This window comes from Sus scrofa, chromosome 5, assembly GCF_000003025.6.
Source record: "Sus scrofa isolate TJ Tabasco breed Duroc chromosome 5, Sscrofa11.1, whole genome shotgun sequence".
NCBI classification, from domain to species: Eukaryota; Metazoa; Chordata; class Mammalia; order Artiodactyla; family Suidae; genus Sus; species Sus scrofa.
Window position 1 is genome coordinate 62,490,611 of NC_010447.5, and position 111,024 is coordinate 62,601,634.

General features: G+C 43.9%; 4 protein-coding genes across 8 annotated transcripts; 1 reads left to right on the forward strand and 3 right to left on the reverse strand.

Moving 5' to 3' along the window:
• KLRG1 (killer cell lectin like receptor G1) lies at positions 15,391-33,359 on the reverse strand. Its single transcript, XM_013988398.2, is given in 7 exon segments — positions 15,391-15,508; positions 16,909-17,007; positions 17,627-17,727; positions 26,045-26,106; positions 26,109-26,213; positions 29,195-29,296; positions 33,010-33,359. Coding segments are annotated over 7 exon segments (606 nt in total). The 5' UTR covers positions 33,098-33,359; the 3' UTR covers positions 15,391-15,459.
• M6PR (mannose-6-phosphate receptor, cation dependent) lies at positions 47,141-67,064 on the forward strand. Of its 5 annotated transcripts, none has more exons than XM_021092377.1 (8): positions 55,598-56,104; positions 59,495-59,588; positions 60,663-60,842; positions 61,585-61,751; positions 63,070-63,179; positions 63,481-63,611; positions 64,908-65,034; positions 65,483-67,064. In XM_021092377.1, exons 3-8 carry the CDS (start codon positions 60,664-60,666, stop codon positions 65,603-65,605), a joined length of 837 nt encoding a protein of 278 aa, XP_020948036.1. In that variant the 5' UTR covers positions 55,598-56,104; positions 59,495-59,588; position 60,663; the 3' UTR covers positions 65,606-67,064. The 5 variants fall into 5 exon arrangements, with proteins under 5 accessions (XP_020948039.1, XP_001927646.1, XP_020948036.1 ...); XM_021092378.1 differs by having other exon boundaries at positions 55,613-55,709; XM_021092380.1 differs by lacking the exons at positions 55,598-56,104; positions 59,495-59,588 and adding an exon at positions 47,141-47,331.
• PHC1 (polyhomeotic homolog 1) lies at positions 67,164-90,030 on the reverse strand. Its single transcript, NM_001258381.1, is given in 16 exon segments — positions 67,164-68,142; positions 69,214-69,445; positions 69,907-70,057; positions 70,258-70,366; positions 71,253-71,367; positions 71,964-72,175; positions 72,431-72,578; positions 73,101-73,428; positions 73,431-73,878; positions 75,276-75,771; positions 82,511-82,666; positions 83,251-83,400; positions 84,366-84,446; positions 85,237-85,347; positions 86,780-86,937; positions 89,923-90,030. Coding segments are annotated over 15 exon segments (3,006 nt in total). The 5' UTR covers positions 86,894-86,937; positions 89,923-90,030; the 3' UTR covers positions 67,164-67,987.
• Positions 89,657-93,685, reverse strand: LOC106507527 (zinc finger protein ZFPM1-like). The gene is made up of 3 exons (XM_021091242.1): positions 93,668-93,685; positions 89,923-90,447; positions 89,657-89,824 (listed from the first exon to the last, which is right to left on the reverse strand). Exons 1-3 carry the CDS (start codon positions 93,683-93,685, stop codon positions 89,657-89,659), a joined length of 711 nt encoding a protein of 236 aa, XP_020946901.1.

Sequence of the window (111,024 nt, forward strand, 5' to 3'; positions counted from 1 at the left end):
TGCATTACCAGCAGCCACAGGATGACACAGAACACAATGGTGTATATAATAACATGGAGTATGAAAGCGATTCGGAAGAAATGCACTCTGAGTGAAAATGTTCTAGGAATACTGAGTGCCACATGTAGCCATGGGAGGGAGCACAGAGGAGAAAAGCTGATGTTCTAAATAAATCATTGCTATGGATCAATTAGTGAAAATCTCATTTCCATTCTGGTGTTGTCTACAGAACAGTAAGGAAAGATTTCCAGACTTGGATAACCCAACACAGAAGGGACTTAAACAAATAGAAAAATGGATAGCATGGGTTTTGTCTTTCAAAATAGTGGAGAGGGGAGTTCCCGTCGTGGCGCAGTGGTTAACGAATCCGACTAGGAACCATGAGGTTGGGGGTTCGATCCCTGGCCTTGTGCAGTGGGTTAAGGATCCAGAGCTGTGGTGTAGGTTGCAGACGAGGCTCGGATCTTTATGTTGCTGTGGCTCTGGCGTAGGCCAGTGGCTACAGCTCCGATTCAACCCCTAGCCTGGGAACCTCCATATGCCACGGGAAGCAGCCCTAGAAATCGCAAAAAAAAAAAAGACAAAATAGTGTAGAGGACTAAATTACGTGTTATTCTTTAAGGACAGAAAAGGCTTGGGGAGCTGGCACTGTGTCTGTTAGATCCCTCTGCGATGTTTCTGAGCCATGTACTGAATTATGTACATGTGACTATGAGCCACTCTGAAAGGAAAAGATTAGCACTTGATTCAACCTCCCTCTTCTCTTTTCCCTCCTATTTTTCGGAGCGTTTAATTTTCTTTTTTTTTTTTTTTTTATTTTATTTTCCCACTGTACAGCAAGGGGATCAGGTTATCTTACATGTATACATTACAATTACAGTTTTTCCCCCACCCTTTGTTCTGTTGCAACATGAGTATCTAGACATAGTTCTCAATGCTATTCAGCGGGATCTCCTTGTAAATCTATTCTAGGTTGTGTCTGATAAGCCCAAGCTCCCTATCCCTCCCACTCCCTCCCCCTCCCATCAGGCAACCACAAGTCTCTTCTCCAAGTCCATGATTTTCTCTTCTGAGGAGATGTTCATTTGTGCTGGATATTAGATTCCAGTTATAAGTGATATCATATGGTATTTGTCTTTGTCTTTCTGGCTCACTTCACTCAGTATGAGATTCTCTAGTTCCATCCATGTTGCTGCAAATGGCATGATGTCATCCTTTTTTATGGCTGAGTAGTATTCCATTGTGTATATATACCACATCTTCCGAATCCAATCATCTGTCGATGGACATTTGGATTGTTTCCATGTCCTGGCTATTGTGAATAGTGCTGCAATGAACATGCGGGTGCATGTGTCTCTTTTAAGTAGAGCTTTGTCCGGATAGATGCCCAAGAGTGGGATTGCAGGGTCATATGGAAGTTCTATGTATAGATTTCTAAGGTATCTCGGAGCGTTTAATTTTCTATAGCCAAATGTCACCATATGTTTTATCCTCTTTTGTTCTTTTCTTCACTAATGAGCCTCCTACTACTGATATGCTTCCTTTTTCCTTGCTATTTAATGTTATCATGATTTTTTGTTCTTCCTATCATTCTAGGACTAGTGTCCATAATGGGCAGTGACCTGAATACGGTGTCCAGGCAATCTTGCTAATCAAATGATCCTATGTTTCTGTCTTGAAAACATACAGTGACAAAGGCAATGATTTGCCACAAATGAACTATCCGTACCTGCAATGCAAGAATTTTCTAGAGTCGGCTTAATAAGAAAATGTTCTTTCCTCTAGTGTTTGGATATAGCAGATTCTAACCACAATTGGCCATTGAAAAACAAATCAAACAAAAACCTTAAAGAGTGTCCGTATCTCAGTACCCTCTGAATCAGCCTTGGACTGAGTGCTTTAGTAACTGTTATGTCACTGCAATCATTGACTTTGACCACAAGAGGGCAAATAAAATCACAATAGACAAGTTTTTTGTTTGTTTGGTTTGCTTTTTAGGGCCACACCCATGGCACATGGAAGTTCCCAGGCTAGGGGTCAAATCAGAGCTACAGTTGCCAGCCTACACCACAGCTCACAGTCATGTCTACAACCTACACCACAGGTCACGGCGTTGCCAAATCCTTAACCCACTGAGCAAGGTCAGGGATTGAACCTGCATCCTCATGGTTCCTAGTTGGGTTCGTTAACCACTGAGCTACAAGGGAACTCCACAAGAGACCTGTTTTGAAAGTGTATAATGTGAGGAAAGAGAAGGAACAGAGGAAAAGGTACTGTGATAGGAAAGTTTAATCCAATCTGAGACTGAATGTTAATGTTATGATTAGTTCAAAATTTCTGCTAACCTTTCCCTCAGTTCTTTTTTTTTTTTTTTTTTTCTCCTGTCTTTTGAGGGCCTCACCCATGGCATACAGAAGTTCCCAGGCTAGGAGTTGAATCAGAGCTACAGCTGCCAGCCTAGCTCAACACCGGATTCTTAATGCACTGACCCAGGCCAGGGATCCAACCCGAATCCTCATGGATGTTAGTCGGGTTCATTAACCACTGAGCCACAGGAACTCCTTTCTTTCTTTTTTTTTTTTTTTTTTTTAACCTTCCCCTCAGTTCTGATTCTTGTTTCCACAGACTAGCAGAGGGGAGGTGAGGCAGCTCCCATCGCCACCCCCAGCCTCAAGAGCAGGGAATCAGAAGAAAGGGGCAAAGTCTTTCTACTGGTACTCCTGTTTTATCTGGCCATCACTTTGTGTCATCTCACCTAGGCAACAGTCCCCAGTTATTCAATCAAACACTAGTCTAGATGTTGCCGTGAAGGTATTTTGTAGACGTGATTAACGTCTATAACTAGTTAACTTCAAGCAAAGGAGATTATCATAATTTGGGTGGGATGGATTCAATCAGTTGAAAGGCCTTAAGAGCCGAGTTGAAGCGTCTCTGCTGAAGAAGAAATTCCACCTGTGGACTGCAGGGTCCACTCTGCTGGAGAGCGCTAGTCTGCCCTTGCCAACAGCTGCCCTTTGAGTCTGGACTTGCCCAGTCGGCTCCACAACTGCATAAACCAGTTCCTTGCAACATATTTTTATTGGTTCTGCTTCTCTTGTTGAACCCTGACTGACATGATCCCCAGATACTAGTTCTCTCTTGTGGGGCACTTCTGTGGGTTTTAGGAGATTCCACACCCAGATAAATATACCCCCAAGGAACTTCTGCTCTGCACCATTTCCTAATAAGGGTGATACGCTCTCAGGAAAGCTCTCTCAACTTTACCTTACCACTCAACTTTCAGCGAAGCATTCCACATGACCTCTTTCTTCTAGGGTCCCCTTGCCTGGCAGGAAGTCCTCTTGAATAAAGCCCTTTGTAAACAATTCACACCCCGTTATCTTCTTCTGCTTCCACTGGGCACAGGGCAGCTCCTATACCTACTCAACCAATAGGGAGATCGCAGCTTGCACCCTCAGCATCTATCCCTCCTTACCCTGTCATTAGGGGCAATTTCTGCTAGCCTCCCACCATCAGACATCACTAAGCAACATTCAGAGAAAAGTTTCTATGCCGTTCACAACAGGGCACTTAGGTCAAGTTCTTCCAAGCACTCTCTATTCTCCAATCAGCCCCACATCTATAAGTTTCCATGGTGGAGCAACATAGAGCTAGGGAGTGAGACTCTGTGTCCACCTCCAGCAAGCAGATGCCTTTAGTTTCCTCCCTGACCTGGCCCAGGCAGAAGGAGGGGAAACACACCAGGCCAGCCATCTCTTCATGCACAAATTCCTTCAAAGAACCTGCCACTGTTGTTGGTCTTGAACTTTTCCCCATGGGGAAAACTGTCCCCAGATCACTTTGGAAAGTCAATAGGGTGTATCTAAGACTCTGGAATATAGGACCTCTTGTCACCTACTATACTCAGCTTTAGATTTCAGCCAAAGTTTTGAGATCACAGGGGGAAAAAAAAAAAAAAAAACTCTCTAATATTCTTTTTTTAATGATTTTTACTTTTTCCATTATAGCTGGTTTACAGTGTTCTGTCAATTTTCTTCCACACAGTAAAATGACCCAGTCACACACACACACATATATACATTCTTTTTGTCACATCATCCTCCATCATGCTCCATCATACGTGACTAGATACTGTTCCCAGTGCTATACAGCTTATCCATTCCAAAGGCAATAGTTTACATCTATTAACCCCAGATTCCCAGTCCATCCACTCCCTCCTCTTCCCCCTCCCCCTCAGCAACCACAAGTCTGTTCTCCAAGTCCATGAGTTTCTTTCCTGTGCGAAGATTCATTTGTGCCATATGTTAGATTCCAGATATAAGTGAGATCATATGGTATTTGTCTTTCTCTTTCTGACTTACTTCACTTAGTATGAGAGTTCTAGTTCCACCCGCATAGCTGCAAATGGTATTATTTTGTTCTTTTTTATGGCTGAGTAGTATTCCATTGTGTATATATACCACATCTTCTTAACCCATTCATCTATCGTGGACATTTACGTTGTTCCTAATATTCTATTACTCTCATCACTTGGGGAAGTTTTTGCACACTCACAAAAATCTGTTATTCGTAAGTGAACTCCTACCCAGAGTTCTGTATCTTTAAAACTCATTCCCAGGCTGCTTCAGTCTCTCAGCAATGTTTTCCACTAGTGGCTCTGTTTCTGAGCATAGGGATATTTGATGAGTGCCTGAGTCTATCAGTGACTATCTCTAGTGCTGTACACTACAGATTTTTAAAGCTTCCTGGATAAGCCTTCAAAATAAACGTAATCACCACACTCATTCAGTGTTTCACTAGCAAACACATCAATTTTCCATCCTTCTTGACACAACACCACCAAACAACACCAAATCCGGCTAGTTCCTAATTATGCCTTTCACTAGGGGTCAGTTGTCTTATACTTTCCCTTAACCAATTTAATCTTCAAACAGAGAGTGAAGGATTTCGAATGACATAAAGAGAAAAATGACAAAGACAAAAGATTTTCTGCCTGTATCACACACAAATGGCTCCTTTATTTAGTATATAAAGAATGTTTTTCGGAGTTCCCGTTGTGGCACAGTGGTTAATGAATCTGACTAGGAACCATGAGGTTTCGGGTTTGATCCCTGGCCTTGCTCAGTGGGTTAAGGATCTGGCATTGCTGTGAGCTGTGGTGTAGGTTGCAGACGCGGCTCAGATCCCACGTTGCTGTGGCTCTGGCATAGGCTGGCAGCTACAGCTCCAATTAGACCCCTAGCCTGGGAATCTCCATGTGCCGCGGGAGCGGCCCTAGAAATGGCAAAAAGACCAAAAAAAAAGAATGTTTTTCTTGCAAATTATTTAGGAAAAGATCAACCATCCAATTTCTTTTTTTAAAAGGATAAAGGCTAAGAACTGTCAGCTCACAGAAAAGGAACTACAAATGGCCGGTGAGAGTGTGAAAAGATGCTCGTTATAATTCCTGATAAGAGAAATACAAATTAAAACCACAATGAAAAACCATTTTTCCTCTTTCTGATTAGCAAAGATCAAAACATTTCATGAAAAACTGCATTGGTGAAGATATAGAGAAAATGAAACTGTCATACATTGCTGATGGGAGTGTAAACCTGCAGATTCATTTAGAGCAACTTGGCATGTGTACAAACACTCAAAAAGCACAAAATTACATCTGTAGAAATACAGTCCTTGTAGCCCTGTTTGTAAAGGCAAAGCGAGGAAGTGACCTAAACTTCCATTAATAGGAGACTAGCTGGAAGTTCCCGTTGTGGCTCAGTGCTACCAAGCCCAACCAGTATCCATAAGATGTGGGTTCAATCTCTGGCCTTGCTCAGTGGGTCAGGGATACCATGTTGCCATGAGCTGGGGTGTAGGTTGCAGGCGTGGCTCGGATCTCGTGTTGCTGTGGCTCTGGTGTAGGCTGGTGGCTGCAGCTCCCATTCAACCCCTAGCCTGGGAACTTCCATAAGCCACAGGTGCAGCCCTTAAAAAAAAAAAAGAAAAAGATAGCTAAATAAATTGTTAAATCCATAAAGTAGACTTCTATCAAGTCATTAAAAAGAATGAGGCAGTTCTAATGAGTGTAAACATAGAAAGATTCAAGATATATTGTTAAGGTGGGGGGCGGTTAAATTCAGAACAGTATGTATGTGTGTGTGTACTTGTGTGCACTATGTACATAAATGCTTGTCTATGAGTATGTTAGACCTGGGAAAGGACATAAAAGTCAACTTCTTTCCTCTCCAGAGAAAGGAACTGGTGAGCTGGCAACCTGCGGTAGGAGCAGAGAATTCTTTTTCATGCCTATATCCCTCGTAACTTTTGAATTTTATACTTTGAGCAGGTATATCTTCAAAATATGGTAAATAATAGTTTGAAAGAGGTAACAAATAAGAGAATCACAAAATGTGACAAGAGCTTTGAAGAAACTAAAGTGACTCTCACCAAGATTCAGGAGATCGGCTATTTTGGATAGAATAATCATACAGTATGGCTCCATGTGGGTGCAGAGAAGTTAGGCATTTTTCCTAAAGTCATACAGCAAGTGTTAAAAAAAAGAATTTGAGTAAACGTTCGTCTTACTGACTCCAGGATCAGTGCTCTTTCCACAGTGTTCTCATTGCTCGCTTTCAAGAGGAGACAAAGCATTTCCTAAGAAAAATATATAATCTATGGCCAAAGAATCGGTGTAACTAACAGTTTTCAGAAAAGCATTTGAGCATTCTATACCTGTCACAGCCAACAGCATTTAGATGCAAAGAGTTGGTTACAAGTCATACAAGTCCTGGAAATTCAGGAAAAATCACTTCTGCAAAGAATAGGAAGAACTAAGGGGGAAAAAATGGCCAGCTCTTTACTAGGGATCCACAGAGCACATTCTAGCCAACCCGTGCAGAGACATCAGGTATGCAACAGTTCAGGACGCCACCGTAGCTAGGACAAGCCAAAACCTTAGAGCAGTCTCAGCGTCCCTGACAAAATTTGGAATGTGTGCAATGAGGTCAGTGATCTTATGACCATGTGACCAAAGACATGGCCCTTTTGAAAACAGGCAGGACCTATCCTGAGGGGGCAAAGAAAGAAAATGCAACTTTTGAGAGAGATTTAAATGGGGGGAGAAAGAGGAAGGTGCTTTAAGCAGGTAATGTATAATGGAATTTCCATCAGGCTCAGCAGGTTAACAAACCCAACTAGCATCCATGAGGACATGGGTTCGATCCCTGGCCTTGCTCAGTGGGTTAAGGATCCAGCATTGCGTGAGCTGTGGTGTAGGTCGAAGTCATGGCTTGGATCCTGCATTGCTGTGGTTGTGTTGTAAGCTGGCGGCTACAGCTGCGATTCGACCCTAGCCTGGGAACCTCCGTATGCCTTGAGGTGGGGGGCTGTAGAAAGACAAAAAAAAAAAAAAAAAAAAAAAAAAAAAAAAAGGCAGGCAATGCAAAGTCCAGATGGAGCAGCACAGCTACAGTTTAAGCTTCCACTCGCAGAGCAATGGAACCAAACGAATCCTTGGCTTGGGATGAGCTCAGAGAAGCCCCAGCAAACACTCGACGACATTAGAGCTTAACATGGGGTTGGAGGGTACAGACTGGTTTCTTTCTGTCTTGATTACTTTTGTTTTCAAGTTGTACAGGTAAAAGATAAAAATATTCTCACTTTAGAAGCTTTTTCTACATAAACAAAAAAAAAAGAAAGGAAAAGAGGCGGTTACTTAATCATATTGATATTGGTAGATATTTGAATTGCTTCCAATTTTTCCTCTTATAGAAGTGTAATAAAGTTCTCTCTATATAAATCTTTGTGAACTTGTACAAACAATCCTGTAGAATCTATTTCCAGCACTGTGGCAAGTCTACATATTGACCAGGCTAAAAGCAGAGAGTTACCTGATATGAGACACCATCAGTGTCTAGCCTGAGTCTGTAGGAAAGATTCATGCCTGTCCTTGGTACCTTCCGATGGGCTTGTCCCCATCCTGACCTGGGCCCCCACAATCTGCCCCCTCCAGTAAACCCTAACTCGTGTGCTCGCTGTAATCCTCATACACCGAAAACAGATCACCCTATACAACAGCCCTTTATGCAGAATATTCCCATAATTCTTCAGCTTAACTACAACTCAACTGTATTTTAAATAATCATATGCTTTCATGATGAGGCTGCCAAATTTCCCAGAACTGGAAGGGGAGTGGAAGTGCTGTTGTTGTATGGTTGTTCCCTTTGCTAACTGTAGACTATTTTTTTTTATCACGTAAAAACGGGTCCTTGAGGAGTTCCCGTCGTGGTGCAGTGGTTAACAAATCCAACTAGGAACCATGAGGTTGTGGGTTCGATCCCTGGCCTTGCTCAGTGGGTTCAGGATCCGGCGTTGCCGTGAGCTGTGGTGTAGGTCACAGACACAGCTCAGATCCCACATTGCTGTGGCTTCGCCGTAGGCTGGTGGCTGCAGCTCTGATTAGACCCCCTAGCCTGGGAACCTCCATATGCCGAGGGAGCAGCCCTAGAAATGGTAAAAAGCAAAAAAAAAAAAAAATGGCTCCTTCAATAAATGGGGGAGGGAGAATGGTTGCATAATATTGTGAATGTAATTAATGCCACTGAATTGTACACCTAAAAATAGCTAAAATGGTAAATTTAACGTTTCATAATGTTTACTGCAGTTTTAAAAATGGCTCCTTCTCCAAGCAAAAATAGAGCATACCATATCCTGGCTGCACAGCAAAGGAAACCAAAGAAAACAAAAGACAACTTACAGAATGGAGAAAATAGTTCAAATGATGCAACTGACAAGGCTTAATCTCTAGAATATACAAGCAACTTATACAACTCAACAGCAAAAAACAATCAATCAATGGAAAAATGGCAAAAACCTGAATAGACATTCTCCAAGAAGATATACAGATGGCAACAAACACATGAAAAAATGCTCAACATCGCTGATTATAAGAGAAATGCAAATCAAAACTACATGAGATACACCTCACACCAGTCAGAATGGCCATCATTAATAAATCCACAATTAACAAGTGCTGGAGGGCTGTGGAGAAAGGAACCTCCTGCACTGTTGGTGGAATGTAAACTGGTACAGCCACTATGGAGAACAGTTTGGAGATACCTTAGAAATCTATACATAGAACTTCCATATGACCCTGCAATCCCACTCTTGGCATCTATCCGGACAAAGCTCTACTTAAAGAGACACATGCACCCGCATGTTCATTGCAGCACTATTCACAATAGCCAGGACATGGAAACAATCCAAATGTCCATCGACAGAGGATTGGATTCGGAAGATGTGGTATATATACACGATGGAATACTACTCAGCCATAAAAAAGGATGACATCATGCCATTTGCAGCAACATGGATGGAACTAGAGAATCTCATACTGAGTGAAATGAGCCAGAAAGACAAAGACAAATACCATATGACATCACTTATAACTGGAATCTAATATCCAGCACAAATGAACATCTCCTCAGAAAAGAAAATCAATCATGGACTTGGAGAAGAGACTTGTGGTTGCCTGATGGGAGGGGAGGGAGTGGGAGGGATCGGGAGCTTGGGCTTATCAGTCACAACGTAGAATAGATTTACAAGGAGATCCCGCTCCGCCCAGAACGCAGTCACCCCCTCTCAATTCCAAACCAGACCTATACTCAAAACAGCAAAAGTGAATTCATGGTTAAAATGTAAAACAAAATAATGATGATGATGATGTCTCAGAAGAAAATTTGGAAAAAATATATGTATAATTCCAGGTAGGGGATTTTGATGGAAAACCAGAATCTATAATGGGGGGAAAATGAGAGGCTTGACTTGACTGATTAAAACTTAAAATGTACCAAGAGAAAGAAAAAAAAAATCTCCATAATGTTTTAAAAAAATAGCAGAGAGAAGAAAAATAATCGCAACACATATGACTGACGAAAGGTTATCCCCAATACACAAAGAGTGCCTATAGATTGATCAGAAATAGACCAAAAAAAGATGGCATAAAGGGCCAAGGGATACAAACAGGTAATAAAGAGGAAATATAAATAAAGATTAATCTAAGAAGATGCTCAAAGACACTAGCAGTTGGGAAAACACAAACTAAAACAGGAATATACCAATCCTACCCACCCCCACACACGTACACGATAAGGATAATAATGAGCCGAAATGTAAAACCTTGAGAACACGAGGAACTGAGAAGAGAACCCACCAGCATTTCCATCATTCTCATCCATCACTAGTGAGAGCAAAAGTGCTTCAGTCTTTTTGTAACCTGGTAATATCTATAAAAAATTAAATCTGCTAAACATTTTGGCCCATGACTCTCACTTTTATGAATTATTATAGAGAACTAGGACATATGTACAAAACTATTCGCGATAGTATTTATTTCATCTTCTATACTATGTCTCCCAATATTTTCCTGTCCAGTATGTTCCTCACTTTGGGGTCCTACCCTTCTTCAGTTTCTTGTCTACTTCTGGCTACTTCTATTTTCTGGCCCTTTTTTTTTTTTTTTTTTTTTTTTTTGTCCTCCAAAGCCACCCTGTAGAGCCGGCACCCTTCATCATTCCTACCATTTGACTCCTCTGTTATTACAACTAGTCTGACATGGGCTGCTGTGGGTAGTCACGCAATCGTGCAGACTGGAACCGCTGAAAAGTTGCAGGCTCCTGCTTCACCCGAGTGCTCGGGGCAGACCAGCAATGCTGTGTCTCTAGGCAGATGTCTCTCTTTTCCCTTGGTGATTATTCCAAACTTCTGCCTGCCATGGATCCCAAACCTCTTACCACCTCCCTCATTCTTAGTTTTACAACTTGTCTTTTATCTCGGAGATAATGAAACGTACCAGGCAAGAGCAGTCTATTTTCTCTTCCCTGTCCCTCATACAAATGATCTACTTTCTCTTCCCTGTCCCTTACACAAAGGTCTCAGGAGCCTCGCCATCCGTCCCTTCCATGAGACAAGGGGCACTCTTTCCACCCAAGGTTCTCTCTTCCAGTTGTGCATCAGTTCTCACATTCATCTACTCTCTCAAGGATCTTGTCTTTTTGTGTGTCTGTGTCTTTTTGTATTTTTAGGGCTGCACCCGCAGCATATGGAGGTTCCCAGGCTAGGGGTCTAATCGGAGCTGTAGCTTCCAGCCTACACCCCAGCTCATGGCAACACCAGATCCCTAACCCACTGAGCAAGGCCAGGGATCAAACCCTCAACCTCATGTTCCTAATCAGATTCGTTTCCGCTGTACCACAACCAGAACTCCTCAAGGATCTTGTCTTGTATGCAGTTTTAACCTCTCCCATTCAGCTGAAGTTTTCGCCTCAAGTTGGAAACATGAGCTACTCTCTCCTAACTATAGGTAAAAATATACCGGCCCTATACATAGCCCTTTATTCAGGTAAGATAATATCACCTTCCTTCCTGCCATCACCGAACTTATGAGCGACTTCTAAACTCACTGTTTCCACTTCCTTCCCTGCTATTTATTAGTTGGCTCACTGAAGGCTCACATCTTTCACCAGCAACTGATGACGGATCATGAACATTGACTTTCAGACTCGAATTCATGACTACTGTTCCCTCATGATATTACCTTACATCTCTTTAGCATCTTATATTGGGAATGCTCCCTCCACCCTGAAAGTCACGCCTTCCTCAGCTTCTATCATATCTCCTTCACCCTCTTTCCTGTATGTCAGCACGGGGGGGGGGGTCTCCCCTCCCCTTCATTTCCTTCCCCATCACAGTGCTCATATGGAAATAAAGACTTTATTATCATCAAACTTTAGCTAAGAGAGAAGATCGTTATTAGCAATGGTAAGATTTGTCTTATAAATGCCCCACTGTGAAGAAACGGAAAGACCTTCTCCCAAGCAAAATCTCATTACCCTTCCAGAATAAAGTCAGGAGTGAAAAGTTATCATGAGGTTGAGGAGCCTGTGGTTCACTTCACCTTTGCTTGATGAAGGTATAGAGAAATAGGTCCTGTAACTTCTTACACACTGCTGGAGAGTTTAAACTGGTGAGGCCATTTGAAAGTACCCAAAGGTTCAGCAGTTCCCTGTGATATGTTCATACATGTACAAAATCATATATGAATAGGACCTTTATCTAAAACCTACAGGAAAAACCATAGGACCTAAAATAACTAAAATAATTTTGCAAAAGAAAAACAAAATTAGAAGTTCCCATCATGGCTCAGTGGTTAACGAACCCAACTAATATTCATGAGGACATGGATTCAATCCCTGGCCTTGCTCAGTGGGTTAAGCATCCAGCACTGCCATGAGCTGTGGTATAGGTTGCAGACATGACTCAGATCCTACGTTGCTGTAGCTGTATTGTAGGCCAGCAGCTACAGCTCTGATTTCATCCCTAGCCTGGGAACCTCCATATGCGATGGGTAAGACCCTAAAAAGACCAAAAAAAAAAAAAAAAATCAGAGGACATAAGACCTGACTTCAAGACTTACTATAAAATTACATTGGAGTAGAAGTAAAAGGATGAGACATATAAATAAATGGAACAGAAGAGAAAATGCAGAAATAGACCTACATGTATATGATCATTGATTTGATTTTCAGTAAAGGTATCCAGGGAATTCAATGACAAAAAAGCATAGTTATTTCAATAAATGGTGCTAGGACAATTAGACATCTGCGAGAGTTTTTAAAAAATGACCTCAAGGGAGTTCCCATTGCAGCATAGTGTGTTAAGAATCTGACGGCAACAGCTTGGGTCCTGACACAGGTTCAGCTCCCAGCCCAGTGCAGTGGGTTAAAGGATCCAAGCTGTGGCTTGGATTCAGTCCCTGGCCTGGGAACCTCCATATGCCACAAGTATGGCCATAAACATTAAAAAAAAAAAAAAAAAAAGACTTCAACCCAAACCACATATAAAAAAGTGAGATCAAAATACATCAGAGGGAGTTCCCGTCGTGGCTCAGTGGTTAACAAATCTGACTAGGAACCATGAGGTTTCGGGTTCGATCCCTGGCCTTGCTCAGCAGGTTAAGGATCTGGCGTTGCCATGAGCTGTGGAGTAGGTTGCAGACATGGCTTGGATCCTGCATTGCTGTGGCTGCGGCGTAGGCCAGTGGCTACAGCTCCGATTAGACCCCTAGCTTGTGAACCTCCATGTGCCGAGGGTGCAGCCCTAAAAAGACAAAAAAAAAAAAAAAATATATATATATAATATATATATATTAAGTTTATTGTGTGTCAGTTGTTTCTCAATAAAACTGTTTTGAGGGAGGCGCAACAAAAGAAGTTGTCTCGTAAACTAGTTAACAACCACTGTGGCTTAGACTAGTGTTAAAAGTGGAGATGGAGAGAACTGATGCAATTTAGAATACACCTTGGTGGTAGAGGTGAGAAATATGTTGATGCACTAGTGAGTGAATAAATAAGATAGCAGAAAGCTCTTCAGTGTGGAATCTGAACAACTGAAGGGTTGGTAGGGCCATTTCCTGAGATGGGAAAGACTTGGGAGTAGGTAAGAAAATATTCATCCCATCATCGTGACAGTGGGGAACAAAGGCGAACCAGGTGTTCACGTTAAGAGAATGGGTACATAGCATGGAGTCTGCACAGCAGTTAAAGGGATGAATCATGGACATAGTGCAATGCAGGTAGATCTCAGAAACAATGCTGGTGGGAATAGTGAAGCAGTGAGCTATACTAGGGGAAAAAAAAGAGTTATTTAAATATGAAAGAAATAAAGAAGAAACTAGGAGTTTCATGGCTCAGCAGTTAACGAACCAGACTAGTATCCATGAGGACGCAGGGTTGATCCCTGCCCTCGCTCAGTCGGTTAAGGATCAGGCATTGCAATGGCTGTGGTGAGGCTGGCAGTTTTAGCTCCCATTGGACCCCTAGCCCAGGAACATCCATATGCCACGTGTGCAGCTCTAAAAAGCCAAAAAAAGAAAAAACAATTACATTTTTTTAAGGATACAAATAAGTTCAAGAAATGTATCAAACATCAAAGTACATTCCTGTGGCCGAGAGAGGAATGGAAGTGGGGGTACAGGAGGAAGGGGAAGGTGAACAAGAACTTGAGGGGTGTATACAGACTGCTAGGGATGATTTGATGAACTCTAAGCCTTGTACCTGAGTCCTAAAGTTATTTATGAAAGTATAGCAACATAGCAAAAAAAAAAAATTAAAATGGACAAGAGCCCAGGCTTTTCATACATGCAGGAATTATACAATCTTATGATTTTCACTTTTTCCTTTTGTGACCTCCTGAGAGGTTTTTCCCTCTCTGGATTTTCTTCATTCTCATTCATTGGGTTACTCATCTTTTATTATGTTTTTGTTGTTGCTGTTGTTGTTTTTTGTTTGTTTGTTTGTTTTGCTTTCTAGGGCCACACCCATGGCATATGGAGGTTCCCAGACTAGGGTCGAATTGCAGCTACAGATGCCAGCATAGGGAACCAAGCCATGTCTGCAACCTACACCACAGCTCATGGCAACGCCGGATCCTGAACCCACTAAGTGAGGCCCTGGATCGAACCCACAACCTCACGGTTCCTAGTCAGATTCATTTCCGATGTGCCACAATGGGAACCCCCCATCTTTTATTATCTTTAAACATCTCATTCTAAACACTGCATGTCCTAGATAAGCTTCGTGTATACTGTTCATCAAAGAGTCAGCTGTCAAGGGCAAGGGCTGACAAAATTTTTAGTTTCTATTTCTACCAAACTTTTTTTTCGCTCGACAGGGTAAAAGAATTGAGTCAGCAAACGACCCTAGCCCCCATAAATTAGCCTTAGGAAGAAATAAATGACTAGGAAACAAGCTACCTCTAATGTAACATCCTTAAGGGAGACCACAGTGAGGCACTAGCCCCAGCGCTAGAGACAGGTGGTGAAAATCCTGACAAGAGGTTGAACCCTCATCACAGAGGGGAGCTGCGCAGAGCCCATCTGTCCAGGGGAGAATTGAAGTGTCTGCTTTGGTTCCTCTTTGAGTAAGTACATGGCCTGTGTACCCAGGTGTTGCCAGGCTGAGGCCCAGGTTGGATTGCAATCATAGCATCCTTAACCAAGTGGGAGCCGCTACCATCACGTGCTTAACCAAGAGGTACCCGGAGCCCTCAGAAGCAAAGGTAAGAGATTATAAAGAGACACTTGCCTCTGCAAATATTATACAGTCATCCCTCAGCATCCTCAGGGCATCAGTTCCAGGCCCAGAGCTGTACACAGTGTGTCTCTAGTGCCGAATACAGGCTGGTTTCCCAAGCATGTATGTATACAGTGTGAACTAGACCTAGGTGACACCAGCTCTCTGCCTTTTTAGAGCCAGCCCTTGAAGGCTCATATGGGTAGGGTTAAGGGAGGATTAGGACATGCGGTGTGTCTTCCTCTTATCAACGCGTGGGCTAAAAGAAACAACGAGAATAAGAATTTTAAAACTCTTATTTTTTTATTTATCCATTCATGTATGTCACATTCACTGATACAAGCAAGCGCTACTTTAGGTGTTTGGAAAACAAGGGTGGAAAAGCTTCAGTCCGTGTCCTAAAAACACGACAAAAGAGAAAGACAAGTGAATGTCACAATCCAGTGGCATCAATAGTACAGAATTATGGTCTCCTTCATCACTCCTTCCTTTGTCTTCAAATGACATCTGCTCTCCTTATCTATGCCCAACTGTTCTAAGGAGAAATAAGAAAATTCTTCTCACTTTTGAGGCATGTGTGCCAAAAATTGTTTGGGGAGCAACCACACAAACTGCTTCTGTAAATTCTCCTCTACGAAAACTTACCAGGTGAAATAAACGTGCAAATCATATTCATGACATGATTAGTCACACACTGGTTTATTCAACCACGCTTGTGCATTCTCAGAAAGGCTACATTCAGTTAAGGCCAGCATTTTAAGTAAGCGTGAAGAGCTGAGAATCAAAGCAACACCCTGCTCTCATCCACCTTCCACACCTCATTTTCTCATCATTAGCATTATTCTTTAAAGCTTCTATGCAAAGGACCATTGTGAGAATGAAAATATATGATCAGGGAGGGGTAGCATACTGGCAGCAGCTCATATTTGCATAGATGTCATCAGTTCAGCTCAGAATATAACATACAGGAGTTCCCATCATGGCGCAGTGGTTAACGAATCCGACTAGGAACCATGGGGTTGCGGGTTCGGTCCCTGCCCTTGCTCAGTGGGTTAACGATCCGACGTTGCCGTGAGCTGTGTGTAGGTTGCAGACACGGCTCGGATCCCACGTTGCTGTGGCTGTGGCGTAAGCCGGTGTCTACAGCTCCGATTCGACCCCTAGCCTGGGAACCTCCTTATGCCGCGGGAGCAGCCCAAAGAAATAGCAAAAAGACAAAAAAAAAAAAAAAAAAAAAAAAGAATATAACAGAGATGATGGAGGTGGAAGAGGCAGCCTTAGATCCTACAATGAGAAATAGGAAAAACAAACCTTATCTATTTCACAAACTTGCCTACATTCGGTCTTAAATTGTTCAGATAATATCTAAATATTCTCAAAGAGAGTCTGGTGAGAAACCATCAATCCCAGGCGTTCCCACTGGGATCGCTGAGGGTTAAGGATCCAGCTGTAGCCTCTGCAGCAGCTCCAGTTGCTGCTGAAGCAGGGGTTCAACCCCCAGCCTGGCGCAGTGAGTCAAGGATCTGGCGTACAGCTGTGGTGTAAGATGCAGCTTCAGCGAAGATTCAATCCCTGGCCCAAGTACTTCCAAATGCTGTGGGTGCAGCCAAAAAGAAAGAAAAAGAAGGGAAGAAAGAAACCATTGGTCCCAGGGAGGCTGCATGAAGCTCACATCTCCTGCATATCCTAGAAGGGCAGCACTCACCCAACATGTGCTCATGACTAACCTGATGCCCAGAGGCCAACTCCCTCTTTTTAGGGAGCTACTCGACAGACTGACCACTTATCAAAGTCTGACCTTCTTACACACCCATGGCAAAGGACTTCACAGCTAGAGGCTAGGAGACCATCTTTGCTGATGGTACCACACTTCTGTACATAGCTGTTTGAAGAAATTCTGTTAAGAAACCATAAAAAAAAAAATCAATCACTTAAGGTAACATGCAGGGTAAAGGTAAGGCATGAAGGGATAAAAAATGAGCAAATTCTTTCTCCTATTCAGTCCCCACTTCTCTCAACCCCAAAACAGTGATTAAACATTACTCATTATCCTCTCTTTAAAATCTCATCCTGGGGCTCCTGTTGTGGCTCAGCATGTTAAGAACCTGACTAGTGTCCATGAGAATGTGGGTTTGATCCCTGGCCCCAATCAAGGGGTTAAGAATCCAGAGTTACCATAAGCTGCAACACAAGTCACAGATGTGGCTCGATCCTTCATTGCCATGGCTGTGGCATAGACTGAGGCAGCTTCTGCTCCAATTTGACCACTAGCCTGGGAGCATCCGTATGCAGCAGGTGCAGCCCTAGGAAAAATTAAAAAATAAAATGTCATCTTTTTTTGCCATTATCCACTGTTCATTTCCTTCCTTGTTCTCTATTTCCTTTCCTCACCCTTTCCTCTCTCTCCACTTGCTATCCTTGATCCATTTCCCCTGCCAGATAATTTCTCTTCCCCCTTTTTTTTTCTTCTCCCTCATTCTCACTTTTTTCTTTTTTGAACTTTTGAAGCCCCTTACTTTGAGGTATTTAGGGCTGATCCATCTTCCCACCTCCAGTCAGAAGTGTTTCTCAGACCAATCCAGTAAAAGTCATTTTGGAGGAAATTTTGGATCAGTACCTAAGGGAGAAGTTGAAAGAGATGAAAAAAGGTAAGAAAAATGCAAACAAAGAAGAGATTCAGTGTCATGGTGAAGCTACCATTCTTTACAGCCTCTCTCATCACCATTATTATGGACTGAATGTTTGTGTCCCCCCAAAATTCATATGTTGAAGGTGACACCACAACATGATGTTATTTGGAGGTTGAGCCTTTGGGAAGTAATTAGGTTCCCAAAAAAATAAGTCATGAGGGCAAAGCCATCACTGATGATGGGATTAGTATCCTGAGGAGAAGGAACCAGGGAGTTCCCTTTGTTGCTCAGTAGTAATGAACCCAACTAGTATCCATGAGGATGTGGGTTGGATCCCTAGCCTTGCTCAGTGGGTTAAGGATCTGGCATTGCTATGGCTGTGGTGTAGGCCAGCAGCTGCAGCTCCAATTAGACCCCAAGCCTGAGACTTTCCATATGCCTTGGATGAGGCCCTAAAAAGCAAAAAAAGAAGTAGAAGAAGAAGGAGAAAGAGGAGAAGGAGAAAGAAGAAGGAAGAAGAAGGAGGAGGAAGAGAAGGAGAAAGAAGAAAGAAGAAGAAGGAAGAGGAAGAAGAAGAAGAGGAGGAAGAGCAGGAGGAGAAGGAGGAGAAGGAAGAGGAGGAGAAGGGGAAGAAGAAGAAGAGGGAGGAGAAGAGGAGGAGACCAGAGCTCACTCTCTCCCACCTGGTAGGAACACAATGAGAGAGCAGCTGTCTGCAAGTCAGGAAGAAGTTTCTCACCAGAAACCAAACCTACCAGCATCTTGATCTTGGACTTCTCGGCCTTTGGAACTCTGAGTCATAAATGTCTGTCACTGAAGCACCCTTAGTCTATAGTTTATGGCAGTCCAAGCTGACTATAACAACCACATACTCCAAATAATTATACTCTCCTTTAAACTGTCATTCTAGAGATGCGTTGGTTACCGAGTAGAACACTTCCTAGAATTGAACTTCTTGTCTATAATTGCATTCTTACGACATGACAGTTAAGATAAAATATTACATCTCTATCTTCCACGGCAACTTCTTCCTTGGTGGAGCACCAAATGGGTATTCAGGTAACTTTGAAAGAAAAAAAAAGCTAAATACTGCTGTGGAAGCAGTCATCTTTCTCATCACCATTTAATTTATCAATTATTAAACTTGTAGTGATATACTTGGTTTTTTTTCCCACTGAACTCCCATTTTCCAAGCCCTCATCAATCTTGCATATGATTTAAAAAAAAAAAAAAAAAAGTTCTTAAAGAAAAACTTAAGGTAAAGTTAGGTTGGGTGTCCCCAGTGTGGCTCAGCAGAAATGAACCAGACTATTATCCATGAGGATTTGGGTTTGATCCCTGGCCCCCACTCAGTGGGCTAAGGACGTGGCATTGCTGCAAGCTGTGGTAGAGGTCACAGATGAGACTCGGATCTGGTGTTGCTGTGGCTGTGGTGTAGGCTGGCAGCTGAATCTCTGATTCAACCCCTAGCCTAGGAATTTCCATATGCCGTTGGTGGCCCTAAAAAGCGGGAAAAAAAAATTAAAATTAAAAAATAAAATTAGGGGGAGTTCCTAAGTGGTTAACGAATCCGACTAGGAACCATGAGGTTGCATGTTCGATCCCTGGCCTTGCTCAGTGGGTTAAGGATCCGGTGTTGCCGTGAGCTGTGGTGTAGGTGGCAGACTCGGCTCGGATCCCGCATTGCTGTGGCTGTGGTGTAGGCTGGTGGCTACAGCTCCAATTCGACCCCTAGCCTGGGTACCTCCATATGCTGCGGGAGCGGCCCAAAAAATGGCAAAAAGACAAAAAAAAAATTATAAGCCTGAAAACAAAAAATTGATGAAAAACAGTTGCATATAAGATAAAAAAAAACTGGGTGTTTGTATATGTTTTAGAGTATGAGTGACTCTTCAAAGGGACTTATACACGGCCTAACAGATACAAAAGCTTCTGAGTGACACACTGTTGGTAAGTATAAAGGTGCCAAGTAGCACACATGGAATCAATAACTGATGTTTCTCTGTGTCCTAAAAATACTGTATATATAATTAATAAGATAATTGCCTAGCCTCTTCTCTTTACTGCTTACTCTAATTCCCTGAAGTCGATGCAAATCCCTTGTGAAAGAAAATGGAAAACAAAGAAAGGAACCATTAATTTGTTTTTCTGTTCCTTCTACTTTGTTCCCAGGAATCTTGTTTTTCAGTGTGTTTGTTAGGTTGCTGGGTTGGTTTAGTTTTCCCTGAGGTAAGAGTGTGATCTGATAGATGTTAAACAAAAAGAAGTTAACTTGTTCCCTGTCTCATATATTTCCAGACGGTTCTTTTGTCTCAAGCCTCCTTCCTGCATTAGTGCTTTGAAAGAATCTGCCATTTCCTTTGGCAGTAGCCATCGCACAGAGCTTCCTACTCTCAAATTCAATGAACTTGACCTTTTTTTAAATTAGCAACACCACCCCCGGCCATGAACCAAATCCAAGTTGCAGTTGCAACCTACACCACAGCTGTGGCAGTGCCAGATCCTTAGCCCACTGCACGGGGCCAGGGATGGAACCCTCACTTCTGCAGTGACCCAAGCAGCTGCAGTGGGATTCTTACCCCCCTGCACCACAGAGGGAACTCCTCAATGAATTTGCTTTGATCCCTCTCCTCCCTCTGTTAACTTCTCTCCTTCAGAAGAATAGAAGCTCAAAAAAGGGCCCTGACATGTTATTTCACAGTAATTTAATGGTTGGATTTGGTGTAAAATCCAAGGCCTCATCATATCCTCTACTGAGATAGTCCGTCTGTCTATAACTCATCTCTCCCTTTAAACTGTACTGCCTCTAACCCTGAAAAAACCATGAGCTTCCTAGGAAGTGCCAAGAAACATGCGTATTCAGTAGGCTAAGAGACTGTACTTCTCTTTGTTACATCAGGCCAAAATGACAGTATAAGCACATATTATAACTTTGGATTTCAGTGTTAGTTACTTCCAGGGGGGCAGGGGGAGTCCTGATATTGCCACAGAACAGGTTGATGTATAAACAAGGATGTTTATTAAAGCTAATGCATCTCGTTTCTCATTATACCCAAGGTAAGGTATCCTATATCCTGGGCTAAAAGAGGGAGACTCAAAATGGCAGAATATTCCTGAATTTACTACAGGCAATCTGAAAAATCTCCTCTGGAGATTTTTGAAATATCAAAGGAAATTACTTTCTTGTTCATGTTTCAGGGGGAAAATTTTTTAACTTCCTAATTTGCTCCAAAGTTAACAGCTTAATTAGTTGCATGCTTTCAGAAGAAAATATTGGTTTGGGGGAGGGAGGTGTCTTTATAGGGCAGCACCTGTGGCATATGAAGGTTCCCAGACTAGGAGTCAAATCAGAGCTGCAGCTGCCAGCCTGTGCCACAGCCACAGCAACGCCAGATCCAAGCCACATCTGTGAACCTATACCACAGCTCCTGGCAACAGCAGATCCTTAACCCACTGAGCAAGATCAGGGATCAAACCCGCGTCCTCATGGATACTAGTCAGATTTGTTTCCTCTGAGCCACGACAGGAACTCCCAAAGAGGCTTATAAAATAAGTTTTGAGCATCAGCTCAGATCTGGCATTGCTATGACTGTGGTGTAGGCCAGTGGCTACAGCTCCGATTTGACCCCTACCCTGGGAACTTCCATATGCCACAGGTGAGACCCTAAAAAGACCAAAAAAAAAAAAAAAAAAAAAAGAAAGAAAGAAAGAAAACAAAAGTGTGCCTCCATATTTTCAGCTGGAAAGTCATTGTGATAACTGTTCAGAAAAGAATCATAACTACACGATTTTTTTTAGATTTTTGGTATACATGTCAAGAATTGTGTACAAATTTAAATGTGTACTGATCCTCAAGACAACCAATAAAATCTCAATTATGAAAGAAAAAAGATAGTGAAACACTATCCATCAACAGTTGAATGGATAAACCAAAATTGGTCTATCCATATAATGGAATATTATTCAGCCATAAAAGGAATGAAATTCTGATACCTGCTACAGCACAGATGAGCCTTGAAAACATGCTAAGTGAAATAAGCCAGATGGAGAAGGACATAATAGGCAAATTCGGAGAGATGAAAAGAACAGTGGTCACCAAGGGCTGGGGTTGGGAGCAGGGAATGGGGCGTTACTGTTTAGTGGGTACAGAGTTTCTGTCTGGAATGACGAAAAAGTTCTGGAGATGAATAGCAGTCCCGGTTGTACAAAAATGTGAATACACTTAATACCACTTAGTGGTATACTTGAAAATGGTTAAAATAGTAAGGCATTTTTTTTTTGTTTTTGGGTTTTTTGTTTTTGTTTTTGTCTTTTTGCCATTTCTTGGGCCGTTCCCGCAGCATATGGAGGTTCCCAGGCTAGTGGTCCAATCGGAGTTGTAGCCGCCAGCCTACACCACAGCCACAGCCCCAGCAACGCGGGATCCGAGCCCTGTCTGTGACCTACACCACAGCTCACAGCAACGCCGGATCCTTAACCCACTGAGCAAGGCCGGAATCGAACCTGAAACCTCATGGTTCCTAGTCGGATTCGTTAACCACTGCGCCACGACGGGAACTCCAACATATATTTTAATAACACATCAACCAACATAGGAAACAAACACTAACATCCAAAATAAATGGGACTATGTGGGGAGGGGGGAATGACAACAAAAATTAAGAATTTGAACATATCTAAGAATCTAAAGATAAATTCAAAGAACAAGGAGAGCAACAAAGAACAGATGCCATTATGTGCAACAGAACACTGAGGAAATAACAGAGCAAATCAACATAAATTTTGCTTTTATTTTCTCAAAAATAAAATAGAGCTTGAAGTCCAAGAGAGATTTTGTCTCTTTTGGAGATAATTAGTGAGCATCTCACGATTTTAAAACATTTAAATCCCGAGAGCCATATTATATAATGTACATTCCAGATTTCAAATTCAAATGACTTTTTAAACATGTACAGAAAAGAAAGGGCACCAGAGGGCAAATAATTGGAAAAGTTATCTCATTTTTCAACAGGCACAGGATCAATTCTGGAAGGTGACAAATATAGTATTTCTGTAAGACTTTAAAAGGTGGGTTGATGTGGAGTTTAAACTCTGGCTTTGGGAGCTCCCATTGTGGTACAGGGGAAATGAATCAGACCAGTATCCACGAAGATGCAGGTTTGATCCCTGGTCTTGCTCAGTGGGTTAAGAATCCAACATTGCCGTGAGCTATGGTGTAGGTTGAAGACGAGGCTCGGATCTGGCGTTGTGGTGGCTGTGGTGTAGGCCAGCACCTGCAGCTCCAATTCAACCCCTAGCCTGGGAACATCCATATGCTGCAGGTGCAGCCCTAAAAACGTAAAAAATTAAAATAAAATAAAATAAAATCTGGCTCTGAAAAAAAGCCTGGCTCTCCCAGATTTGCAGCTTTAGACTTGTTTCTTAACTCTTCTGAATTCATTCATCAATGAAATAGAGATGCTGAATTCTACTTTGTAGGATACGCTATGAAAAGTAAGAATAATAGAATAGAATACCGGTCACATAGCAGGTGCTCAATACACGGTCGTTCCTATTTTTATTATAAACTTTGCTATAACTGATCTGAGATAGAGGTGGACTGTATTTATGCATCTTCCTGAACGATAAGTATTTAACAGTGACATTTCTAATAGCCTTGTAGCCTCTAACATAATAGCATCTTAATTCCCTAGCAATATTCCCCCGCAGTGGAATGTCAGAAAAATTGTTTTAATAGACCCACATCCTCTTTTGATAGCTGTTTAGACCTAAGCACAATACTAGGAATAGTAAGCATATCTTAAAATAGCATGTAAATCTTTCCAAGAGAATAAAAGAATAACAATCCTAGTACAAGAGACTCAGAAAATCAGATATGTCAAGTTGGTTCTCTAGAACTGCCAAAAGCTGAGGGCCAGAAAAAGAATTAGGCCAGAGAACTAAGCAAAATTCCACAGGAACGTCAGAAGCAAGACTTATATGTGGTTTCTATTAAATATCTCATGGATGTTCTATCCTCTCCAGGATTGACTTGAACCATGAAGCCTCAAGAAAAAAACAAATTCGTTTTGGAAATGCAGCCAGTCTAACTCTGTTCAGCCTACTCAACAGTAGAGGCAGGATTTAGAGTACATAAAGAAAGAAAGGAAAGAAAAAAATCCTTGAATACTCCTCCATTCCTCTGGGGAACCTCAGAGACACAGAAATACCCTCAACTCCCAGATATCCTGTGCTTCATCTCTCATTATCACCCTGTGTAATTTACAGGGGCTGCTACACCACAATTCTCTGAGGCAGTGTCTTGCATTATGACTCACTACTCTATTTACTGGTATGTGCTCAACACACTTTCAAGCTCTTTGCTCACTTCTGCTATTGATTTCAGTCAACCCAAGAGCTCAGAGGCAGCTATATCAGAATGAGAATAGGAGATGCCACCAAAAGATCTGGAAAGCAAGGTCATCATTACCAGATGCCATAAAACCAAGATTTCATATGCTAATGAATATACCCTGATGCATTCTGTCACCTGCTTTAGGGAAGGCCCGAGGGAAAAGTACGTCACAGAGGTGGACTGATTTGAAGTTAGAATCTTTGCAGAATTTCAAAGGAATGAGGATTCTTTTGACGAAAAACAAGAATCTAGAAGTTTTCATCCTCTCTTAAAATAGGAAGCTGCAGAAGTGACAGTTTTCTCCAACTGCTTTAGAGTAACTGCTTACCTCTCAGAATTTCCCTAAGGGATGTTAATTCAGTTGAATTCTGAATTAATTGTTCTATGATTCTACACCAAAAAGAGGCTATAAACAATATCAATGAGGTCCTATTGTGGCTCAGCAGTAACAAACCCAACTAGTATCCATGAGGACTAGGGTTCGATCCCTGGCCTCGCTGAGTGGGTTAAGGATCCGGCATTGCTGTATCAGCATGAAATGGAAGTTCCCATGTGGCTCAGCAGGTGACAAACCTGACTAGTATACATGGGGATGCTGGTTCAATCCCTGGTCTCACTCCTTGGGTTAAGGATCTGGCACTGCTGTGAGCTGAGGTGTATGTCACAGACTAGGCTCCGATCTAGCATGGCTGTGGCTGTGCCATAGGCTGGCAGCTGCAGCTTCGAGTCAACCCCTCATCCAGAGACTTCCATATGCCACAGGTGTGGCCCTAAAAAGAAAAAAAAAATTTCACATGAAATGAGCATGAAAAACTTAACGAGGATTTCTTATGTTCTTTGTATACTTTATTTACCTTGACAAGTTAGAATCTGATTGATTTTTGTACCGGGTTACCTCAGGAATAGTCCACTCTGATGTTACTTGGAGAGGCTCTAGGATTAATAAAGAGCTGCTGGGGAGCACTGGGAACTCTGTCTAGTCACTTATAATGGACATGATACTGGGAGAAGAAAGAATGCATGCATGTATGTGTGACTGGGTCACCTTGCTGTACAGTAGAAAATTGACAGAATACTGTAAACCAGCTATGATGGAAAAAATAAAAATCATTATAAAGTGTTAAAAAATAAATAAATAAATAAATAAAATAAAGAACTTTCCTCCAGGAGACCACTGGGCAGACAGGAAGCATCTAAGGAGCCTGAAGAAGTGGAGTCTGCAAGGAGTTTAAAATACCTCATTCTCTCTCGCGCACTCTCTCTCTCTCTGTCTCTGTCTCTCTCTGTCTCTCTGTCCCTGTCTCTGTCTCTGTCTCTCCCGCCGCGCGCGCGCGCGCACACACACACACACACACACACACACACACACACACGAGTTTCCTTCCTTCTTTCTGAAACTGTCTCTTCACAGCCCCAATTGTTTCTAGCCTAGGACTTAACGGATTCCAATGAAAGAAGGAAAAACATTATACAGAAGGCATTCAAGTCTTTGCCACACCTCTTGTCCCCAAGCTATCTCGCTTCCCCAGCCTCCAAAGTCCCTCCACCTCTCTCGTAGGAACCTGCTGCCTCTTTATTGTGAGACCCACACGTTTCTGCATCTCATGCTTTCTTTTAATTAGATCTCTAATTCCTCTCCATCATCCTCACCATCCTTCCACCTCCAACACAGACACACATACAGGCCTATGCAAACATCTAGGTTGCTATACCTGAGGGTTGTTTGGTGAGGTAGGCAACAAGGAAGGAGAGGGAAGAAGGCAGGGGCGGAGGAGGAAGAAAGAAGGGACAGAGAAGAGAAAAGAGGAGAGAAAGGAAAGAGTATTCAGTTTCTCAAAAGAGGATACATGATACATCTGAAGCGGGTTCACCCACAAAGCAGCCTCCACTTGCTAAACGTTTGCATTTACCATTTCCTGATTGTCTCTAAACATAAAGAGATGTGCATCTTTGGCCAAGCAGAATTCCAGCTAGAATTCCAGTCCTTTTTCTCCACTGAGAAGTAGTAACAGTAGTCACCGTGCCCCATCCAGAGGTCGGGGCAGCTAGGACAGCTGGCACACGTGGAGACCGTGGAACCTAGAGAGGAAGAAGACCCGGGTCACATCTTTGTGGACCACTCAGCCTTGAAATGAAATGGAAGACAAAATGTGTTCCCTGCCCCATCACCTTTCTAAGTAAGGTTTGGAGAAAGAAATACACATCAATGTATGGCCTCAAATTAAATACCTCCCAATGTCCAACTCCGTCCCTACTACTGTCCATTCCACTAAGTAAGGGTGTGAAGGAACAGGGAAGGAAACGAGCGCGGTCTGGCTGAGAACGTGAGGAGAGTCATTGAGCTGTGCTAGAAATCGTTATGCACATGCAATAGGTACACAACAGGTTAAATAACCTCATGAATGTATCAGTGTGCTCTTTATACAAGCTCAGTGCATACACTGCATAACTGTATAATGCACATTGCTTAAATCACGTGGAGTCTCAGAATGTCCAGCCTCAATGTGATACCCCACATGCATGCAAACTTATCTAGAACGAAAGGTTGGGGTTTTTAATCACAGATGTGATAAAAATTCACTGGAGGAGTTCTCGTCGTGGCTCAGTGGTTAACGAATCTGACTAGAAACCATGAGGTTACAGGTTCAATCCCTGGCCTTGCTCAGGGGTTAAGGATCCGGCGTTGCCATGAGCTGTGGTATAGGTGGCAGACTCGGCTCCAATCCCACATTTGCTGTGGCTCTGGTGTAGGCCGGCAGCTACAGCTCCCATTAGACCCCTAGCCTGGGAACCTCCATATGCTGGGGGAACAGCCCTAGAAAATGCAAAAAGGCAAAAAGGTAAAAAAAAAAAAAAAAAAATCACTGGAAATTGGATACAAGACATACTGCAGTAAAAGTTGTTGGGGTTTTGGGGGGGTCTTTTTTTGTTTGTTTGTTTTTTGTCTTTAGGGCCGCACCTGTGTCATATGGAAGTTCCCAAGCTTGGGGTCAAATCAGAGCTGTAGCCGCTGGCCTACACCACAGCCACAGCAATGCCAGATCCAAGCCACATCTGCGACCTATGCCACAGCTCATGGCAATGCCATATCCTTAACCCACTGTGCAAGGCCAGGGATCAAACCTGCGTCCTCATGGATACTAGTCAGATTCGTTAACTGCTGAGCCATGGTGGGAACTCCAAAAGAATTTATTTTAGATGTTTAAAAAAAAAAAAAAAAAAGATTTCCTGACAGAGAAGATGCTAAAGCAAAAAGTGATACAGTTCTTCTCACTGAGCTCTTTAAATACAAAACACTCTCATTCCTTTAAAGTGGTAGGATTATAGTTCAGTGAAAATGAAAGGGAATTGAATAAGCTTCCAAGGTAATTTCAACCAAGATTCCATAATTCTATTGTTTTCTACCTCCATGAAACATATTTGTATAAACTCACCATAAGCACAATTCCACAAATGGCAAGTATGAGCCATTATATCTAGTGAGCCAGTGTAGAAGGTAACCTCAGAGTAGATGGTTTATCTAGTCTACATTTGGGAGTTTGAAAGTGGGGAAAGTAGTCCTTTTAATGTAAGTATTAGACAGCTTTTCTGTAGGAAGGCCTGGCCTGAGGGCACTATAGGGTTCTAGAGATCAAGCAACAAACTTGACACCTTATAGATTTGTGTTTTTCCATACGACTGTGACATCACCCAGCATGAAGGAGAAATTCCCAACTTCCCTAGCAGTCTCTTTCTGTCAAAGGTAGGAGTTCCCTTAGAATCTTTTTTTTTTTTTTTTTTTGTCTTTTGTCTTTTGTCTTTTTAGGGCTGCACCTGAGGCTTATGGAGGTTCCCAGGCTAGGGGTCGAATCAGAGCTATTGCTGTCAGCCTACACCACAGACACAACAACGCCAGATCTGAGCCGCATCTGTGACCTACACCACAGCTCATGGCAATGCAGGATCCTTAACCCACTGAACAAGGCCAGAGACCGAACCCACGTCCTTACGGATACTAGTTGGGTTCTTTAACCACGGAGGCACAATGGAAACTCCTTCCCTTAGAATCTTAACGAGTAAAGTCTATCTAACCTATCACTAACAACCATCCCCAGATAATAAAACCTGAGTTAGGACTCTGGATTGGGGAACAAAAACAGAGGGCCCTCTGGATCATCATATTTAAGGACCTAGAAGAAATAAATCTTAAAAAGTTCACTGTGTTTTATTTTTTTATTTATTTATTTATTTATTTATTTATTTATTTATTTTTGGCCATGCCTGAGGCATGCAGAAATTGCTGGACCAGGGATTAAACCCGTGCCACAGCAGCAACCTGAACCGAAGCAGTGACAACACCAGATCTTGCCGAACCACATGGGAACTCCTAAAAAAGTTTATTTTAGAAAATGTGAACACTCTCTAAATGGAAAAAAAAAAAAATTAGAATATGTTTAATTACATTATAACATATCTGTTATGTAAAAAGTTAACACATTATTATAATTTGATTTTCATTCTAAACATGGTACTTATGTAGGAAAATGTTTATAACACAATATCCAATTAAAAAGCAATATACAGGGAATTCCCATTATGGTTCAGCAGGTTACAAACCCAGACTAGTATCTATGAGAATGGAGGTTCCATCCCTGGCCTCACTCAGTGTGTTAAGGATCCAGCGTTGCTATAGCTGTGGCATAGGCTGGTGGCTGCAGCTCTGATTTGACCCCCAGCTTGGGACCTTCCATATGCCGCAAGTACAGCTGTAAAAAGAAAAAAAGAAAAAAGCAATATATAAAATTTAAAACATACTACGATCAGAACTCTAACCAGCTTTCCTGGGAAAAAAAATGGAGCTGGTGGAGGTAAGGGAGATCTTAGAGGACTTGTCTGAAATTCAGTTAAAGAAAACAAATGCTTACACAAATGCATGTACTCAAAGACTAGGAGACTATACCCAGGAGATGCTGTTGTGTGCACTGGTGACTTATTTTGTTGGGACTATTTTTCATTGTTCAAATTCTCTGCTACATTATGTTGCTTTCACGACACAATTTCTGTTTTAAGTTAGCACTTACCCTGGCACAGAATCCACTGGAAGAGCAGCAAACTTGCTAGAATGACACCCAGAAGCCCCAAAGCTACTGCCACATAGCAAGAGAGAGAGGATCTTGAAGAAGCTGCAAGGATAAAATCAAAAAAAAAAAAAAAAAAAAAATTCTGAGTCGGAATAAAAGTTTAAGGAGAAAGGGTCAAAGAAATATCTGATTGGAACTGAGATCCAGGCCTTAAAAATTCCTTTCCTGGATCTGTCAGGGACATGCTCTGAAGTCTGCTGTCATCTTTATCAGAGAACATACCTTACTTATCAAATGAAAGATATTCTTCCTTTGAAATTGAGGCTTGTACAGTCTCACACTTTAGTGGTAAAAACATAAATTGGTACAATCTCTTAGCAGGGCAGTTTGGCAATTTCCCAAAATTGCAAAGGCATGTACCCTTTGACTCAACAATTTCTCTTTGAGAAATTTTTCTTGCAGCTATTCGCACATGTGCAAAACATCTTATTTTTAAGGCTATTCGTGGCAACAATATTTGTGGGAGGAAATGACTGAATTCAACCTAACTGTCTATCAATAAAAGGCTGGTCAAATACATTCTGATACAGCCATAAAATGAACATGCAGCTTTTAACAAAAGAATAAAGACCTTTTTTTCCCTCAGATGTGGAGTGATTTTTAAGGTATACAGTTAAGGGAAAGAGTTAAGAAAACAGTTTTCTGTTCACAGTTATGCCAATACACGTCTCTGAAAATAGACACGTGCATCTGATAACACTTTTTGCCTCTGGGGAGGAGAAAGAGGTCAAATGGGGACAGAGAAAGGAGAAAGACTTTTTACTTTATTTTTTCCCATACTTGTTGAATTTTGAACCGTATGATGTATGACCTTTCCACAATTGAAACAAATACAGTTTAAAATAAAAGGAAAATAACTGACATCTCAGAAGTGCTTTGGAAACTGTCATTACTGGAAGAGGAATAAGTTTAGGTTGATAACAGTTTCAGGATGGGACAGTACTTCATTTTTTTTTTTTTTTTGTCTTTTTTTTTGTCTTTTTGCCTTTTTCTAGGGCCGCTCCCGAGGCATATGGATGTTCCCAGTAGGGGTCTCATCCGAGCTGTGGCCTCCGGCCTGCGCCAGAGCCACAGCAACTCGGGATCCGAGCCACATCTGCAACCTACACCACAGCTCACGGCAACGCCAGATCCTTAACCCACTGAGCAAGGGCAGGGACCGAACCTACAACCTCATGGTTCCTGGTTGGATTTGTTAACCACTGCACCACGATGGGAACTCCCGGACAGTACTTCATCTTAACTACGTTGCATACAACCTATATCTGAGAATGTTATTTTTTTATTTGAAAAATAGAAATATTTTTTGCCTAAATTTTTATTTTAAAATTGTATTGGTCCCATAGTCTAATGTGTTGGACTTCGGTGCAAAGAGCAAACATCTACTAAGTAAGATATTTAAGTTCTAGTTTTAACGCCTTTATTCGGTAACTTTTAACTTGGAAATCGGGAAAATAATTTTGGATATTTAAATATGTACTTTCATGTTTAAATTTTAAGTAAATTATAGTAGACCTGTGTATATATCTATGACGCATTTTGAACATCTTAGAAGAAAGAAATGCATGGGGGGAGATACTTTAAAATGAGAGAGTTGTGCATGATAAATATTTGGACTGACAAATCCAAAACGCTTCATTTCTAGTGACATAAAAAAGTATAGCTGCACTATAGAATAATATTTAATGAAATGAGTGTTGATTTTAGATACTGTATGAAATGTAAAAAGGTATTAACACATAATTGTATATGTGTAACCACAATCCAATTGCACAATCCAAGTGAAATTTAATCTCTTTCTAACATACTTTAAAAATATGCATATTAAAGCTTCCTAGTGGAGAACATAGAGTAGACCCAGCACAGAAAAGCAAAAACATGTCAAAACGGTAATAGGAGTTCCCATTGTGGCTCAGTGGTTAATGAATCTGAGTAGGAACCATGAGGTTGCAGGTTCAATCCCTGGCCTCATTCAGTGGGTTAAGGAACTGGTGTTGCCGTGAGCTGTGCTGTAGGTTGCAGACAAGGTTTGGATCCTGTGTTGCTATGGCTCTGGCATAGGCAGGCGGCTACAGCTCCAATTAGACCCCTAGCCTGGGAACTTCCATATGCCGCACGTGTGGCCCTAGAAAAGACAAAAATAAAAATAAAAAATTTAAAAAATAAATTAAAAAAAAAACGGTAATAGCGATCGCCACACTGTAAAATTATTAGTGATTTTTATTTTCAGCGTATATGTGCCCTCATAGTTTCTCTAACACTTTTTTAAAAAGACCTTTTAATACTGTTTTAATGCTCCTAAACTATTTCCCATTCCCAAGTAGAACACCCCAGAAAGCTGGTGTAGGATGGACCATACTGGCAAAAAATAAGAACATGCAATGTGCACTATATATAAAGAACCACTTGCCTAGAAATCAAAATAATTATACTCAAGTTCCAACTTATCACCGATTGTCAGTTTGCACTTTTACCTTTTTTTAAAATGATTTTTATTTTTCCATTATAGTTGGTTACACTTGCACTTTTATTTATTTATTTATTTTGTCTTTTGTGTTTTGGGGGCTGCACCAGTGGCATATGGAGGTTCCCAGGCTAGGGGTTGAATTAGAGCCATAGCTGCCAGCCTACACCACAGCCACAGCAATGTGGGACCAAACCGCATCTGTGACCTACACCATAGCTCACAGCAATGCCACATCCTTAACCCACGGAGCAGGGCCAGGGATCGAACCCGAGTCCTCATGGATACCATTTGGGTTTATCAACCACTGAGCCACGATGGGAACTCCTCCACTGATACTTTTAAAGGTACATTCTTTTCAGCTTAACTTTTCTATTCCTTAGAAATTAGCACAGATATGACCCCAAAGAAGGAAAATACATACAGATTAAAAAGTCAAATGCTGCATAATTTATAGTGATAGCAATAAATCTAAAGATCTAAGTATACAGAAATGATTTAGTAAATGACAGCAATGCTTTCAGAGGACAATACTAAAATTTGTAATAAAAAGACTGTAGCAAAAAGAAAGTTTATGGAATTACTCTAAAGAACATAGCCTATGGAAGTTTACTGCCTAAGATGTAAAATCAAATATTAATTTTGGCGCTTATCTGTTATCTGCCTGTCTCAGAAAGTATTTTCTCAAGGCTTTATGTAAAAATGTTTCATTTTCAAATGTGCAAAGAGTCACAGGATTTACTAAGCTGCAGCGTTCTCAATACCTTCTTCCTACCCTGTCACCATTCTGGTGCCACACTGTGGGGGAAAAAAAACCTAGGTCTATGCATTCGTTTCTTTTCTGACAAAATCTTTACTGTTACCTAGTCCCAAAATTACTGATGTCCTCCTCCTCCTCATTTCATAGTCAGAACAACAGAGATACCTAAAACTTAAACAACTGGTTCCAAGTTGCTCTAAACGCCACTGAGGAGATGAAGGTCTCCTAACAACATTCTTGCTTTTATTCAGGAGCAGGAAGGAGTAAAAGAATTGCCCCAGCTTGTGTTTCATAGATGCAATAATAGAAGTGAGTGGTTAAAAGTGAATTTATCTGCAATCTAACATCAGCTCTTCAGCCATATACCATGTCTGCATATTCCAACTCTGGACTTCAAACTCAACCAAGAGCACGTCCTCAAATTACCCTGTATTTTTCTGCATTCTCTACTCCAGATATATTTTCCATCCCGTTCATCCTTTAGCCGGTGGTCCCTATGGACAGGTGTCCATACTAACTGGATGAACTTACCTTTCGGCTGCAGCCTGTGGTCATTTTGGGCTTGAGGTGCCATAGAAAACTCTAATACAGAATAAACGACATTGTCAGTCATCTTCATCGAATATCTTTCACATGCAGTTGAAAGAGTGAGATTCAGTTGAAAGAGTAAAATTACAGAGGCGTGAGGAGACAGGCGTCAGTGAGGAAACAGCCCAATCTCTAAACTGCTAGCAGGAAACTTGAAGTCTTGTTTAAAAAAAAAAAAAAAAAATGGTCCAGCATGACAAAAACAGAAGTAATTTTTCAGGAAATGATTCAAATTCTGGGGTTGCCTACAGAAATTGATATTTTAAACGGTGATTTTTTTAAATGTATTTATTTAGTCTCACCATTCTCTCTAGATGCTCATACTCATTAAATACTTTTTTTTTTTCTTTTGTCTTTTTAGGGCCACACCCTCGGCATATGGAGGTTCCCAGGCTAGGGGTTGAATCAGAGCTGTAGCTGCTGGCCCACGCCACAGCCACAGCAAATGCCAGATCCAAGCCACATCTGCAACCAACACCACAGCTCACAGCAATGCCAGATCCTTAACCCACTGAGCAAGGCCAGGGATCAAACCCACAACCTCATGGTTCTTAGTCAGATTTGTTTCTGCTGCGCTATGACGGTAACTCCCTCATTAAGTACATATTAAATCAATTCCCCACCTCACCTAATTCTACTGGACAAGGAGAAGTTGCACTTAAATTCAGCAATTTCAAATATGGAAACTGGAATAAAAATGAGAGTAATTCCCAGCGATGAATTGATCTCAGATTTTGTATTCACTTTGTTTCCTTTTGAGAAAATAGATACATGTCAAATGGAAGAGATTTTACTGTCTCTTGGAGCTCTTGGCTAGTGCTATGTGACAGAGAAATGGACTGTGGGTGGCACCTGCCTGGAATCATGAGAGAGAGAAATGGGCTATTGCCTAGATATATGTTTTGTGAATATTTTGCCCATGTTTCCCCAAAACATTCTCCCAACTGTGCTCTGCTCTTTACCCTACACAGAGTAGGAAATTCCATTCAATTTTCTCTCCTTGTTCTCCTATTTTTATATGCAAAGACAATGATAAAGAGGAACAAATTAAATAAATACATACATACTAAGGTGTTAGTAAGCTATTTCTAATAGGTGAAATGTTAATAAAAAAAGATAAAGTAAAGAAAATAGAAAAGGGGGAGTTCCTCTGTGGCCTAACAGCTTAAGGATCTGGTGGTATCACTGCCGTGGCTCTGGTTACAGCTGTGACATAGTTTTGACCCCTGGCCCAGGAACTTCCACATGCCACAGGTGTGGCTTTAAAAAAGAAAGAAAGAAAGAAAATAGAAAGGGAATTGAAATTCCAAGACTAGATAAGGTAACCAAAATAGAATGCATAAAGATATGAGAGGGAAGAGAAGAGACACCAGGAGAGTATATTAATTAAAAGCTAGGAAGTTCCCTTGTGGTGTAGCAGGTTAAGGATCTGGTATTGCCACAGCCATCATGCAGGTCAACACTTTGGCATGGGTTCAGTCCCTGGCCCGAAAACTTCCACATGCCTCAGGTGCACCAAAAAACAAAAAGAGCAACAACCAAAAAAAGGATATTAATCAAAAACTAAATATCTGACATAAACCACAGCAACATCTTCTCAGATCCACCTCCCAGAGTAATGACAATAAAAACAAAAATAAACAAACGGACTTGATTAAACATAAAAGTTTCTGCACAGCAAAGGAAACCCTAAACAAAATGAAAAGACAACCCACAGAATAGGAGAAAATCTTTGCAAGTGAATCGGATTAATCTCCAAAATTTATAAACACCTTCTGCAGCTCAATACCAAAAAAACAAACAACCCCATCAAAAAATGGGCAGAAGATCTACAGAGACAATTCTCCAAAGAAGATGTATGGATAGCCAAAAAACACATGAAAAGATAACATCACTCATTTTTAGAGAAATGCAAATCAAAACCACTACGAGGTATCACCTTACACCAGCCAGAATGGCCATCATCAAAAAGTCTACAAACAATAAATGCTGGAGAGGGTGTTGATAAAAGGAAACCCTATTACACTGTTGGTAGGAATGTAAATTGGTGCAACCGCTGTGGAAAACAGTATGGAGATTCCTCAGAAAACTAAAAATAGAAATACCATTTGATCCAGCAATCCCACTCCTGGGCATCTATCCAGAGAAAACCGTGACTCAAAAAGATACCTGCACTCCAGAGTTCCTGTCACAGCACACTGGAAACGAATCTGACTGGGAACCATAAGGTTGCAGGTTAGATCCCTGTCCTCACTCAGTGGGTTAAGGCTCCAGCGTTGCGGTGAGAGGTGGTGTAGGTTGCAGACACGGCTCGGATCTGGGGTTGCTGTGGCTCTGGCATAGGCTGGCAGCTGTAGCTCTGATTCGACCCCTAGCCTGGGAACCGCCACATGCCGCAAGTATGACTCTAAAAAGCAAAAAAAAGAAATGAAAAGAAAGATACTTGTACTGCAATGTTCATTGCAACACTATATACAATAACAAAGACATGGAAACAACCTAAATGTCCATCAGCAGAGGAGTGGATAAAGATGTGGTACATATACACAATGGAATATTACTCAGCTATTAACGGGAAAGGAATAGCAGCATTTGCAGCAACATGGATGGACCTAGAAATTATTATGCTAAGTGAAGTTAGTCAGACAGTAAGACACCAACATCATATGCTATCACTGACATGTGGAATCTAAAAAAAGGACACAATGAACTTCTTTGCATTACAGATGCTGACTCACAGACTTTGAAAAACTTATGGTTTCCAAAGGAGACAGGTCGGGGGCGGGGGGTGGGGGGGGAAATGGGCTGGGGTTTGGGGATGGAAATGCTGTAAAATCCGATCATGATGATCATTGTACAACTATAAATGTAATAAAATTCACTGAGTAATTTTAAAAAACTGAATAGTTCTGGGAGTTCCCCACTGGCTCAGCAGTTAAGGATCTGGTGTTGTCACTGCTGTGCCTCAGGTTCAATCCCTGGCCAGGGAACTTCGGTATGCCGTGGGTGTGGCCAAAAAAATTCTTTTAAAACTATATAGTTCTTTTTTTTTTTTTTGTATTTTTGTCCTTTTTAGGGCCGCGCCCAGGGAATGTGGTGGTTCGCAGGCTAGGGGTCGAATCAGAGCTATTGCTGCCAGCCTACGCCAGAGCCACAGCAATGCCAGATATGAGCCGCGTCTGTGACCTATACCACAGCTCATGGCAACACTGGATCCTTAACCCACTGAGTGAGTCCAGGGATCGAACCCTCAACCTCATGGTTCCTAGTCGGATTTGTTTCCTCCGCACCATGATAGGAACTCCCTAAAACTGTATAGTTCTATTCCAGGTCATGACAGGGTGATACTGGACTTGACCTCTGGCCAAAACACCATATGTGACGAAGTCAGGTCACATACATTAGGTAATGGTTTTTAGCAAGAAACAGGCAGCACTGTGAGAGAACATAACGCACAAAGATGAGTTCTGTGATCACTGTTATTCTGCCTGGGGCCACTTAACAGCCCAATGCAGGAAAATGAATCCTAAACAGCCAGGAGTCTCATGAAGCTGAGGAGGCAGAGACCCAAGTTCGGAGTTGCTTGCGGGCCTAGAATTTACAGATCAGGGTGACTGGTAAGAGAAAACTGCACAGAGAGGGGTGTCCAGAAGACGTCACAGATGCTCATCCTAGGCCCCTAACCAAGAGCAGGTGCACAGAGGATGCGACTCTGCAGTCCCTGCTGAGATGGCCTCCTGCATGGCTGACAGCTGAACACTGCAACCAGCGGTGGTTCAGTGCTAACCAGTGTGAACAAATAAAGAAAAACAGTCTGAGAGAACCAAATAGATCCTCCAATAATTTAGCTGCCTGTGAGAAAAAAATGCTGATGCCCTTAAAAGGAAGACAACATAAACAAAATGTGGTCTATACCATAATATGTCAGGGAAGGGGAAATTTCCCCCATTACCCCTCTAGATTTCTTGTGGCTGGACTAATAATAAAATTGACCCAAGATAGATTAACCGGAAAAAAAGAAACGAATTTCATGTCACGCACATGGAAGTCTCATAGAAATAGGACCTAAGAAGTGGCCAAAGCAGGCAGCTTTTAGACTTTACGGGCAAAGAAACAATAAATTTGTAAGGAAACAACAGGACAAAGAAACTCAGGTTTTGGGTGTCCCATGATGAGTCTAGACAGAGTTTGGGGTTGGGGTCGTAAATTAAAAAAGTAACAGGCTTTAATTTTTTTTTTTTTTTTGGTCTTTTTTGCCTTTTCTAGGGCCGCTCCTGTGGCATATGGAGGTTCCCAGGCTAGGGGTCTAATCGGAGCTGTATCCATGGGCCTACACCACAGCCACAGCAACGCGGGATCTGAGCCGCATCTGTGACCTACACCACAGCTCATGGCAATGCCGGATCCTTAACCCACTGAGCGAGGCCAGGGGTCAAACCCACAACCTCGTGGTTCCTAGTCGGATTCGTTAACCACTGCCCCACGACGGGAACTCCGGGCTTTAATTTAATTCAGGTTTTTTGGCCCCAAACTTCCTCTCTTTGGTGATAAGGGTAGATTTCTACCTCCAGATGCAGGAAGAGTACCTTTTACATGGCAGACAGCTCTTGCTTTCTAAGGGACAGAAGGGAAGCTCACAATATCCCTCTTACATTGGCCATTTCTTAAGAAATTTTAATTCAGAATAATCAATGTGCCACTGAGGCACATGTAGGGGTGGCCTATTCTGGCCCCAACACATACAATGGAATATTATGCAGCCTTAAAAAGAAATTCTGTCCGAGCCTACAACCTTGAAGACATTAAGCTAAATGAAATAAACTGCTCACAAAAAGACAAATGCTCTTATTCCACTATTATATGAAGTATCTAAGGTAGTCTAATTCAGGAGGTTCCCTTTGTGACTCAGTGGTAACAAATCTGACTAGTATCCATGAGGATGTGGATTTGATCCCTGACCTCACTCAGTGGGTTAAAGATGCAGCATTGCTGTGAGCTGGGGTGTGGGTGGCAGACGTGGCTCTGATCCCGAGTTGCTGTGGCTGTGGCATAGGCTGGCAGCTACAGCTCCAATTCGACCCCTAGCCTGGGAACTTCCATATATCCTGGTTGCAGCCTATAAAAATAAAATAAAATAAAATAAAAAATAAATAAAATAGTCAAATTTAGAGAGTTCCCTGGTGATTCAGTGGATTAACGACCCAGTGTTGTCACTGCTGTGGGTCTGGTTACAGCTGTGGTACAGGTTCGATGCCTAGTTCAGGGAACTTCTTCATGCCACGGGTGTAGCCAAAAAAAGAAATGAATGAAATAAAGTAGTCAAATTCGTAGAAACAGAAATTTATTCTCTCACAGTTCTGAACACTGGAAGTCCAAGATTAAAGTGTCTATAGGTCTATAGGTTTGGTGTCTGGTGAGAACACCCCTCGGGTTGCAGTATTCAGCTTCTCCCGATAGTCTCACATGGCCCTTCCTCAGGGCATGTGTTCAAAAGAGAAAGTGCTGGCGACCTCTCTGCTGTCTCTTCTGGGAAAGGACACATTTTGAATTTGAATATGATCAGATCACTGCCCCACCATTTTTTTTTTTTTTTTTTTTTTGTCTTTTGTCTTTTCAGGACCACACCTGCGACATACGGAGGTTCCCAGGCTAGGGGTCCAATCGGAGCTGTAGCCACCGGCCTACGCCACAGACACAGCAATGCTGGATCCAAGCCACTATCTGTGACCTACACCACAGCTCACGGCAACACCAGATCCTTAACCCACTGAGTGAGGCCAGGGATTGAACCCGAAACCTCGAGGTTCCTAGTCGGATTCGTTTCCGCTGCGCCACGATGGGAACTCCCCACCATTTTGATCTCACTTAACTTTAATTACTTCCTCAGAGGCCCTTCTCAAATACAGCCACACTGGAGGTTAGGCCTTCAACATATGAATTTAGGGGTGGGAGAGGGCATAAATATTCAGCCCATAACAATACTTAAAACTACTGAACTACACACTTTAAAATGGTTTAAGGAGTTCCCATCGTGGTTCAGCGGAAAAGAACCTGACTAGCATCCATGAAGACACAGGTTCGATCCCTGGCCTCACTCAGTGGGTTAAGGTTATAGTGTTGCTGCAAGCTGTGGTATATATGGAAGATGTGGCTCAGATCTGCCATCGCTGTGACTGTGATATAGGCAGGCGGCTACAGCTCTGATTTGATGCCTAGCCTGGGAACCTCCATATGCTGCGGGTGCACCCCTAAAAAGACAAAATAAAATAAAATGGTTTAAGATTTTTTTTTTTTTTTGGTCTTTTGTCTTTTAGGGCCACAGCTGCGGCATGTGGAGGTTCCCAGGCTAGGGGTCTAATCAGAGCTGTAGCTGCCGGCCTATGCCACAGCCACACCAACACTGGATCCGAGCCACTTCTGCGACCCACACAACTCACCACAATGCTGGATCCTTAACCCACCAAGTGAGGCCAGGGATCGAACCCGTGTCCCCATGGATACTAGTCCGGTCCACTCGCCACTGAGCCATGACAGGAACTCCTAAGATGATTTAAAAAAAAAATAGGAACCAGGGCTCCTTAAGAAAATAACTAATTCAAGGGCCAGGACAAGAAACATACAAGGTGAGCCTAGAGCATCGTTAGTCTTTTAGTGCTAGAAAATAAGGAAGTACTCAAAAGCAAAAGATGAGGGCATGTCCAGAAAGACTCAGGAATCAACCTGGAAAAGCTCCCAATGGCTAAAATGAAACAATTACAGCAATAAATACATTGGATTCTAGGAGTTCCCACTGTGGCTCAGTGGTAATGAACCTGACTGTTATCCATGAGGACTCGGGTTCAATCCTTGGCCTCACTCAGTGGGTTAAGGATCTGGTATTGCCATGAGCTGTGGTTTAGGTCACAGAGAGGGTTGTGATCTCCTATTGCTGTGACTGTGGTGTAGGCCAGCACCTATAGCTCTGATTTAACCCCTAGCCAGGGAACTTCCATATACCACAGGTGTGGCCGTAAAAAGACCCCCCCCCCAAAAAAAGAAACACAAAAATTGGATTCTATTGTAAGTATTGGATGTATTGCATTACGACCCAGGGAAAAAAAAAAGAATCTATGAACCACATTGATATTCTTGATAAATAAAAAATGTATATATTTAAAATATACAATGTGGAAGTTTTGATATAAGCATACATTATGAAATGATTACCACAATCAAACTTATTAACACATTTATTTCCAATAGTTACCATTTGTGTGTATGTGTGTGTGTGTGTGTGTGTGGTGCTAACACTTGAAACCTACTCTTAGAAAATGTCGAGTACACATACATTAACTATAGTCATCACGCTGTACATTATGTCTCCAGAATTTATTCATAGTATAACTGAAAATTTATACTCTTTGATTATTATCTCCCATTCTCTTCCACCCACCAGTTCCTGGTAACCTTTCTACTCTTTGTTACTACGAGTTCAACTTTCTCTTTAGATTCCAAATAGTGAGATCATGCGAAATTTGTCTTTCCGTGGGTGGCTTCACTGAGATAATGACCTCTGGGTTCATCTATGTTGTTGCAAATGGCAGGATTCCCTTCTGTAAGGTGGAGTAATTTTCCATTTCATATATATATATATGTATTCCCACATTTTCTTTACCCATCCATCAACAGGCACTAAAGTTTCCATATCATGGTCATTATGAAAAATGCTGCCACAAACATGGAAGCCCAGATATCTGTTTGAAATAATTATTTTATTTCATATATATATACACACACACACACACACACCCAGAAGTGGGCTTGCTGAATCATATGGTGACTCTGTCTTAAATTTTTTGGGCGTCCTCCATACTGTTTTCCATAGTGACTGTACCAATTTACATTTCTATTAATTTCGGTGTGTACGATGCTCTGCAAAAACTAATTTGATGTAGTCCCACTTGTTTATTTTTGCATAGTTGCCTGTGCTTTTGGTATACATTCCAAAAAAAGCATTGTCAAGACCAATGTCATGGAGGTTTTTCCCTATGTTTTCTACTAGGAGTTTTATGGATTCAGTCTTCAATCCATTTTAAGTTGTTTTTGTATCTGGTATAACTTCATCCTTTGGCATATGGACATCCAGTTTTTCCCAACATCATTTATCTAAGAGACTATCCTTTCCCCATTGTATATTCTCAATTCCTTTGTCAGAAATTAGTTGATTGTACATACATGGGGGATGAAATGATGCAGGTAATATGAAACTGTTCTTCCTACCCTTTCTCCGTGTTTATTCTCAAGTTTTGGGCTCCAGTGTGTTTCTGATGCTTCTTAAGTGACCTCCTGAGGTCTCCCAGAGCTATTTCATTAGCTGTCTAATTGTGGTTCTTTGTGCGGAGGGCAGAGGCTGTAGTCTCCCACTCTGCCATCATGCTGATATCACTCCTCTGAATCCGTACTGTTAAATAAGTGACTGAATAAATAAATAAATGTGGGAAAGTTAAAAATTTTCCGTACAGAGATTCCAAATAATATATGGAGATACTCCTACCTCATGATGTGCTTTTTAATCTTCGTCCCCTTGAGTGCTGGCAAACTTAGCGACCCACTTCCAAAGACTAATGTATGCACAGGGGGAAACAGTCATTGTACACCAGAGAAACCTGGCAAACACAACCCAACCCATGAATAGTGTTAGCCATGTGAACCATGAAACCATCATGCACCCCCACCATAGTCAGTGGGAAAAGCACCTAATCACTAATCACTATGGTATATTTCACAAGACCCATAACCTCAGTTTAACATGAAAAATAATAAGAAAACTTCAAATTGAGGGAGTTCCCGTTGTGGCACAGCAGAAACGAATCTGACTAGGAACCATGAGGTTTTGGGTCAACCCCTGGCCTTGATCCTGGTCGAGGATCCAGGGTGGCCGTGAGCTGTGGTGTAGGTCACAGACACAGCTCAGATCCCGCGTTGCTGTGGCTCTGGTGTAGGCCAGCAGCTACAGCTCCAATTGGACCCCTACCCTGGGAACTTCCATATGCCACGGCGCAACCCTGAAAAGACAAAAAAAAAAAAAAAAAAGAAAACTTCGCATTGAGAGGTATTATGCTAAATATCTGACCAGTACTCTCCAAATTCACCAAGGTCACAGAAAGTAAGAAAATACTGAGATACACAGACCAGAGAAGATTAAGAAAATATGAAAACTAAATGCAAAGTGTTTAGACCCCCGTGTTAGATCCTAGAACAGGCAAAAATAATAATAATAATAATGGAAAACAGGTGAAGTTCAAAGAAAACTTGGAGTTAGTTAATAATAATGTAGAAAGTTTATTCCTTGGCTTTGACAAATGTACTATAATTATTGAAGATGTTGACATTAGGAGGAATGGGATGAAGGGTATAAAGGATGATCTCTACCATCTTTGAAACTTTGAAGAATCTCAGCAGATAAGTAGAAACTAGTTTTTTTTTTTAAGTGAGGGAGTTCCTGCCATGGCTCAGAGGTAACAAACCCGACTAGTATCCACGAGGACTCGGGTTTGATCCCTGGCCTCGCTCAGTGGCTTAAGGAGCTGGTGTTGCCCTGAGCTGTGGTGCAGGTGGCAGACACAGCTCGGAACTGGTGTTGCTGTGGTTGTGGTGTAGGCCGGCAGCGACAGCTCTGAGTCAACCCTTAGCCTGGGAACCTCCATAGGTGGTAAGACCCTAAAAAAGACCCCAAAAAAGTGAATGTTCTAAAACAGAAAAAAAAAAATCCATATTTTGGCCACGCCCAAAGCACGTGGAAGTTCCCAGGCCAGGGATCAAAGACACACCACAGCAGTAACCAAAGCTACAGCAGTGACAATATGAGATCCTTAACCACTAGGCCACCAGGGAACTCCAACATTCATAATTTTTTAATTTAATACTTTTAATAAAAGAATGGAATTAACAGCAAATTGAAGAGCACAGGAGAAAAAGTTAATGAATGTGAAGATATATTGCTAGGAACTATAGAATATGAAGAATAAAGAAAAAGTGAATAGAGCTTCAGTGACCTGTAGGACAATATCAAGTAGTATAACATCAGTGCTATGTTTACGAAGTTCTAGAAATACAAGAGAAATATAATAGAGCAGCAAAAGAATTTGAAGAGTTAATGGTCAAATAATTCCCAAATTTAGTGTAAAATTTAGAGCTGAGAAAATAGTCCCTAATTAGGATAAATATAAGGAACATCACATCTAAGAACACCATGACAAAAGTGCTAAAAACCAAAAATAAAGAGAAAATACTGAAAGCAGCCAGAGGAAAACAACACATTAACGGAGGGGAACAATGACATGAATGACAGCTGAATTCTCATCAGAAACCAAAAAGGAGGAGTTCCCGGCGTGGCGCAGTGGTCAACGAATCTGACTAGGAACCATGAGGTTGCAGGTTCGGTCCCTGGCCTTGCTCAGTGGGTTAAGGATCCAGCGTTGCCGTGAGCTGTGGTGTAGGTTGCAGACTCGGCTCGGATCCCGAGTTGCTGTGGCTCTGGCATAGGCCGGTGGCTACAGCTCCGATTCAACCCCTAGCCTGGGAACCTCCATATGCCGAGGGAGCGGCCCAAGAAATGGCAAGAAGACCAAAAAAAAAAAAAAGAAACCAAAAAGGAGAAAGACAATGGAATGCCATTTTTACAATGGTTAAAGAATAACCTCACGGTACAGCCACTACAGAAAACATTATGGAGATTCCCCCCAAAATTAAAAATACAACTACCATGTGATCCTGTAATCCCACTTCTGGACATGTATCCAAAGGAAATAAAGTCACAATCTCAAAGAAATATCTGTTCATTCCTGTTTCTTGCAGTATTATTTCCATAGCCAAGACATGGAAATAACCAAAGTGTCCACTGATTAATGAATGGATAAAGAAAATGCAAGACACAGGGAACTATATTCAATATCCTATGATAAACCATGATGGAAAAGGATATGAAAGAGAATATATATATATATGTATAACTGAATCGTTTTGCTGTACAGCAGAAATGAACACATTGTAAATTAACTACACTTCAATAAAAATTTTAAAAAAGAAAATGTGAGACAGATTACATATAAATGTGTGTCTACATGAATAACATATACATATATATAGTTAATCATACACACACACATCATATATATAAAATCCAGCCATAATAGAGAAGAAAATCCCGACATTTGTGACAACATGGATAGACCTTGAACTCATAAAAACATGGCTGCCAGGGGCTGGGGGGTAGAGGCAAAGGAGTGAGGCCAGTCAAAAGGTACAAATTTCCAGTTATAAAATAAATAAGTTCTAGGAAGTTCCCGTCGTGGAGCAGTGGTTAACGAATCCGACTAGGAACCATGAGGTAGCGGGTTCGGTCCCTGCCCTTGCTCAGTGGGTTAACGATCCCGCATTGCCGTGGGCTGTGGTGTAGGTTGCAGACGTGGCTAGGATCCCATTGCTGTGGCTCTGGCGTAGGCCAGGGGCTACAGCTCTGATTCGACCCCTAGCCTGGGAACCTCCTTATGCCGCGGGAGCGGCCCAAAGAAATAACAAAAAGACAAAAATAAAAATAAAAATAAATAATAATAAATAAATAAATAAGTTCTAGAGCTGTATTGTGCAGCATAATGGCTATACCTAAAAATACTGTGTTGTATATGTGAAATTTGCTGAGAGTAAATCCTAAATGTTATTACTACAAAAAAAAAGGTAATTTATATGCCCTGATGGATGTGGTAACTAATCTTACTCTGGTAATCACTTCACAATGTATTTGATTGTATCAAATCATCAGGTTGTATACCTTAAATTTATACAATGTTATATGCCAATTATAGCTCAAGGAAGCTGGAGTAGGGGTGGGGGGGAGAATAAGACTACCAGAATAATTCAGAATTCTATATTTAGTACAAACATCCAGCAAAAAATGAAGAGAAAAAAAAAAAGCACTTTTGTAGCAAAAAAAACCAATTTGTCCTGAGCAGTCCAGCACTACTAAAAATAAATGCTAAAGAAAATTTTTCATGCTGAAAATAGATGCCACAAAATGAAAATTTAAATCTGTAAGATTGAAGACATGCAGAAATAGTAAATACTTAGATACATATAAAAGACTATATTTTTATTTTCTCCCCTTAATTTATTTAAAAGAAACAAAAAAGGAAAATAGGTAAGACAGATTGTTAAGCAAATACCAAAATGACAAACCTAGAGCCAACCATATCAATAATTGATAACAAGTGGACTAAACATATCAAATAAATGTCAGAGATTGTAGCACTAGATGAAAAAGCAAGAATCAGCTATATGTTGCATATCACATACACTTTAAATAAAATGACACAAAGAGGTTTAAGGACTCTATGGAAAAAGATAAACCATGTAGCAGTAGACAAAAGAAAGCTAGAGTGATATATTAGTTTCTCGTTGTTGTAATAAGTTACCACAAATACAGTGGCTTAAAATGATGTGTATTTATTCTTTCACATTTCTGTGGGTCAGAAATGTAAAATGAACCCATTTCCTTGATTTTTCCTGCTTCTAGTGGCCGCCTGGATTCCTTAGACTGTAGCCCCTTTCTCCATCTTCAAAGTGCATCACCCCAATCTCTGTTTCTATTGTCTCATCTCTTTTCTCTGAATTTGACTCTACTACCTCCCTCTTATAAGTATGGCTGTGATTACACTGGACCCATCTGAATAATCCAACATAAATCTCCACTGCAAGATTCTTTGCTGTTGTTTGTTTGTTTGTCTTACTTTTTAGAGCCATACCTGTGACATATGGATGTTCCCAGGCTAGGGGTCTAATCAGAGCTACAGCTGTCAGCCACAACCACAGCCACAGTCACAGCAATGCAGGATCCGAGCCACATCTGCAACCTACACCACAGCTCATGACAACACCAGATCCTTAACCCACTGAGTGAGGCCAGGGATCAAATCTGCAACCTCGTGGTTCCTAGTCAGATTTGTTTCCACTGCGCCAAGATGGGAACTCCCAAGATTCTTAATTTAATATCTACAGAGGGTTTTTTTTTTTTTTTGCCATACAGGGTAACTAACATATTCACAAATTCTAAGGACTAGGATATGGACATCTTTGGGGGGTGTATTATTCAGCCTACCACAAGTGGTTATATTATAAGACAAAATTGATGAGTATAAAGAAAGTACATTTCCAAAAAAAAAAGAAGTACATTTCATAATTATATGAATCACAGCATCAAGCATACACAGCAACAATAAACAAGCATGACCTAATAATAGAACTTCAAAATATATGAAGCAAAAAACTGACTGAATTGAAGTGAGAAATAAAAAAATCCATAATCATAGTCAGAGATTTAAACACCCATTCTCAACAATTGATAAAACATTTAGACAAGTGGAGTTCCTGTTGTGAAGCAGTGAATTAAGAATCTGACTGCAGTGGCTCAGGTCACTGTGAGGGCACAGATTCAATCCCTGACTAAGTAGTAGCTGTGGTTCAGATTTAATCCCTGGGGCCTGAGGAACTTCCATATGCTGTGAGTGTGGCTACAAAATTTTTTTAAAAATCAGTTAAGAATATAAAAGATCTGGAGTTCCCTTTGCGGCTCAGCAGAAATAAACCCAACTAGTATCCAGGAGGATGAGGGTTCAATCCCTGGCCTTGCTCAGTAGGTTAAGGATCCAGCATTGCTGTGACTTGTGGTATAGGTGCAGGTGTTGCTATAGGCTGTGACACGGCTTGGATTCCAAGTTGCTGTGGCTGCGGAGTAGGCTGGCAGATGTAGCTCCGATTTGACCCCTAGCCTAGGAATTTCCACATACACCTGCAGACCTGAAAAGCAAAAAAAAAAAAAAAAAAAAAGAAGATCTAAACAATGCTATCAACCACCTTGACCTAACTGAAGTTTACCCAACAAAATGACATCAAACAATTACACAATATGCATGACTTTTTTTTTTTTTTTTTTTTTTTTTTTTTGTCTTTTTGCCATTTCTTGGGCCGCTCCTGCGGCATACGGAGGTTCCCAGGTTAGGGGTCCAATTGGAGCTATAGCCACCGGCCTATGCCAGAGCCACAGCAACTTGGGGTCCGAGCTGTGTCTGCAACCTACACCGCAGCTCAGGCCACGCCGGATCCTTAACCCACTGAGCAAGGCCAGGGATCAAACCTGCAACTTCATGGTTCCTAGTCGGATTCGTTAACCACTGAGCCACGACAGGAACTCCAACAATATGCGTGACTTTCAAGTGTAAATGGAACATTCAAGTAAGTTATATTTTGGATAATAATATATTTTAATAAATTTCAATATATTAAAATTTTACAGATATGTTCTATGATCATAGTGGGATCAATAACAAAAAAGTCTAGAAAATTCCTAGATATTTAGAAGTTAAAACATTGATTTTTTTAAAGGTATTATTGTACATAATACAATTCTAGATTGACAGGGTTCTCCACTCCTACAAAAGCCCTTCAAAAGTGTCTACTTTCGTCTGGCTTGCATAGTTTTGATGTAGGCCACTCTTTTTTTTTTTTTTTTTTCCCCCTCTGGCTGCTTTTAAAATGATCCCTTTATCACTGCTTTTAGCCAATATGTTCTCTGTCTTCTTTCTGAATCTTCCATTATAAATATGTTAGACTGCTTGATAATGTACCATAAGTAACTGAAGCTCTGGTTTTCTTGGTTTTGGGAGGTGGTAGAGGGAGGGTCTTTTTTCTCCATGCATTTACTTTGGATATTTTCTAATGATATGTCTCCAAGTTAACTAAACTTTTCTTCTGCAGTTTCTAATCTACTGCAGATTCCATCAATATATTTTCATTGCACTATTTCAGATGCTGTATTTCTCATTTGTAGAAGTGTAGTGAGGGTTATTTTTAAAATATCTTGCCTTTTTCTCTTCATCATGTTTAGTTTCCCTCTATCTACTGAACATATGAAAGTGTATTTGAAACAGCTATTTTAACATCTTTTTGGCAAATTCTCTCCTGTCATTTCTGGTTCAGTTTTGAATGACTGATTTTTCTCCCTGTTAGGGGTTATATTTGCCTCCTTGGAATGCCTGGTAATCTTTTGCTGGATGCCAGATATTGTGAATTTTATGTTGTTGGTGCCCGATTGTGTTGAGTTCTTTTAAAAATTGTTGGCTTTTGTCAGTGGACACAGTTCAGTTACTTGGTACAAGTAACTGATTCTTCTGAGGCTTGCTATTTGACAAGATTAGTAAGCAGGGGCAACTCTGGACTCCCCTATTTCCCTTCTCTCAGGAATTACCAGAGTTCCCATCGTGGCTCAGTGGTTAACGAATATGACTAGGAACCACGAGGTTGCGGGTTCGATCCCTGGCCTCACTCAGTGGGTCAAGGATCCGGCATTCCCGTGAGCTGTGATGTAAGTCACAGACGCAGCTCAGATCCCATGTTGCTGTGGCTCTGGCGTAGGCCGGCAGCTGTAACTCTGATTAGACCCCTAGCCTGGGAACCTCCATACTCCGAGGGAGTGGCCCTATAAAAGGCAAAAAAAAAAAGGAATTACCATCCAGTGCTGCCTGTTATCCAGTATCTGAAAACCACCGTTTCATATATTTTCCAGTCTTCCAATTGTTTAAGATAAAAGAAACAATTCAGTTCTAGTTACACCAATATGGCCAGAAGTTCAAAAGAAAGAAGCAACTGCCAAAATAAGTAAATTTAGCAAGGTTATAGGATACAGGTCAAAATATAAAAATCAATTGTATTTCTATATACTACCAGCAAACATTTGTAAAATAAAATTTTCACAATAATTTCATTTAGAAAAGCATCAAAAAACATAAGTACTTAGAAACAAATGTAACAAATGACATATAAGACCTATATACCGAAAACTATAAAACATTCCTAAAAGAAATTAGATAGGACATAAATAAACAGTTGCATCATCTTCTGTGGATTGTAAAATTCAACATTGTTAAAATGTCAATTTTCCTCAGATTTTCCTATAGACTCACATTTTCCCAATTATAATTTCAGCAAGATTTTTTAAAATACAAATTGACAGGTTGATCCTAAATATATATACAGAAATGCAAGAAGAGCCAAAACAATCTTGGAAAAATCAAGGACAATTCACACTACCTTATTTCATTTTTTTTTTTTTTTTTTTGTCTTTTGTCTTTTTTGTTGTTGTTTTGTTGTTGTTGTTGCTATTTCTTGGGCCGCTCCCGCGGCATATGGAGGTTCCCAGGCTAGGGGTTGAATTGGAGCTGTAGCCACCGGCCTACACCAGAGCCACAGCAACGCGGGATCCGAGCCGCGTCTGCAACCTACACCACAGCTCACGGCAACGCCAGATCGTTAACCCACTGAGCAAGGGCAGGGACCGAACCCGCAACCTCATGGTTCCTAGTCGGATTCGTTAACCACTGCGCCACGACGGGAACTCCCACACTACCTTATTTCAAGACTTATAAAACTAGAACAATCAAGACAGTGTGCTGGAGTTCCCATCATAGCTCATCGGAAACAAACCTGCCTAGTGTCCATGAGGACACAGGTTCTAACCCTGGCATTGCTCCATGGGTTAAGGATCTGGCATTGCTGTGGCTGGGGTGTAGGTTGGTGGCTACAGCTCCAATTCGACCCCTAGCCTGGGAACCTCCATATGCCGCAGGTGCAGCCACAAAAAGACAAAAAAAGCAAAAAAAAAAAAAAAAAAAAAAAGACAGTGTGCCCATGGCATAATAATTAATGAAGACATCAATGGAACACAATTAAGTCCAGAAACAGTACCACATTTATACAGTCAACTGATTTTTTTTTTTTTTTTTTTTTGTCTTTTGTCTTTTGTCTTTTGTTGTTGTTGTTGTTGCTATTTCTTGGCCGCTCCCGCGGCATATGGAGGTTCCCAGGCTAGGGGTCAAATCGGAGCCGTAGCCACCGGCCTACGCCAGAGCCACAGCAACGCGGGATCCGAGCCGCGTCTGCAACCTACACCACAGCTCACGGCAACGCCGGATCGTTAACCCACTGAGCAAGGGCAGGGACCGAACCCGCAACCTCATGGTTCCTAGTCGGATTCGTCAACCACTGCGCCACGACGGGAACTCCTCAACTGATTTTTAAAAAAGCTCCAAAGCAAGTTAAGGGAGAAAGAAAAGTCAACAAATGTTACTGGAAGACCAATATATCCATGTTAAAAAAAAAAAAAAAAAAAACTGACCTTGACCACATGAAAAAATTAATTCAAAGGTGATTACAGACATAAAAGCTAAAACTATAAAGCTTCTTAAAAGAAAACATAGATACAACCTATTCACCCATCAAAAAGAACAGAAAAACAAGTCACAAAATATCCGTACAATGTATTACTATCCAGCGAAAAAATAATAACATACCAACCCTGCTTCAGATATGTGCAACACAGAAACTTATGGACTTTACACTGAGTGAAAGAAACCAAACATGGTACATAACTCAGCTTTCTATGAAATTCTAGAATAGACAAAATTAATCTATGGTGAAAATTTCAGAGCAATAGTTGCCTCTAGGACTAGGAGAAATGACTGGAAAAAGGGTATGAGGAAATTTTCTTGGGTGATGAAAATCTGCGAAATGATTTGAGGGTGGTTATGGTTATGACACATTTGTCAAGACTCACTGCACTGTATACTTAAGAGTTATGAATTTCATGATTTATATTTTACCCCACAACAAAAAAATAAAAGTTTAAACGAACATTGACTTCTAATTAGTAGGCTTGCTTTGCCAGCTGTAAAACTACTTCCTGTAATTTCTCAGGTGTGAAAAAAACATATAATGTATTGAATATGGTGGGAGCTGACTCCCCACCATATTCCCCACCATTTTTTTTTTTTTTTTTTTTGGCTTTTTAGGGCCGGACTCGCAGCATATGGAGGTTCCCAGGCTAGGGGTCTAATTGGAGCTACAGCTGCCAGCCTACACCAGAACCACAGCAACGCAGGATCCGAGCCGAGTCTGTGACCTACACCACAGCTCTCGGCAACACCAGATCTTTAACCCACTGAGAGGGGCCAGGGATCGAACCCACAACCTCATGGTTCCTAGTCAGATTCTTTTCTCCTGTGCCACAGTGGGAACTCATGATTCCCCACTCTTGAAGAGGTATATAGATTTCCTAACTATCTGCTGAGAGGGACCAAGTAATGACACACAAGTAGTAATAAACACACCCGGTAGTCATATCTTGGTTTCCCAATACTTTTCTCCACTAAAAGGAACCAGGCCTTCTTTGAGATATAACTGATTCTAGGATAAGAAAAGTATGATACAGGAGTTCCCATTGTGGCACAGCAGAAACAAATCTGACTAGGAACCACGAGGTTGCAGGTTCGATCCCTGGCCTTGCTCAGTGGGCTGAGGATCTGGTGTCGCCATGAGCTGTGGTGTAGGTCCCAGATGCGTCCCGGATCCTGCATTGCTGTGGCTGTGGTATAGGTCGCAGCTGTAACTCCAATTCGACCCCTGACCTGGGAACCTCCATATGCCCCAGGTGCGGCCCTAAAAAGCAAAAAAGAAGAAGAAGAAAAGTATGATCCACATGGAACATCTACGTGCCCAAAAGTAAAGAACTTCTCAAAAAATGATAGGAACAAGTCAAAAGGACAAAGAAGCCACCATGAATAGGTTCCCACTGCCAGTTCAACAGTGACCCATATCCTCCAGCAATCTTTTTGTCACCTCCTCAGTGACTGCATGTTCCTGTGACAGGAACCACACCCTTTCTTCAGAGGTCTGACCTTTTCCCCTGTGGTTGGAAAGGCAGCACTTCCTTTAAGTTTCTAAGCTGCTTCCTTGTTAACTGATCTTCAGCCCTTGAGGTAGTAGCTGCATTGTTTAGGTCCTACTTCTGTACAACTTGTATATATATTGGAGTGCTCTCTTATCCCTTTTAGTAATTGATTTTTTTTTCTTACTAAAAAACAATTCTTTATACTAAATTTTTCCTTAAAATCGCTCACGCGGTATCTTGTAATTAGATCCTGACTGATACAAGGACACATCATTCTCTCTCAGCCCTATCAAGAAATGCAGGAGTTCCTGTCGTGGCGCAGTGGTTAACAAATCCGACTAGGAACCATGAGGTTGCGGGTTCGGTCCCTGCCCTTGCTCAGTGGGTTAACGATCCAGCGTTGCCGTGAGCTGTGGTGTAGGTTGCAGATGCAGCTCGGATCCCGTGTTGCTGTGGCTCTGGTGTAGGCCGGTGGCTACAGCTCTGATTTGACCCCTGGTCTGGGAACCTCCATATGCCGCAGGAGCGGCCCAAGAAATAGCAAAAAAAGCCAAAAAAAAAAAAAAAGAAAGAAAGAAAGAAATGCATACCTAAATGTACTCATGAGGCAACACCAGATAAACCCAAAACAAGAGACAATCTCCAAAATGAGAGACTTGTACTTTTCGAAATTTCAAAATCAAAAAGATAAAGAAAAATGACCAACAGCAGTGTGTGACTCTGGCTTAGGTTATGTGGTTGGGAAAGGGAAGTAATTATAAAGAATATTTATTGAGGAGTTCCCGTCGTGGCTCAGTGGTTAACGAATCCGACTAGGAACCATGAGGTTGCAGGTTCAATCCCTGGCCTTGGTCAGTGGGTTAAGGATCCGGCGTTGCCGTGAGCTGTAGTGTAGGTTGCAGATGCAGCTCGGATCCTGCGCTGCTGTGGCTCTGGTGTAGGCCGGGGGCTACAGCTCTGATTCGACCCCTAGCCTGGGAACCTCCCCATGCCCCGGGTGTGGCCCTAAAAAGCAAAAAAAAAAAAAAAAAAAAAAGAAAGAAAAGAAAGAATTCTGCTTCGAGATGGCAAATTGAATATATGCATAACAGGACTGAGAAATTACCAACAAAGTTCAAAAGATTCCTGAACAGATCAGAAAAGGTGAGTAAATAGGATGTATTTGACAGCGAAACAAGAGCAAAACCTGTAACACAAAACTCATGCAGAACAAAGCTGTTGAGAGGTGTTTTGTTTTGTTTTGTCTTTTCGGGCCACACCACTTGCTGCAAATGGAGGTTCCCAGGCTAGGGGTCAAATCAGAGCTGTAACCCGCTGGCCTCTGCCACCACCACAGCAATGCCAGATCTGAGCCACTCACAGTAACCTCAGATCCTTAACCCACTGAGCCAGGCCAGCGATCAAATCTGCATCCTCATGGACACTAGTCAGATTTGTTTCTGATGAGCCACGGTGGGAACTCCAAGCTGCTGAGAGTTTTAAAAGGCATTCCCAACAAAGCTCCCACCTCAGCATCGCCAAAGAGCAGGTCTGGGGCAATCGTCAAAGCAATGAATTGATTGAAGCAGGGATTCAGAATACCTAGCTCTTCAAAGCATCCTCCCCTTTTCTGCAGATACTAAGCAGGCATCTTCAACATCTGTTTACTTTCTAAACGAAGTAAACAATTTGTGTGTAGGGGAAGGGTGTGGATGTGGGTAGAGTGTGGGCAGCATCCTTGTTAATGCTGAGGCTAGAGGCAGAGCAGAGAAACCAAAAATGACAACTCCTTTCAACTTCTGCCCCCAATAAGAATCTTGGAGATCAGTTCTGACACCCTGAGCTCCCAGAACTGGCACTGAAGGCTGAGAAGCAGGGAGTGACCCATGTGATTCGCAACTGGATGGAAAGGGAAGATCTCGATCACTTCCAGACCCACGGAAAACGTTTTTCCACCTGCTCAGTTGCATTTCTGGACCTTTCCCCACCTCCAATATGCACACTCTCCCCCTCTAGCCCAAGGCACTCTAGGCAATGACCCAGAGGAACACTTCTGAAACGTGAAAAGTAGAATTCACCAACAAATAAACATCAGTTTTACAACGAAAGCTCATTGTTAAAGGGATTTTGGTCGTTTTTCCCTGCTGTATCCCCAAAGCCTGTAACAGTGTAAGTGCTCAGTAAATATTTGTTGAATGAATTGATAAAGACAAGTGAACAGAAATTACTTAAATGCCTAATGCTAACGGCAATGCAAACTCCTAAATATTATGCAACTATTAAAAAGTTTATTTGTAAATTTAATGATGTGGAGAATTATTTGGTAATAAACAATTTAGAGGAAGGAATAACATCCAGAGGAAATACACAATATCGTGGTGGGTTTACAGATTTTTATTTTGCAGTTCTCAGTGCTTTCCGATTATAAATTACTTTCATTATTAGAAAGAAACTCACCTTTCCATTTTCTTACTTATTTTTTTTCTCAAGAACACATCCAACCCCAACCCAGATACAGCGCCTAGCCTAAACAGAATGTAGCAGTGAATGAACAGATGCAGGATTCTATACAGTCAGTATAATCTGGTGCTGGAGTGTATGACTCTGCAATCTGTATACCCACATAACTAACTTATCCCTAAATTATGGTGCCTGAATACCGACTCAGAACTTAACAGCTGTGGCGCCTGGGGTGGAGGTTGGGAGTGGGTGGGAGAGTGTGATAGACTGAGAGTTTGGGGTTAGTAGATGCAAACTATCACATTTACGATGGATAAACAACAAAGTATTACTGTATAGCACAGGGAACCATATCCAGTTTCCTGAGATAGACCATCATGGAAAAGAATATTTTTAAAGGACACATATAACTGAGTCCTTGTGCTGTACAGCAGAAACTGGCACATCGAAATCAATTATACCTTAATAAAAAGAAAGTTTTTTAAAAAAAAATAGCTGTGGAGCCCAGTGTAAACCACTTAGCCCCTACCAGCTTTAATTTAGTCATCTGTAAAATGGTGATAAGATACTTCTTCAACAAGGTCAGTATACAGATTAAATGAACTGATACTCGTTTGTAGCACTTAACAACAGTGCCAGGCACCATAGGGCTAAGCAAGTGTTAGCTTCTATTATTATCCGATTCAAAACACTGTAGGACGACTCAAAACCCAGCCCCCATGGGCGAAGACAGGAGGAGGTACCCGCAAATGCAACGGTGGAATCAAAGTAGAAGGAAAGGAGGCTAAAGCCAGGTACAGCACCCAGCGGGCACTTGAAGGAAGGATCCCAGCTGGAGGCAGTGCATCCAGGAGTCCACGGAGCAGCAGCATCTGAACCGAGTTCTAAGAACGAGAAGGACTTTCAACACGCGGCTAGGATGCCAGACGGGAAGGACATCACGAAGGATCTTGACAAAGGCGCAAAGACCGAAACTGAGCTGCTTGGACGAATAGAATTGGTTGCGAAGTGTTTCTCACGAAAAATGCCAGGAGGCCGGAGGGTGACAACTATAACAGTGACCATTACACCTCAAGGTTCTAAACCGGAGACGGGACGCAGAGAACAAACGTAACGTTAAGAAAGCCCGGATGACCATGATTCAGGCACTCTCCACAGGTGTTGGAGACAGCGCGACTCCGGCCGGCACACGGCGAACCAGCGTCCCCTTCCGGCGGCCTGCGTTCTGGGGCAACAGCAGGCGGAGGAAACACCGCGTCAGAACTACAATTCCCACCGGAGCTTGGGCGACGAGGCCCGCCCCACATTTCCGCTTCCGCCGCCGCCCTCACGTGCCCTGTCCGGTCTGACCTACCCTGGAGCGAGCCGGGCACGTGACCCCGCGTGACCCCCGCGTGGCCCCGCGAGACGGGGGCCGGAGCCGAGAGTCCGAGAGGCGGGATTCGGACCGGTTAGTAGAAAGGAGATCCGAAAAGGTGGAACTGAATTTGTACATCTCGACAAGGATCGGAATTAATACGGCGAGGGAGGCGCCTAAGGCCCACGACCCTGGCCAATCAGCGTCCGGGATGAGCTGAGAGGCCGGGAAGGGGAAAGGGGCCAAATGGTACTGCGGTCACATGCCGCGGGGTCTAGTGGGAGGAGCGGTTGCCCAGCGGCCGCTCGGCGCTTCCTGTTTCCGGTTCCCGGAGTGGAGCTCAGCGAGGCGCCCTGGGGGACGCTGGCTCTGCCACGAGCTCTGGGATCGGGGTCTGCAGCCGGCCCCTTGCTGGCTCTGTCTCCCAGGCGCAGGCAGATATTCGGCCGGGGATACTGAGCTTTGGCTACTCGCTTTGCCCGTGACACGTGAGTATAAGGGGCGTGGAGGTGGAGGAGGGGGCTGGAGAACGCTCAACCCTCGTGGCTGTGACAGGAGCCGGGATCGCTAAGTCTCCCTTGGAGGGGGTTCTAGCCCCACAGTCCGGCTAAGGGGTCCGAGGGCAGAAAGGTGGAGGCTGAGGTTGAGGAGTCACAGAGACCCGAAGGGAGTGAAGGAGAAAGGACTTCCAAGACGGGGGAGGGAATTTACGTGTTTGGAAGGCAGGGAAAGGAAGGTCACTAAGTCCGGAAGCGGTTCAAGATGCGTTCAGATACCTGTAGAAGGATTTTAGTCTGCATCGTGGAGGGAGGTAAAGTGGCATCATTTGTAGAGGACATGGCCCTAAGCAGTTGGAAAATCAGGAGACTAGACGGGACGAAAATGTCTGAAACCCTGGCAGAAGTTTGAGGGGGATGAGTATATAATGTAAAGAGTAGCTGGTAGAGGATTTGTGTTCCTCTGTCAGGAGGTTCCGCCCTTGAGCTATAGGTCTACTTCCCTAAGGCTTTTCGGCTTTGGGTAGTTGACTAATTAGGGTTGCCTTTCTAGAAGTGTGGGCTGCTGGAGACAAGAGATAAGGCCTGCCACATCAGAAGTGGGCCACAGAAGAGAAAGTAGAAATTCTATTCGAAAACGGAAACTGTTCATGGCTAGTCTTAAGGAGTGAGAGAAGGGATGGGTGGTACAGAGGCCCAGTGATATAAAGTGCCTCCCAGTTCCTCGCTTAGTCATTAGTCATCCCATTGAAGAATTTCTTAAGCTTTAACCAAATGATCTATCGTTATAGAATAGGAAAACTGGAGGGGATTTTTCAGAATCTTTAAGTCCTGCCACTTGTTTCCAAAGTATCCATTACAAACTCTTGGACCTTGGGACCTCCTTGTAGTAGGTTAAAAAGGGACTACCCAGCCCTTGGATTTCATACTTTGCCTAATCCATTTTTGCTTTCCTGTATTTATCAGAAAATTTCCAGCCAATGTCTTTATGCTATGAGTCATTCAAGTTGCCTCAGTAACTTCATACATGTTTAATACTTGTATAACCTAAGGCAAGTAACATAAGCTCTGTAAGAATCAGTTTCCTCATCTGTAAGATGGGAGAAATTAAACCTGCTTTTCTGGGTTGTGAAGATTAACAAACACTAGATAAAGCACTTAGAGTGTGTGCCAGTGAATCAAAGAGATGCAGCTCAAACATAGCCAGACCTTAAGCAGGAAAGAGAGAAGAAATACTGACTGCTGGGATGTTTAGCCCTTCGTCTTTTCCCAGTTTCGTGAGAGTCTTTGTTCTAATTTGGGAAAAGGAATCATCGCTGTTAACAGGTAAGGAATTAACTTTGAAGCCAAAGCACACACCCTTCTGTGTGAGCATCCTTCCAGAAAACGGGCTCTGGAAAGAAGAATCTTGAAAGCCCAGAATGTGGAAATTTCAAATTGAGTCCTGAGAGAATATAAGGAAAATGGCATGCATAATCTAATAAAAAAGAGTCTCTTACTTCACCTTAGTCAGCTGGTCAGGTTGTGTGTTGAGCAGTGAGTTAATTTAGGGAAGGTAGGAGTTGAGGTCTGGGTCCTTTATTTCACCTCTTATTCAGTGAACCGTGTGAGGGGTCACTTCCCCTTCTTTTTTGGTCAAAAAGAAAGCAAAGCTTTTCTGCCTGCTCTGATCCCCCAGAAAATTACTGTGAAAGGAGATGTACACATAATGGTTAAGTGCAGACCTTGAGCTCAGAACTAGACGATCTGGTTCACTCTGCTAGCTGTGTCTCGTTTTCTCATCTGTAAAATAAGAATGATAATTGTCTATTACAGAGGGTTGTTGTAAGGTTTTAATTAGTTTGTGTTAAATGTCTCGAACTGTGAGTTTGGGAAACAGAACCACAGTTTCCATTCATAGAGCAGTACAGGCAGCTGATAAATTGAATTTGCTAAATTGTAAAGTAAGTTGATTCCCAAGAGCTTTTGGGCAGTTGGAAGGTAGAAAGACAACTAAACTTAATGGAAATCTAGAAACTTGAGATTTTTTGGCTTGTAGAGCCTGAGATGGGTTTTGGAATACTTCCTCAAACCACTTATTTTGACTGAGTGAATTTCGTTCTTCCTATCTTTTTTTTTTTTTTCTTTTCTTTTTTTCTTTTTAGGGTGGCACCTGCAGCATATGAAAGTTCCCAGCTAGGGTCAGATCAGAGCTGCAGCTGCTGGCCCACTCCATAGCCACCACAATGCCAGATCCTTAACCTGCTGAACCAGGCTGGGGATCAAACCCAAGTCCTCACGGACACTGTGTCAGATTCTTAACCCACTGAGCCACAACAGGAACTCTGGTTCTTCCTGTCAGTTAAATGATTGAATAATTACAAGAGATAGATGTCAAGTTTTAGGTGTTGTGGCTGTGTTTGTCCCCATCTTTCTTATGGTGAATATGAACGCAGACTGTTAAATAAGGATTTAGGGGGAGTTCCCATCATGGCTCAGTGATTAAGGAATCCGACTAGGAGCCATGAGTTTGCGGGTTCGATACCCTAGCCTTGCTCAGTGGGTTAAGGATCTGGCGTTGCTGTGGGCTGTGGTGTAGGTCGCAGACGCGACTTAGATCCCGCGTTGCTGTGGCTGTGGCGTAGGCCTGGGACTACAGCTCTGATTAGACTCCTAGCCTGGGAACTCCCGTATGCTACAGGTGCAGCCCTGGAAAAGACAAAAAGACCCCAAAAAAAAGGATCTAGGGCCCAAAGTATTCATGTCTCTTTCTCTACTTTTACATCATTCTTTGGGGGTGGGAGAACAGCAGTAAACCAGGCCACAGCAGTGACAACATCTGGTACTTAACCCCTAGACCACCAGGGAACTCCTCCATCTTAATAAAACTTCCAACTAGCCCTTATCAAGTGTTAATTGTAATTTGAGTATTATCTTAGGGAAGGCCGCTGGTTTAAGCATAATTTATGAACTAATATTAAACTTAAATAATGAGACGTGTCAGACTAATTTCTTACCAAATGGTAAAGAGGCAAGGATGTCTCCACCAGGTTGTCGTAATTAAGGAATTCTTTTTCTTTCCTTTCCCTCTGCTCAGCCCCATAGTTTGTTCTGAAGGACTTACCTATGAATTAGACTGGAAGTGATATATATCTGTGTAAAACATACACAGACACAAGTTTGCTGACACAGGTGCTCTTGGCACAGAAATATTAAAAGCTACTTGTTGCATATGCCAGAGAATCTTGTACTTTTTGCATAATCAAATTACTGTTCATTGGTGACACCTAAGTACTCTCTAGGTCATTGATTGGTTCTTCTGACAGTTTCTAAGACCAAAACTGTGTCTTTCTCCCAATGGAGCTTAGAGGTAGATATTCTCATTTTATGCACACCTTGCAGAAATCTCAAAAACAATCCGTGGATACCAGCTCTTCACCAAGGCCAATGCTGTCTTCTTTGAACGCACATGAAAGGGGCACAGGAAGGACAGGAGGTGAGCAATGGCGTCAAGCAAGAGAAGCATCTAGGAAGAGGCTTTCTTTTTAGGGCCATGCCTGCAGCATATGGAAGTTCCCAGGCTAGGGGTCAAATCAGAGTTACAGCTGCCAGCCTATACCACAGCTCACAGCAACGCCAGATCCTTAACCTGCTGATGGAGACCAAGAAACTGAGCAAAGCCAGGGATCTAACCCCACATCCTCATGGATACGGATATTATTTAGGCTCATCACTGCTAAGCCACAAGAGGAACTTACTTTTTTTTTTTTTTAGGGCTGCACCTGCAGTACATGGAGGTTCCCAGGCTAGGGGTCTAATCGGAGCTGTAGCTGCCAGCCTACACCACAGCTACAGCCATGCCAGATCTGAGCCGTGTGTCTCTGACTTATACCACACCTCATGGCAATGCCAGATCCTTAACCCACTCAGTGAGGCCAGGGATTGAACCTGCATCCTGATGGATACTAGTCAGATTCATTTCAGCTGAGCCACGACAGGAACTCTCAAAGAGGCTTGTAAAATAAGTTTTAAGGAGTTCCTGTCATGGCTCAGTGGTTAACGAATCCAACTAGGAACCATGAGGTTGCAGGTTCAATCCATGGCCTTGCTCAGTGGGTTAAGGATCCGGCATTGCCGTGAGCTGTGGTGTAGGTCGCAGACGCGGCTCGGATCCCGCGTTGCTGTGGCTCTGGCATAGGCCGGCGGCTACAGCTCCGATGAGACCTCTATCCTGTAGCCTGGGAACCTCCATATGCCACAGGAGTGGCCCTAGAAATGGCAAAAAAAATAATAATAAGTTTTCAAACAATGACGAGAAACCCAGAGACTTATAAATCCAGTTCTGAATATTTTAAAAATGGGAAAGAAAGAACTTGAAATAGAGATAAGAAAATAGAGCCCAACTTCATAATAATGAAGACAGCTGGCTAGTGTGAAATAATAGGTGGTGGGTGACAGATCACAAGGTTAAAAAACAACAACAACAAAAAAACACGCCGTTCATTCATTACACATTCATATGCTTTATTTCTTCCTCTCTCCCTCCCCTCCCCCCGCCCCCTCCCCAAAGGATGGTCCCCGTCGACAGCTCCTGGAGGACTGGTCTGCCCCTGCTGCTGCTCCTGGCCGTGGCAGTGAGAGGGTCCTGGCAGGCAGAAGAAAAAACATGCGACCTGGTGGGAGAAAAGGGTAAAGAGTCCGAGAAAGAGTTGGCTCTACTGAAGAGGCTGAAACCACTGTTTAACAAAAGGTAAATGAGAAGAATCCTAAAGGGCTTATGAAAGAGTCTTTTCCTCTTCTTACTGGTTTTATTTTAGTATTACTACCAAATGTGGACGGGACACGTGTATCGTAACCTCTGAGAGACCTTCTAAATCTGCGCTTGAACAGCATCGGTCTTATTTGGCCGTGGTAGCTTGCTTTCCTTGGTGGTGTGAGCACAGGCTCAGCGCAGAGTTGAGAAGCAGCAGCGCGCTGGACCTTGGGCAGAAGAGTAGCTGTTTCTAAGGCTGGATCCGAGAGACCAGCTTGTGGGAATTCAAAAGGATTATGTGAGAGCTCGATACGGTTCGGCTTTAGGAAGTATCAGATGAACATATTTAGGCCCATGTCCCTCATCTTAAGGGTCAGGAGAGTTCAGGTATACAGATCTGAGGATAATCTTTCCGGATGTAGGGCATACCTCATGAACACAAACCCTTATTCATGGGGAAGTAGTAGGTAGTGCTTTAGAATAGTCTAGAGCAATTGTTCTAGAAATCTGTAGAATATTAGCTGCCTCGGGGGCTGTGTTTTAATCAGTCATCATCAGCAATTAGGGTGGTCTGTCTGGGTCACGATGCAGCAGATGTGCGTGTCACTGTGACATTTAGCTGTGACATCAGATAAAGAAACTGAATGCACCCTTTTTGTTGTTGTTTAACAAAGGAGGCTGCCCTTCCTAAAGCCTGTGGCCCTAACCCTCCTCTTCCTCCTCTCCTCACTTTTCACAGCTTTGAGAGCACCGTGGGCCAGGGCTCAGACACGTATATGTACATGTTCCGGGTGTGCCGAGAAGCTGGCAACCACAGCTCTGGGGCAGGCCTGGTGCAGATCAACAAAAGTAATGGGAAGGAGACAGTAGTGGGGAGACTCAACGAGACTCACGTCTTCAATGGAAGTAAGATTCTCCCTATTGATTAATTGATCCCAAGTCAATCCCTCTGATAATCCTGTATGTCTCAGCCCTTCGCAGTCTCTCGGGTGTATCATATGGTTATGCATGGTTCAGCACACTTGAGATGCCTATAAACCACAGGGCACTTAGTGCCACGGCTCCTCCACAGCCAAGGCTCAGGACAGTAGGTGATTGCTTTAAAGTGAGATCAGGCTTTTTTTTGCAAACCAGTCAGTCTACAAAAAATTTCCCCACCGACTTGAACTGCGATGATAATATTTCTCAAGTCATAAAACCATATTTCTGGAAAGGAATGTGAGCAACTGTGGTTTATTTTCCTCCCTTAAGCAGATAAATAATTGAATTCATATTGTCACTCCCATAAATAACATAATAAAAACAGCAACATCCAGAGTGTGGGGCTAGCAGTCAGAAGACTGGATATTTGACCCAGCTGATATTTACTTGCCCTGTGACTTTGAAAAATTGTTTCACCTTTTTTATTTTCTCACATGCAAAACTGGAAGCAGAATCTTTGCCTTACTCACCTCACGTGATCATTGATCAAATGATGTTTCCCAAAAGAAATTTGAACATGGTAAATACTAAAGAAGGAGAGATGCCCTGAAGTCTTAAAAAATCATCCACTTTGAATTTATCTGTGGCTAATTTATTTATTTATTTATTTATTTATTTTTGTCTTTTGAGGGCCACACCCTTGGCAAATGGAGGTTCCCAGGCTAGGCGTCTAATCCGAGCTGCAACTGCCAGCCACAGCCACGCAGGATCCGAATCGCATCTGCGACCCACACCACAGCTCACGGCAACGCCAGATCCTTAACTCACTGAGCGAAGTCAGGGATCGAACCTGCAACCTCATGGTTCCTAGTCAGATTTCGTTTCTGCTGTGCCACGACGGGAACTCCACTGTGGCTGATTTAAAATCTTGGTTTTCCTTTGCCACTCAGTGATAATATGGAAACTCTTCTTTTGATGTGTGGTATTCAGCAAACGGATGTCAGGTGATGGTAAAGGTATGGATCCTAATTGTATTTGCACTATTGATTGCCTGCCTTTAGTGTGGAAAACCAAGATTGATGCTTGTATGAGTATCTAATTCTTAGTTGTCTTAACAAGGGAACCCACAGCATCGTAAAGAAGCAGGTTTTCGCTGCTCTTTCTAGTACACAGAGCGCATCCTGATGAGGGTTGTTTTCATTAAAACCAATGTCATCGAACTCCGTTCCGTGCGCCCACAGTGCCCAGGTCTGCCTCTGCCTTTCCCCCAGCCCAAAGCTCCATTTTCCTTGTCCCGCCTCAGGTAATTGGATCATGCTCATCTATAAAGGGGGTGATGAATATGACAATCACTGTGGCAAGGAGCAGCGCCGGGCAGTGGTGATGATCTCCTGCAACCGACACACCCTAGCGGTGAGGCTCCCCCGGGCCTAGAGAGGCGAGGCGAGGCGAGGCGAGGACTGCCCTGAGGTGGGAGAGGCTGTCCTGAGGGAACAAGATCATTGGGATGAATGAGAAACCTACAAGTTCAGTTTTTCCCTGAGTCGTAGACACCCGTCTTCCATCATACGTGGAAAGTAGGTTTTTGAACCAGGAGAAAGCAAATGTTGGGGGGGCGGGGGTGTCTGTTCTTTTTTTTTTTTTTTTTTCCAGACAGGTGGCGAAAGAAAACACTTTACCACATCAGTGTTGTGTTCTCTCCTCTCATCGTCAGGACAATTTCAACCCTGTGTCTGAGGAGCGAGGCAAAGTCCAAGACTGTTTCTACCTCTTTGAGATGGACAGCAGCCTGGCATGTTCCCCGGAGATCTCCCACCTCAGCGTGGGTTCTATCTTACTTGTTACGTGAGTACTTTTTCCTTTATCCTCTTTTTTTTTTAACTCAACAGTTACTTGGAGGTATGTTGGTATACATAGTGTGTGTGTGTGTGTGTGTGTGTGTGTGTTATACTGTAACTAAAGGGGAAAGAGCTTTGTAAAAACCGTCTTTAGGAGTTCCCGTCGTGGTGCAGTGGTTAACGAATCCGACTAGGAACCATGAGGTTGCGGGTTCGGTCCCTGGCCTTGCTCAGTGGGTTAAGGATCCGGCGTTGCCGTGAGCTGTGGTGTAGGTTGCAGACGCGGCGCGGATCCCGCATTGCTGTGGCTCTGGCGTAGGCCGGTGGCTACAGCTCCGAGTCAACCCCTAGCCTGGGAACCTCCATATGCCACGGGAGCGGCCCAAGAAACAGCAAAAATACAAAAAAAAACAAACAAACAAACAAAAAAAACCGTCTTTAAACTCTGCAAGTCTTAAAAAATGAAACTGAATGTTTCGTCCCCAGTAAATATTTGCATTTGGAGGTGTTTTTTTTCCCTCCTTCTGGAGGGCTGGACAGTTGTTAAAACTATCCTGTTGGATTGTTAGAACTTAGGGGCAGGGGCAGTGCCCGTGGCACATGTAAGCTCTCAGGCCAGGGGTCAAACACATGTCACAACATCAACCCAAGCTGATGCAGTGACAGTGGTGGATCCCTAATCCACTACACTACAAGAGAATTCCAAGGTTATTAGAATTTTTATTTATTTATTTATTTATTTATTTATTTTGGCCACCTTGAGGCATGTGGAGTTCCCGGGCCAGGGATCAGTTCTGAACTGCAGTTTCAACCTGTGCCACAGCTGCAACAATGCTGGCTCCTTTAACCCACTCTGCCAGGCAGGGATCAAACTTGGCATCCTGGACAGAGATAATAGGGCCAGTGACAGCAGAGGTGGTTGCACTGTCTCTTAGTATCAGAAAATACAAATAGGAGTTCTTCCAATCCCGTTGCACCACAGCGGGAACGCCAATTATTAGAACTTTTGGAGAAACAGAGTTGTATATCTAATGGTGATTATTCTCGGCCCTAAATCAGAGTCACGCACTATGTCTTATTTTTTTTCCTGAGCCTTTAACTCTTCTCAGACTGACAGGACCCTCATTGGTTCTCTAAGGAAGCTACTAGCCCTCTTTTCATTCAGCATGACTATCCCTCTTTTCCCTTCCTTTTTATAGAACATAGCTTAGGATACAGCTAGCAATGAAATGTAGATTTTCTAGAGTATCTGAGTTTCACTGTCTCTTGGTTTCTGAGTGTGGACGTCTTTCTCCCTCAATAGGTTTGCATCACTGGTCGCTGTCTATATCATCGGGGGGTTCCTGTACCAGCGACTGGTGGTGGGAGCCAAAGGAATAGAGCAGTTTCCCCACTTAGCCTTCTGGCAGGATCTTGGCAACCTGGTCGCAGTAAGTAACAGTGCAGCTGACTGAGCCCGTGGCCTGTGTGCAAGTTTGAATGACTAGCCATCCTAGTTTGCCTGAGACACAGGACTTTGTCCAGCAAACCAAGACAGTTGCCCTGGTACGAAGTAGTAAGTAGCATAGCATCTTAGTGTCCAGCCTTGCTAAGACTTGGCTAGAGGAGCAGTATCGTGGCTTAGGTTTAGGAATCTAGTACAGCTATTAAGGGGCCTAGATGGCGAGAGTGTGATGCCTAATTAGAAGTTTTTCGGTTGTTTCACGAAATTCAATTCAGGGTGATACTTGGAGCTTTGGCGAAGGGGCGGGGGGTCTCTTTATTATCTCTGGAGAAAACTAGTTCTTACCAGTCTTAGACTTGGTAAAATGTACTTTGCTCACTTGAAAGTTGCTTATTCCAAATTATCTTTTCCTCCCTTTGCATTATTCCCTACAGGATGGTTGTGACTTTGTGTGCCGATCTAAACCCCGAAATGTGCCTGCTGCATACCGTGGTGTGGGGGATGACCAGCTGGGGGAGGAGTCAGAAGAAAGGGATGACCATTTATTACCGATGTGATTGCACTTTAAACGTCCAGCTTCTTCAGCCCCCAAACCAAAGCATCCTCAGCCAGATTTCTTAAGCAGTCTCCACTCCAGTCTCTCATCTTACCCTTAATATTGCTCTTGCTTTCCAGTTTGCTTTTGGTTTGCAGCCACTCACTCGTCAGTAGTAGAAATGCCTTTCCTTTGTTCCCTATTTTGTTTTCCCTCAAGGTACCCTTACAGGACAAAGATAATAGGGCCAGTGACAGAGGCGGTTGCACTGTCTCTTAGTATCAGAAAGTACAAACAGGAGTTCTTCCAAGCAAAAGGGTGTGGCAGGCTCCCTGACCCTTTCTTTTTTAAACACATTTTCACAAGTTTTTGAGACACTGGATTTCTTTAATTAAAAAAAAAAAAAAAAGCAAACATTATTTATACAAGGTTGGTTGCTTTCATGCTGTTACTCTGTACCCTACAGTAGTCTCCATGAGAATCTGGATGTAATTTCTTGCTGCTTGGAATTACTTTGCAGTGATTGCTTGGTTGCTGTCCAAGTACTGCCATTTGGTCTGAGCCTGGAGATAACATAGACCTAATTCTCCCACCTCTGGGATCAGGATGGGGAAGTGTGAAATTTCCCAATTAGAGGATTACAAGGTACCATCCGTCACTTGCTGGCATAGGAGTGACTATAGCTGGAACTGGCCCTAAATTGTAGTCTTAAGAGATTGGTCCATTTGGAGCCAAAATGCCTAATCCAGAAGTCCAGTCCGTTGGAAAGGGAAATTGAAATTGACCTCCTGTGCTACCAGAGGTCCAGAAAAGGGAAGTCTGTTTACCTTGCAGTGGGATCTCCTTAATGGCTTTCTTTTCCCACTTGCAGTAAAAGCTGGCAAAGCTTTTCTCACTCCTAAGATGTTTCCCTTTACCAGTATTTCTAAACATGTTGCACTTTCTTTCACAGGCATGCCATTTTGACTTCCAACCCCCCAAAATCTTCTGGAAAGGGAATGGAAGCAGAAGTGGGACATCTAGGGCTCTGCCATCTTCTGCTCTGGGTGCAGGATGCCACCGCACCTGTCCCTCCTTTCAGCTCAGGGAAGTGTCTTCTTGCCCACAGTTTCTGTGGGGGGAGGTTCTTAATCCTCTGATGCTTCCACCTTTCTCTTTAGGCCATGTACCCAGAAACCTGGCCTGATCTTTCTGGAACGGTTGGCCTGGGCCACTGGAGAGTACTGTGGCTCCACTGGACACAAGAGGATAGAATCAATAGGCAGGGGCCTTTTTTAGCCTTTAGAGAAGAACATGAAATTATTTCATCTTTGGACTTTTAAATAATATTGGAATTTTTTTTTCTTTTAAACAGGGAAAATAATGTTATGAAAGCTTTTTTTTTTTGTTGTTATTATTTGTTTGCATCCCTCCCCATACCCTGGTGTTTTAAAAATGCAGGAAAAAAATACACTTTTTTGTACAAAAACACATAAAAGATTTTAAAAAAAAAAAAGCTGGTCTAGTCATTTGTGTGAAAGATGGTAAATACCCTGGAATGATGGAGTAAGAGACACTGAGACCAATTTCCATCCTTTTACTGAGGAGGAAAAAAAATATTTAATATTTTTGTTGTATAAGGAATGGCTCCTAAGGCAGGTGTACTTCTGCTCCTGACCTCAGTGCCACGTGCCCCTGCTTTATAAAGCTATAGGACAGAGCAGAGTTGGGACGGGGAAAGGAAGGGAGGGTAGATAAACTGGACAGGAGCAGGGGGTGCAGAAAGAATGACAACAGCCACATGTGTGCCAAACACTTTTAGTCCCTGCAGCGAATCAGAATGCTGCCAACCCAGACTCTACACTGGCAGGCTGGTGGCCCTGCCACGGACGCAGGAGAAAATGTTCAATACTACAGGAGTGACGACACCATTCTGGGCCACAGCTACAGTCAGACAATCCAGGGGGCCGGGAGAGTACCAGATTTTGCTACTTGTGTCACACAAGCTAGAAAACCCTCCCTCCCCTGCTGCTGAGGCACGCCTACATTCCACCCACCTCCTCGCCTTAACCGCACTGTACATCGCTCCTCCTGGAGAGCTAAGACCCTGGCTAGACACTCCGCTCTGGGATAAGGCTGAGCAGTCCATGCTCTCTAGACCGCCTCTTTTATAAAGACTGGATTAGGGTAGGTGAGAATCATAAAGATTTAAAAAATAAAGTCGAACCCAGAGAAATGGCAAAGCTGCCTCCACATAGCACCAGCAACCAATTCTTGCACTTCTCTTCCCTGTCTCAGTAATCCCCTCTACAGAAGATGGAATTGGAACAGCTCTGTCTTCCCGTGAAGTCTCTGCTGGCCCCAGGTTATAACCTGGACAGTGGGGAGTGTCTGCCTTAGGCTGGTTTGTGCCAAGAGGGCCACCTTAGGTCTCCTTGAGGACATTTATCTTGGCGCAGATCTTGAGGGCAGGGCCTAGCTTGATGTTCATGGCACTCATAAGATGTTCCTCTTTAAGTAATAAAAGGGCCTGTCCATCAATCTCCTGGGAACGAAATTCCTCTGCAATCTCTTGACAGCCTAGAAGGAAATGATGGGAATATATATGAGAAACTACATGGTAGCACAAAGTAAATTCAGTAACACAGTGGCCTGAGATGGCAAACTTTGGAAGCAAATGAAATCAGAGAGCAACAGACTATTTATAAAAACAAAGGGCCAAGCTAGAGCTTCCTGGTGGCTCAGCAGGTTAAGGACCAGTGTTGTCACTGCTGTGGCATCGGTTCAGTCCCTAGCCTGGGAACTTAAGGTGTTCAATCAGATAACTTCATTTATATAATCTGAGAAGGGAGGGAGCAAAATATGTTTTCTTTGACACTGGCAAGAAAATTAAAGAGCCTTCATGACATTTTTAAAGGCCCAAAATACAGAGAAAATAGCAAGAAGGATAAAACCAATCCGCTTTTCAAGAACAGCCTGTAAATAATCTCACCCGAAAGAACACAGGGCCGTTATTTCCTAATCCCCTTCTCCACCGAAAAAAGTCTTAGTTAGCTGTGGTGGGTATCGCAATTAACCACACATAAAAAAAAAAGCATGCTTTATTTAAAAGTCAGTGGTAAAGGGTTCCCATCGTGGCTCAGTGGTTAACAAACCCGACTAGTATCCATGAGGACGTGGGTTCAATCCCTGGCCTTGCTCAGTGGGTTAAGGATCCAGTGTTGCCATGAGCTGTGGTGTCAGTCACAGACGTGGCTCGGATCCTGAGTTGCTGTGGTTGTCGTTGGGCTGGCAGCTACAGCTCCAAATGCACCCGTAGCCTGGGAACCTCCATATGCCGCAGTGTGACCCTAAAAATACAAAAAGACCCAAAATTAGTAAATAAATAGATAAAAATCAGTGGTAAGAAATTAAAATCAAATGTGGCAAAACTGCTGACACAGCAGAGGACAGTCAACCAAGTAAAATTGGGAAACCAAGCTGTTGGGCAAGTGACTTAAACAAATACAAGAGCAGAGCCTTTGTTACTCCCTGCTTAAGCCTGTTACGAAGGCCCCTGGGGGAGGAAAACTGCAGGGAAATGAAGAAGAAAACTGCAGGGAAATGAAGCTCGGAGAGTGACCTGGGTTCTGTCGGACAGGCCCACGATACCTTGTAGAGAAGCAATAAACTCGTACACCTCCTCTACGCTCCAGCGGCTGGGATTGCTGGACAGGAACACAGGGTTGATGCCGTGTAATTCCGGTATGGGCGGGGCTGTATTGGGGTTCCCCAGGTCACGTTCTCCATGCCCTGCTCTCACAGACAAAGGCCCAGGAGATGTTGGAGAGAGTGCTTCATCGTAACTGGAGTTATCTGAGCCCCGGCTAGAGTCCTCCTGACCCTGCAGCATAAAAACGCAGAACAGTGAGGTCACGAGTGGCAGAGGTCTCCCGCTCCTCTCCCCAACCACCCTGGCTGGGGGTGATACTGAGCATGGAGGGAAAATGAACCTCAGCACGAGCTGAAACAACCTGCCCTTCACGTACAAAGCCCCAAGTCACCGCTCTGCTCCCCAGTGCCTTTCCAGTATGATGTGTGGCCTGCTCTCGCTTCTCCCCTTCTCCCAACAACCCGTCTAGTTCTCCCCACTCAAGCCACGTACGGGTTAGTGGGCACGTGAGCCAGTAATGGGGGGGGAAGACAAGAGAGGCCGGGTCCTCTTGGAACTTGGAGCAATGCGACCAACAGGACACCGGAGAGCTGGTCGCATGCCTTTTTACCTGGACAGAGCAACTGTCCTATGGGGGAAGAGCAGGAAAAAGGCCCATTTGTAAAGCAGCTGGCGCTGCACCCTCGGCTCACCCGGTGGCGCTTGCCCTGGATCTTGGCCCGGGCGATGTCAGAGGAGCTGCGGCGGGGTCCGCGCCGGCGAACGCGAGCATAGTTGGCTTCTTGGAATTCTTTCATTTTTTTCCTCTTCAGCCGGAACTGGTGGCTGCAGCTCACATTATACCTGTGGGTCAGGGCATGTAGAGGGCACAGGTGCGTCTACAAAAGACCGCCTTGCTACCCTGCGCTACATGTGACTTGTTAGTTTAAGGGCTGATGTGGGGAGGAGAATAAAAGCAAAGGAGACACGGTCAGCCTGGAGACGATCCTAGGGCAGGGGCGTGATGTCAGATGGGGGACGGCGAGGCGGGGTGCCTACAGTACCTCTTCGCGCAGGTCATAGAGCAGAATCTCTTGGAGCCACGAAACTGCTCTGCAGGGGCGTACTTGCCACAGTACTCGCACCTCAGGAGGTTGGCCTTCTTATCCAGCTCTGAAAACCAGCATCATCAGGCACAGAGCCAGACTAATTACTCAAGTTTTGCCCCCAAAGCCTACACAACCTTGAGAATCCCTAGAAAAAGTTCAAAATCCAAAACCATAAAGACCCAAGCCAAGACCCTCTAGAACATCTTCCTAACCTTAAGTCAGACCATGCCCATCTTAGATGACTAATTTTATCCTAATTCATGATCTCAGATTTCAGGCAAGACTGCATTTCTGAACAGGAGAGGAACTAATTACTAATGGCTGGAACGATATAAGCTCTCTCCCCCACAGAAGTTCCCAAAAGCAGGGGGAAAATGTAAACAAGACTCCTTACACAATCTAGAATAAGGAGAACTGGAAAGTAAGAAATAGCCTATTTTAGGTCATCTTCTAAAAAAATATGTCCTTACAGTAAATAATTCAACAGACTAATTTGTTAAAATTCCCCTAATCCTATGGAACAACTTTTGTGGGATTCTACATATTCCGTTATGTGACATGGTTTCTGTGTGAGAATGGACTTCACATAATTCCCACTTTAAAGAGAGAATTTCTGGAGGTTCCCTTGTGGCTCAGCAGTAACGAATCCTTCTAGTATCCATGAGGATGTGGGTTCAATCCCTGGCCTTGCTCAGTGGGTTAAGGATCTGGCGTTGCTGCAAGCTGTGGTATGGGTCAAAGACATGGCTCAGATCTGAGCTGCTGTGGCTGTGGTGTAGGCCAGCAGCTGCAGCTCCAATTCTATCCTTAGCCTGAGAGCTTCCATATGCCACGGGTGCAGCCCTAAAAAGACCAAAACATAAAAAGAGATAATTCCTGTTTTACTTTCCGTCCTCAGACACATCTCCATCAGCCTCCTTTCCCAGATGGGTCTCTAAGGAAATACTTACCAGCAGATGGGCTGTCCCCACCCAAGGGGCCACCTGACTGATTCTCGTTCAGCCCTGTCGCAAGGCCAGTCGGCAGTGGCTTCTCAGACTCTTTCAGAAACTGAGAACAACCCACCTGTCCCAAAAAAAGTTAAGTTAGCCCGATTCCTCCTTTCTGCTTCCCTATAGCTTTCCCCAGCATTTCACCACCAGGACTTTGCCTGAATCTCTAAGTTAATGGCCAGCTCTGATTCAGAGAGAACCATTCCCAATAAGGCAATCAATCAAGTGTCTAAAATAAGCCACTGGAGAACAGGTTCCTACCCGGGCCCCATATTTTGTCCTTTTCCTTCCTAAGCTGCAGGGAACACACTAGGAGTCAGGACACCTGTGTTGCAAGTCCTGGTTCCGCAACTCCTCCACCACAACTGTCATAAAACAACCTAATTTGTCTAAACATGACAGCTTTAAGGTCATGTCCTTCCTTTTCATCTTCTCTTTCCAACATTTCCATTTTCTAGTCTCCCCCACATTCTTCGTTTTCTCTGCCCTTCCTTCTTTACAACTAACCATACAAACAAGAGAATTGAACCAGTCCGTTCCGTCGCAGCTGCTGGCCAATGCGCTACTAATTACATCCTTCCGAGCCTTTCGATTTTGTGGAGTTTGAAAAGACAACCATGAGACCAAGGCCCCCCTTGGAAGCCCCCCAGCTTCTGGCCCTGCCCTCACCGGGAAAGGTTCTGCTCCTTCCTGGATAACAAAGCCTTCAATGATGTGGGTGAGAATCTGGGGCTTCACGATGGCCTGCGGGGGTTTTGAGTCCCCCATCTGTCTGGACACCATGGCCAGTGTAGGGGGTGGTGCTGCCGGGGCCGGGGCCAAGGCTACCACATCACTGCTCGGGGCATTCGCATTCACGCTGGGCACTGGTTCAGCTTTCTCTGGAAAAGGAACACAGAGGAAACAGAGAGGGCTGACCTAACGGCTCCATCTCTGAGCCAAGCCCACCTGACCTTCCATGTAACAATGCGTCCCTGGGATCATCATTCCCCTCGGGTGCCCTGGGTCGGCATCTGCTCGCTTGTCCACCGAGTGCAGTCCCACGTTCTGCTAAGTCAGATTTATCCCGGAGCTCACTCGGAACGTCCCTCTAACTGCCGTGTGCTCCAGCAGCACTGCCGGAGGCAGGCACTCACCCCCGAGGCCGCCCTTCTCCTCCAAGGCCTCCGGGCTCTCGACAGCGGGGGATGTCTTCGCGGGAAGCACTGAGCTCAACGTGGCGACGTCGTCTCTCTCCTCCTCAGACTCGGCCTTGCGTTTCAGAGCCAATGTCTGCGGTTTGCCCTGTAAGTAAAGATCAGGCAAGGAAACAAGATTCGAGTGTGAAGGATAAATAACGAAAAACAAGGGCTCCCACCCAGTCAGAGAAAACGTTCCTAGTTCCAGATTCCCCACTGTGTATACGTCCCGTGGCACAGTAAAATTTCTGATCATTCCCAAAAGGTGTAACTTCTACAGCAGGACAAAAGACAAGACAGCATTATTTAGTCCTGACCTAGACCCGGAGACCCTGGGTTCCTCATGGCCCAACCAAGAACTGCTGTTCTTCACAGATCGATTTTGGGGGCTAAGGGGTGTCATGATCTACCTTAGTACAGATCCAAAACACAGACTTTCAGTAGCAAATTTAGGAGTATGAATTCAGATATCATATACATTACTCTCTGCCTCTAACAAAAGCAGCAGATAAAGACCAGTCTTTTAATCTTCATTCTTCATTCCCCTCCTAGATTAAGCTCTATTTCCCCTCAGTCCCAGGTCCACTCAAGGGGGACAGTGCCCTCAAAACCTTCGGACATCACTCACCGGCAGGTGCACAGACTGCATGTAGAAGGCGGCAGGGACCTGGGCTACAACAGGTGAGGAGGTGGTAGCCCCACCCTTCACCACATGTGCTGTCCCCTGGACAGGAGCAAGGGTCATCCCAGAGGCCAGTGTGGGAGGGCACTCCTGAAGCGCCCCGGGCGCCTGGGATGAAGGTGGCGAGGAGGCCAGGTGGGCCTGGCCAGGCTGCACTGTGCCTGGCACCCCCCGGGAGGTAGGGACGGCAGCTGCCAGCTGTGCCAACCCCAGAGCCTGGGCCTGGGTGGCCCCCGGCTGTCGGGTGCCCACGACTTGCACGGGGATGTGGGGTGGGGGGGCTGGGGGGCTGACATCTTGGCAGCCCCTAGCTGAGGAGGCTTGATGGGGGCCATGGGCGGTTTGGACTGGATGGGGATGGGTGGCTTGGGGGTTGGGTCGGGCGGGAGGGACAAGGGTGAGGACTGAAGCATGGGTTGGACAACCAGAGTCTGGGCTTGCTGCTGGGACTGGGAAGGTGGGACCTGCTGCGTAGGGGGGGCCTGCGGAGGTGGGGGGGCAGTGAGCGTTGTGGCCTGCTGTTGCTGCTGCTGCTGCTGCTGCTGCTGCTGCTGCTGGGCCAGCTGGAGGTGCGTGGCGGTGTGCAGCAGCTGCGACTGGCGGTGCTGGAACTGCTGCTGGTGGTGGATGGCTATCTGCTGCTGGATCACCACCTGCTTCTGCTGCAGGTGGATCTGCTGCTGCTGCTGGATCAGGGAATGGGGCTGGATCTGGGTGTAGGTGGCTACAGGAATGCACCGTGCCCAAGAGGGAACAGAGAGGAGGAAGAGGAGCAGGAAGTCATTATTATAATCATCAACGAGAAGGAAAAGCATCTTTCCCAGTTTCGGACTCATCAGTGAATGGAAAGCGACCCTGGAAGGAGCTGGGCGATCACCTGCTTCACATTCTTTCCTCGGGAGGCAGACCGTCTACTTCAAAGATGTCAGGGAGAGACGGCCCTTGTCAAGCATTTCACAGTCCTCAGGAACTCGGGCATTAGCTAACTTTTATTTGCTTTGCTTTACTTTAACCCTGTGACTTTGCAGACAATGGTGGGCCAATCCTCTCCATGAATAGACTCAGCTCAAGTGCTAAGACCACATTTGTCCATTTTTACATCCCTAGAACCCAGCCCAGGGCCTGACACTTGAGAAACACGTAACAGTCACGGAAAGAAGAAAGGTCTATAGAGGGAAAGATACCAACATCTTCCCACAAATGCCTCGGTCTCCAGGACTCATCACTTTTTAGGTCTCCACCTACGGGAAGTCCCAAGAGTCAGCAGCTGGGAGCTCAGACTTTACTCAGTTTCCTGCACTGTAAACCAGAGCTATGATCTCCCTGCTCCCGACTCCTCCAGGGTGTTCAGAAAATGTATACGATATGAAAGCACTTTCCTAAGAGACATGCTACAGGGTGTAAATACTAGGTAACAGTAACACAACTGATAATTAACTCTCACACTCTGTGAGAACATTATTCAAATGTAACAACAACTAAAGTACGAGACACGAGGAAGGCAAAAATACACACACTATCCAGCAAAGTCCACACATCTAACTCTATGCACAGCCTGAAAGCCAAGTACTAACTACTCTGGGTTATTATTATTCTTACTTATTCTTTTTTATCCTTATCATCAACACAGGTGATTGGCAGTTGACTATATCACACTGTGGCTCCATCCGCTGATCCGAAGTGCACGAAGACACTCGGTCTCTGCTCTACACTGGGCCAACTACCCAGCATTAAACAGAGTGATGGGATTCATCCCTTATGCTAAATTGTTAAGACTCCAGAGGGAGTCTGTTTCTCAAAGATGTATCCCTAGCGCCTCCTAGAACATAGCAGGCAACTTAAAAAGAACTGAGGGAATGAATGGGTTGAGTCAGTCCACTGAAGAACTCAGTATCTAAGAAAGGGCAGACCAGGCAACTTGTACACTGACTGCTGCCTGGTGGAAACAGACAAGATCCATCCCTGTTACCTGTCCTCCTGTCTCCCTGGACTAACTGGATCAAAGCTGATGTGGTTCTCTTTCCTCCCCCACTCCAGGAGGGAAAAAGGCAAAGACATGTACTCTGAAGATTGCAAACAAGTTCTGAGAGAAGAACGACAGAACGAGAGGTGACAGCTTACCTGAGCTAATCAGGGTCTGGCTGGGAGCAGGCGTGGCTGTCCGGGTCAGGTTCATGCCCACATTCTGCTGACCAGTCCCATCTGCTTCTGCCTTCTTGGCCGCTGCACTTTCTGCTTCTGTCTGGCTGCCCTGACTCACAGTCACTGTCTGGGCTGCAGGCAAGGGCTGCACCACTCCTGTGCCCTTCCTGGAACAGCTCCCGCCACCACCCATTCCTGAGGAAGGCAGCTGACCCAAGCCCCCAGCGGCCTGGCCACCTCCACCTGGACCCATGGACCCTGGGAGGCTATTCCCACTGCCTCCACCAGCTTGACTAAGGTTGAGGGACTGGCCTGAGGCCCCAGAGGAAGCCTGAGCCACAGCGAGGGCCTGACTGGAGGCCTGGGAGAGGCTAGAGACAGGAGAGGCTCCAGGAGGGACAGCCTTCTGAGCAGAGCCTTGCATTTGGGGTCCTTGGGCTGAGGCCTGTTGGTTCCTGACTGCCAAGTTCTGCACCTGCAAGATAAGAAGAGGAAGACAGACTGAGAAAGGGGGAACAGGGGACACTAGGTCAAAGACATCTGTGACTGACTCAGAAGCAGTGACGACAGCTGGATATTCTATATCCTACCTCAAGCCACACACTCACCTTCATGACCACAAACAGTGAAGGCCTTCCCAGAGAGGGACACTGGGGTCATATTTGATTTTTCAGTCTCTTTCATTGACTATCAAATCTATCATAAGTTTGGTCATTTTAAGTATGTTACTTGTATCATTAGAAAATAAAAAGCCACCTAATTATATTCAAAAGCAGGGTATAAAACTGAACATACAATGCAACTATGTAAAAGCATGCAGAGAAAAGCATTAACAAAAGGAAGTAGAGCAACATTAAAAAAAAAAAAAATTGGTCATGTTATTCCTTCAAAATGTCTCCGATTTTCCCTTTCCTCTCCATTTCTTCATTCAACATCTGCCAAATACCTACATGTCCCAGGTATCACCCTGGATACGGGAAATGCAGAGATGAAAGACACAAGCCCTGGCTCTTAATGAATACTTTCTACTCCAGAAAATGCAGAAGACAAGAACACCAACAACCAAATCACACCACGCAGAAATGCACACAGTGCCGTGGGGGCACACAGGAGGAAGATGAACTCAGACCAGGAAGAGTAGGGAAGACGGCCCAGTGCAGGTGACGTCTGAGCCAAGAACCAACAGGTCATCATGAAGGCAGGGCTTCGAAGACTTAGATACCAACGCAGCAAGACCTTCCAGCCAAGAAAGAGCACGGCCTTTTCGGAAATATAAATATTTCATCACGCCTGGGGTGATTTAGAGGGACTGGTAAGAAATGAAGCCAGGAAGGTAGGCTGAAGCTACGGAGGCAGAAAGAGGCCAGCTCTTCAAGGGCCTGGTGTGATAAACTAAGGAAGAGTCTGAACTTCAGTCGGAAACCAACTTTCTCCAACCTCTTGGTGGTTACATTCCTAGCACCTAGCCCAGTGCCTGACACGCAGTGAAGGCTCCAAAATAGGGATGGAGAGAAGGAACGTGAACACTTAACAGATTACAAGAAGCCACTGAAGGCCCTCATTAAGATCAGCATGATCAAATCCTCAACACTGCTGACCCAAGTGTAAATCAGTACGACCACTCTGGAAAACTGTTGGGCATCATATCCTAAAGCTGAACGTTCACACCCACTCTAACCGGGAATCCCACAAGAGAAACGCCCTCTGTCTGCCATGGGAGGTATGTGTAAGAAGAGTCACGGCAGCACTATTCACAGTTAACAAAAGCTGGAAACAACCCAAAGGCCACTATCATAAGAGAAGATGAGTGAACTGTAGTATATTCACACAACAGAATATTAAACAGAAATCAAATTGATCGAGTACAGTGACATGCAACAATACAGATGGATTTTGACAATCAGCTATTAAGAAAGCACTCTCAAGAGCTCCCCTCGTGACTTAGCAGAAACGAATCTGACCAGTATTCATAAGGATGCATGGTTTGATCCCTGGCTTTGCTCCTTGGGTTAAGGATCCGGCATTGCCGTGAACTGTGGTGCAGGCTGCAGATGCAGCTCGTATCTGGCGTGGCTGTGGCTGTGGCGTAGGCCAGCATCTACAGCTCCGACTGGACCTCTAGCCTGGGAACCTCCATATGCAGAGGGTGTGGCCCTAAAAAGACAAAAAAGAGAAAGAGAGAAAGTGAGGAAGAAAGAAAGCACTCTCAAAAAGATTACATACTATACAAGTACTCTATAAATTTAAATATAAATTTTCTATATATATACCTGCATGTATGTGTGTATGTGTGTATAAATGATATGTTATTTAGAATTTGCTTCTAAATAACCCACAAGTAAAGGGATGGGGCCTGAGGATTGGTCACATGTTGATAAATGTTGAAGCTGAATGGTTAAGGACATAGAGATTCATAATTTTTTTTGTATTTTTGTATATAATTTAAATTTCCATAACAAAATGTACATTTTATGAGTTCCTGCTTTGGTGCAACAGGATTGGCAGTGTCTCTGAAGCACCAGGAGGCAGGTGCGATCCCCGGCCCAGCACAGTGGGTTGAAGGATCAGCATTGCCACAGCTATAATATAGGTCACAACTGTGACTAAGATCTGATCTCTGACCCAGGAACTCCATATGCCACGGGGTGGCCGAAAAAAAAAAAAAAATGCAGAAAAATATATTTCTACATTTTAGAAATATCCATAAAGGCAATAAATAAAACTATGTAAAAGGGACACAGGGAAGGTTGGATCTAGGAATCAGAATGATTCCTACCACGGGTAGGGGCCAGCAGTGGAAAGAACTGGGAGTGGCTTATGACATGACTAAAACTTAACTCAGTAAATAAACTTAAAAAGTGATGAGGATGCAGGTTCAATCCCTGGCCTGGCTCAGCGGGTTAAGAATCTGGTGTTGCCATGAGCTGTGGTGTAGTCGCAGACGTAGCTTGGATCTGGGGTTGCTGTGGCTGTGGCGTAGCTACAGCTCCGATTCGACTCCTAGCCTGGGAACCTCCATATGCCACAAGTATGACCCTAAAAAGCCCAAAATAAATAAACAAATTTAAAAAGTGGACCATGAATGGACCATTGCATTGATGAAAGGATGTCATGAGCCAAGGACTATGATGTATCAAATTCTATATGGCAGAGGTACAATTAAAAATAATGTTAGTGGCGTTCCCGTCGTGGCACAGTGGAAACAAATCTGACTAGGAACAATGTGGTTGTGGGTTCCATCCCTGGCCTCGCTCAGCGGGTTAAAAACCTGGTGTTGCTGTGAGCTGTGGTGTAGGCTGCAGACGCGGCTCGGATCTGGTGTTGCCGTGGCCGTGGTGTAGGCCGGCAGCAACAGCTCTGATTGGACCCCTAGCCTGGGAACCTCCAGATGGCTCGGGTGCAGTCCTCAAAAGACAAAAAATAAATAAATAAATAAATAATAAAAATAATGTTAGTAACAACATATATCATCCTATTAAAAAACCTATTCTGACAGGAATCTAGAAGACAATTAGAAGTAGATAAGGCTGAAGTCAAGAGACCAGTTAGGAAACCAGTGAAAAACAAAAAGGACTCGAATAGAGACAACAGTAATAAAGAAGAAAAGGTAACAGCTTTTGAGAGAGATTTACAAGAAACATCATGACTGGATGCTGGGGCACTTCAGCATTATCTGGCAATTATATAGTTTTTTTCTACTTGGCTTCCTTTCCGTGATGGCTATTTATAACGTCCCTTCTCTCCCTGTACCTCAGAACCGCTTCCTCTTTCCCCTTTCACTGTTCACCCCCCACCCCTGCAGGGACCAATAAAACCATTACATGCAGACGGACGATACTTCAGCACTCCCACCCCCAAACCTGGCCCTGCACCTGCGTCAGCACCCCTCGCTCCCGTCTCCCACCTCTCACCAACAGGCAGGATCCGCATCTCTGCTGAGGACCCCCCACCCCCAAGAAGATGTCGTTCTCCGTTCTTTGCTGTCTCTTCAAGCTGTCCTCTACTGGCTCCCTCCCACCACCATGCCTGAACCCCATTCCCAACGCCAGCTTCACCCTCCTCTCCTGTTACCACTAAACTCTTTTTTTTTTTTTTTTTTTTTTTTTCCTTTTTAGGGCCAAACCTGTGGCAAATAGAAGTTCCCAGGCTAGGGGTCAAATCAGACAGCTGCCAGCCTACGCCACGGCGTCAACATGCAGGATCCGAACCTCATCTGCCACCTACAGCGCAGCTCTCAGCAACGCCAGATCTCCGACCCGGTGAGCAAGGCCAGGGATCGAACCCATATCCTCATGGATACTAGTCGGGTTCGGTTCTGCTGAGCCACAACGGGCACTCCGGCTAAGCTCTCAGAAAGTGTTCACAATCGCTGCATCGCTGCACCCTAACCTTCGGGGCTCCAGCTAAAAGGCTTTTCTCAATCCACACCATCTCCCAGACAGGACTTCCGTCATCATCTCTATGCCGTCTACTCCTGATGGATCTTCTCCCGCTCAGACCTCTCCACCGGGCTGAGCACCATGTTTATCAAACTGCGGACCCAACACCTCTCGTGGGAGGCTCACTTCCAGGTCAGCACATCCAAAAGTGAACTTCACCCCAAGGTCACTGCCCCCAAATCCTCCACCGCATCAACAGCACTACCAGTCCCCTCAGTGCTGTCAGATTCCACTTCCTTTCATGCGCCCAACCAATGAGACAGACTGCCCCTTTCAATAATCAAAGTTTTTCTCCAGTCTCTTCGTTTCTTTCCATTGCTACCACCTAATGCAAACACCATCTTTCCCCTAAACTGTTACAACACTGTTCTCCCCATACTCATACTCACACCATTTCCACTTACTTTCCATAGAGGATCCAACATAGTCCTTAAAATTAAAAAAAAAAAAAAAAAAAAAAAAAAATTTAACTCTCAAGTCTCTCCATGACACTTCCCTGCCTTCCAGTGCTCTTCACAGACAGCCCCCAATCCTAAACAATCCCCAAGGCCCTGCAAGGTGAGTTTCTCCCACCTCTCCAGCACCCTCTCCATCTCCCTTTGCCAGGCTGCAGGAACCCAGGTCTTCTTTCAAGGCCCCTTCCCTCCACCCCCACCCCCACCCCCAGGTCTGTGGACATGAGGGTACCCTGCCTTCCCCACTCTCCTCCCCTGCCTTCCCCTGACTAACTCCTACAGGCTCCCATTTAACTGCCACCTCCTCAGGGAGGCCTTCTTGACTTGCACCCCATCCCAAGGCTGAGTTAGGTCTCTTTCTATGTTTTCAGAGCATCCGTGCTTTCTAATGAAGCAATTATTAAACCATTCGGGTGATTATTTGTTCCATGTCTGGTGCTTCAGTGATGTGTCATCTCCATCAGCCTAGTGACCATGACTTTCTTGGACACTCAAGGCCAAGGAAGGGCTGATACATCACGCGAGCTGAACTCCTGAAACACTCATTATATCCAGACACTATTCAAACGCTCATAAATACCAACTCATTCGGTGCTCACAACATACCCTGAGGGAGGTATTTTGTAACAGCTATTTAATAGATGAAAAAATTGGGGCAGAGGGATGTGAGGCCATTTGCAAGGATCACAGTAAGCCATGGAGTTGGCATCTAACCCAGACATGAGGTTCACACTTTCAACCGCTACTCTGTCCCTCTGCACATCGACACACAAATATCTGTTAAGTCGATAGATAAATGAAAGAACTGGCTGTGGAAGCAAGCTCCACCTCACCCTCTGATCCCATTGCTATTATCACGGTCTAAAACAAAGCCCTTACCTAGTAACCCAACAATCCCCACAGTTTCTAAGCAGGTTCCCTCATTTCTCTTTCTTCTCCAGGCCCATGTTCCTAAATGATTCTCAAGTAGTTTCCTGACCCTATTAATCTGCTGTTCAAGCCAGGAGTGCCCCTCCTACCTGCAAAGGTACATAGCTTTCAGACTCCTCCCTAACAACAACTGTTTCTCCCACAGGCCTGCTGTCTCCACTTTATCCACTCATCCCTCACTCACAGTCATGAACATGAGGCAGGCCTCACGTTCTCTCACACACTGTTCTCTCTCCAGTGTTTCTCACTCCAAAACAAATCCTAGCCATCCTTTAAGAATATGCTTGAGGCGTTCCCGTCGTGGCGCAGTGGTTAACGAATCCGACTAGGAACCATGAGGTTGCGGGTTCGGTCCCTGCCCTTGCTCAGTGGGTTACCGATCCGGCGTTGCCGTGAGCTGTGGTGTAGGTTGCAGACGCGGCTCGGATCCCGAGTTGCTGTGGCTCTGGCGTAGGCCGGTGGCTACACTCCGATTCAACCCATAGCCTGGGAACCTCCATATGCCACGGGAGCGGCCCAAGAAATAGCAACAACAACAACAACAAAAGACAAAAAAAAAAAAAAAAAAAAAAAAAAAGAATATGCTTGAGTTCCCAAAAGTCAGTGAAAATAAATGCAGCCAACTCTTCCCTAAACTCAGGTGTCACTCAAGGTCAGTTTTTCATTTTGCACTTCTTTCTACTCTAAGCTCTTTGAAGACATGACTCCTATTTCTATTCCCCAGTCTCTAGTTTATATCTGAGCACATCAACAGAAAGAGCTCCATACGTGCTTGCTGGCTGACAAAACTAAAAGAAAGCATTAAGTACTAGAAGATCCCAGTTTGTATCCCATCCATAGGAACCCAAAACGTTCAGGCTCAATATACAGATGCAGAGTGGAGATCCGGCACGGGAAGCACTGACGAGAAGAGTCTACTGGAAAGGCGGTGAGCAGAGGTGACTGTTGAAGGCTGGAGCCACCGTAACCCAAAGAGAAGGACGCAAGCGTTCTGCCAGCAACTCAGCCAGGCCGGCTTCACATCTGTCCAACTGCAATGCCCTCAGCCACCCCTCATCTTCCGGAGAGATGGAAGGAGAGAGAATTAAGGCTTCCTGGATAAAGCTGAGCCATGGAGGGCTAAAAGAAGGGGAAGGAAATCCATTGTGTACGAAGGATAAGGCTACCCAGATCCCCAGAGCTGTTTCCCATCACGTCTGCTTCTCTTCCTAACTCAGACAACGAAAAAGGGGAAAGGTGTTCAAGGTCTACAGAAATTGAGGAGGAAAAAAAAAATAAGAATTCTGAAAAGCAGTAAAGCAGCAATGGCGTGGAAGGGTGGGCCCTGGTCCAAGGCCTTTCCCTTCGCCCTCCCCAGTGCCCATCCGCAGGTCAAGTGGTTGCCACTGACCTGATCGGCATCTGTGTGAACTCCAGGAGACTGAGCAGATGGCGCCTCCTGCTGGACTGCGGCCACCGCCCCGTTAGGCATCAGGATGAGTTGGGAGGCTAGAGGCACATTCCGGCCCAGGGTCCGGTTTACCTGCAACAGGTTTCCCAGCTGTGGCTGGCAAGGAGAGGAGAGGAGGAAGAGGAAGAGCAGAGGAAAGAGAACAAGAGGAGAAGAAGGAAGACAGAAGAAACGGAAGGGAAGGACCACAAGACAAAATAAACAGAAGATACGAAACAGCTAAGCCCTGCCCCTCTCCACACCAACCCAGGAGACCCTCATTCTCCACGTGCGATGAATCATCCAGAAGAAAACCTAGAATGTGTGTAAAACTATACATTGATAACAAAGAGTCAAACATCGAAGAAGTTGAGACAATGAGGACTTTGGAGCAAGTGTCTATCTACAGTAAGTAGACAGGCTAAGAGATAAAACTTGGAATTTGTGTACTTGAGCCACAGGTTTAAAGATCAGACTATATCTGACGCAAATTTATTCAAATATTAAGGTGACCATCTTCTAACTTAGGATCTCAATAATATGCAGGCTACCTGTGAATAGTAAGCATCACTTCAGCACAGGAAGCAGATCAGCTTGTCTTAATACATCTGGGTAACCATGAGTTAATAAAGTACCTTTCACTCAAAGAGTCCCAGAACAATTATGCCCCTGGGACAATGGTGGCTGAGGCTGTGGCTTACCCGTAGATACATCTGGGCCTGAGACTGGTTGAGGGGTGGGGAGGTGGTGTTCCCCAGGAGCACAGACTGGGTCAAAGTGGTGGCACTGGGAGAGCTCACGCTCTGCGATCGGCTGATGAGCTGGGCAGCGGATGTCGTGGCCAGATTGATCTGTGGGTACAGAAAGGAACCTGGACTAAGGATTCTGGAGAGGTATAAAGAAATATAAATGACTGACAAATTCAGAGTGACGCAGCCCCAAACAGAATATCTCATTTTCAGAGTCAGGAGGAAAAATACCTTCCTCTCCAGAACTGTCGCCCTGGCTACTGCAGGGTATCACCACAGTACAGAAACCTGTCCCTAACAGTAGAGAAGGCAAAGGAACAAGGGTCAAGATTCTACTTCTATCCTGCTGTATAGCACAGGGAACTATATCCAGTCACTTGGGATGGAACATGATGGAGAATAATGTGAGAAAAAGGATATATATATGTATGACTTGGTCACTTTGCTGTACAGCAGAAATTGACAGAACAGTGTAAATCAACTATAACAGAAAAAATTAAAATTATTTTTTAAAAATGGGGGGGTGCGCTTTTTAGGGCCACACCCATGGTATATGGAGGTTTCCAGGCTAGGAGTCCAATCAGAGCTATAGCTGCCGGTCTACACCACAGCCACAACAACGCCAGATCCAAGCCACGTCTGCAACCTACAGCACAGCTCACGGCAACACCAGATCCTTAACCCACTGAGCAAGACCAGGGATCAAAACTGCATCCTCATGGATGCTAGTCAGATTAGTTTCCCCTGAGCCATGATGGAAACTCCAAAAATCATAAAATTAAAAAAAAAAAAAAAAAAAGATTCTACTTCGTATTCAAGGGTTCAGAGATTAGTCCTTTATAATCTCCTCTCTCCACCCCACCCCCCAACCAGGATTTTCTTCCTCCTTAAGACTCCAATATAGATCCAAGCTGGTGACTTTCCCTTTTACCAATATTCTCTACATCGGATTAGTAAATACCATTGACGGCTCAATCACCATTCTCAGATCAGCTGCACAAAGCAGTTTCACTCAGAGACAAAGACCCGAGGAGGAAAGCCTCTCAGAGGGGAGGAGTGGTACTCACGGAGGCCTGGGTGGTGGTGCTCTGCTGCTGTGCAGTGCTGGTGTTTGGGGAGCTGGCCTGTCGGCTGGCAGCAATTGTAGCCTGTTAGACAGCAAAGAAGACAAGAAAGAGCAGAGACAACGAAGGAAAAGGCTCTCAATCTTCCAGTAACAAATCACAGGCACAAAACATAACAGGGATTTCAGGTGAGAACAGAGAAATTCTCCTATGGAGCAAGAAGAAGTCTGTTCACTAGCCCAAGTGCCCTCATGTTACCACATCTGCTAACCCCAACAACTCCCACGTAACTCCCATGTAACTCGCCCAGGCAAACAGGCAACCTGCTCTCCTCCTCCCACTTTGTTTTAGGTGGAAGAACCTTTGGTCAGGTCACATCATGACTCACTGATAAGTTCAGCCCAGAGCTGTCCAACAAAATATAACATGAGCCACATATATAATTTCTAGGATGAACTTTTCTTTTACAAAGTAAAAAGAAACAAGAAGTAAACTTTCATAATTTATTTTATTTAAGCTGATATATCTCATTTTAACATGTAACCAATACAGACAATCTACCAAGACTTTCCTTTCTACTAAGTCTCTGAAATCCAAAATCTTTTTGCATATCTCATATTTTAAGTGCCCGATAGCTACAGGTGGCTCATGCTTATCACACCAGACAATGCAGGTCCAGCACAAAGATATTCCACCTCTGGAAAGTAGTTCTCCTGGTTCTTACTGCAAGCCCGGATGCTACAGTCCATTCATCCTCCAACAAGAGGCAGAGGAAACTGTTTGCAGCCTGGCTCAGTGGAGGATGCATCATGCCCTGACCCATCTGTGGTGCCTGTCCCCTCCCTCCTGGGCCAGCTGGCTGCTGACCTCTCACCTGCTGGACGGCAGCCAGGCTATGCAGCTGGGCATTGCTGAGCTGCTGCTGGAGCATAAACTGGTGGAAATACTGAGCCGCATTGGGCTGACGCTGCAGTGCTTGCAGAGCCTAGGAAGAAAAAGAGGGGCTCAATCCACTGAGAATGAATCAGCCCTAACTCTTATTCTATGGAAATCACTGTGATCCTGTGCAAGGGACATATGGGAAGGAGAGAAACAAATGGGAATATGAGAATGGGATGGAAATGTGGCTACATCATCGATATCTGATTTGTCCATTTTTATATTAGAACCAGTAAGTTCACACAGTTCTCAAAAAGTGGAGAAGCAATTAATTCTGCTATGCTCAATTCTTGAAAAGTAAAGCAGTATAACTCACATACGAACTCATTTCCCAAAATGGAATCTGGAAATATACAATAAAACAAAGAATTGGGACTAGGCTGGTTCAAAAATATTGGGATGTTGATTAATGTAAAGAGAAGAAAATAAAAGACCATATTCTAGGGATATAATAAAGGTTACAGAGGGAGTTCCCATCGTGGCGCAATGGTTAACGAATCCAACTAGGAACCATGAGATTGCAGGTTCGATCCCTGGCCTTGCTAGGTAGATTAAGGATCCGGCATTGCCGTGAGCTGTGATGTAGGTTGCAGACACGGCTCGGATCCTGCATTGCTGTGGCTCTGGCTTAGACCCGCAGCTACAGCTCCGATTAGACCGCTAGCCTGGGAACCTCCATATGCTGCAGGAGCAGCCCTAGAAAAGGAAAAAAGCCAAAAAAAATAAATAAATAAAGGTTACAGAACCCTAAAGGGTTGAAAACGATGAAAAAAAGAGTACGTATTGACTTACGAAAGATTGTATCAGGGAAAATTTTCAAGTAACTGACATTTTCAAACATTTACAATATAATGTAATGGGTGTTTATAAAGATGATACTGGTAATTCAGTTTTAGTGTTTATTTTAGGATATAACCATGCTTTTTTCAAAATAATTAGAACTATTTTTAGGATGTGCATAGTTATTCTAGCAGCCAAAATACTTCAAGTACAATTCTTAACTTCCACCACTCAGGGTGATTCTTAAGAAAAACCAAAAATTAAAAATCTTACAATCTTGCCATGAGCTGTGGTGTAGGTTGCACACACGGCTCGGATCCCACGTTGCTATGGCTCTGGCCCAGGCTGGCAGCAACAGCTCCAATTCGACCCCTAGCCTGGGAACCTCCACATGCCACGGGTGCGGCCCTAAAAGGACAAAAGACAAAAAAAAAAAAAATCTTATAGTCCATGAAGAGAAATGGTTAGTTAGAATCTAGCCACATGAACTGAATGACATAAAAAAAAAACCTTAGTTTAAAAGGCTGAAACTCATTCTGCCTGCTTGCGCCAACTGTTGTAAACGCTTAAGATTCTCAGTGGTGGAAGAGATCTTCTTTGTCACCTAGTCCATCTCCCCCAGTTAAGGAACTAAGGACCATCATCTCCCTGCATCCTTGCCCACCCCAGGCAGATCAGCCCCCAGGACTAAGCCTCACCTGCACTGCCTGCCGTTCATACAGTGACATCTGAGCTATCTGGGGCCGAGAGCTGCCCCCAGAGCTGGAACTCCCATTGGTGGAGCTGGAGTTCTGCTCGCTCTCAGTCTCCATGATAGAGGTCCAGGGTCCCCAAGGCTGGAACTCTGACTCAAGACCTGGATGGAAGCAACAAAGGATTAAAATTTACACCTGATCTCAAATTACTATTTCATGTTATTATTCAGGTTATATAAGAATCTTCCTCTTCTTCCATAAGCCATGCTTTCTTGGGCTGAGTAACTACCAAATCTCCAGTACGCTCTTGTAACCACGTCTTCCCCACACCACCTTTTGAAGCTATGCAGTGTCTCAAAAGAAACAACCTTTACATATTTCCATGTGGCTGTCATTAAATATAAAATGGCCGTATAAAATGGTTCTTCAAAATAGTAAGGCCACCTTACATCCCCCAAACACTTCGTACTAGTTTAAAAACTTCCCATTTAAAACCTCCTGTTATCTCTTCCCTATCTGCATCAGCAACATCATTACCAGCATCGTCTTAACAATGGTCCCCATTTACTGAGAGGCCACTAGGTGCCTCCTCTGCTGAGCTAGGCTCTTCACCTCCATCATCCCTCAGGGTGCTTTAAGGTAAATAGGATTCTCTCCACTTTACAACTGTGGAAACAGGGCTTCAACGAGGTTAAAAAAAAAAAAAAAAAAAAAGTTGTCCTAGTTAAGTAACAAGTCTTTACACTAGGACATTCTTCTGCAAACCAAAAAAATCTGTGATTGAGGCAGTGTTATTCACTTTTGAGTTCCACTGTCTTCATTTTACACTGGGAGGACCTTAAGACATAGATATGTTAAAAGCATCATGGAAAGTCATTAACCCAGGAGGTAGAAGAGCTAGCCTACAGCACTTATAGCCCGAAGGGGCTGCCTAGTTCCCGCTTAGAAGCTACTAGTAACACCTCAGGCTGTGTCACCTTCCTTTCTTATACCTCAGTTTCCCTGTGTGCAAAGAAATCTTCCCAAATAAATGTAACATGTCACTTTAATAAATGACCTCCGGGTATTAAACATATTAAAGACAGCAATGAAAATCTTCAAGAAAGTAAGATTCAACTTTTTAGTCCACTAAAGTAGTCAGAATTTACCCTCTGGGGTCTCCACTAAAATGTGGAAAAAGACACGAAAACACTGTTAAGAACCAAGCAAAGAAACAGGACATGAGGAGTAAGACTATGCCTTCAAAGCAGCACTAAATGACCATAAGGTTTTTTGTTCATTCTTAATTTTTTTCCACTTTTGTTAAACCTAGACACTCTTCTTTACTTCTGAGGCATGGAGTCACTGTAAATATCAGGGGAGCAAAGCCCAATTTGGTTTTGGGATGTAAACATCAAACCAGAATTTCTCCTAAGAGCTGTTGACAGTTTTATTAGGGTGGATCTATTTTAATGATTGCGTCCAAAATAAACAAACAAAATAAAATCAAACCTACTGGCCTTGGAAATAGAGTTGGGGAGACTCCTTGATTCTATTCCCAGAATCATCTGATAACATCATTATCCCCCAAGAACTCTACCCATCTCTTCAGTTGCAAAGGAATAGCAAACTTGGATATATAACCCAAGAAATATATAGGAGAAATCATACTGGCTTCAATTCTAGTGTCTCTACTCCCCACATCTTTTCTCTTTTATTTTTTGGCCACACTCGCGGCATGCATAAGTTCCAGGGCCAGGGATCAAACCTGCGCCACAGCAGTAACCAGAGCCACAGCAGTGACACCACCAGATCCTTAACCCTCTGAGCCACCAGGGAACTCCTCCCCACATCTTTTACCAAAATATCAAAGCACTCAACAGATACAGACCCATGAATCCTCATTATCAGCATGTGAAGAAAAAAAGTGGGTAAGGATTAGAGGCAGCACGGCATAGTTGTATCAATAACTGGACTTAGTTCACTGGACTCGGGTCATGAGACCCCTCCACTAGCTAGAGGGGGGCATTAATTCCCACATTCAGAGGGGAAAATGCTAATAAACTGCATGATCCTTCCTCTCCCCCCAAAACAGAAGTCTTTGTAACAGTTTGTTTCAGACTGTGAAATAGAAAAAAAGGTGGAAGGGGATCAACGTCAAGTCTTTAACAAAATCAGGGGAAACTGTCATCAAAACCAGGATTCCTGGATCCCAGGCACATCCATCTATTCATTAGTGATCACTGTTGAGACTGCAAAATTAAATACAGAAAATGAAGATAACAAAAAGTGTGGGAGGCACAGCGAATTTAAATTTTCAGAATTAAACTTGGAAGACAAAGAGCGCTGAGCCATAGAGGTCCCAGAATAACTAAACCCTGACCATCCTAAAAGGCAGTATTTGGGTGGGTGTGGTTGGGTTGCGGAGGAGCACAGATCTTTAGAAGAGAGCTCCAAGAGGTTACTGAAGTGGACGAGGTACAGGGCCCACTGAGCCGAGTTGGAGGAAATCAATTTCCCTAAGCATGAAACTGTCTTGTAGGAAGGATGGGGCATGGGAAGGGGGGCGGGAGAAGAGGGTTGGTTCGGGGGAGACTGTGCCAAAGAAAGGGAAGTAATCTGAAGAACAGGGATAGCAGACGCCCTGGGGTCCCTGCTGTATCTAGAACCTTGATAAGAATGAGGTTCCCAAGAGGCATCCAACACACCGCGGGAAGGGGGCCGACCGAGCGGGGCCAGGAGTGAACTGACCCAAGTGAGCAGAGCAATGTGCTTACTGAGAGCGGGGAGCCAGGCAGGAGGGGGACAGACAGAAGTCAAGGAACTGGAGGCTGAGGAACCCAGCGGACCCTAAAGCGCAGGGAGGTAACTAGACAGCATGCTTGGATGGGAGAACCAAAGTCAGAGAAGGGAAAATGAATGAGAACGAGCAGTCAGAAGCGAGGAGGGTGACGGACGGACAGACAGCAGGGAGCCAGCGAAATGAATAGCGAAGGACTCGGACAGGCGGAGCGAAGGACCGCAGAGCGAGCGCTGGAGGTAGGCAGGGAAAGAAACTGGGGGAGGTACCTGGGGCGTTCCACAAGCCCGAGGTGGCTGAAGAAACATCCCCGCGCAGCCAAGCCCCCAGAGGTCCTGCCCCTGCCCGCCCACGGCCGCCCGCTTACCTCCGCGCCGGGCTCTGCACCCGGGCGCTCCCGGGGGGCGTCCACCTCACGTGCCGGGGTCCCCGGGCGCCGGGCTGGGCAGGGGGCTCGCTCGGCCTCGGCGGCGGGCTCCCCTCGCCTCCTCCCCTTCCTGGAGGGGCGGGGGCGCCGAGGGCGGGGTGGGAGGTGCCCGGCGCGGCCGCGGCTCCCCGCCCCTCCCGCCGCTCCGGGTGCGGGCCGGCCGCGGCTCCGCCAGGCCTCCGGGGCTCGCTCGGGGCCTGTCACTTCCTGCCGGGCCGAGAGGGTGGGGGCTGCAGGCCGGGGGCTGCGGGGCCGGGCTGGAGGAGGGGGCTGGCGGGGAGGTGCTTCCGGGGCAGCCGGACCCCTCCCCCGTCCCTCCCCCTCCCCTCGGCGCCCTCCCCTCTCCCTCCCTCCCGCGCGTCCCTCGTTTCCTGCCGGCGCCCGTTGCCATGACGACGCCGCTGCCGGGCCTCTGTACTCTAGGCCCCGGGGTTTTTTTTCCCCTTCTCTCGCTCTCTCTTTCTCCTATTTTTTCCCCTCTTTCTCTCCGAGTTCTGCTCGCCGGTGGGAGGGACGAAACGGAAAAAGTGCTGGCCTCTAGTGGGGAACTCACCTCTCACCGAGAAGGAGAGGGAGATGGGAGAAGGGAGGGAAGTGACGTGAAAAAGGGGAAAAAAGAAGGTATTTTCTGGAGCTTCTGGGAATAAGGGATAGAAAGAAAGGATCAAAGGGACCAACAGGCTGAGCAAGAGAAAGGCAAGCGATGACCCTAGAGGGACGGCAGACGACAGACGGGGAAAGGAAATAAAGCCGATAAAAATTTTTTAAAGATTGAGGAAAAGGAGAGAGCGCGTTGATTGTTTAATTCCTCACCTTAACTCGGAGAAGGCGGGAAAGCTGTACCGAAACAGTGAACCCATTAGAGCTGACGTTCCTTTCAAAGCGGCAGCCTAATATAACTTGCTTTGAATAACACATTTAAGTCTGTTTTGTCAGGGGGTTGGTGTGCGTGTGTTCTTAGATTTAAATGTGTATGGAAAAGAGAGAGTCTGAACGGCAAAAACAAGGGAGAAGGCAGGGGGATGGAGTAGAACAATGGGGCTGTGTTTGGGAATGCTGAACATTTGATGAAGCCTTGGTCTTTGTCATTTTTATCAGTTTTTCGTCCTCTTGCTCTTTGAACTTTCAGCAACTATCTCTAAAGCACCTACTACGTGCAGCCCGGCTTTTGGAGGCGTGGATTAACATCAGTGCACCGAACAAAGATTATTGTCCTCATTAACCTTTACAGATGGGGCGAGGGACTGCCCCGTAGTTAAAGAACTAAGGTTGATGTGTTTCTGCTGTTTATCTTAGTTCAGTAACTCTTTTTTACTTCACATCGTCTCCCAGCCTCTGTTCCAGTCAGTTCTTTTCTGTCAACCCAGTCTTCATTCTCTCCTTTAAAAGCTAGTGCATGATTTATTTTTAGAAGGCAGGTAGAAGTATCCTCTTTGTTTATAAATTAGATCCCTTTAGATTTGCATGGAGAGAGGTGTGTTTGGGCTCTGGGCCCTTAATTTGTGGTAGCCAGATTTATGTCAGAAAAATCTCAGCCAGGCTTCTAGGAACCAGTCAGACAAGTTTGTGAGGGAAGAAATAGGAGGGCAGCCAAAGGGCTGGAAAAGCAAAGACATGAGATGTGGGGAGGTGAAAGTGTATGTTGCCAGGATGGATGACAGGCTTTGGCTGAGGATGAATTGAAAAGATTCTGGCCGCGAGAACTTGTGGTAAAAACTAGGTAAAGCGTTAGTCATTTAATTCAGACCTAGATTTTTGGCATGTCAAAGAAGTTTAAAGCTTTCTCGCAGACTTAGAATGGATGTATTGAACCCAAACTGAATTTTCTGGCACCAATGAAAAAGTTCTGTGTATAGACAGTTTTTAGATGATATGCCATTCAGGTCAAGAAACAGTATTCATGTGTCCATGGGAGAATTATCACTGTGAAGTGTTTAAAGAAGATCTATAATATATCCCAAAGATAAGGAATCCAGATGCCAGAGTGTAAGTACTCATTTAGGATATCATACCTACAGGGTACATGGCCATTTCAGCCCCATTAGAAGTGAAACAGAATCACTACAAATGCATATAATTTTATCCCATCTCTAAAGATTTTTTGTATTTCCTGGGTTCATGGACCCTTACATCTACTGAAAGTTATCCATTTAGATGATGGGAGGAGATAAGATAGTGACGATGTGTAACTTTGTGGAATGTCTGATATAAATCTAGACAAATACCCTGTCGCAGAGCATGCCTTATTGATTATGGGCCATTAGTTTAATTTTCGTATTCTAAAGGCTTGTATCACGTATTTCACAGTAATTCTTTTCAAGTTCATTTCTCACCAAGACAGACCAGATTTCCAGGGTCATAAGTCTAACCAATTCTCCAAATGAAAATTCAGTTGAAAAAGGAAATGTTTCCAGCAAATTATTAGGAAAACCTCCACCCCTAAGAAAATCATTGTCAAAGACTGAATCAGCTTGAGGACAGGTATTGAGAAGCTGAGCCTAAACAGAGCAATTTGTGATCCCTTGAAAATCCTCAACTGACCTTTCCTTCTTTCTTTGAATTTTTGCTAAAACTTTCTCATTTTCATTTAATTATTCTGCTGGAATTAGCCTTTGCTTTTTCAAACCGAATAGTCCTCTGAAGAAAGGCCAAATAATTTCTTTACTCTGCATAACACTGAAAGCCATTAGCCTAAATAGGTGAAAGGAAATGCATTCTATCTGGAGTGTAGAAATTGAATTCCCCCCCCCCCCCGCCCCGCAACTTATCTGAATAAAGAAAGATCAGGATTTAAGGAAAATCAAATGTTGGGCAGCAACTAAAGCAGAGTAGAAAGTAAACCTAATGTAATTTTGAACATTAACTGAAGATTGAATAAGCATTCTTCAAGCTTCGCTTTTAAGCCCAGCAATGTGCAATGAATTGCGAAGGAAGAGAGGAGTTAGTGTCATTGGAATGTATTTACAAATAGCCAAGTGAGTAAACACGTGTGATCCCATTTTTATGCAAATGTGGGTGGAAGTAGGGGGAAAAAATCATAATCTTTAATCAATTGTGGATGAGAAACACCATAAACACCCTGCCCCTATCCCACCACAATTCTAATGCCTCTTCAAGGTCTAGTTGGGGGAAAGTGGAAAGATTAAGAAGGTTTACAGACTCCTGGATTTTTAAAGGAAAAAAGAAACTTTAATATTATGCAAGCCTCTCCATGTTAAGTGAAGAAAATTGAAGGCTAAAAAGATGAATATAGCAGAGGGACCTTTCATAATCCCTGGTGAATAGAGACTATCCAATAAATATTAGTTAACTGAATCAATTTTCTAGATGCTTTTCCTTCTCTCAACTGAAAAAAAAAAATAATATATATATATATATGATTAAAAGATATAAGAAAAGCTCTCACTCCTCACCACTCATACCTTTGATGGAGTTCAGGACACACTACCCCCAGAATAGAGAATCTTGGCATATTGGGTATCTTAAGCTGAAGCAATGTGGGAAAATGGCAGAAGCAGGAAAGTCACTCTGACCTCCTCTTTCCCTCTCCCTTCTTCCCAGAAACAGATCCTAAAACCATTCTGTGAAAAGCAGCATCCTTATCTCTGAGGACAAAAGGACACAAAAAAGTATCCTAACAAACAGGCCTTGCTGAGTTTCCCTGTTACTACCTGGCACTCCTTACCCTATGGTAGCCCTCCATGCCTGTCCACGCTTCAGCACACCCAGCCTAAAAATATATATCTAAATGTTTCTTGGAGTCTTCATTTCTTTAGCAAGGCTCCCATGTCACATCAAAATTATACTAAATAAATTTTGTCGAAGTAAATTTCTGGGCCCAAGACAGAGCTGCTCTCCATAATCTTTGCTGGTAGCTGTTAATCCTTCATTTACAGATGAGGGAAGTAGAGCTAGGAAGGTCTGGTAAATTGCTCAAAGTTCATAAGAGTAGAAAATAAGAGAACTTAAATTCAGGTCTGTCTGACTCCAAAACACAAATACATTGCATCTTTCAGTGTTAAAATAGAATAGGGCCAAAGGTCTATTTAAAATGCTGAGCACAGGAGTTCCTGTCGTGGTGCAGTGGAAACAATCTGACTAGGAACCACAAGGTTTCGGGTTCGATCCCTGGCCTCAGTGGGTTAAGGATCTGGTGTTGCCATGAGCTATGGTGTAGCTTGCAGATGCGGCTCAGATCTGGCATTGTTGTGGCTGTGGTGTAGGCTGGCAGCTGTAGCTCCACTTAGACCCCTAGCCTGGGAACCTTCCATATGCCTCGGGTGCAGCCCTAAAAAGTAAAAAATAATAATAATGAAATAAAATGCTGGGCACACGCAAAAACGATTGAACAAAGATGCTTGCCGTTTGCCATTATAAATACCTGCAAGAGAAGGCCCACACTGCCTTTGTTAATAAAGGAAATAAATCTAGTTATCAATCTACACAGATACTGGGGAGAAGTCACAGCAAAAAATAAAGAAGAGGGAGTTCCCGTTGTGGCTCAGTTCCTCACAAGGTGTCAGTGATGATGTGGGTTCAATCCCTGGCCTTGCTCAGTGGGTTAAGGATCCAGTGTGGCCATGGCTGTGGCATAGGCCAGCAGCTGCCACTCCAATTCAATCCGTAGTCTAGGAACTTCCATAGGCACAGGTGTAGCCGTAGAAAGAAAAAAATAAAAATAAAAAAATAAGAGATATAGGGGTACCCTGGTGGCCCAGCAGGTTAAGAATCTGGTGTTGTCACTGCTGTGACGTGGGTTAGATACCTGGCCTAGGAACTTACACATGCCGAGGAAGAAGAAAAGAAGAGAGATGTATATATTATTTACTTAAATTCTCTATTTTCTCCCTTGTCAGCTTATATACTATAAGCACATAATGGTCTCCAAGATGCCCTCATCCATGAAGCCTATGACTGCGTTATGGTGTGGCAAGGGGGAGTTCAAGCTGCAGATGGAATTAAGATCGTGTGAAAGGAAAATCAAAATGGCATTGGTATTGCTAAGAGAACTCTAAAATAGAGGGGGCAAGCATTAAGTATGTGTAGCTTATGCCCATCTCTGCCAGGATGGAATTTGATCCTTTGACCTGATGAAGCCAGCCAATACATCTACCAGAAACTCAAGATATTTGTAAGACCCTCACCCTAAAATAACTCGTGACAATCTGTCTACTTGGACCCCTGCTCTAAAACAATTCTCCATGATTCCTTAAGAATAGTTATTTTCTGGAGTTCCCATCGTGGCACAGTGGTTAATGAATCCGACTAAGAATGATGAGGTTGCGTGTTCGATCCCTGGCCTTGCTCAGTGGGTTAAGGATCTGGCATTGCCGTGAGCTGTAGTGCAGGTTGCAGACACAGCTCGGATCCCATGTTGCTGTGGTTCTGGTGTGGGCCAGCGGCTACAGCTCGATTGGACCCCTAGCCTGGGAACCTTCATATGCCACAGAAGCGGGCCTAGAAATGGCAAAAAATGACAAAAAAAAGAAAAGAAAAAAAAGAATATTTTCTGACGTATCACAGTCCAACACAGTTCTCACCAGGCAACTGTTAGCAATTTCACGGCTTTTTGTCTTTATAAGCCCCTGACTCTTTCTCTTCCTTGGAACATTCTTTGGAGATTACCTGTATCTCCTGAATTGCAATTCTCAAGACCCTGAATAAACTCTTTTCTTATTTGCAGCCCCCTGCATTATTTTATTGGTTGACAGTTGCTAATCACCTCTCCTGAACATAGGGAGATTATCCTAGATTATCTGGATGAGCCAGTATAATTACAAGAATCCTTTAAAATGTTAAGCGGGAGGCAGAAAAGACAGGCTGAGAGCTGTGATGTGATGGGAGAAGAATGCTTTCTACGGTTGCTGGCTTTGAAGATGGAAGGGGACCACATGCTGAGTGATGTAGGAAGCCTCTAGAAGCTGGAAAAATAAAGAAATAAATGCTAAAATAAAGAAAGAAAGCAGAGTTCCCATCATAATGCAGTGGAAATGAATCTGACTAGGAACCGTGAAGTTGTGGGTTCGATCCTTGGCCCCACTCAGTGTGGTTAAGGATCCAGCATTGCCATGAGCTGTGGTGTGGGTTGCAGACGTGGCTTGGATCTGCTGTGGCTGTGGCTGTGGCTGTGGCTGTGGCAGAGGCCAGTGGCTACAGCTCTGATTCACCTGGAAACCTCCATGTGCCTCAGGTGCAGCCCTAAAAAGCCAAAAAAAAAAAAAAAAAAAAAAAAAAAAAAAGAGAGAGAAGGAAGAGATTCTTTGCTAGAGCATCCAAAAAAGCCTCCTGATAACACCTTGGTTTTCACCCAGTGAGATGCATATCAGACTTCTGACCTACATAACTGTTAAGATAATAAATTTTTGTTGTTTTAAACCACTAAGCTTGGGAGTTCCCGTCGTGGCTCAGCGGTAATGAACCCAACTAGCATCCATGAGGACATGGGTTCAATCCTTGGCCTCACTCTGTGGGTTAAGGATCCAAAGTTGCCATAAACTGTGATGTAGGTCACAGACACAGCTTGGGTCCCCCATAGCTGAGGCTGTGGCGTAGGCCAGTAGCTATAGCTCCAATTCAACCCCTAGCCTGGGAACTTCCATATGCCTCAGGTGCGGCCCTAAAAAGACAAAATAAATAAATAAACAAACAAAGCACAAAGCTTGTGGCAAATTATGACAGCAGTAATAGAAAGTGAACACACAAACTAACTGGTATTTTAAGACACAGAAGCTAATCTTAGAGCTTTTCTGCTGCCTAAAGTGCAGCCAGTTGCCAACCTCATTACTCCTTTGTTTGCTAACAACTGGGGAATTTATTGTATCACATACTTTGGCTAGTTGATAAGTAAGTGCATAGGACTCATTCTTTTTTTTTTTTTTTTTTTTTTGCTAGGGATCAAATGGGAGCTACAGCCACAGCAACATGGGATCCAAGCCTCATCTTCGACCTTCACCACAGCTCACAGCAATGCCAGATTCTTAACCCAGTGATTGAGGCCAGGGATCGAACCCGCATCCTCATGGGTATTAGTCAGGTTCGTTGCTACTGAACCACCACGATGGGAACTCCCACAGGACTCATTCTGAGTGGCAGCTTTTCACTTCTGTGAAAATGCTGTTAAAGTATCATTTTCAAAGAGGTCGAATCATAGCTCTTATACGAAAATGAAATGAACATGTGTCAAAGATTTTATATATCTTGCTAATTAATGAAAGAACCAGTAAGAGATTAAAATCAGTTCCAAGTGCCTTTGAGAAGCTGGATGTTTGGCGGTAATGTTAGAGAAGATGGCTGGGTTGGATCAAGTTGAATCACAAAATTGGATAATGTCCTATTGGACCAAGAACCATAACCTTAAGGATGATCTTTTCCACTACTGGACAAGAACTCTTTGCAGATTTGAGTTAACCTCTGCCTCTTCAGGGTTGTGAAGTAACTCAGTCAATAGGAAATCAATCAAAGGTAGAAGCCCAGCACTGCACCAAAAGAACACCTGGTAACCTCTAACTTCTATTTCTAATTTTCAGATCTTTTTTGTTTTTTGTGCGGTTTTTTTTTTTTTTTTTTTTTTGTCTTTTGTCCTTTTTAGGGCCGCACCCGAGGCATATGAAGGTTCCCAGACTAGGGGTCGAATCAGAGCTACTGCCGCCAGCCACAGCCACAGCCACAGTAACGCAGGATCCGAGCCGCATCTGCAACCTACACCACAGCTCACGGCAAGGCTGGATCCTTAACCCACTGAGCAAGGCCAGGGATCAAACCTGCAACCTCACGGTTCCCAGTCAGATTTGTTAACCACTGCGCCACGACGGGAACTCCTTCTCATACACTTTCATCATGTTCCATCACAAGTGATTGGACAAAATTCCCTGTGCTCTACAGCAGGACCGCAAGGTCTATCCACTCTAAATGTAGCAGTTTGTATCTCTTAACCCTGAAGAGAGGTGATCTCCCTCTATTGGAGGAAAGGAACGTCCTTACCTCTGAAGACAGGGATGTGTGCCAAACGAACAGGCCTTGCCGAGTTTCCCCTACTCTTCGCCTCAAACTCTTTGACCTGTCAGATTTCTCCTTGGCTGTCCTCACTCCATGAAACCGAGCAGAAAACACTTGGGTTAAACCATTTCCACAGGTCTCCACTTCCTTATTAAGGCACCCTGGTCGCCTAAAAATTATAAATAGTATGTGTGCTTTTCTTCTGTGAATCTGTCCTTGTCAGTTCAACTTTTAGACCCAATCAGAGATTTCAAGAAGGTCAAGGAAAATTTTCCTCCCCTACAGGCACAGCAAACATGGTGTGTCCGGACCGGAGTGAGACAGGAAGAGAGAAGTGGGAGAAGAGGTCAGAGGGGTAAAGAGGTGTGGGGGTGCCGGGGAAGGAGGGGAGGAGGAGGAAGGAAGCAAATAAGGATTCTAAAACCTGACCCTAAAAGCTTGTATCCTGGCTGAGAAATATGGGAAGGATTTGAGTAGAGGAGTAATATGATATGATTTACATTTTTAACAGGCTTGCTGGCGTGTTAAATGATAGGAATGAACATAGAGGAGTTCCCGTTGTGGCTCAGTGGTTAACAAATCTGACTAGGAACCATGAGGTTGCAGGTTCGATCCCTGGCCTTGCTCAGTGGGTTAGGGATCCAGCGTTGCCATGAGCTGTGGTGTAGGTCGCAGATGCTGCTCAGATCCCACGTTGCTGTGGCTGTGGTGTAGGCCGACAGCTACAGCTCCGATTAGACCCCTAGCCTGGGAACTTCCATATGCCGCCGGTGGGGCCCTAGAAAAGGCAGAAAGACAAAAAAAAAAAAAAAAAAAAAAGAATGGACATAGAGACAAGGATGGAGACCAGTCAGGAGGCATTTGCAGCAAACCACTGTGGTCACAGTGGCCATGGGGAGAAGTGGTTAGGGACTGGATACACTTTGAAGCTAGGGCCAGTAGAATTGACTGACATAATGCATGTTGGGTATGAGGAAAAGAAAGTAAACAGGACTTCCCTCGTGGCTCAACAGGTTAAGGACCCTGCATTATCACTGGTACGGCTCACATCACTGCGGTGGCATAGGTTTGATCCCTGGCCCGAGAACTTCCACATGCTGAGGGTGCAAAACAAAGGTACCTCCAAGGTTTGGAGCCTAAGAATAGACCTTAGAGGTTATTCTGTAAGAAACTGTGTAGAGCAACCATGTTCATTTTCGCAATTGAATAGTGTTCCCTTGTATAGCTATGTTGAATGGACATTTTTGTTATTAGATAATATAGATACATTTTGATAAACATTTTTGTTATTTGTAATACTTTATAGCCACTTTTTTTTTTTTTTTTTTTTTTTTTTAGGGCCACACTTGCATATGGAGTTTCCCTGGGCTAGGGGTCGAATCAGAGCTACAACTGCTGGCCTACACCAGAGCCACAGCAACTCTGGATCCAGGCCATGTCTATGACCTACCCCATGGCTCACATCAATGCTGGATCCTTAACCCACTGAGTGAGGCCAGGGACTGAACCCACAACCTCATGGATACTAGTCGGATTCATTTCTGCTGAGCCACAAGGGGAACTCCTAGCCATAATATTCTTAAACATGTGTCAGTACACGTATGCAAGCACAACTGTAAAATGAATTCCTTAAAGTGTAACTTGAGGTCAAAATACGTGTTTGTTTTAGTTTCAGTAACTATTACAAAATTGCTATCCATAAGGTTGTACTCTTATATTTTGTTAAGTGGGTAAATTTATGCTGGAAGCCAGAATTAGCCACAATCTTGGGTCTCCTTATAGAGATGAGTCAGGGTGGGGATGGCGTGTGAAACTGTTTTCTCTTATTCATGTTATAGTAGAAAAATGATTAAAAACCTCCACGGTCAGAATTTCCATCGTTGCTCAGCGGAAACAAAACTGACTGGCGTCCATGAGGACTCAGTTCGATCTCTGGCCTCACTCATTGGGTTAAGGATCCGGTGTTGCTCTGAGCTATGGTGTAGGTTGCAGACACGGTACTCGGATCTGGCATTGCTGTGACTGTGGCGTAGGCCAGTGTAGTTTGATTTCTTTGAATACCTGGGGACCAAAAAAAAACTTTAGTCTACCCTCTTAAGTTCTGTAGCTGGGACCAGCACATTAGGCTAACAAAAGACAGATTAACAAGAAAAAATGTTTATCTCATATGCACATGGCAGGTGGGATTTCCAGAAAAGAACTGAAAATCCCAAAAAACAGTTAAACCTAGGAGTTTATATACCATTTTAACAAAGGGCAATGGATTTATGGAGAAATAAGACAAAGAGGTTTGGGCTTCTAGAGGCAGTAAATTGTAAAAAGGTAACATACTGGAGAAACCAATGGTGATTAAGATCTGTTCTCTTCTTCCTGGTGTGGGAGAAGGAAGTGGGACACCCTCACAGAGGGACATTTATGCCCTGATTTTAGACAGAGAAGGAGAGTGGTAGAGAGTTTATCTTACATCTGCTGTTTCTCAGTTGCCTTTAGCTCAAAATAATCCTTATGGCAAAGTAGCATATTTTGCAGTGACATAGTCTAATAACCTTCAAATGTATCGCTTATAAAACCTGAATTCAAAGAAAAAAAAAACCCTGAATTTATTCACCTGAATCTATAATTATTTGCACAAATATCATACCCTTTAGAGAATTAGTAAATATTTCCTTGGGATTTACTTGTTTACTTTGTTCAGGGTATTGTACTAGGCATTATGGACATACCAAGATGAACAAGAATATTCATTTATTTCAAGCAACCTAATGTAATTAGGAAGCAAAGTCAGATATATATATAGAGAGAGAGAGAGAAAAGAGCACGAGTTTGAGATCTCGGTTTGGATCCTGCTCTGCTACTTACTAGTTCTGCCACTTACATGGTCCTGGGCATGTATTATAACCTCTGTAATTCTCGTTTGCCTCTTCTGTAAAGTGAGGGCTCTACCTACCTTTCAGGGTTGTTGTGAAGATTAAGTGAGTGATACCTGGAATTCGTTTAGCCCATTGATTGTCCTCAGTAAACAGTCAAAAAAGATCGATCATTATTATTTTTATTATTAACTACTATTAGAGTGTAAGCAGATTGTGGTTAGGATTCTATAAGAAGACTACACAGGAGGTTCCTACTGTGGCACAAGGAGATCATCTGCTTCTCTGTAGGGATGCGAGGTCAATCCCTGGCCTGGTGGCACAGTGGGTTAAGGATTCAGCATTGCCGCAATCACAGTGAACGTCATAACTCTGGCTCAGATGCAGTCCTTGGCCTGGAACAGCATATGCCCCAGTGCAGTGGGGAGAAGCAAACAAACAAAAAAACTCCACTATACATACTCAAAGATACCAAGGTCCTACCTCATCTTCGAAAGAGTTGCCTTTCCTACAAAAATGAGAAAAATAATATTTGGAGTAGGTTTGGGTCAGAATATAAAGGTATCAGAAGGAACATCTTTAAGAATCTTATCTCTTGATGAGTTCCCGTTGTGTCGCAGCAGAAATAAATCCAACTAGAAACCGTGAGGTTGCAGCTTTGATCCCTGGCCTCGCTCAGTGGGTTAAGGATCCAGTGTTGCCGTGAGCTGTGGTGTAGTTTGCAGATGCGGCTTGGATCTGATGTTGCTGTGCCTGTGGCATAAGCCGGCAGCTGTAGCTTTGATTCGACCCCGAGCTTGGGAACCTCCATATGCCGTGGGTAGAGCCCTGAAAAGCAAACAAAAACACAAAAAACGAATCTCACTAGTATCAATGAGGATGCATGTTCAATCCCTGGTGTTGCCATGAGCTGTGGTATAGGTCACATACATGGCTTGGATCCCGAGTTGCTGTGGCTGTGGTGTAAGCTGTAGCTGCAATTTGACCTCTAGCCTGGGAACTTCCACATGCCACAGGTACGGCCTTAAAAAGAAAAAAAGGAAAAAAGAAAAAATCTTATCTCTTTGAGTTCCCCCATGCCATAGAGGGTTAAGGATTCAGCCTTGTCACTGCAGGAGCTTGGGTTGCTGCTGTGGCCCAGGTTCAGTTCCTGGCTCAGGAACTTCCACGTGCCCTTTGAAGTGGCCAAAAAAAAAAAAAAAAAAAGGAAAAGAAAATGCCTAAGAATCTTATCTCTTGATCAAACTGGCCAAATAACAATCTCAACAGTCATTTGTATTACCTAACTATGCTAGATGATTTTTATTTGTTATCCATTTAATCTTCACATGATTCTGAGAGATCATCATTACAGGGTTATAAAAAATTAATAAACAGAAACCTCAAACAGAATTGGGAGGCCAGCAGGGGGAGCTCTCATGCCCTGAGACCACAGCAAAGCCCAGCAGGGAGAAGAAAGACTCCTCGTCTTTCCTGGCAAGGACTCCAACAATGAAAACCCATGGACTTTTGTTGACTGAAACCCTCCCAACTTTGTTTTCCTCTCATATAAAGGTGTTCTCCTTCCCTTGCTATGCAGGGACTTGCACTTGGCTGGCCATGGTTGCAGACCCTGAAATGCAATTCTGGGCTGATCCAGAATAAATCCATCTTTGCTGGGGAAATATCCGACATTCTATTTGTTTCAGGTCAACAGTGTCTTGTCTAGATTTGGGGGTTATTAATGAGCCTGCACACAAACCTGTCTCTGGTCTGGCTTCCTGGAGAAGAGCCAGGCCCAGAGGAACCACTGCAAATAAGCAGCACGTTATCGACTTACCAGCTGTCCTTCTGCTTAGAAACCACAGCCCAAATCATGTCAGTGATTTCCTGGGTTGTAAGCCTCTAGGGTTGCTTATGACAAAGGGTGAACTGTAGGGCAAACTAATGAAATCTCTCCTGATTTCTAGTCTTTCACTGTAAATGAATATCACATGTCCTTTGGGTCACCATGATATTTTCAGTTGGAAAAGGCTGTACAACAAAAGCTGCAAGTTCTAGGAGAGGAAATTGAAATCTGTTGAAAGCTTCATATGAGAGTTAACCCATTGAAAAACAGGTAAACAAACATTGATGAAAGAAATTAAAGAAGACACACGTAAATGGAAAGACATCCCACGTTCACAGATTAGAATAAATAGTATTGTTAAAATGTCCAGCCTACACCCCGCCCACCCCCCAAAGAGAGAGAGTTAACCCAGTCCTGTAGAAGTAAGACACTTTTCAGGAGAAAATAATAATAATATATATATATATGTGGTCCAAATTTTCCACACTGTGCTGGTCAGTGTAAGAGATACAGAGCTGTAGAACACTGCCCCCTTCTCAAAAGCTTGTGCTATGGTAGGGTAGAAGAAAATTACTCATGTAAGTTGCAGCGGCCAACCAACACATATATGTTTTTCTTTACTGAATATACTAGAACCATATGCTACTGATAGGAACAGAATAGAATAGTTACACAGGTAGCTGTGGAAGTCCCAACAGGGGACCATAAGACAGGGAGGGAAACCCAGGGAACTTTGGGAGGCCACTGTAAGTTAATCATTGCTCAAGAAAGCCATCAGAATGAGGCAGGCTTACTTGACTAATGGAGGCACAAGATATGCTTCAAGGTCATTGGGTGGGGGATGGGGTGAGGCCTGCATTCTGGTTCAGACCAAAAGGACAAGAGTTTAAGGACAACCCTTCTGCTGATTTGAATAAGCACTATGACCGTCTTAGTTTGACCTTATTGGGTCAAATACTCTTCCAGGAGCTACTACTGGAAGAAAGAGGAAAAGGTAATCTTTTCCCACCCCTACTCCCCTTGGATTATAAAACTGACCCTTGGGGCAGAGCCTTCTTGCCTGCTCACTTGCATCTCATAAGCGTCCTATCTTAACAAATCTATTTCCTGCCTAGCACTTTGTCTCTTGCTGAATTCTTTCTGAATTCTTTCTGTGCTGAGGCACAAAGAACCTGAACCTCAGTAAGTCCAGGCCCCGGGTGAGTGAAAAACTATGGGTTCAAGTCCCAGTCTGGGTTTAGGCTGGGTTCAAGCCTTTAGAGCTGTCAGTTTCAGTACGATATCTCCATACAGTGAATGGAAGAAAAGAAGGAAACTAATAGGCTAAGTGATTTTGCATGTGATGTCTTGAGAGGAGAGTTGAATTAACAATTGTTTTCTCCATTTTTATAGAAGTTACCCAAACTGATATGCTAAATAACTTGCCCATGGGAACAAAAATATCAGAAGAGGGACTAACACTCATATATCACATTCTAAATCTCTTATGTTTTCACCATATTGAAGCAGCCTTGAAGACTTGTCACAAATGTTCCAGATCTTTCTCCTTTTGGATATATGATAGGATTGTACTTCCCTGCCCACGGCAGTTAGGCGTGACCATGAGACTTGCTCTGGCCAGAGAGATGTGAGTGGATGTGATATGCATCACTTCTGGGCAGATGCCTTAAAAACCAGTGCACACAGCTAACTGTATCCTCTCCTTTCTTCTGCTACAACAGAGCAATAATTCAATATAGCAGCTGTTCTGTCACCTTGGGTCCCAGAATAAAGACAACCTGGAGCCGAGGCCCTATCCAACCTTCCATGGATGTATAGAATGGGGAGTAAATGCTTTGACTTGAAGCACTAAGCTTTGAGGTTGTTTCTTTTGACAACTTAACCTCAGCAATCCCAAGTCATCCGTACTGGAAATTAAGTGATGTTCTGATTCCTAAAATGTGTAACTTTGGCTTAAGGACCAGTCAACAGGTGAAGAGAGTTATTGGAGATGGAAAGTCTGGAAAAATATGATATTATTTTGTCTATCACAACATAAAGCCAGACAATGAGTTTGCTGATTTTATAGCTCCAGAAGAAGTTGGAAAACTGCATATCAGTAGTGTATCTTGGTTACCGCATTTGATAGAATTTGACAAGGTACAACAAGAGCTGACCATAGTAAAGTGGCCACTTTTCAATCAGGAATGAAAGAGAAAAGAGTACAGAAATGTGAAGACTTGGATCTCCTGCCATGGCTCAGCACTAAAGAACCTAACTAGTATCCATGAGGACTCGGATTTGATCCCTGGCCTCACTCAGTGGGTTAAGGGTTCAGCATTGTGTGCGCTGTGGTGTAGGTCACTGATGCGGCTCTGATCCGGAGTTGCTGTGGCTGTGGCAAAGGCCAGCAGCTGCAGATCCGATTGGACCTCTAGCCCGGGAACTTCCATATGCCACGGGTGCAGCCCTAAAAAGACAAAAAAGAAAGAAAGAAGGAAGGAAAGGAAGGAAGGAAGGAAGGAAGGAAGGAAGAAAAAAAGGTGAAGACAAGGGTTTGGAAGAGGCAGTTGTTTTGAAAAGCTTTTGAACAATAAAGCTCAGACCTCAGCTTTGGGGCAAAGATCAAATCAAGGTGTGTTTGTCACTTTAGTTTTCAAAACCTCAGAGTGTTATTGATGTACTGCTTGCAGCAAGTGCTTACAGTAGAAACATGACAGGATTAAGCCATTAGATAAAATTCATTAAGACATTAGAACAAAATGGCTCAGGGTATAACTCTCCCAACCAAAGCTTTTTTTTTTTTTTTTTTGTCTTTTGTCTTTTTGTCTGTTGTTGTTGTTGTTGCTGTTGTTGCTATTTCTTGGGCCGCTCCCGCGGCATATGGAGGTTCCCAGGCTAGGGGCTGAATCGGAGCTGTAGCCACCGGCCTACGCCAGAGCCACAGCAACGCGGGATCCGAGCCGCGACTGCGACCTACACCACAGCTCACGGCAACGCCGGATCGTTAACCCACTGAGCAAGGGCAGGGACCGAACCCGCAACCTCATGGTTCCTAGTCGGATTTGTTAACCACTGCGCCAAGACCGGAACTCCGCAACCAAAGCTTAATAGCCCTAAAGTACCCACAATTAAATGAGAAAGAGGTAAGTCTTGAAAGAAAGAAACGGGAGATCCCGTTCTGCCTCAGTAGCTTAAGAACCTGACTAGTATCCATGAGGATGCGGGTTTGATCTCCGACCTCGCTCAGCGAGCATTGCTGCAAGCTGCGGCTTAGGCCTTCGGTGTGGCTCGATCCTGTGTTCCTGTGGCTCTGGCGTAAGCCAGTGGCTGCAGCTCCAATTCGACCCCTAGCCCAGGAACTTCCATATGCTGCAGGTGCGGCCCTAAAAAAAAAAAAAAGAAAAGAAAAAGGAAGAAAAAAGAAATACAGATATGGCTGCTAATACATGAAGCTGGAAAGTATAAAAAGGATAGAGGCCAACTAAATTTTGAAACCATGAACCTAGATTAAGAAATCTGTGACTAGGAGTTTCTGCCGTGGTACAACAGGATTGGCGGCATCTCTGCAGCATCACATCACAGGCCTGATATCAGCCTGGCACAGTGGGTTAAAGGATCTGGCGTTGCCACAGCTCTGGCATAGGTCACAAACTGTGGCTCAGGTCTGATCCTGGGCCCAGGAACTCCATATGTCATGGGGTGGCCAAAAATGAAACAGAAAAAAAAAAAGACATCTGTGACTATTTGAGACTGAAAAATGACTCCTGGACTTAAACTTCTGCAGATGAGGAGCAAGGTGTAAAGCCTGTTCAGAGGTCCAGTGCCCTCTTCACCCAAGGCCAAGGAGGCAGTCAGCAAAGACAGATCTCCCAGAGGATGGAGCCATAGCCACGGAGAATGTGAACTGGTGAGCCCTTCCCAGGGAACAAAATTGAGACCTAACTTAGGAAATTTCTCATCCTTATGGTAAGAGACCCTCTGAACAGGTGTCTAGAATTTCTCCAGAGTAACCATTTTTCTGGTTTAACAGAAAAAGAAGAGGAGCCTAGATATCTTTTTTTTTTAATTTTTAAATTTTTATTTGCTTTTTAGGGCCGCACCCAAAGCATATGGAAGTTCCCAGGCTAGGGGTCTAATCGGAGCTGGAGCTGCCAGCCTGCACCACAGCCGCAGCAACACCAGATCTGAGTCTGTGACCTATCCCACAGCTCATGGCAACTCTGGGTCCTTAACCCACTGAGTGAGGCTAGGGATCAAACCCCCACCCTCATGGATCCTAGTTAGTTTAGTTACCACTGAGCCACGACTGGGACTCCCTTGATATATTTTGTTTTCTTTTTTCTTTTTTCCTTTTGGCCGCCCTGCAGCATATGGCATTCCCAGGCCAGGGATCAGATCTGAGCCATAGTTGTAACCTAAGCGAAGCTAGAGCAACACCAGATCCTTAACCCACTGTGCCAGGCCAGGGATCAAACCTGCGTCCCAGCACGCTCCCAAGACGCCTCGGATCCCGCTACACCACAGTGAGAACTACCCTCTTTTTTTTTTTTTTTTGGCTTTTTAGGGCCACGCCTGCAGCATATGAAGTTCCCAGGCTAGGGGCTGGATCAGAGCTACAGCTGCTGGCCTACACCACAGCCATAGAAACACTGGATCCTTAACCCCCTGAGCGAGGCAGTGGATCAAACCTTCGTCCTCATATATACTAGTTGGGTTCGTTACCGCTGAGCCAAAATGGGAACTCTGAGAACCCCTCTTATCCTTTATTTTAAATTGTCTCCACTTCCCACACACTGCAGAAGGCAAGTTGCTGGGGAGACATCAGATTTCCTGAGAGATTACAACCTGTTCAGTTTCCATGGGCTTCGGTTCTCCTGTGCAGCTTGCCTCAGACGTCATAAAGAACTCTGTCCTTTGGGTCTGTTTCCTCATTTTTCAGTTGAAGAAACCATACTAGGTAATTTCTAAAGACACTTTCAATGCTTTAAAAAAAATTATAATTCTATCTTCTGCCAAAGGTGGGCAGTTCTTGAATCCAGAAAAATAATCTTCATTGCATCTCTTAAAAACTAAAAAACAGGAGTTCCCTTAGTAGCTCAGTGGCTAACAAACCTGACTAGGATCCATGAGGATTCGGGTTTGATCCCTGGCCTCGCTCAGTGGGTTAAGGATCCAGTGTTGCCCGGGGCTGTGGTGTAGGTCGAACACGCGGCTCGGATCTGGCGTTGCTGTGGCTGTGGTGTGGGCCAGTGGCTACAGCTCCGATTCGACCCCTAGCCTGGGAACCTCCATATGCCGTGGGAGCAGCCCTAAAATAGCAAAAAAAAAACCTGAAAAATAGTTCAGGGTTGTCTTGCTCAGGATCTCTGACAGGAGAGGCTTGTGCTGATAAGGAATGTTCTCACAGGCTAGATACTTATGTTTTCAGGATGATGACTTTGAATTGGGATATTCCATGTTTCCATTCATATTCAAAACATTTGGAAAGGATACCACAAGATGCATAGAACAAACAACTGGACACGGAAAACAGGAAAATGGAGAAAAATAATCTCAGTTTCCAGAGAAGGCATAAGCTATTTCCTCTCTCTGGAGCATTCCTCCCACGAGTCACCCCTGTACTTATATCATTTCTGCTTAGCCTTCAGCTTGCAGCACAAGCATCACTTCTGGGAATCCTTATGTGGTCCCAAGATTATGTTAGGTCCCCATAACTCCTACCCTTTGTTATATTCAGTTCTTTATAACTATACCCTTAGTGTTTATTTTCTTCAATAGGCTCTAAGCCTTATAAGGGTCAAGAGTATACTTGTCATGTTTTTTGTTTGTTTGTTTGTTTGTTTTGTCTTTGTTTTGCCACACCCTCGGCAGATGGAGGTTCCCAGCCTATAAGGGTGGAATTGGAGCTGCAGCTGCTAGCCTACACCACAACCAACCAACTTGGGATCCAAGCCGCATCTGCAATTTACACTACAGCTCACAGCAACACCGGATCCCTAACCCACTGAGCAAGGCCAGGGATCGAACCTGTGTCCTCATGGATGCTAGTTGGGTTCATTAACCACGGAGCCACAATGGGCACTCCATAGTTGTCATGTTTATCCTGTGCCCAGCACCGTACCTGGCACTCAGTAGGTGAAGGCCTCTCCAATCGCCTTCATTTTCAGTGTTATGGGGAGTTCCCTGGTGGCTTGGCATGTTAAGGATCCACTGAGCCACGACGAGAACTCCACACATTGGTTTTCTATTGCTGCTACAACGAATCATCACAAATTTGGTAGCTTAAATCAATACTCATTTATTTCCTCTAGATTCTGTACATCGGAAGTCTGAGCAGGGCTCACCTAAGTGCTACTGCTCCAGTGAAATAGCAGGCTTGCTTCTAACTCTGTGTCTTTCACAGGTAGCTCACTTTGCCCGGAACTTGCTACCTCTTTTTCTGGGTTGTGGCTTCTCCAGCTCAGGCACCATCGCTCCATCACCTCAGTCTAGGGAGGTGCCTCCCCTATGTACCCCCATAGCTTTGTGAACTTCTTTTTTTTTGGTCTTTTTAGGGCCGCACTTGTGACATATGGAAGTTCCCAGGCTAGGGGTTGAATCCGAGCTGCAGTTGCCAGCCTACATCACAGCCAGGGCAATGGCAACATCAGATCTGAGCTGCCTCTGTGACCTACGCCACAACGCCTGATTCTTTAACCCAATGAGTGAAACCAGGTCTCAAACCCACATCCTCATGGATACTCGTCAGGTTCTTAATCTACTGAGCTACAATAGGAACTCCCTGTGTACTTTTTCAGTCATTATTTCTTGTCCCACTGCATTGTGATTGTTAACTTGTTTGTTTTCTCCCTCCACTAGTCTGTGAACTCCTTGAGGATAGAAACCTCATTTTATTATCTTTGTATTCCCAGGCCTGGTAAAGTACCTGTCATAGAATAAATGTATATATTGAGCACTTAATAAATACTAGAATACTAAGTGTCACTTTAAGCTAAATGCCACTTAATCCTTAAAATCAGCTTGCTTCTCAAATATTCACAAATGTTTATATTTCACCAAGTTGAACAATGGGGATTTTTTTCATTAACATCCCTTTATTCAGAATAGATGATAATTTTAAATCATGAGATACTCTTTCAGCTCAAAAGATACAAGAATAGGTTTTTGTTTTGTTTGTTTGTTTGTTTTGTCTTTTTGTCTTTTTGCCTTCTCTAGGGCCGCTCCCGAGGCATATGGAGGTTCGTTCCCAGGCTAGGGGTCAAATCAGAGCTGTATCCATGGGCCTACGCCAGAGCCACAGCAACGCGGGATCCGAGCCGAGTCTGCGACCTACACCACAGCTCATGGCAACACTGGAACCTTAACCCACTGAGCAAGGCCAGGGGTCAAACCCGAAACCTCATGGTTCCTAGTCGGATTCGTTAACCACTGAGCCACAACGGGAACTCCCAAGAATAGTTTTTGTAAACACTTGAAAATTTTTTTTTTTAATCCTCAGATATAACTTCTTAAGTCTTGAGATTCAGCGTCTCCCACCATTGCAAAAAAGGGGAAGTTTTGGCAGGAGCTACACACTCAAATATACAGGTGGGTGGAGCTTTCACTGAGTGTGAGTGTGTGTGTGCGGGGGGGCATTCTTTTTAGTTATATTTATATATATATATTTATTATTATTATTATTTTGTCTTTTTAGGGCCCCACCGGCAACATATGGAGGTTCCAGGCTAGGGGTCTAATCAGAGCTACAGCTGCCTGCCACAGCCACAGCAATTTGGAATCTGAGCCACATCTGCCACCTACACCACAGCTCATGGCAATGTTGGATCCTTAACCCACTGAGCAAGGCCAAGAATTGAACCTGCATCCTCATGGATGCTAGTCAGATTCGTTTCCACTAAGCCACAATGGGAACTCTGGGAGGAGTGTCACTGACTGCCCTCTTTTCTGTAGCGTTCTCTGTTCTCTTCCCATGATAGAGAAGGGTAAGGCAGGCTTAAGGATGGCCTCCTTTGAGCATGTTCCCCATCTTCTCTCACTTTAGGAACTCTTGGGAAGAGCAAGGCAGGGTCCAGGGTGGAGGAGAAAAGGAACAAATACTTTATGCAAGTGCAGCCTTGGGTTTAGGGAAATATCTCTACATCATGGACTTGCTTTTCCCTGACACTTTTGGTCAGAAATTCTTTTTCTTTTTTTTGGCTGCACTTAAGGCATGTGGAAGTTCCAGGGCCAAGGATTGAACCTGTGCCACAGCAGCAATAACACTGGGTCCTTGACCCACTGAGCCACTAGGGAACTCTAAGAGCTTCTAACCTAGAGGAGCAAAATCAGAATACCCAGGGGTAATTACCCAGAGAATCTTCTCTATTTAAA

Coding starts and splice junctions, on each gene's coding strand:
- M6PR (XM_021092380.1), top strand. CDS start 60,664: ATGGTCCCCGTCGACAGCTCCTGGAGGACTGGTCTGCCCCTGCTGCTG. Junction 60,843..61,584: donor AAACCACTGTTTAACAAAAG/GTAAATGAGAAG, acceptor CACTTTTCACAG/CTTTGAGAGCACCGTGGGCC. Junction 65,035..65,482: donor ATCTTGGCAACCTGGTCGCA/GTAAGTAACAGT, acceptor TATTCCCTACAG/GATGGTTGTGACTTTGTGTG.
- LOC106507527 (XM_021091242.1), bottom strand. Junction 89,825..89,922: donor GTGCAGAGCCCGGCGCGGAG/GTAAGCGGGCGG, acceptor GGAACGCCCCAG/GTACCTCCCCCAGTTTCTTT.